This window comes from Lithobates pipiens, unplaced genomic scaffold, assembly GCF_037356315.1.
Source record: "Lithobates pipiens isolate NorthernLeopardFrog02 unplaced genomic scaffold, aLitPip1_a1.2 Scaffold_13, whole genome shotgun sequence".
Taxonomy (NCBI): Eukaryota; Metazoa; Chordata; class Amphibia; order Anura; family Ranidae; genus Lithobates; species Lithobates pipiens.
This window is the reverse complement of record NW_027507718.1, coordinates 431,278,337-431,422,515: the sequence shown is the minus strand read 5'-3', so window position 1 is coordinate 431,422,515 and position 144,179 is coordinate 431,278,337.

Sequence of the window (144,179 nt, the reverse complement as noted above, 5' to 3'; positions counted from 1 at the left end):
GCATTATGGTGAGTTGAATGATTTCATTTTATATTACAATGTTATAATAGAAATAATGCGCTTCAATCATCTTGACACCATAACAACCATAGTGCCGGGATGATTGAAGTGCTAACACCAGGTGTTTGAAATATCTTTATATGCTGATTGTTAAACTTTCTAGAATACACATATTTCTATTGTTGTGTAGGATCTGTCCCTGCTGTCCCTCCATCCCTCTCTCCCTCTCCCTCCATCCCTCGTTCATCTCAGACACTGACCACACCAACTTAGAGCCACGCCCACTATTTCACTGAAACCACGCCCATTTCACCAAGTGGGAGGGGTCAAAAAGGAAGGGCGGGGTCTGGCGCCCCCCCATCCTAAAACTTCGCCAGCCACCACTGACATAACCCCTTGATCGCCCCTAGTGTTTAACTCCTTCCCTGCCAGTGTCATTTACATAGCTATCAGTGCATTTTTATAGTGCTGATCTCTGTATAAATGACAATGGTCCCAAAATAGTGTCAAAAGTGTCTGATGTGTCCGCCATAATGTCGCAGTCATGATAAAAATCTCAGTTCGCTGCCATTACTAATAAAAAAAAAAGTAGTAAAAATGCCATAAAACTATCCCCTATTTTGTAGACGCTATAACTTTTGTGCAAACCAATCAATATACGCTTATTGCGATTTTTTTTTTTTTTTTACCAAAGATATGTAGAAGAATACATATCGGTCTAAACTGAGGGAAAAAATAGTTTTGTTTATATATTTTTGGAGGATATTTATTGTAGCAAAAAGTAAAAATATTGTTTTTTTTCAAAATTGACATTCTTTTTTTGTTTATAGCGCAAAAAATCTAAATCAAATAGGTGATCAAATACCACCAAAAGAAAGCTTTATTTGTGGGGAAAAAAAGGACGTAAATTTTGTCAGTTAAAGCGACGCAGTACCGAATGGCAAAAAGTGCTCTGGTCAGGAAGGGGGTAAAATCTTCCGGGGCTGAAGCGGCTAAAAAACACACACTAAAAAGTGTATAAAACAAAAGAACTACAAGTCCCACAATGCAATGAGAGACTGTGCATGTGTGGTGACACCATGACTTCCAGTTCCATGGGCCCGCATTGCATTTTGATTTGTGTAAATCTAAAGTGGTAACCTGTAAAGGCTTTTAAGGTATCACACATGTATACTGTAATATAATGTACACCGTTTTTCACTGTTCCATGGGCGTGCGCTAGAGCATGACTTGTTTGGTATCTGTTTACTTGTAGTTCTCCCATTCATAGAACTGGGTGGGTGGAGCCTCGGACGATCAAGTTGTTTTTTTTTTTAAATTGTGACAGCCAGTGCAGGGAGAAGATTCCTGTCTTGCTGTCACAACGGGACATCAGAAGGGGGGGGGGGGGGGTCTGCTGCATCTGGGGAAATTAATTAAACCTAATAACATAACGAATGGAAACAAAACTTCTGAAAACATGAATCAATTTGGATCAACAAAAATATACTCTCCCAAAATAACAAATCGTTTAGAAAACAAATCATTCTAGCATAACGATTATGGGGAAACAAAATGATTTACTTAAAGTTTTACTAAAGCCAGAACCCTGCATTCACTATATCTGGTCTCCCACAGTACATAGAAAATGGAAATGCAATAGATTTAGTAAATATAAAATGCTAAATATATATATGTATATATATATATTTTATCAGCAGTTAGAGCAGTCTTGAAAAATTCTCTCAGTATTTGGTTAAAGTTTGTAGGAGAAGTTTTCATTCTACTCCCCTGACCCTCTCAGTGCTGATTGGTCGTGTGCTAATCACATGCACTCTTCCCAAGAAAAGAAAAAACTTTCTAGCAATACACACCAAAATGAGCATGTGCAGCTTGTGTTCTTGCTTCTGTTGTATCAGGAGATGGTTTGGGGAAGAAGGGGAGGACCAGAGAAGACAGGATCAGCCTTTTTACACAATGCAGAGGATTAACTCCTAATGCCACGTACACACCACCAAACATTCCATCAGACTAGGTCCGATGGAATCAGTCCGTCGGACAATCCGATCATATGTGGGCTAATCCAATTGTTTTTCATTTTAAAAATCAGACGGACCTAGAAATAGAACATGTTTCAAATCTGTCAGATGGACTCAATTCCAATCGGGAAATCCTTTCGTCTGTATGCTGATCTGACGGACCAAATACGATGCAAGGTAAGCTACTGGCCACTGGCTATTGAACTTCTTTTTGCCCCGTCTTACATCATCACGTTCAAAACAAATGGACTTTCGAACGGACTTAGTCCGTTCGTGTGTGCCCAAGTCCGTTCATTCGGAAGTCCATTGGAACTCCACTGAAAAGTCCATCGGGTAGACTGTCGGACCTAGTCTGCTGGAAAGTCCGGTCATGTGTACGTGGAATTAGGTTCCACAATGAGTATAACAAGCATGCTTCACTGCATATACAGACTGATTTTATTGTTGTGGGTTTGGTAACACAACCAAAACTAATTTTTTTTTTTCCATCACACACATCTCTAGCACCTACTAAATATTATAGTACACAGAAGTGCAGCACTAATAAGGTAATATATACAGGAAATTAACATACTGAGGGTCAATAATACCTACACAAAAATATTGAAATAATTTAGCGCTCTTTTTTTTCTGCGCAGGTACCACATTTGGCATTTTAGTCCCCTCCATCCAGTATACTGTATGTTAGGCCCCTTTTGCACGGGGTGGAGCTCTTCCAGGAGTCCACTTACTCAAGGAAGAATCTGTCTGCTGATCCATGCAGAGTGAACACAGACACAGTCCATTTACACCTGACTGCCATCCAATCCGATTCGCTAGATAGATGGGGAATGGATCCTCATCAGTCTGTTTTTAGCGGATTGGATCGGGTTAGATGTTGACGGGTGTAAACAAACAAGTTTGTTTACATCTGCTGCTCTATAGAGGACAATTGAGGGTCCGATCGGGTCCACCTGAAAAATTTACAGGTGAACCCAAACGGTCCACTCATGTGAAAGGGGTGTAAGACAGGATATTTTGGGTTTTCTGTATTTTAGTGGAAGTAGTATTGACTAACACACCACAAAAAAAGTTGATTAACATTTCTAGAGAAACTACCGTTATATTAGGTCCTGACTCAAGTTTTTTAGATCTCTGGTTAATGCTTCTTCCTAAACCGACAAGCAAAAAAAGAAGTGGGTTTATTCTGACAAAACCAGTCCAAGTGTGGCGTATGACTATGGCAGGAACATTAAACTGTAATCTCCTCCAGAGTCCAGGATTCATGTTATTCGTTCTGTATAAAGCACTGTGTTATTTGCTACATAGAGGAATACAATAAATAGATTTCATATGAACTATATTGGTTACATCTTAGGAGAGCTATACAATGTAAAGACTTCATATCAATTCAACAGATAATCTAAAGATACCTTGCTTCATTGAAGCAGCTCTGGATCTTCTAACAATGACATCAGTGTATTCTCTGGCTAGGATATATCAGTGTAGTATGAGTGCACTTATATATAAATATATGCTTGCAATATAATATAACAAATACTCAGATTATGCATAAAAAGAAACAACTTAAACAATGACCAATTAAACAGTATTGAATAAAACAATGGCGCGCATGGCAAAAGATAAATTAGGATCTAACGGCTCTTTATAAAAGTCTATTTAACAAATTGGTATAATAATTCTTATGCACATAAGAAAAAGTCACATCCTAATGAATGGGCATAATAAATTGCACAGGAGAATCATGCAAGCAAAGCAGTTTGTTTATTCGTTTATAGATTCAGAATCCCATGAAGAAAATATATGTATATTTATTTTTTCTATTCCCTTTGGATCTCCTCCAGGTGAAAACATTTTATTCTAAAGAACAACACAATCTGGAAACAAGTGAACCATGATATGTGTGACTCTACTAAAGGGATCATTTAATTAATTTAGTGGACACAGTTCTATCAATACATTCTAATTGTGTGGTGGTCATCACTTATGCATAGGTGTAATAAAAAAAAGAAAAAATAATTTCTCCCCATAAATGTAATTGTTTTTCAAAACTTGGCTACCCCCGTGGAGTTTGCCTGCAGTCATTTTCATTTATATTATGATATACATTTACAAGGGATATTTTCCTTTCCCAGGATTCAAACTGATCTTTGAAATGTAAATATTTTTGTCATACATTTTAAAGGCAATACATGACTTTAGATGTTTGCATATAACTTCAGCTATGTTTTTTAAACATACTGATCATTTTAATATGCAGTGTTTACTTAAAGTAAAATCAACGTTGCTATACATGATAGGTTCCGCATGCATAAAGGCATTAAGGGTCCCTTTTATGACGATGCGAAGGTTTGCAGAATATTTAGCTAGTGCTTGACATTTCCCTTGACATCATTAATGACAATTATTTAATTTCAGTAAAGTAGTTGTAAACAATTTTATAGGAAATCAAAAAGATAATGGGACTTTAAATGGCGTGCATGATTACATGCACCTCCGTCCCTGGATCAGAGATTAAAAGAAGGGTTTTTTTGGGACTTTGAGTGAGGCACAAGGTACGTGGTAGAAGAAATTAGATTATATCAATTATTTTATTGACATAAAAACAAAGCACACCTCATGATAAGTAATAGATGATTGAACATGAATATTACAATCTATATACAAAACGATGGCATGAAAAAGTTTGTACACACACACACACACCTGAAATCGCATAGTATCCCATACGAGCAACTGGTAAAAAAAACAAATGCTAATTTGGATAAGTGAAAATGGGTTATAGGATACAAATGGGTAAAAGTTGAGGTCAGGCTATGTGTTGGGAACATAATGACATTGATTAGGCTTGACGCGTTTCGGGGCCAGTTGCCACTCATCAGGAGAAAACACATAGCATATCTGAAAAAAAGGGGAAAAAGTACAAAATAGAATCTAATATTTTGCACTAATGGTAAAAAGGAGGCGGTGGCAGAGGAAACGGGATGTGTATCTCCCTGGAATACTTCTAGCTTAACCAATACACATAGATTGTTCTAAATTAGCAGTGTTGCAAGTCAAAGTCTCCAAAGCAAGTCTATCCCCGGGAGCTGATGGAAATTAATCAAAGGTAGAAGCAAGCGCACAAACACACCCCAAGAACAACCTCCAAACATTTTGGGCAAGGGTGAAAAAATGATATCAAATTGTACCTGTAGAGTAAATAATATAGGACCAATATGTGTAACACACCTGCTCCCCATTCACACCTGAGATCTTGTAACACTAATGAGTCACATGACACCGTGGACGGAAAATGGCTAATTGGGCCCAATTTGGACATTTTCAATTAGGGGTGTACTCACTTTTGTTGCCAGCGGTTTAGACATTAATGGCTGTGTGTTGAGTTATTTTTAGGGGACAGAAAATTTACACTGTTATACAAGCTGTACACTCACTCCTTTACATTGTACCAAGGTGTAATTTCTTCAGTGTTGTCACATGAAAAGGTATAATAAAATATTTAAAAAAATGTGAGGGGTATACTCACTTTTGTGAGATACGGTATATCTATGAACTTTTTCATGTCATTGTCTCGTATATAGATCATAATATTCATGTTCAATTGTGTATTACATGTCATGAGGTGTGCTTTGTTTTTATGTCAATAAAATAATTTATATCATTTCTCCTACCATCTGTCTAGTGCCTCACTTAAAGTCCCCAAAAAAACCCTTTTTTTCAACAATTCTGTAGACACATTCTAGTACAGGTATAAATACCTGTAATACTATGCAGGCACTCTGACTTACCTGTTTTAAAAGCTTAAAAGGTTCTGTCATGTGACAATGTATTGTTTCTTCCTGATAGTGAGAAATGGGGTTACAGGACACTGTGCAGATACACAGTGTGCCTGTATTCCATTGTCCATTCAGCCTGAGGCAAGATGCTAAAGGAGGGGGCTTGTTCAAGAGGCAGACTGATTGGGAAAGCGTGAGTGCCAGAAGCAAGCTGGCCCATTGGTCTGGGGTGTGGTAACTGAACAAAATACCCAATACAGACATGCCGTGTGTCTGCTCAGTGTCCTGTACCTCTGAGTAGCCAGCCAAAAGAAAAAAAAAACTAACCATGGAAAAACAGATCAACTTCTGTGCTTTCTACAGTCCATTTAGAATGAAAAAACAGAGACAGCATCAAACATTTACTACAAATGGAAAAAGTACATGAAAATGATAGAGACTATGATTTATAAAATACACATTCCGTAAATAATTTTATTTATTACAGGTATTTATATACTGTAGTGCAGCACTTCACATACTGTACATCCATATCAGTCTCTGCCCTTAAGAAGTTTACAGTCTGTTTGCTATCTTACATCCATACGTACTCACATACTAGGGTCAATTTAGAGCCAATTAACCTATAAGCATGTCTTTGGATTGTGGAATAAAACCAGAGGAAACCGCATATACATATGTAGTATATGTATTCCAATGAGAATCACATATAGAGTAAGGTTAAACCTGGGTGGCAAAACTTTAATGTAAAAGGTTTATAAAAGAGAAATACTAAAAGGACTGCAACAAGAAATGTAAGAGCACAATCAGGGCAACTACAATAGACTACGAAAGGCACAAATATATTAATAGTGAGAAGCTGAGGTCAGCGCATATATGTTCCATAAAGAATGGTCAGGGGAAGTTGGTTACAAATAACAAGGAGAAGGCAACTGTTCTAAATGCATTCTACTCCTCAGTTTTTACAAAGGAAATGGAGGGGCATAGTAATTAAGATTGGATTGTACCCTTGTGGCTAACAGAAGCCAGTGTCCAAAAAAGACTTGAAAAACGTAATGCAAATAAATCACAAATGGCTTACACCCAAGCACCCTCAAAGAATTTCTTAAGAACTGGAATAGCACTAGCTGATTGGAGTAAGGTCAATGTGGTACCAATATTCAAAAAACGGCAAATATATATACCTGGAAACTATAAGCATGTCAGTATAACATCAATAGTGTGTAAACCATTGCAGGGGACAATATCCAAGAATTTGAACGGTATGATTAGTGGTAATCATCATGGATTTATGAAAGATTGTTGCATATAAGCCTTTAAAATTAACACTTTTGACTTTTCACAAATTTTCTAATACTCTGAGGAAGTGAGCTACTATCTAGATATAGGAAGGCCTATATTTGGTTATGTGGTATATCTGGATTTTGCAAAAGCATTCAATACAGTTCCCAATAAATGCTTAAAGCGGAGGTCCTACTGAATTTTTTTTTTTAATTCAGCAGCTACAAATACTGCAGCTGCTGATGTTTAAAATATGGACGCTTACCTGTCCAGGGCACCTGCGATGTCTGCACCCGAAGCCGATCTGTCCCTCGGCTCTCGGGTGGAGGCACTGCCATCTTCGGTAAGGGAATCAGGAAGTAAAGCCTTTGCAGCTTCACAGCCTGGTTCCCTACTGCGTATGTGCAAGTCGTGCTGCGTGATCCCACAGGTACCTGCTGTCTTCTGGGGCCTGTGTGTCTCCCAGAAGACGGGGGGGGGGGCAGAGGAGGCACCGGATATGGTATAGATATCCACGGGTACCTGTGGATATCTATGCACAGAAGTGGGAGCAAATACCTGGATTATACAGGTATCTGCCCTCCCCTCCCCCCTGAAAGGTGGCAAATTTGACACCGATATGGGGGGGGGGGGTTCCGAAAAGCGGAAGTTCCATTTTTGGGTGTAACTCCGCTTTAATTAATAAATTGAGGTCTGTTGACTTAGACCGTACAGTATGTACCTGGATAGACAACTGGGTACAGGGGCGTGACCAAAGGGTGGTGATAAATAGTGTGTAATTTATTCATAAATTATATAAAGGTTGATATAAATAGTTCAGTCTCAGTGTTTGCTGACAATACAAAGCTAAGCAGAGCAATTATGTCACAACAAGATATAGAAACCTTACAACTGTCAGAAACCATGAAATCAGGCCGAGATAGAAGTACAGTTAAATCACTTTTGTTTAATAATAAAATTAGAAAGAACAAACATAGTAAAAACATTGCCAAAGTTCAGTAACCTGAATGGATAGTCAGCCAAGCCAGAAGTCAGGGATCATAGTAGTGGAACAGCAAGCAGGATCTGAAGCCAGAAGGGATGTCAGCAAAGCAAGTCTTGAACAAGATCGCAGGAGATAGTTTCTGTGATGTGACCAAGGCGAGGGCAGATCTCCTCTGGACTGGACGGCTTAAGTAGGCAGGACTGACAAGCAGGATATCATCAACAGCTGAGTAACTGAAGAGATAAGATCTGGCAATTAGCCGACAGCTGAGTGGCAAGCTTAGAGAAGGAAGGGCTGAGCCCAACCCTGACAACAAGAAAACCTCAATAAAATAATGTAATGGGCAACTACTGTATACCACAAATGAGGTTTAATGCTGAGAAATATAAAGTATTGCATTTGGGGCCCAAAAACATGAATGCAAGTTACTCGCTAGAGGGTGAACCTTTGGGAGAATCCAGAATTAAAAATATCTGGGATCCTAGTAGATCACAAGCTCAGCAATAGCAGGCAATGCCAAGCTGCAGCAATCAAAGTAAGCAGAAAATTAGCATGCATTAAAAAGGATAGGTACTCAATAAAACATAAAATTATAATTCTACCACTTTACAAAACTCAGTTCCAGCCACATCTTGAATATGCTGTCCAGTTCTGGTGACCAATCTTCAGGAAGGATTTGCTGGAACTGGAGAGAATCCAGACAAGGGCGACATAGCTAGTAAAGGGACTGGAGGACCTCGCTATGAGAAACAACTACAAGCATTAAACTTATTCTCCCTGGGGAAGAGGCCCTTGAGAGGATATATAATAGCAAAATACAAATACCTTAACGAAGTAGCATAGGGAGGAAGCTATTCTATTTCTGGAAGCTTAAGTAGACACACAGCCACTTAATGAAATGAGGAGAAGCAGTTCAACCTTAAACTGTATCGGGGATTCTTTACTGTTAGCGTGATAAGGATGTGGAACGCCCTTCCCCAATCAGTGGTGTCAGCGGAAAGTGCTGATAATTTAAATGTAATAAACAGGGATATGGGAAATGGTATTGACATATACACACTCACGCACATACACCTACACAGATTAAACCAGATGGACTGGTGTTTTTATTCAACCTTACCAACTATGAAACTATGAAACAAGTACACAATATGTTTACAGATTTAAAACAGTGGTACACAATAATTAAAATCGACCTTATAATTTCCCTTTAAAAGTCACACAAATGGATTGGTCAGTTGTATACAGTAAAAATCAGAACATATGGCATTGGCAGGTATCTACCCTAACGTTTAGCCCATTGCAGTAACTGAAATCCTAATCTTATACAAACCTTTATCTCAGCCTAATTCTGTTCTGAAGTATAATGTTCTACTACTGATAAAATGCGATTAACCAACAATGTGTCAGATTACTCTCCCTAATCAATTAAAAACATTATAGCCAAAACTAATTGCAAATGTATGGTGCCTGCAAGGCAACAAAAGGAAGCCTGTAAAGAACACCAAGAACAGACCTTCAAAAGTTCATAGATAAATTAATTTTGAGTCTGTTCCTGGTTCATGTGAATTTGTCTGCTCATCTGCTCATCTATGCGCATTATCATTCTCCTAAAACAAAACATTTTTGCACTCACTGCGGATAAGTCTTTACCTACCAACAACTTACCAAATGTCTTTTTAAGTTATATAGTTAGTCAGGTTGAAAAAAAAACACTAGTCTATCTAGCTTAACCAATAAAAAAAGAAAAAGCATAACACACACACGCAAGTGGAAAACCTCCGTATACACTATCATTTACCCATAGTTGATTCAGAGGAAGGCAAAGAAAAAAGTAAATTCCGTGTGGTCCATTTGGCTCCAGTGGGGGTAAAAATCCCTTGCTGAACCCCAGGAGGCAATCAGATATTCTGTGGGTCAACTGCCCCTGGAGTTATTACCTTTAAGTGTTTGGTGTCATCTACAAACACTGAAATGGGACTTTTAATCTCAGACCCTACTGTAAATCATTTATGTTAAAAGGTAAAGGTCCTAACACTGAATCTTGGGGTATGCCACTAAAAACCGTAGACCATTCAGAGTATGAATCATTAATCACTACTCTCTGAATGCAATCTTTTAGGCAGTTTTCTATTCATTTGAATTTTCTAAGCCTGTAGGCTTTAATTTACACATTAGCTGTGTGTGGGGAGCAGTGTCAAATGTGTTGGCAAAATCGCAGTATACTATATTTACAGCCAATTCTTTGTCTAATGTTTTTCCTAATAAAAAATGCAATTCGTTTGACATCTTCCGTATTTCATGCCTACTATTTCCTAAAACAGAAAAAAACTCTTATATGTGTTATTTTATTAAGCTCACTAGTATATTCCTGACTATGGAGGTTAAACCAACTGGTCTGTAGTTACTTGGTAAACAGTTTGATGCCTTTTTAAATAAAGGCACTACATTGGTCCTAAAGTTACATAGTTAGATTGAAAAAAAAAGACACAAGTCTATCTAGTTTATTAAATAAAAAAATAAAAAAATGGATACATAGAAAACCTTCATATACAGAACCCTATACCCACAGTTAATCTGGAGGTAGGCAAACAAAACCCCTATAAAGCATGGTGTAATTTGCTAAAAAAAAAAAAAAAAATCTTTCCTAATTCCCTATAATTGGGTATATGCCCGGATAAACCAGCTCTGGTTTTTTTACCTATAAATATTATAATTCATACATTTAGGAATGCACCGAGCTCTTTTTTAAAACAATCTACATATCTGGCCAGAACATTTTCTTAGGGGAGTCTATTCTATCTTCATTATTCCTTGTCTCTTCAGATAATTTCAGGTAATTTCTTTGCTTTTGTATTCTCCTCCATTGCCGGTTCATATTATTTCTGGTTTGCGTTGGACTTTGTTGCTAGACATGGCAACAAACTCTTGAAGTTTCTATGATGTTTCATTCTTGTGTTTCATCAGATAAGTAGTAGTATACCTGGAGTAATCATCAATGAAGGTCTGTAGATATCTGTTCCCACCTGACGTGGGAGTTTTCATTGAACCTGATATGTCACTGTGCATGACCTGTAGGGGGTGGGTAGTTTTTCTTTGAAATGCCTTTTGAATGGACTTTTGCTTCAATGCAGCACTTGCATTTCATGAGCACTTTGCAAGGAGCTATTGTCAAATCTTCTGATAGACCTCTTTTTATAATGTTCTGTATAGCTTCTGGACTTATGTGTCCCAGTCTCCTGTGCCATAAGTGAATACATTTGCTGTGTAGGTCATTAGATACTATATTGGCTTGCTGGTCTGTGGTGATGAGCTTGTATAGGTGATCATCCAGTTTTCCTTTTGCGAGGCATCGCTTATTATTGTAAATTGTGCATTCATCTCCCTGGAACTTAACTGTGAGATTGTTGTTTGCAAGACTTTTCATTGATAGAAGGTTGTCTTCTAGTTCTGGGACATACAGCACTTTTTTTTACAAGGATACTGTGCTTGCCTTGTGGCGTAATGCAGTTCAGGAAGCCCTGGCCTTTGCCTTCAGAGGTGATGCTTTTCTCGTTTGCTAGGAAAACCTTTTTCTTTGCACTGTAATCAATGTTTGTGAAGAAAGTCTCATCGCTAGTCATGTGGCTTGTCGCACCTGAGTCTATATACCATCTGCGTGGCTTGCCACTCTGTGTTACTTTAAAGGTGCCACTCCATGATGTGTCTGTAGTTTCCTTAGTGTCTGCTTTGAGGCTTTCTTTTGTGTATGGCTTTAGCTTTCGCTGCTCGGCTTTCCAGATAGAACGATCTTTCTTTAAGTGACCAGTCTTCTTACAGTGAAAACAAGCTCTGCTTTCTTTTTTGTGCTTTGGCTTTGTACATCTTAAGAGCTTTGTCATCGTGGTGCATATTTTCTTTCCTTCTGTCATATTCATTGATTCATTTCCCTTTGACATATTCTAGTGTTCCTGGTCTGGTCTGGTATATAAAGCATTAATGAGAGCAGTATATGTGTCTGGAAGGCTGCAGAGGAGCAGGACAACAATATGATTATCTTTGATGTCCTCTCCGATGGCACGCAGCTGCTCTATGTTCTCTAGCATAGCATTCATGTTGTCACACATTTTTTGGCCTCCTTCAAGCCTCATCTTATAAAGCTCTCTTAACAGAAATAACTTGCTGTTTAGACTTGAACGCTCAAGCAGGTTTTGTAATGTAGTCAACATACCTTTGGCTGTTTTCTCTGTTCTTATGTGGATAAGCTGGTCATCTTCCACTAGTAAGCTTATAATTGCTTTTGCCTGACTATTTATCCTTTCCCATTCCTCCCTCTCTCCATCTGTGGGTCTGTCAGTATTCAGCACTTGCCACAAGTCATCCTTTTTAAGAAACATTTACAGTTTAAATTGCCATAGCTGGTAAATGGCATTGTTCAGCTTTGCTATTGCAAACTTCACATCTGAACCACTTGCCATGTTTCAGTAGCTTGCATACAGTATTCACTGACTTGCTGTACTCACTGAGTATTTTTTCCAGTTTCTCTGGGTGCTAATGGGGTATCCTCTCCGATGCCTCGGTTCCTGGGACCCATAATCTATTAGCAGGTTATTGAATCGTGCTTGGAAGCTTGTTGTATGCAGAGAATACTTTACTTTCATGGAGGATTAGCAATGCATGTCTAACAGAAAACAGGACAATGCAAGTACATACACTTAGATACAGACAATATATCTTGTTATTACAATACCACAGAGAATACACACTATCATATTGCAGTGACACCTGCTGGATAGAAAGGTATAATGCATACAGTACATATTATCAGTTTATATAGGCAAATTATCAGAGAGGTGAGTGTGTGGGTGTGCTAATGTGTGCGCCTGTGCGTACGTGTGCACGTGTGCAGCGTTTGGAGCCAATCAGCCTATTTAGGTTTGCCATGTACTCTGCTCAAGTGCTGTCTGATCATCAGCTTCCCTGCTCCCGTTGCCTGTATCTGCGTTCCTGTGTTCCTGATCTCCTGTCAACCCGGCTTGCCTCTCGGATCTCCCAGACTTCTGCCTGCACTTGACCATGGCCTGTTTTGACCTTGCTTCTGCCTGCTCCTATTGTACCGTTGTTGCCCGCCTGTTGCCGAACCCTGCCTGTACTTTGACCTGCCTGCTCAGCTCCTGCTCCACACCTGACTGCCTGTGTTCCATCAACCTCACCTGCTGCTAGGAGATCATTCTACTTCCAGCTCTTGGATCCTCTCCACCAGGCTCTCATACCACTCCGCACTCCCGAGCCTCCTGTCTACTCTACCAGGGGCCATGAGTCGGACACGTACGGGAGACCACCCTCTGCCCAAGCGGACTCACCGGTCTGGTAAGTGGAAGTCTGACACAAATATACATTATATGTTGTTCTTTTCCAACACCACATTGGTTTTACGTTTTGCCTTTAAACTTACTGCCCATGGGAATATATCTGCAGCATGTTTTCATGCAGTCAGACACAAAATGTAAAGCTGCAACAGGGCTTTGAACTTAGCCATGAACTGTACAGGTGCCTGGTACATGACTGCATTTCTCTTATTCCCCGTACACGCGATCGGACTACTGAAGTCCGCCGGACAATCTGCCCGTGTGTGGGCTCCGGCTGACTTTTTTTCCCCAAAAGTCCGGCGGACTTAGAAAGAAGTTTTGATTCAAAATTGTCCGCCGGACAATCCGCCGTCTGTGCACTAGTCTGCCGGACTTTTGAAATGAACGGACTTGCCCACACGGAGAAAATTCCATTCATTTTGAACGTGGCTCCAGGTAGATGGGACTAGCGAAGGAAGTCAATGTCGCCGCCTTCATCGGTGAGATTGACACCTCGCTGGCCCCGTCACCTGGTATGGACTTAAAGGGGAAGCCCTATGCCGAAAAAACGGCATGGAGGTCAATGGCCTCTTCCCGACAACCCTGGCTGTTGGTTGTTGGGGTCTGCGGGTGGGGGGCTTATCGGAATCCAGGAGCCCCCTTTAATAAGGGGGCCCCCAGATACCGGCCCCCCACCCTATGTGAATGAGTATGGGGTACCATGTACCCCTACCCAATCACCTGGGAAAAAAGTAAATAAAAAAACATAACACACATTTTTAAAATAATTTATTAGACAGCTCAGGTGGTCTTCCGTCTTCTGCTCTTTTACTAGCTCTTTTACTAGCGGTGGAGCCCGGCTTTCTTCTTCACCGCCGCTGTCCGGGGTTCTTCTTCCGACCTCGGGGGTCTTGTCCCCCTCTTTGTTTCTTCTTGCCGGGCCTCCGCTATCTTCTTACAGTTCTTTTACTAGCATTGGCCCGGTCTTCTGTCGCCGCCGACGCCTTCTCTTCTTCTTCCTTGAGATGTTGACTCAACGCTCTCTCTGGCCACAATGACAGGGACACGTTGTCCGGCGACTTATATAGGGACAATGGGTGGGGTCACCGGATGATGTCACATGGTGACCCCACCCCTTATGATATCACAGCCCCAGAATCCTCCAGGACTGTGATATTATAAGGGCACGGGGTCACCATTTGACATCACCCAGTGACCCCACCCCTTGTCCCTATATAAGTCGCCGCACAGCGCGTCCCTGTCATTGCGGCCAGAGAGAGCGTTGGGTCAACATCTCAAGGAAGAAGAAGAGAAGGCGGCGGCGACAGAAGACCGGGCCAACGCTAGTAAAAGAGCTGGAAGAAGAAAGCGGAGGCCCGACAAGAAGAACCGAAGAGGGGGAAAATACCCCTGAAGAGGGGAACAAGACCCCCGAAGACGGAAGAAGAGAAAAAGGGGTCGGCGGCGACAGAAGAACGGGCCACCGCTAGTAAAAGAGCTATAAGAAGATAGTGGAGGTCCGGCAAGAAGAACCGAAGAGGGGGACAAGACCCCCGAAGTTGGAAGAAGACCCCTGGACGGCGGCGGCGACGAAAAAGAAAGCCAGGCTCCTCCACTAGTAAAAGAGCTAGTAAAAGAGCGGAAGATAGTGCAGGAGTCCGTCGAGAAGACCCCAAGACAGAAGAAGGGAAGACCATTGGAGCTGTCCAATAAATGATTTGAAAAACTTGTGTTTTTAAAGGCCCCCCCTTCCCCATAGCACCCCCCCATGTTGAGGGCACGCGGCCTGGTACGGCTCAGGAGGGGGGGGCGCTCGCTCGTCCCCACCCCCTTTCCTGACCAGCCAGGCCACGTGCTCAGATAAGGGTCTGATATGGACTTGGGGGGGACCCTAACGCCGTTTTTTCGGCGTAGGGCTTCCCCTTTAAGTCCGTACTAGGTGACGGGGCTAGCGATGTGTCAATCTCACGATGGACTCGGCGACTTTGACTTCCTGCACTAGTCCCGTCTACCTGGAGCCACATTCAAAATGAACTGACTTTTCTTAGTGTGTGGTCAAGTCTGTTCATTTCAGACTGTGTGGGCAGGTCCACTCGTTCGAAAAGTCCGGCGGACCTCTGCTGCAAAGTCTGGTGGTTTGTCCGCCGGATAGTCCGATCGTATGTACGCGGCATTAGCCTGAATTCTAGTTCAGGGACTACGGTATATGCTGACCCTAGAAATTGCATAAACAAATGCAGTTCTGTCTTGCAAAAGAGTAAAGCAGATGTAAGCATTAGCAGGGAGTTTTCTGAGATTTCTGCAAGAACTAATAAATAGCTGTAAATGTTAAACTTACACATTACTTAGCAGACTTGCAATTAACATGTAAAATGTATTTTAGGTGCAATGATAGCAACTGAAGCATTAGCATTAGAAACAAAATGTTCCCCTGGGTTTAAATAGGTTGTTCTAAGTAAAACTTACATTTAAAGTGGAATTCTACTTAAAAAAAAATAAAAGTCGGAGTGCGCATGCGCAGCGCACTGTGATGGACGCCTGAACACAGGGCTCCGCATCGCCCCAGCCATCCCACGCACATAGCGGCTGAATTTTCGTGACACGGAGCATAGCGGAGGTGCCTGCTGACACGGGGGCACACTCTGATGAGCAGAGGAACAGCAAGGAGAGGGCTAGGCACCCGTTTTGCAGGCCTCCCGGGAGCGGACGAAACACCTAAGATGGCGGCGGAGCGGCCGCCTCATGAGGCTCACACAGGATCAACAAGCTCCTCTCCCTTTGTGAATATAAATATTGACAGGGAAAAGGGGAAATGAGGGAGAAAAATAAAAAAAGGGAATAAAAGAACCTTCACATAAAAAGACCTCAAAAAAAAATGTGGGTTCAATTGGACTTTTTAGGCATAAAGAAAGTTGTAAACACAACCGGTATATTCAAAAAGAATTATTTCTATTTATTTTTTAAAAAAAAAAGACAATTTAAAAAGAACAGGGAAAAGTTCAATTTCCTTTTTACACAAAAAAAGGGAAAATGTTTCCTCCTTAAAACTACACATTTAAGACCTAATTGACATCTTATCAAACATAATAACAACCATTTCAAATTTCCAAAAGGGAAAGAAAGAAAAACAAAATATATATCTATACAAATGAGGGATCAAGGATATCAATCATACAGTCAACGGTTACATATATTTTTGGTGCTCTACATGTTTCGTGTCTACGATGACACTTCTTCAGGAGCTGATAATAATGTTCTGAATTCTAAGGAGAGAATATAAATGAGTAAAAAAAGAAAAACATATATGTGTATAAAATACTAGAAAGAAAAAACATACATCTATAAACATTCGTATAAATAAAATACATATATCCAAGTATATATAACATATTTCGTTATATCACCCATCAAGGTACTAAGGTGTAAAAAAAAAGGGGGGGGGGGGGGGGGGAAAGAGAAGGGGATTTTTCCTGAGGTAATTGGTCTACACAATTTTATATATGCTTTTATTTGATATATTTTTTTCATCTCTTCTAAATCTATTATGGTGTAGGCACTATCAATAGCTTAGCTTTAGCATACACTGCACAATTCCTCTTTGCTGGCCCTCTTTCTTTCTTTGCTGTTTAAATAATTGATGTTTCACCTATATAGTGAGTCCATATATATATATTTTTTCTTATCCTTATGGATATATTTCTTTATGTTCTTGGATATTATCTATATATTCTCAAAATCCCCACTTTTCTATGTTTTTTTTTTCTTTATCTCCTAATTATACAGCTCAGGAGATACTAAAGAGTATCCATCACGGATTTATCTGTGTTCACTTACGCCTCAAGAATTTTTACTAAAAACACTGAAGATTTAAACTTTATGAGGTGAATACACCTTTATAGTGATTTCACTAAGTTCAAAAAATATATTTCTTTATTCAACTTTTGTTTATATACTTGCTCAACAATTGTTTTTCTTTTTTCTTCCTCTCCCCCTCTTTCTCTTCCTTTTTTGTTTCCCTCTGTGGAGAAAAGTTTTGTGTAATCAATCGTACCAATTTCCTCCTTTGGAAACGGTGATCTCCCTATTTGGGACACACTTTTATGAAGGAATGTAAGTATCGAGTGGTTGATACTATATGGCATTAAATAGGAATGTTATATCCGCCCCCACATTGTGGTCTCAGGAAAAATCCCCTTCTCTTTCCCCCCCCCCCCTTTTTTTTTTTTTTTTTTTTTACACCTTAGTACCTTGATGGGTGATATAACGAAATATGTTATATATACTTGGATATATGTATTTTATTTATACGAATGTTTATAGATGTATGTTTTTTCTTTCTAGTATTTTATACACATATATGTTTTTCTTTTTTTACTCATTTATATTCTCTCCTTAGAATTCAGAACATTATTATCAGCTCCTGAAGAAGTGTCATCGTAGACATGAAACATGTAGAGCACCAAAAATATATGTAACCGTTGACTGTATGATTGATATCCTTGATCCCTCATTTGTCTAGATATATATTTTGTTTTTCTTTCTTTCCCTTTTGGAAATTTGAAATGGTTGTTATTATGTTTGATAGGATGTCAATTAGGTCTTAAATGTGTAGTTTTAAGGAGGAAACATTTTCCCTTTTTTTGTGTAAAAAGGAAATTGAACTTTTCCCTGTTCTTTTTAAATTGTCTTTTTTTTTTTTTAAATAAATAGAAATAATTCTTTTTGAATATACCGGTTGTGTTTACAACTTTCTTTATGCCTAAAAAGTCCAATTGAACCCACATTTTTTTTTGAGGTCTTTTTATGTGAAGGTTCTTTTATTCCCTTTTTTTATTTTTCTCCCTCATTTCCCCTTTTCCCTGTCAATATTTATATTCACAAAGTGATAATTAGGACGCGGCATTTTTTCTATCAGTGTATCCACAGACACCACCCTGTGATAGATACACACTTGTTCAATTTTTTTAAAAGCTCCTCTCCCTGGCGTGACAGGCTTCATGAGGAGGTATGCGAAGGGACACTGGAGGACATTCAGGGGCTATCCCCTGCAGGGGATCACTCATGCAGGCATTCCACTGCTTTTAAGGAGGCAGCCCTGCTCATCCCTCAGTCATCCCAGTCTCCTCAGACACAGGACATGTCAGTTCTTTTTACTAAATTTGCTGAAATGCTTGACAGGGGGCTAGCTCAGACTGCATCTTTAATTACCTCTGACATAAAAGCTGATCTCCACATGCTGGGGAACCAAATTGAAAGTATTCAAAATGGATGCCACAATCGATCGAGTGAACCAGAATTCAGATCGATTTCAGGAATTACATGAGCAACTTGAAGGGGCGTATACCAAAATCGATGATTTGGAAAATAGGTCCCGCAGACTTAACTTCCGCATCAGAGGACTGCCTGAGTCAGTTACTGATGTCCAGGAAGCTGTGCATTCACTCATCAAGACTCTAATCCCTGACATCAGATCCCACAGATTGGAACTAGACCGCGCTCACAGAGCCCTAGGCCCTCCTCGTAAAGATGGTCTCCCGCGCGATATAGTAGTTAAGCCTCACTACTTTAGCGTCAAGGAAGAGGTAATGAAGAGGGCTCGGTCCACGCCCCAACTTCAACTGAGGGGTCATCAGATACAACTTTACGCTGACATCTCTCCCTTCACCATTCAAAAGAGGCGATCCCTCAAGCCCTTGCTGACGGTCCTGACACAGAAGAATATTAAATACTGGTGGATGTTCCGTTTGGTCTGAAATATGACTTCAACGGTAAACCTTTCCGCTTCACCTCACTACAAGAAGGGGAACATCTGCTACGAAAGCTTGGCCTCCTTCCCACGGATTCACCTTCCCCCATGCAGACTTCCTCATCTGGGATGTCCAAACGGCCACCACCATCTAGCCCGCTCACCTCCCTCTGGATCTCTCCCAAGCACAAGGAAGCGAAAGATGGACTCCCTCCATGAATTTGAGACTCTCCTATCTCTGGTTCCTATTTTTGTGACAGTTTTTTTTTTGGTCAGGACCCTCTCTGACCAGTGGCCTCAGTGACAGTTGAAATATATATATATATATATATATATATATATATATATATATATATTTTTTTTTTTTTTTCTCTCATCCCCCCTCCCCCCTTCCCGTTTATTTATTTTTTTTTTTTTTATTATTTATTTTTTTGCTCCTTATTATACCTCATTACAGGCCTTATCTCTGGTCTTACGTCATAGCTACTTTGTTTTTAGTTTCCAATATGTTTGACATTGGTGTTCAGTTTTTATTTAAATACTGAATGCTTATTTTTTGATGTCGCGGGGGTTGGGGCGAACCTCCTGCACTCTCACTCCATTCCGGGTGAGGCAGTCCCCAGAGGATTGCATTTGCCTAGGGTGGGCACTTCCTCCTTTGGGGGGATTATGATGTTGGTTTCCTCTGGCGGGGGGATTCTGTCCCTTCCTCCGCCTCGGGTACGTTTTTCTTTTCTGACTTTCTTCTCTCTGTATCCTTTCTCTTTACGCTTTCTTGTCTTCCCTTTTTACAGCTCAAGAAGTGGACCCTCTCGCCTGTGATGCACAGAGTGACACTTGGTTGATCTCATGGGTTTCCTGGAATTTGCAACTGGCTCTTAGCGCGAAGGTAGGTCTGCAGGGTTTTCCTGCCTTCGGTCCCTCTCTGCTCCATGGCTAACCCACCCCATAACTACTCAACCTTACGCATTGCCTCTCATAACGTTCAAGGCCTTAATTCCCCGGTCAAACGGAAAAAGATATTTCAACAATATCACGGCCAAAAATTGATATCTTATTCCTTCAGGAAACACATTTCCCTAAATCGTATCAGCCCTCTTTCATTCATGCCAAATTCCCCAATTTCTATTTAGCCAACTCTGACAACAAAACGAACGGGGTGGGACTTTTCTTTTCGAGCAGGGTTCAGTTCTCCTTGGTATCCAACTTTAGGGACCCTGGAGGCAGATTCCTTCTTGTAAAAGTTCTCATAGATGAATAAATCTATTCTCTTATCTCTTACAACGCTCCGAATAAGGGGCAAACGCAGTTTTTTCAATCCATGCTCCATACCCTAGCTCCAAATACGGAAGGTATTGTCATTTACGGTGGAGACTCTAACCTAGCCTTTGACTGTGGTATTGACAAAACACGTCCCCCCAGGAAGGAACAGGATTCGTCCGACCAAGCAGAGTCTAAAAGTTGCTAGACAACTATATCATTATGGCCTAGTAGACATCTGGAGGGAATTTAATCCCAGAGTTCGGGATTACACTCATTACTCTAGCCCTCACCAAACCTTCGCTAGAATCGATCACTTCTTTATTCTCCAACAACATATTCCGCTGGTTCAACGGACGGTTATTAAGGACTCTGCTTTGTCGGATCACTCCATGGTCCTTCTCTCCCTTCAGGGTGGGGCGATCCCACGGTCCGGGTTTCATTGGCGCCTGAATGCCTCCATACTTAGTTACCCAGTCCATGTAATGGAAATAGAAAAACACATACAAGATTATTTCCGCCTCAATGATGTAGATGACATTTCCCCTTCTTCGCTCTGGGCGGCCCACAAGGCCACCATCAGAGGTACTCTCATTCAAATTTCTACTAGACTGCGCAAGGCTCGCAAGGCAGACATAAACAGGCTAGATAGGGAATTCTCCTCCGCAAATTGCATAAAGCCCATCCCTCTCAACTTACTGCTGACAAACTTAATGCAACCCGCATTGCTTTAAACCTAGCACTTACAGCTGTGGTGGAAAAGGATCTCAGATGGGAAGGGGGACGCTTCTACCACCACAATAACAGATTAGGTACTCTGCTTGCTAGACAACTAACCCCTAAAACCGGACTTTTTATGCTTCCCAAAATAAAAATGAAAGACGGTTCCCTCACTCAGAATCCCCGGAAAATAATGGACGCATTCCATGACTTTTATCTTTCCCTTTAGGGTAACAAGGAAGCCCACTCATCCCCCGGTGCTATTCACTCCTTCTTACAGTCGACACAAATCCCCACTCTAAAAGACCACCATAAGGATGAAATGGACGCACCGATTTCCGCTGAGGAAGTAGAAGGGGTCATCAAAAATCTTAAGACTAACTCAGCTCCTGGGCCGGACGGATTCGCCGTCCCTTACTACAAACATTTTTCTCATACGCTTGCCCCTTACCTAGCATGCTTCTTTAACCATCTCAGGTCTGGCTCTTCCCTGGATAAAGCCATGAACTCGGCTTTTGTTACAGTCATCCCTAAACCGGGGAAAGATCCCGGCTGTGTTTCTAACTATAGACCTATATCCTTGATCAATAACGATCTCAAAATGCTGACAAAACTCTTAGCTAATAGACTCTCTAACTTCATCAGTCTTTATGTTCATGCAGACCAGGTTGGCTTTATCCCGGGAAGACAAGGCCCAGATCAGATTAGGAGGGCCGTAGACATAATCTCGCTCCTGGGATCAAGGTGGGATGCCCCCCCCCCCCCCAACAGGGTTGCCTTCTTTCTCTTGATCTCATGAAAGCATTTGATTCGGTCTCCTGGTCTTTCCTGTTTCCTACACTGGAAAAATGGGGATTCGGACAGTCATTTATGAACATTATTAATGCTCTCTACTCGAATCCAGAAGCCCAAATAAAAATGCAGGGTTACTATTCCAGTCCCTTCCCGATCCTCAGGGGTACGAGACAGGGATGCCCCTTATCGCCCTTGCTCTTTGCCATGATCATTGAGACTCTAGCTGTAGCGATTAGAGCGAACCCAGACATTAAAGGTATAAGGTGTGGTCCAAAAACTCATAAATGTGCTTTGTTTGCTGATGATGTTTTGCTTTTTATTGCCTCTCCGACCACCTCGCTCCCAGTCTTATGCAAACTTCTCAATGATTTTAGCTAAATTTCTGGCCTTAAGGTCAATTATGCTAAATCCTCAGCGCTTAACATTAACTTACCATCTTCGCTTGTTTCACAACTTAAATCTAGCTTCATGTTCGATTGGTCAGACTCGGCCCTCTCTTATTTGGGGATAAACCTGACGGCATCCATTGACAAATTGTACGCTGCTAACTTTCCCTTGACATTCCGAACGTTGGAGCCAGACCTTGTTTTTTGGGATTCACTTAAATTATCTTGGCTAGGCAGGGTGAATTCTGTTAAAATTACGCTTCTCCCACGTATATTGTATCTTTTTCGGTCTGTGCCTATCCCTGTCCCCAAGGACCGTATCCGTATCTTTCAGTCCAGAATTATGAACTTTATTTGGGGATCCAAGGGACATAGAATATCAAAGGAAACTCTTTTCCGCAATAAAAATCAAGGGGGTCTAGGGGTCCCTAATATCCTTTGGTATTACCAGGCGGCGCAACTTTCCCAACTATCTACTGTCTACTTAAAAACTGCACACCCGGACTGGGTTAATATGGAAAGACAAGCAGTTCCCAACTTTACTCTTGATTATCTTTTATGGTGTGCACCTAGGACTAGACCGGCCATATTAGCACCAACTCTTTCCCACTCAATTGCTCTCTGGGACTCTTTGAAAGCGAACCCGCACATTACCTCCAATTGGAAGTCTCTCTCCCACATCTTCAGGAACCCCCTGTTCCCTCTGGGCCAGGACATTAAGGCCTTTCATTGGTGGCTGGACAAAGGGCTATATAGGATCGGCCACTTAGTCTCCCCCTCAGGTCCTTTCTCTCTAGGTCATTATCTAAGGAAGCTTCACATGCCAGTTTCGGAAAATTTCAGATTCCAACAAATTTCTAATTTCCTCAAATCTTTAGGATTATCAACCGGCTCTCCTATTTCTATCACTGAATATGAAATTTGGGGTGGCCAAGCCATGGAGCAGAGAGGGGGGATTTCGGTGATCTATCGTGCGCTTGCCCAAACAGATTCTAAAATGCTTTTTATGCGAGAATGGGAAACTGACCTCCAACAGCAATGGACCTTAGGGGATTGGCATTCGGCCTCAAGAGGCTTACTTAATTCAACTCTAATTGAAGCTAACTTAAAAGTTCTCATGAGGTGGTACATGGTTCCTCTGAGACTAGCAAAAATCTACCCAAATGCCTCTCCCCTTTGTTTTCGCAACTGTGGTCATATTGGCTCTATGGTACACATTTGGTGGGATTGCCCAAAAATCTGAAATCTATGGAATAAGGTGTTCCAAATCATCCGGAAGATCACGGACTTACCCATCCACAAAACACCTCAATTGGCGCTACAAAATTTTTCCCAACAGGGTGTCCCAAAATTAACACAAAACCGCATTAGATTTATTCTTATCGGTACCAAACTTACCATTGCTAGAGCCTGGAAGCAGCCCACTGTATCTTTGAGATTGGTTAAAAGAAAGATATCATGGATTATGGTTCAGGAAAAAACAGTGAGCATCTTCCTGGACAAGGTAGATAGACACCCAGCGACGTGGGATCCTTGGATCAGATACACCTCCAAGTGTCTACATACACCTGGGATACAAATGTGAGGCCAGGTGAGAGTGGTCCACATCGACAGCAGCTACTAATTCATTCGTCCTTTCTTCTCTCTTCTTCTGTATTCCTCCCCATCTTTCTTCTATTCTTTCTCTTTACTTTTTATCTCCATTAGTGCTCTCTATCCTGCCTTATGTAGGATCAACATGGTGTTTCTCCACTCTATAGGAGTACAAAACTACAATCCTAAATTAAGTGGCTCGTTCTTGGTAATTGCTCTCCATGTGCTTGATTGTTCCTTTCAATTACCTATAACTGGAAGGTATTTAGTAATACACCGGCTCAGGAAAATGTTCCTTTTCGCCTGGACCAGTCGATAGTTCAATAGAAGTTTTAAGTTTTTGGGAGGGGTAGAGCCTTCGGGTATTCGGCACAGTTTTGATCTCATTTGGGGTGCCGGGTCCGGGGGGCTCGCCACTCTAGTTTCATTGAATGTATATCGTGTCCAAAATCCCAAGTGATATTTTGCTACCCAGGATTGGTACTCGATATGTTGTATAGCCTAGTCTCTTATTGGCTCACACCAGTTAACGACATTATGTTAGCTACTTCTAGTCGAACTCATGGTTTGTTAACTGTCAATATGGAACTCTATCTTGTGTGCTGTACATATGAGCACTGTTCATGTGTTAATATGTATTTCAGAGTATTTTCAATAAAAATCTATTGAAAGTAAAAAAAAAAAAAAAAAGTCAGTAGCTACAAATACTGCAGCTGCTGACTTTTAATAATCGGACACTTAGCTGTCCCAGGGTCCAGCGATGCAGGGGAACGAAGCCCCGCTCATCTTATCCTCCTCTCTGCGGCGCCGGCATTGTAACTGTGGGCATCGGGCTGTGGCTTCACAGCCGGGCACCCACTGTGCATGCACGAGCCTCGCCGCGTGCCGCAACTGGCCGGGCAATCATCTGGGACCTGTGACGTGTTCCAGATGATTGCCAAGAGGGAGGGGGAGAGATGATCTCCCTTTCTGGTGCCACGGTGTACCAGGAGGAAGTGGGAGCTGGAACACTCTAAAAAGAGAGAATACGCTCTCCCCCCAAAAAAATGACATGCCAAATGTGGCATGTCAGGAGATCATCTCCCTTAAAGTGGAAGTTCTATATTTGGGTGGAACTCCGCTTTAATGAGATATGGCAAATGCCCAGAGTATTCACTGCATCTGAGTATTAAGCAAAGCACAGCCTGTAACGCCTGTGTATTCATCAAGCAGCTAGACTCCAGATGGGATTTCTATGTACTGACTAGCTGGCTTATCAACATAAAGCTTGGATTCATACAAAGTTAACTGAGGCACATGTTAATCCAAGCCCAAATCTTATTTTAAATTCGTTTACCAAATTACCACTTTTAATAGCCCTGTTGCACATGTAATCTTTGTTAGAATGTTCCGAATAGGAAAGACAAATCCTTTTAATGGCAGGAGCAGCTTTAAGCAGGCACAACACACTGCTGGAAGTCAACATTTTCTATGCATATTATTTATCTACCCACTATTGCACATTGATGTCATCAAAGTATGGTAGTATATCAAGTTGCATGCAGCCTAGGTTATTGTTATGTAAAATGTCACTTGCAAGTATCTGTTTAACTCTGTTCAGAGTCTTATAGAACTTATGTTCTATCACTTTTGAAATTACTGATTAGAAATTCCTGATGCCTAAGGCAGTGTAATGCCAGGGAATGTTTTAACTTGAGGTTTTCACAGTGATCTTCAAGGAATAAACATTGATTCAAATAAATAATGTACAAATAGATCTCTCTCTCTCTCTCCCTCCCTCTCCCTCTCCCTCTCCCTCTCCCTCTCTCTCTCTCTCTCTCTCTCTCTCTCTCTCTCTCTCTGTCTCTCTCTTCCTTCTGGGACAACAGCCATGCAGACCAACTTGATGCAGTGTGCAGCGTATGGTCTGAGCACTGACAGACGGACTTCCCCATCCCGTCAACCTCTGCAGCAATGCTAGCAGCATTCTTAAGTCTATTTCCCAAAGACAACCTCTGGATATGATGCTGAGCATGTGCACGCAACTTCTTTGGTCAACCATGGCGAGGCCTGTTCTGAGTTGAACCTGTCCTGTTAAACCTCTGTATGATCTTGGCCACCGTGCTGCAGCTCAGTTTCAGGGTCTTGGCAATCTTATTATAGCCTAGGCAATCTTTTTGTAGAGCAACAATTTTTTTTTTTAGATCCTCAGAGAGTTCTTTGCCATAAGGTGCCATGTTGAACTTCCAGTGACCAGTATGAGAGAGTGAGAGCGATAAAACCAAACTTAACACACCTGCTCCCCAATTATACCTGAGACCTTGTAACACTAAAGAGTAATAGGACAGTGGAGAGGGAAAATGGCTAATTGGGCCCAATTTGGAAATTTTTCACTTAGGGGTGTACTCACTTTTGTTGCCAGCAGTTTAGACATTAATTGCTGTGTGCTGTGTTATTTTGAGGGGACAGCAAATTTACACAAGATGTACACTCACCGCTTTACATTGTAGCAAAGTGTAATTTCTTCCGTGTTGCCACATGAAAAGATATAATAAAATGTTTATAAAAATGTGACGGGTATACTCACTTTAGTGAAATACTGTGTGTATTTAACAGGTGTACCTAATAAAGTGGCTGGTGAATATATATATTCTTAGTACCAATTGAGCATCAGTTATATGTTATGCCCCAGCCTACCCGAGCATTGTTGTTAATCATGTACATCCCTTTATGACTACAGTGTACCCATCTTCTGATGACTTCTTACAGCATGATAATGTACCATGTCACAAAACTCAAATCTCAAACAGTTTTCTGAACATGACAATGAGTTCACTGTAGTCCAATGGCCTCCACAGTCACCAGATCCCAATCCAATAGAGCACATTTGGGATGTGGTGGAATGGGAGATTTGCATCATGGATTTGCAACCGACAAATCTGCAGAAACCGTGTGATGCCATATGGACCAAAATCGCTGATGAATGTTTCCAACATCTTGTTAAATCTATGCCAGGAATAGGGATGAGCTTTGAGTTTGAGTCTAACTCATGTTCAACTCGAACATTGCCTGTTTACCGAACAGCGAACAATTAGGGGTGTTTGCGGCAAATTCGAAAAGCTGCGGAACACCCTGTACAAGTCTATGGGAGAAACCTAAAGTGCTAATTTTAAAGGCTGATATGCAAGTTATTGTCATAAAAAGTGTTTGGGGACACGGGTCCTGCCCCATGGGACATGGATCAATGCAAATTTTTTTAAAAAAAGGACGTTTTTATAGGAGCACTGATTTTAATAATGCTTAACGTGAAACAATAAAAGTGTAATATTCCTTTAAATTTCGTACCTGGGGGGCGTGTATAGTATGCCTGTGAAGGGGCGCATGTTTCCCGTGCTTAGAACAGTGTTTTTTTTGTTTTTTTTGGAGGAACCTTCTGGAGAATCCCAACCTGCCACCTTTTTTCAGATGAGTTATACAGTGAATTGTCAACCGTATTTGATTTTGTACTTAATGTTATGTTCCTTTTTTACCTTCTCCTCTTTGCCTCCTCTCTCTCTTCTACTTTCTAATCTATTGGACGCCCTCCGCCTCCAGGGCTCGAGTTCCATCTGCTGGGTAGGGATGAGCTTCGTGTTCGAGTCGAACTTTGGCTGTTCGTCCGTTCGGCGAAATCCGAACATTTTGGTCCGTTCGTGTCAAATTCACGTGGTGCTCACGGCCCACAATGCACTGCGATGGCGCAGTGCATTGCTGGCTCATGATTGGCCAAGCATGCACTGTGACCCCGTATGCTTGGCCAATCGCAGCGCCAGCAGCGAGAAGAGCCATGATTGGCCACAGGCAGGATACCTGTGGCCAATCATAGCTCAGGCTGTGTAGTGCACGCCCCACACTATATAAGGCCGCCATTGCGGCGGCCTCGTGTAGTGTGTTGGCGTCTGAAGCAGTGGGTGTTCTGTGTACCTTTAACACAGTACACACCGATCGTTTTCGGCTGATTTCCTATCTTGCTGTTGTGTAGTGGCTATTGTCTGCCTGCCCTGACCGCAGTATACACCACTATATTCACCTCACCTATATAGCTAGTGATCTATCTTTAATAATAGAGCTTTAATAATAGAGCTTGCAGTCAGTAGTGTTAGGAGATAGTGCGTGCTGTCTGCGTGCTCTGTACATACCATACAGTACATACCGCTATATACACCTACATAGCTGTTCTCTATTTGAGCCCAATTGCCATCTGCAGGAGTTATTGGAAGTTGTGTGTGCCTCCAGCACAGCACAGTATACATCTGTATATACCCTTTTATCTCTGCTGTTTTCTGGTTGTTGTCTGCGTGCCCTGACCGCAGTATACACCGCGATATTCACCTCACCTATATAGCTAGTGATCTATCTTTAATAATAGAGCTTGCAGTCAGTAGTGTTAGGAGATAGTGCGTGCTGTCTGCGTGCTCTGTACCCAGTACATACCGCTATATCCACCTACATAGCTGTTCTCTATTTGAGCCCACTTGCCATCTGCAGGAGTTATTGGAAGTTGTGTGTGCCTCCAGCACAGCACAGTATACATCTGTATATACCCTTTTATCTCTGGTGTTCTATAAAAAAGGCATCTGCAGGAGTTAGTGGGTGTTGTGTGCCTCCAGCCCAATATAAACTACCCAACTGCTGTTTTACCCAACTCCCTTCAGGCCATTACCATGTCTGGAAGGCCAGCAAGGAGAGGCAGACAGGCGCGAGCCGATAAAAGAGGGCAAGCAGGCTCTGTGTCTAGAGACAACAGTGCTGGTCGTGGACGCGGTGCATTGTCATCAGCACGTGGCCATGGGACATGCTTGTCTTTCTTTTCGGCAGCTGGACATGTTGAACCGCAACATGCCAACGACTTGGTAGAGTGGATGACCAAGCCCTCTTCATCCTCCTCATCCTCTCTCACCCAGTCTCAGGGTAGTAGCAAAGCAGCTGCCAACGCATCGTCTTCCCTCCTCTCAATGTCATCATCAGTGACTCCTTCCCTAGACCCACCACGTCCTCCTGAGGAGTCTCCTGAACTCTTTGAGCACAGTGTTGGGTACATGCTCCAGGAGGATGCCCAGTGTTTTGTGGGCTCTGATGATGACACTCAGCTAGAGGAAGGCAGTAGCGTGAGCGCAGAGAGAGGGGATGCTCAAGAAGGACAGCAATCTGGCAGTCATGTTCCACAAGCTGCAGCATACTGCCAGGTTTGCTACAGCGATGAAGAGGGAGGGGATGATGAGGGCACTGACTCCACGTGGGTGCCTGGAAGGAGGGAGGAGGAGGAGGAGGAGGAGGCACATGTCCAACGAGGCAGGATGCCCTCCGGGGGCCAGCTTAGGGGCAGCACACCGACTGAATCACACCGCAGAGCTCCGCCTGTGCAGAGCGCTGCCTCTGCGCGTTATTCTAAAAGTTCTTTTGTGTGGGCCTTTTTTGAGACGAGTGCATCAGATCGCACCGCTGCTATTTGCAACATATGTCTCAAGCGTATCTCACATGGCCAAAACATCAGCCGCTTGGGCACCACATGCTTGACCAGACATATGTTGACCTGCCATGCAGCTCGTTGGCAAGCGTACCTCAAAGACCCACACCAAAGAACAAAGCGGACCTCTCCTTGCTCCTCATCAGCTGGCATCTCCAACCCCACTAGACCTTCAGTCCTCTCTGAAACCTGCTCTGAGAGGAATGAAGGTGTAGAATTAGGTGTGTCACAGCCAAGTGCTTCCGGGAACTCTGCTCGCGGTACACCCACGTCCGATTATAGCAGGCAAATGTCCCTGCCCCAGCTGCTGGACCGGCGGAAGAAGTTTACTCCCAGCCATCCACATGCCCAGCGGTTGAATGCTAGCTTGGCTAAATTGCTAGCACTTCAACTGCTGCCTTTTCAGTTGGTAGACTCGGCCCCCTTCCGTGAGTTTGTACAATGTGCGGTTCCTCAGTGGCAGGTCCCCAAACGCCACTTTTTCTCACGGAAGGCGATTCCGACTCTCTACCGGCATGTGGAAGGCAATGTCCTTGCCTCGCTGGACAGGGCGGTCAGCGGTAAGGTGCATATTACCGCTGACTCATGGTCCAGCAGGCATGGACAGGGACATTACCTGTCTTTCACGGCCCATTGGGTCACTCTTCTGGCTGCTGGGAAGGATGCCGGACAAGGTGCAGTAGTGTTGGAGGTTGTTCCGCCACCACGCCTCCAAAATGCTACTATTGGTTGTGACACACCTCTCTCCTCCACCCCCTCCTCTTCTTCTTCCTCCATGGCCTCTTCCAGAGCTCTGTCCTCAGAACCAGCAGTGCTCTGTAGGCGTTCCAGGGGCTACGCAAGTACGCAGGCAAAACGATGCCATGCCGTGCTTGCGCTGGTTTGTTTGGGGGACAGGAGCCACACTGGGGCGGATGTTTTGTCAGCTCTGCAGGGGCAGGCCGAGAGGTGGTTGACGCCACGCCAGCTTAAGCCAGGAATGGTGGTTTGCGACAATGGCACCAACCTCCTCTCCGCCCTCCGACAGGGACAACTGACCCATGTGCCCTGTGTAGCTCAAGTCCTTAACCTGGTGGTGCAGCGGTTCTTGGGCAGGTACCCCGGCTTACAGGATGTCCTGAAGCAGGCCAGGAAAGTCTGTGTGCATTTCCGCCAATCATTTAATGCCTGTGCTCGGCTGGCTGAGCTCCAAAAGGAGTTGAACCTGCCCAAGAACCGCCTTATATGTGACATGCCCACCAGATGGAACTCAACATTGGTCATGCTGCAGCGGCTGCACACGCAGCAGAGGGCCATCAATGAGTACCTGTGCGACTACGGCACCAGGACAGGGTCAGGGGAGCTTGGTTTTTTCTCACCACGCCAGTGGGGCATGATCAGGGATGCATGCACTGTCCTGTCACCGTTTGAGGAGGCCACAAGGATGGTGAGCAGTGACAGTGCATGCATCAGTGACACTGTACCTCTTGTCCACCTCTTGGAGCATACGCTGCGTGGAATAATGGACAGGGCACTTGAGGCAGAACTTCCTTGCCTCTCAAGGCCCCCTTTATCCAGACAGTGTTCCTGCTGTGCCACCCATCACACAGGAAGAGGATGAGGAGGAGGAAGAGGAGGAGGAGGATGATTGTGTCAGCATGGAGGTGGAGGCTGGCACTCAGCATCAGCAGCAGCAGTCTTATAGGGATGATTTACAGTCCCAAGAAACACGTGGACTTGTACGTGGCTGGGAGGAGGTAGCTGCGGATCATGTTGTCCTTAGTGACCCAGAGGACTCCGGACCGAATGCCTCAGCTAACCTACGCTGCATGGCCTCCCTGATCCTGCAAAGCCTGCGGAAGGATCCTCGTATTCTTCGGATCAAGGAGAGGGACCATTACTGGCTGGCCACTCTCCTTGATCCACGGTACAAGGGTAAGGTTGCTGACCTTATCTTGCCATCGCAGAGGGAGCAGAGGATGAGACATCTCCGGGAGGCCTTGCAGAAAGGTCTGTGCAACGCGTTCCCAGAGACTGGGAGGTTACAAACTCCTGGTCCTGGACAACATGTTGCTGAGGCATCGGTCAGAAGGAGCGGTGGAGAAGGTGGCCGTCTGACTGATGCTTTCAGACAATTTTTTAGTCCGCAGCCCCAAGGTATGATCGGTTCCAGCACCCATCTCCAGCGTCTGATTTACATGGTGCAGGAATACCTAGGGGCAAGGTCAGACTTGGACACCTTTCCCACCGAAAATCCTCTGGCTTACTGGGTCTTGAGGATGGATCACTGGCCAGAGCTTGCACAGTATGCAATTGAGCTACTGGCCTGTCCTGCATCCAGCGTTCTTTCGGAACGCACCTTCAGTGCTGCTGGTGGCTTTGTTACCGATCACAGGGTGCGCCTGTCCACCGAATCAGTTGATCGACTGACCTTCATCAAGATGAATCAGTCTTGGATCACCCACAGCTACCAAGCACCTGAAGCTGATGTAACCGAATAATTTTTTTGGAAATACCACATCCCTTCAAGACTGCCTATGCTGATGCTGAGTGACTGTCCTGTTATGTTGATTGTCTATCCTCTTCCTCCTCCGCTGATATGTTGGAAGAACATTTTTGGTTCTGGGTGATGCCAGCAGCCCAATTTTTCTGCCCCTGTTTAACAGGGGCATTTAATTACAATTTTTGATGCAGTGCTTTGCAGCAGGGCTAATTCCTGCAATAAAACTAGAGTATATGGCAGAGGTTGCAGTGTGGTGGCACCAGCACCAGTGCCTAAGGCCCAATTTTTCTGCCCCTGTTTAACAGGGGCGTTTAAGTACAATTTTTAATGCAATGCTTTGCAGCAGGGCTAATTCCTGCAATAAAACTAGAGTATATGGCAGAGGTTGCAGTGTGGTGGCACCAGCACCAGTGCCTAAGGCCCAATTTTTCTGCCCCTGTTTAACAGGGGCGTTTAAGTACAATTTTTGATGCAATGCTTTGCAGCAGGGCTAATTCCTGCAATAAAACTAGAGTATATGGCAGAGGTTGCAGTGTGGTGGCACCAGCACCAGTGCCTAAGGCCCAATTTTTCTGCCCCTGTTTAGCAGGGGAGTTTAAGTACAATTTTTGATGCAATGCTTTGCAGCAGGGCTAATTCCTGCAATAAAACTAGAGTATATGGCAGAGGTTGCAGTGTGGTGGCACCAGCACCAGTGCCTAAGGCCCAATTTTTCTGCCCCTGTTTAACAGGGGCGTTTAAGTACAATTTTTGATGCAATGCTTTGCAGCAGGGCTAATTCCTGCAATAAAACTAGAGTATATGGCAGAGGTTGCAGTGTGGTGGCACCAGCAGCAGTGCCTAAGGCCAAATTTTTCTGCCCCTGTTTAACAGGGACATGTAATTACAATTCTTGATATAATATTTCACAGGAGGGCCCCTTCCTGTGCCCACCCAGAGTAACGGTGAGGACTTATAGTGTTGTGGCACCAGCACCACAACCACCAAAGGTCAATTTTTCTACCACTGTTCAACAATGACATGTAATTACAATTCTTGATATAATCGTTCACAGCAGGGCGCTCCAGCGCCCACCAAGAGTCACTTTGAGGGCTTACAATGTTGTGGCAAAACCAACACCTTGTTCCGCCATTTCTGCAGAGCATATAGGGCAGGCCCCTACTTTCAAACATCCAATTTACAAACATCTCCTACTTGCAAACGGAAGGAGACAACAGCAAGTGAGATGAAAAAAGATTGACGACAAAACAAATTATACAGGACTGGAGCTACACTTTAAAAATGTACCAGTTGAAAATTACAAACAGATTCAACTTAACACAACAAACCTACACAGTCCCTGTCTTGTTTGCACCGCCTGTATACTGCTGTTCTGAGTATATAGGGCCTGGGGGCCACACGCATTTCCTTTTTTTAATATGGGTACGGGGTTCCCCTTAATATGCGTACAAGACCCAAATAGGCTGGTAATGGGCAGGGAGGGCTACCCATGCCATTTTTCTCAATGATTTTCAACTATATTGCAGGAACCAGATATAACATTAAAACCGCAAGCAGTTTTAAATGGTGTTATTTCCGTTAAATGTCATTTTGTGCAGGGACTGTTCTAAACACGGGAAACACGTGGCACTTCACAGGCATACTACAGACACCCCACAGGCACCATATTTAACCACTTGCCGACCGCCGCACGACGATGTACGTCGACAGAATGGCACGGGCAGGCATAAGGGCTTACATGTACGTCCTTGCCTGCCCGCGGGTCGGGGGCCCGATCGGGCCCCCGCCCGGTGCCTGCGGCGGTCGGTATTCGTTCGGGAGCGATCCCGGACGAGGGGACGGCCATTCATTCATGGCCACCCCCTCGCGATCGCTCCCGACGAATGAAAATGTCCCGTGACATCACTTCCTCTCCTGTAATGTAAACACAGGAGAGGAAGTGATGTATTCTCTCCTCCGTGTCGGTATTTTTCGTTTCGGCACCGAGGAGAGAGCATCGGTGAGTTGCACAAGCACTACACTACACAGTAGAACATGCCAGGCACACTCACACCCCCCCTTTACCCCCCGATCACCCCCCAATTACCCCTGCCCCCACAGTCACAGTAACACCAATTGCTTTTTTTTTTTTTTTTTTTTTGCATTGGTGTCATTTGTGACTGTAATAACTGTTAGGGCAGTTAGGGTTAGCCCCCTTTAGTTCTAATGTGCCCCCCTAACCCCCCCAATAAAGGTTTAACCCCGTGATCACCCCCCTTCGCCAGTGTCACTAAGGCTGGGTTCACATTGCAGCGGTTTATGAGAACGGATGTGATTCGCACCGCACTGCAGTGCAAATCACATCCGATCTCTGTGCGATTCGAGTTCAGCCATACAGATAGTATGGCTGAATTCGTGTCGCACCCGCCGCACCCGCCGCAAATTCGCACGGGACCCTTTTTTTGGTCCGCAGCAGAATCGGATCGCATGGGTGTTCACACCATGCGATCCGAGTTTGCAGATCGCACTGCGATATGCGAACTGATCTGGGGGTGTCATTAACATTTCACTGACACTCCCAGCAGTTCGCATAGGGCAGTGTGAACTGCCGCCGGGAGGCATGTGATGCGGGAACCCGCCGCGCATTCGTGGCGTTCCCACATCGCTCCAGTGTGAACCCAGCCTAATAAGCGATCGTTTTTCTGATCACTGTATTAGTGTCACAGGTGACGCTAGTTAGGCAGGTAGGTATTTAGGTTCGCCGCAGCTTTTTATAGCGCCAGGGACCCCCATATACTACCGCATAAAGCCCCCTGATTGCCCCCTAGTTAACCCTTTCACCAGTGATCACCATATAACTGTTACAGGTGACGCTGGTTGGTTAGTTATTTTTTTTATAGTTTCAGGGCACCCGCCATTTATTACCTAGTCTCACTAGTGTACCCCTAAATTTAGGGGTGTCTACTTTCCAAAATGGGGTCATTTGGGGGGGGGGTTTGTGCCATCTTGGCATTTTATGGCCTTCAAAACTGTAACGCCCTTAGAAAGCCTGAAGGCGGTGCTTGGTTTTCGGGGCCCCGTACACGGCTAGGCTCCCAAAAAGTCCCACATATGTGGTATCCCCGTACTCAGGAGAAGCAGCAGAATTTATTTTGGGGTGTCATTTCACATATGCCCATAGCATGTGTGAGCAATATATCATTTAGTGACAACTTTGTGAAAAAAAAAAAAATTAAAGTTTGTAATTTTCCCGCAACTTGTGGCAAAATATAAAATATTCCATGGACTCAAAATGCCTCTCAGCAAATAGCTTGGGGTGTCTACTTTCTAAAATGGGGTCATTTGTGGGGGTTTTGTGCCATCTTGGCATTTTATGGCCTTCAAAACTGTAATAGGTAGTGAGGAGTGAAGTCAAATATTTACGCCCTTAGAAAACCTGAAGGCGGTTCTTGGTTTTCAGGGCCCCGTACGTGGCTAGGCTCCCAAAAAGTCCCACATATGTGGTATCCCCGTACTCAGGAGAAGCAGTAGAATTTATTTTGGGGTGTCATTTCACATATGCCCATAGCATGTGTGAGCAATATATCATTTAGTGACAACTTTGTGAAAAAAAAAAAAATTAAAGTTTGTAATTTTCCCGCAACTTGTGGCAAAATATAAAATATTCCATGGACTCAAAATGCCTCTCAGCAAATAGCTTGGGGTGTCTACTTTCTAAAATGGGGTCATTTGTGGGGGTTTTGTGCCATCTTGGCATTTTATGGCCTTCAAAACTGTAATAGGTAGTGAGGAGTAAAGTCAAATATTTACGCCCTTAGAAAACCTGAAGGCGGTTCTTGGTTTTCAGGGCCCCCGTACGTGGCTAGGCTCCCAAAAAGTCCCACATATGTGGTATCCCCGTACTCAGGAGAAGCAGTAGAATTTATTTTGGGGTGTCATTTCACATATGCCCATAGCATGTGTGAGCAATATATCATTTAGTGACAACTTTGTGAAAAAAAAAAAAAAATTAAAGTTTGTAATTTTCCCGCAACTTGTGGCAAAATATAAAATATTCCATGGACTCAAAATGCCTCTCAGCAAATAGCTTGGGGTGTCTACTTTCTAAAATGGGGTCATTTGTGGGGGTTTTGTGCCATCTTGGCATTTTATGGCCTTCAAAACTGTAATAGGTAGTGAGAAGTGAAATCAAAAATTTACGCCCTTAGAAAGCCTGAAGGCGGTGCTTGGTTTTCGGGGCCCCGTACGCGGCTAGGCTCCTAAAAAGTCCCACATATGTGGTATCCCCGTACTCAGGAGAAGCAGCAGAATTTATTTTGGGGTGTCATTTCACATATGCCCATAGCATGTGTGAGCAATATATCATTTAGTGACAACTTTGTGTAAAAAAAAAAAAATATATATTTTTTGTCGTTATTCAATCGCTTGAGGCAAAAAAATAAAATATTCAATGGGCTCAACATGCCACTTATCAATTTCCTTAGGGTGTCTACTTTCCAAAATGGGGTCATTTAGGGGGGTTTTGTACTGCCCTGCCATTTTAGCACCTCAAGAAATGAGATAGGCAGTCGTAAACTAAAAGCTGCGTAAATTCCAGAAAACGTACCTTAGTTTGTAGATGTGACAACTTTTGCGCAAACCAATAAATATACAATTATTGACTTTTTTTTTACCAAAGACATGTGGCTGAATACATTTTGGCCTAAATGTATGACTAAAATTGAGTTTATTGGATTTTTCTAATAACAAAAAGTAGAAAATATAATTTTTTTTCAAAATTTGCGGTCTTTTTACGTTTATATCGCAAAAAATAAAAATCGCAGAGGCAATCAAATACCATCAAAAGAAAGCTCTATTTGTGGGAAGAAAAGGACGCAAATTTTGTTTGGGTACAACATTGCATGACCGCGCAATTACCAGTTAAAGCAGCGCAGTGCCAAATTGTAAAAAGACCTCTGGTCATTTACCAGCAAAATGGTCCGGTCTGAAGGTGGTTAAAGGAATATTTCACTTTTTTTTTTTCACTTTAATCGTCATTAAAATCAGTGCTCCCGCCAAAACGGCCGTTTTTAAAACTTTTTTTTGCATTGACCCATGTCCCCTGGGGCAGGAGCCAGGTCCCCAAACCCTTTTTAGGACAGTATCTTGCATATTAGCCGTTAAAATTAGCACTTTTCATTTCGAACGTTCGAGTCCCATAGACTTCAATGGGGTTCTAACGTTCATTCGAATTTGGGGTCCGTTCGAAAGTTCTGGTGCGAACCGAACCGGGGGGTGTTCGGCTCATCCCTACTGCTGGGTCTTGAACCTCCGATCCAGGACTGCCCCAGTCAAACCAACCTACGGACACCCTGAACATTTGGACACCGCTTAGCCTGATGGGTAAGCTACTGCTCTTCCTCTTATTGTATCCACCATGATTGACATACTGTCAGTAAATTGAAGGGCCTCAATTCCAATGCCAAACATAGCCTAGACCTGTGAGAGTTCAGACAGTCCACAGCAGACATTAATTTTTATTCAGGAGACACATCTTGCTAAATCCGGAAACATGGCATTTGCTCTAAAACATTTCCCTCAGATATACCTTGCCTCTAATCCACACAAACGAGCGGGGCTCTCCCTTCCATCTACAATCCCAGTATTCAGATCCACTCTGGCATTCTCTCATCCTACGAGGCACCTGGAAGGGAACTAACCTTACTTTATGCAACATTTATGCCCTGAACACCAATCAAAACTTCTTTCTGTCCAAAGTGTATAAACGTTTGTTTGCAGCTCCCCACCAATATCTGGTCATTAGAGGAGACTTCAACTTGACCTACTCCCCAGTCCTAGATAAACACTCTATAGGACGTGGGAATCTCCACTCGGCAACAGATAGGAAATCCACCCTCTTTTACCAATTAACCAGAAGGTATGCTTTATTTGACACCTGGCGCACCACCTATCCAACCGCTAAACAATTCACTTTCTACTCCCATCCCCACAAGTCCCACTAACATCTAGACTGCTTTTTCATCAATGCCCCCTGAGAGCCTGTACAGGCTCAGATATCCTCGCACATTCGTGGTCCAACCATGCCCCTATTAAACACTACCTAGCACCCTCACTGGAATCCTTTAGAACCTGCCACTGGCGCCTGAATGAGTATTTTGCTTAAGCATGATCCCTCCAAAATGGAGCTGGAGCAAACCCTGTAGTTTGCAGAAAACAGCTCTCCTGATAACTCTTCCACTCCCATATGGGAAGCTCATAAAACAGTCTTCAGAGGCCAGTGCATATCACTCTCCACTGCCCTAAAACACAACGCCAATGCAGTCCGCCAACTATTATTAGACAAACTCAGACAATTAGAGTCCTCCCTGACCATTCTTAAAGTGGAAGTAAACCCATGGATTTAAACAGTTAAAAAAAAATGCTAACTGCACATTGGCTTTGCTCTCAGCCAAACTATCAAACCATCCAATGGCTGGTGTCATAACGAATCACATGTGCAGCACCATAGCAGTTGAAGAATAAACAGAGGCAAAGATGGCAGCTTCCTTGGCTGAAAACCATAGGGGAGTTTACTTCCACTTTAAGGAACTTATAAGCACTAGGGCCGGGCTGAGGGACATTGACCTAGGTAAGACTGAGAAAGCACTACTTAGGATGTGACAGACCTACTACAACAAGGCTAATAAACCACATACGCTTCTAGCAAGACAACTTTATGAGCAGGCAGCAGCTACCTCACCCACTTCCCTTAAAGATGCAAATGGCACCCTCCAATTTCATCTCTCTAAAATTACTCAACTCTTTCACAACTACTATTAAACTTTATATAATGACCGGAGTGTCCCACATAACCCTCCATCTCCCAACATATCTCAGGCCATCCATTCCTACCTAGCAGAGTGCAATCTTCCTTTTCTATCCTCTTCTGCCCTAACTAGCCTTAACTCCCCTATTTCTGAGGAAGTAACTGACACAATCTCTACCAAATAACAAGGCCCCCGGGCCCGACGGCCTATCATACCTCTATTACAAAGCTTTTCTACCTATCATTCCTCCCCCACATCACACCTCTGTTCAATTCTTTCCTGACCGATACACCTATCCCGAGAGACATGCAGACCCCCCTTCCTTACATTGATCCCCAAACCGGGAAAGGACCATACATTATGTTCCAACTACAGGCCGATTTCACTCCTTAATACCGATCTAAACATTTTTACACAACTTCTGGCAAATAGATTAAACAACTATATGCCGTCACTAATCCACAAGGATCAAGTAGGATTTATACCCCTCTGCCAGGCAGGGGATAACACCCGGAGAGGCAAACAGGAATAGGTCAGAGACACTTCTTCTCAGTCTAGATGCAGAAAAATCCTTTGATAGGCTGAGCTGGCCTTTTCTGTTTGCAACACTCCACCGTGAAGGTATTAAAGGCCCATTTCTTCATGCCATTGCTCACCTATACTCGTCCCCCTCGGGCCTAGTCCAAACCCAGTTCACCTCCTCTCCCACATTCCTGATTACTAATGGGACCCGACAAGGCTGCCCACTTTCCCCTCTCCTATACTCCCTATGTATTGAGCCCTTAGCAGCCCATATTAGAAAGAACCCAAATACCCATGGCATTCCTGTCCTCATCAGGAACTTTAAGATATCCCTGTTTTCCGACGATGTTTTGCTTACCCTCACTCAACCCCACATCTCCCTCCCAAACCTACACGTAGAGCTAGATCGATACAGCACCCTCTCAGGATACAAAATTAACAATTTGAAGACAGAAGCCCTCCCTCATATACTCCAGCAGACTCTGTCTGCCCTTAATGGAAGACTTCTTCCTTAAAATACCTCGGGGTCCACCTCACACCCACATATGACACTCTCTATAAGGCAAACTTCCCCCAAATATACACCTCCATTAGGAACTCCCTGGTCAAGTGGAAATCCTTAAGGTTATCTCCTTTTGGCCACCTTGCAATCATAAAGATGATGATTTTACCTAGACTTCTTTATCTCTTTGAGACTCTACCCATCCCCATCCTAGCCACACACTTTAATAATATTCAGGCCGACCTAATACATTTTTTCTGGAATTAGAAGAGGCACCAGTTTGCTAGATCAGTCTTGTATGCTCCATATGATCAGGGCAGCCTTGAATTCCCCAACATAGCCAAGTATTATCTAGCAGCTCAGTTTCACCCTGTAGCTTCTTGGTGCACCCTTCATGCTTACAATCGATGGACACAAATCGAGAAGCTGTGGTTGGCCCCCATTCACCCGAATTCCATGTTATGGAGCTCGGATACCCCACCTAGTGGGTTACAGCTATTGGGACCAATGACGCTTCTATGAACGCTATGGCGGTGCACTAAATCAACATACCCGCTCACTACCAATGCCTCCCTGGTCACCTCATTTCTATTTACACCCAATATCCCAGACAGCTTGACCTCACAGATGTCTTACTTTTGGATGGATAGGGCCTTATTTTGCTATGGTCAATTGGTGGATATCAGAACCTTGCGATCCTTTCAGGATCCGCAAGAAGCCTTTGATTTGCCCAGACAGGCTTTTTTTAGTTACCTACAAATACGCCATTATGCACATTCTTTCGTAATGAACCTTCAGTTCTCCCACTTAACCGAATTTGAAAAAGATTTGTCTAGAGGGCTCGTCCCCTAAAGGTATGATTTTGCGCACCCACCAGCTCCTGACCATGGATATGTCGCCAATCGGACCTCAACATGCCTATATGCGTAAGTGGGAGCAGGCCTTGGGTGAGGATATACCCCTGAAGACGTGGCAGCTCATATGGTCACAGGCTTCCAAGAGCTCCATCTGTATGCCATATAAAGAAAATCAATATAAGATTTTACTCCATTGGTACCAAACCCCTGACCTGCTCCACTCCATAAAAAAACACATAAAAGGACAATGGCGCTCAGTAGATCAATGTAGTTCACATAATTAATCAAACTAATAAATCAAATTAAATATAATGAATATCAGTAAGAAATCTTCATAAGAATACTGTCCAACTACGAATTTTTATATTAGATAAAAAGTACTTGTAAGTGTGCAATCAGTCCAAAACGCTGGATCTTATTGGACGGACAAGGAATAATGTGCACTTCCACAGAAGGCTGTTTTTCTTTAGAGTGATGTCAGCTCAATCATATGCAGAGAAAAAAAAACAGATAGAAGAGCGCCACTTAGTAAAAAGTGCTTTAAAGTGGGAGTCCGCCGGGAGTCCGCTGGGAGTCCGCATTTTTTTTTTTTAAAAAGCCAGCAGCTACAAGTACTGCAGCTGCTGATTTATAAAATAGTGACACTTACCTGTCCAGCGCGCCCGCGATGTCGGCACCCGAAGCCGATCTCTCGATCGTCTCTCGGGTGCTGCCGCTGCCGCCGCCATCTTGGGTATGGGAATCAGGAAGTGGAGCCTTTCGGCTTCATTTCCCGGCTCCCTACTGCACATGCGCGAGTCGTGCTGCGCAATAAGGATGGACCCGCTGCCTCTGGGATCTGTGTGTTTCCCAGCCGGCAGCGGGGGACTTTCGGAAAGGGGCGTAATCTACGCCCCTTTCCGCAGAGAGCTATCCCGGAAGTGGGTGCAGATACCTGTGCTGTACAGGTACCTCCACCCCCCTCCCCCCTGAAAGGTGCCAATTGTGGCGCCGGAGGGGGGGAGGATTCCAATGAGCGGAAGGTCCACTTTAGGGTGGACCTCCACTTTAATCCATAATATAAGAAATATCTGTCAATTACACAACGCGTTTCTGAGCTTTCGCGGGATCCGTATGGAGCCAGCGCGTTCCTTTCTCAAGTGTAATAGATCATCCGTATGGATCCCGCGCATGCTCAGAAACTCATTGTGTTCCCCTGCAGTTCTGACGTCACACACCATCTCCTCGAGCCGCTCTGAAGTTTGCCAGACGAGAGACACAGCTGGGTTCCCCCCAGCGTCTCAGTCATAACCACAGGCTCTTTTTGGCACTCCTGGACACACTGATGACCACAGCATTTATTTCTGTGTACGCCCAGCTTTATGATTGTCATGTAAGTGACAGATTTTTCTTATATTATGGATTAAAGCACTTTTTACTAAGTGGCGCTCTTCTATCTGTTTTTTTGCTCCACTCCATATACCCCTCTGCTGATTCCCACTGTTAGCACTGTAGTAAAGCTATGGGGATGCTATATCATACCTACTATTGGCAAATGGTACATTCTTTACTTCACTCCATCTTTGGCTCCTGGGTGCCCTTCAACTTGAAACATTTTCTCCTGGGCCTCTCACCCCCCCTCCTTTTCCAAACTGTCTAAAAAGCTCTTAGCCTAGGTGCTAACAGCAGTGAGATGCTTGGGGGCCCTGAATTGGAAAAGGAGGGAACCCCCCCCCCCCCACACTGTTTGAACTACACTTCAGGATCAGAAATGTTAAAAGGATGGAGTACTTGACAGCCTCCCTAAATAATACTCTTGATATGCACAATCGACTGTGAGGGCCGTGGGTTACGCTGGAGATCCCCACAAACTGATATTCAGAGGAACCTTGACCTTGAGGGGGTTGCTTGGGCTTGTGGTTGTTGTCCCCAGGCAGAGCAGAGCTCCTGGAGAGGTTGGTTGTCCTCCCGACCCTTTATTCCCCCTATCTGGTTATCTCCGCTTCCTTTTGACTTTCTGACCTTTTCTAACCTTCTCACTATGCTCTTTATCACACGCCCACAAGCACTTCTGCAAGATGAACTCTGTTGTGCTACAGCAAGTCTGAATCCTATCCAACCAACCCTATGGAGGGGTGGAGGGGTATGCCTGTGTATCAAAAATGATATACAAGTTAATGTGAGAGATGACATCACTAAGGGAGCAAAGGAGGAGGTGGAATCCTTAGGTAGAGCTGCAAAGGGATGCAACTAAGGGGAAAGTAATACTGGGAGTATGCTATAGGCCCCCTAACCAGAGGGAGGAGGCAGAGGCAGACCTCCTATCACAATTTGGATTAGTGGCAAGAATGGGAAGTGACATCATAATGGGGATTTTAATTATGCAGAAATAGACTGGAGTGAAGGAACCGCGCATTCATCTAAGACTCGCCAGTTCCAGAATGTCTTGCAGGACAATTTCATATGTCAGACGGTAAATGCACCAATTAGAAACAAAGCGTTACTAGACCTACAATACAGACCTGATCACGGATGTGAAAATACGGGCAATTTAGGAAACAGCGATCACAGGTCAATTTGTTTCAGTATAAATCACACTAATAGGAAACATAAGGGGAATACAAAGACACAGAATTTCAAAAGCGCCAACTTCCCTAAACTACAAACCTTGCTAGAAGGCAAAAATTGGGATAAGATCAGGAACAAAGAGCACAGAGGAGAAATGGATAGGCTTAAAGGGATTGTAAAGTACTTTTTTTTTTTTAAATAACAAACATGTTATACTTACCTCCACTGTGCAGCTCGTTTTGCACAGAGTGGCCCCGAACCTGCTCTTCTGGGGTCCCTCGGCGACTGTCTCGGCTTCCTCCCGCAGGTGCTTCTCACGTTCATGCAAGCTCCCTCGCATGGTGAGAAGCATCTGCGGGCACGCTCCCGTGATACAGCCGGCGGCTATAGCTATAGCATAGAATGCATTAAGGTGAAAAAACATTTACCTTTACAACCCCTTTAAAGAGCATATTAAATAAGGGCATTAGCCAGTGCATCCCAATGGGAAATACATTTAAAAGAGCTAATAAAAGTCATGGGTGGCTTAACTCCAATGTAAAAATGCATATAAAAGCAAAGGAGAAGGCCTTAAAAAAAGGCTGCGGGATCATCATCACCATTCCAACTTTACAAAGAATGCAGAAAGAAATGTAGGGTGCAATCAGGGCGGCTAAGATAGAACATAGAAATATATTAAGTACATAAATAGTAAGAAAGGGAAGTCAGATCATATTGGTCCCATAAAGAATTTTGAAGGGAATCTGGTTACTAAGGATGGAGAGATGGCGAAGGTATTACATGTATTCTTCTCCTCGGTCTTCAGTCCCGGGGGGGGGAATCGGGGGGCTTCAGTAACCAAAACTGCAATGTTTATCCTTATGACACCTCACAGGAAGCACCCTTATGGCTAACAGAGGACAGAATTAAAAATAGACTTGAAAAACGCAACATTAATAAGTCCTCGGGAGCCGATGACTTGCACCCGAGGGTCCTTAAGGAACTCAAGTAATTGCCAGACCATTGTTCCTAATTTTTTACGAACAGTCTACTGACTGGAATGGTGGGGCTTCAGTAACCAAAACTGCAATACCCTATGGATATATAATTTGCGTGTCCTGACCAAGCTTTATCACCAGCTTTAATGTATATTGATAACTTGTCAGATATATGCTGTATACAACAGTGTGCTTTTTCTTATATTTTCTGTTGGAAATTTCTGAAAATCAATAAAAATACTTTTTTTGTAATAAAAAAGACTTAAGATCTTTCATGGCAAGATGGATAACTAACTCATAGATAAATACTGTATGCACTATAAGCTGGTGTTACATGTGAAGGAAAGGAGAGAGGAACCACATAGTGTAGTAGCTTTGCTAATTTCTAAGTTTTATTAAAAAGAGCTTACATTCTCACAACGAAAGAAACAGACAGGCATCAACACAAACACTGCCCATCTGAGGTATGATGTGATGATGTCATTGCTTGACCCCACCCTTAGCCCTTGTGCACATGGTCGGACATTCCGACAACCAAATCCATCGGATTTTGTCCGAAACTGTTGCATACACACAGTCGGACAAAGTTGTCAGAAAATCCGATCGTACTTAACGTGATGACGTTATTTCGTTAGGACGGGACTACGTTCAAGCTAGTAGCCAATAGCTTTGGTCTAGGAATTTGATCTGAGCATGCGTGGCACTTTGTCCGATCGGAATTCTCTACACATGATCGGACAAAGTCTGATCGGATCATGTTGTCGAAATTTTTTTATAGCACAGCTGGAAAACTTGGTCCGTCGGATACTCCGACGGAAACAGTCCGATGGAGCCCATACACTTTATCCGACAACACGGTCCTATCGGACATTGTCCATCGGAATGTCTGACCGTGTGTACAAGGGCTTACACATTTCGTTCCACAAAACATTGTCCATTGGCAACCCTCAAATGATGTTCTATGGAATGAAATGACGTGACAAAAAAAGTTTTACCTTTAGATATACAATAAGTTAAAGTGAAATTATGTGCAAAATGAAGAAAAAATAAAAATAAACATATGGTATATGATGCTGTCAGTATAGAAAAATATTTTTTTCTGAAAGAAAAAAAATCATTATATGGAATTCGGCTTTTATATCTTTATATCTAAAATCACATGTGCCTCTAAGAATACCCTGTCTGCTGTGTAGGGAAAAGATTTTTATTCAGTGCGACTATAGAATCACAGTCAATCCTGTTGGTTCAAAGTTTACGGGGCCACATTTTTTTTTCTCAACCTGACTGCACTGCATGGCCTTTGAAAAAGAGCCAACAGACTCAGAAGGCAAAATAACGGGATTTTTGTATAGCCAATTTTATCACTATTAACGACTTCCGGACAGCCCAGCTACATTATACAGCTCCTTAAGGCACAGCGGAGTACCGGTATGTTGCTCCATGCTTCCAGGTACAGGGCGCATGTGCCCCCTTCCCCTGTCGACTCCCACTGTGATTGGACACAGCAGGATTTTGTGAAAGCAGGGAGAAGGAACAAATAGACGTTTAGTAAAAAGTAGCACATATTACAAACATTGCATATATAGTAAGCTCAAATAATAAATATAAAACTCAACATAGGATGAATAATAATCAATGAAAAACATCCATATATAAACACAGATGAATAGTGCTCAATGAAAAACATCCATATATGAATACAAGTGTATAGTGCTCAATGAAAAACGTCTAAATACAGTATGTGTGACAATCCTTCTGCTAAAAAGGAAGTAAAATGTTAAATGAGTTGAATAGTAGCTGGGGTGGTGAGGTTCTGTTTTTAATCCCCTTGGTACTGTGCTATCTGAAGCATTTCTGTTTTTATATGTCGCTGTGGAACTACCAGCAAACACTGAGGAGCCTGGGTTGGGCCAGCTCACTGGGAGGTCTTTCAATTTGCTGTGGAGCTTTATCTATCTAGAGGGACCATAAGGAGCTACCAGGTACCAATGTGGAGTACTCCCCATAGGAGAGGTGCACTGTGTGCAAAAGTGTGTTTGACCCCCTGCCGGGTCTTACAGCGAGGTGAGCGAGCATTGCATGTGGTGGTGGGAGCACTGTTGTTGGTAGAGCAGTGAAGCATGTGGAAACAGCCTTTTTTCTTGTATTTCGTTTTACTTGCTTTTTAGCAGAAGAATTGTCATACATATTTGGACGTCTTTCATTGAGTACTATTCACTTATATTCATATATGGATGGTTTTCATTGACCAGCATTCATCTGTATTCATATATGGACGTTTTTCATTGAGCACTATTCACTTGTATTCATATATGGACGTTTTTCTTTGAGCAGTGCACTATTCATCTGTATTCATATATGGACGTTTTTCATTATTATTTTTCCTATGTTGATTTTTATATTTATTTTTTGAGCTTACTATATATGCAGCGCTGTCACATTCACTTTATTATCTTCTTTTTCTTGTGGGAACACTTAGGTGACAGCAGCAGCATTCATTCGCTTTCATAGTAGTTTATTTTTAGTGTTAGTGTATTGATTAGCAGCATGCAACTACCTTTCTATTTAATATTACACACATTAACACTTGTTAGGCACACACTTAACCCCTTGATTACCCCGGGATGTTAACCCCTTCCTAGTCAGTGTCATTAGTACTGTGACAGTGTATAGTATTGTGACAGTGTATAGTATTATCACTGATCACTGCATTAGTGTCACTAGTGATGTCAGTTCCCACCTAGTATCAGTTAGTGTCAGATTTCTTGCCACACTATCACATTCCCACTAGAAGTGCCTGATCAATGCCCTTACAAATATTTAAAAAAAAAAGAAATTCCAGTATGTATACCATAGTTTGAAGACGCTATAACTTTTACACAAACCAATGAATATACATTTATTGGGATTTTTTATTTTTTACATAAGATATGTAGCAGAATACTATTTGGCCTAAATTCATGAAGAAATTTGTTTTTTTTTTGCTTTTTTATTGGATATGTTTTATAGCAGAAGTAAAAAAAATATTCTTTTTTTTTTTTTAATATTTTGTTTTTTTAGTTTATATGATAAGATGGCCGACAAGTTAGAGGGATTTTTAAACTAAGTGACGGGGGAGGGTCCAGAGATAGAGATAGTCAGTGCTGAACATATTAAAGAGGGTAGTATTGGGGGCATTAGTCATAGGTTGACTAAAGCACCTAAACCCAAGGTAAGTAAAGTAACAAGTCTTATTTGCAACATCAGAACACCCAATAAGCAGACAATATGCGACAGGTCTAAACTATGTGGCATGTTCACAAATGCCAGGAGTCTGGCGGACAAGACGGGAGAGCTACTGTTGTAAGAGGAGGATTTTTATTTTTGTAGGAATTTCAGAGACTTGGTTCAACAGCTCTCATGATTTTCTGGCAACCATTCAAAGGTATTACCTATAACGCAGGGATAGAGAGGGTAAAAAAGGTGGAGGGGTATGCCTGTGTATCAAAAATGATATACAAGTTAATGTGAGAGATGACATCACTAAGGGAGCAAAGGAGGAGGTGGAATCCTTAGGTAGAGCTGCAAAGGGATGCAACTAAGGGGAAAGTAATACTGGGAGTATGCTATAGGCCCCCTAACCAGAGGGAGGAGGCAGAGCCAGACCTCCTATCACAATTTGGATTAGTGGCAAGAATGGGAAGTGACATCATAATGGGGATTTTAATTATGCAGAAATAGACTGGAGTGAAGGAACCGCGCATTCATCTAAGACTCGCCAGTTCCAGAATGTCTTGCAGAACAATTTCATATGTCAGACGGTAAATGCACCAATTAGAAACAAAGCGTTACTAGACCTACAATACAGACCTGATCACGGATGTGAAAATACGGGCAATTTAGGAAACAGCGATCACAGGTCAATTTGTTTCAGTATAAATCACACTAATAGGAAACATAAGGGGAATACAAAGACACAGAATTTCAAAAGCGCCAACTTCCCTAAACTACAAACCTTGCTAGAAGGCAAAAATTGGGATAAAATCAGGAACAAAGAGCACAGAGGAGAAATGGGTAGGCTTAAAGGGATTGTAAAGTACATTTTTTTTTTAAAATAACAAACATGTTATACTTACCTCCACTGTGCAGCTCATTTTGCACAGAGTGGCCCCGAACCTGCTCTTCTGGGGTCCCTCGGCGACTGTCTCGGCTTCCTCCCACAGGTGCTTCTCACGTTCATGCAAGCTCCCTCGCATGGTGAGAAGCATCTGCGGGCACGCTCCCGTGATACAGCCGGCGGCTATAGCTATAGCATAGAATGCATTAAGGTGAAAAAACATTTACCTTTACAACCCCTTTAAAGAGCATATTAAATAAGGGCATTAGCCAGTGCATCCCAATGGGAAATACATTTAAAAGAGCTAATAAAAGTCATGGGTGGCTTAACTCCAATGTAAAAATGCATATAAAAGCAAAGGAGAAGGCCTTAAAAAAAGGCTGCGGGATCATCATCACCATTCCAACTTTACAAAGAATGCAGAAAGAAATGTAGGGTGCAATCAGGGCGGCTAAGATAGAACATAGAAATATATTAAGTACATAAATAGTAAGAAAGGGAAGTCAGATCATATTGGTCCCATAAAGAATTTTGAAGGGAATCTGGTTACTAAGGATGGAGAGATGGCGAAGGTATTACATGTATTCTTCTCCTCGGTCTTCAGTCCCGGGGGGGGGAATCGGGGGGCTTCAGTAACCAAAACTGCAATGTTTATCCTTATGACACCTCACAGGAAGCACCCTTATGGCTAACAGAGGACAGAATTAAAAATAGACTTGAAAAACGTAACATTAATAAGTCCTCGGGAGCCGATGACTTGCACCCGAGGGTCCTTAAGGAACTCAAGTAATTGCCAGACCATTGTTCCTAATTTTTTACGAACAGTCTACTGACTGGAATGGTACCAACTGATTGGAGAAAAAGCTAATGTAGCACCAATATTTAAAAAAGGGCCAAGATACATCCCTGGGAATTACAGACTAGTCAGCCTAACATCATGTCAGGGCTGGCTTAGCCCTTCCTTCTCTGGGCTGGCTGCTCAGCTGTTGGCTAATTGCCAGCTCTCATCTCTCTTCACAGTTACCCAGCTGTTCCTGATCCTGCTCGTCTGCCTGCCTACTTCACCTCTGCCTTCGCCTTGGTCACATCACAAGAAACCATCTCCTGCGGTTCTGTTTAAAGACTGGCTTGCTGACATCCCTTCTGGCACCTTATGCTGCTGCTGTCTACTGGCCTGGCTGACTACTCGATCCGGTTACTGGACTCTGGCTATGCTTTGACTACAGAAGACGTCACTCTGACGATACGCTTATGGCGTGGCCATACTACGTGCACCTTCCATATACAGAGCAGCGGCCGGCGGCAATTTTAATCCACAGCGTTTTTTACTCAGCTCAATGTGAGTAGGTTTTTGTTTTTAATAAAGCAATAAACCATGATGTACTACACCATGGATATGTCCTTTTTCTCCATATATACATAAACGTGGACAACACATCATTGGAATAGCGAACATCTCCCGGTATAACGCCAACCAGCACCAGAAAGCAGCACAGTGGCTCATACTGTGGAGGCGTACTCACCCCCACTGGGGTAAGATTTCTGGTGAGGGCAATTACATTATTAAGCACTGAGAAGCGCACCGGGAGAAGTTTGGTTTATTGAGAAAAATCAAGCATTCCTGCACCAATCACGTTTCTCTATCTCTATGTGGAACTTTCTATAAATTGTCATTTTTTCATATTGTAATTTTTTCACAGATTTTTTCACTGATTGTCACATTTGGTTTATTATTTGGCACTTGATAATGTCTCATGTGGTTAGGCAAATGCACTGGTATAGATTCTATAAGGAGTTATTTATGTGTTTATCCAGGTATTAGCATTAACTTAGGCCGCGTACACACGGGCGGACTGTTCGCCCAACTTTGTCCGCTGAACAGTGTTTGGGCGGACAGTCCGCTCGTGTGTGGGCTTTCAGCGGACAGTTTCAGCGGACAGTTTGACGGACAAGGTTTTTCGGAATTTCCGAAAAACTGTCCGCTGAAACCTTGTTTCAGCGAACAGTCCGCTCGTGTGTAGGCTTGTTCGTCAAACAAAGTTGCGCGCATGCTCAGAAAGGATTTTCACGCCGAAAGCTATAATGCAGTGTATAGGACGTCGTATTTTTCGTCCCGTCGTACGTGCCGTTCACGTCATCGCGCACGGTTTCAGCAAACTGTTCGTTCGTCGTGTGTGGGCATGTCCGTCCATGCTAATTTTGAGCGGACTGTTTGCCGAAACTGTTGGACGGACAAAGTTGGGCGAACAGTCCACGCGTGTGTACGCGGCCTTACACTTTTATCAGGAATTTTTATTTTTTTTCCCTCGCAACTACCATTACTTAACGCCACATCAAGCATCTTTTATTACATTTTCTCCTATGTTATTCATTTGGCACTAGGCACTTTATGTATATATTTCATATCAATTTTAATTCTATTTCACATCAACCTCAACGCCATCACGTTTAGGGCAACTACCCCCCCCCCCCCGCGTAGGGTTGCATATATAAAGGTACTTACTTATTTTTGGTGTTTCACCACATGATTTGTGACATTTAGGTATAGCACCATAATCTACCCCTCTTTTCATTTCTGCTACCCCCCCCCCTCCATTTTGGGAGGAGGTAACAAGTAGAGGCAGCTCATACCCATTTCTCTCTCTTTTTTTCTGGGTTAAGCCATAGCGCAATCTCATCTTTTTCTTTGCTTGTCTGACCTGCCTACTTAAAGCTGCCCAGCTCACTTCATCTCTGCCTTCGCCTTGGTCACATCACAAGAAACCATCTCCTGCGTTCCTGTTTAAAGACTGGCTTTCTGACATCCCTTCTGGTAGACATGTGCAATTAGTTTCGTATGAAACAAAAATTCATACGAATTTCCAAAAATTCATACATTCGTACGAACTGAAATACAAATTTTTATGCATACAAATTCCGAACGAATTACAAAATTTCCTTTACGAATTTTGGATTCAAAGTGATAACGAAAATTCGTAATTAACGAAAAGTAAACGAACCTAAAAGTTAAAAACCCAGGAAGTCAGCACAGCACAGGGTTGGTGGGAACCCCTCATAATGTTAAATTCATCATATTGAAAATTCGTAATTGTTTAATAAAAGTTAATGAACCTAAAAGTTAAAACCCCAGGAAGTCAGCACAGGGATGGTGGTGGGAACCCTATGGGAATTTCTATGCTTACGAATTTCATACGAAATACGAGCTTTCGTTAACGAATTTCGGAATTTCGGATCCAAATTAACAGACATGACTGGTGTTTTGTTCACCAATCAGAGGAAGTCAGCACAACACAGGGATGGTGGGAACCCCTCATAATGATAAATTCATCATAACGAACTTTCATTATTTTTATGAAAAGTTAACAAAACTAAAGGTTAAAAAACCCAGGAAGTCAGTGCAGCACAGGGATGGTGGGAACCCTTCATAATGATAAATTCATCATAACGAACTTTCGTTATTTAACGAAAAGTTTACGAATCTAACGAAAATTTGTATTTTGTACGAATCCAAACTGAATTTCGTACACGCATTACGAAATACGTTTTTTTTTCTGTACAGAACGGAACAAAACAAATTTTTTGACGGTGACCATGTTTACCTTCTGGCTTCTTATCCTGCTTGCTGTTCCTCCACTTGGATCCCTGACTTCTGGCCTGGCTGATTACCCGATCTGATTATTGAACTCTGGCCTGGCTGACTACTCGATCTGGTTACTGGACTCTGGCTATGCTTTGACTACGCTTACTCTATTTATATTTTTATTTTTTATTAGTAAACAAGTGTGATTTAATTGTACTTCTGTCTCGGTCTGGTTCATGGTTTCTGACACATCAATTGTATACAAGCTCTTGGAGGGGATTATACGGCACTATATAAAAGATTTTAGTAATGAAACCGGTATCATTAGCAGTAATCAGCATGGATTCATGAAGAATTGTTCTTGCCAAACCAATCTATTAATCTTGAGGTGGTGAGCTGCCATCTAGATAAAAGAAGGCCCGTAGATGTGGTGTATCTGGATTTTGCAAAAGCATTTGATACAGTTCCCCATAAATGTTTACCTTACAAAGTAAGGACGTTTGGGAATCATAGGGTGAGTACATGTATTGAAACCTGGCTACAGGAGCGAGTTCAGAGGGTAGTGATAAATGGGGAGTACTCGGATTGGGCATGGGTGGAAAGTGGTTCTGTCCTGGGACCAATCCTATTTAATTTATTCATAAACGACCTGGAGGATGGGATAAAGAGTTCAATCTCTGTATTTTCTGACGATACTAAGGAACATGGGGTGGGCAACTACATGGCAAATGAGGTTTAACTGCTTGCAGCGCTGTGGGCTGGATGTTCAGTGTTCACAGCGCATGGATGGATGGATGGCTGGAGCCATCCAGCTGTACTCAGCCGTACCCAGCCATACTCAGCCACACTAAATCGCACTCAACCATACTCAGCTGTACCCAGTCATACCCAGCTGTACTCAGCCATACTTAGCTGCATCCAGCCATATTCAGCTGCATTCAGCCGAACTCAGCTGTACCCAGTCGTACTCAGGCATACCCAGCCGTAGTCAGCCGTACTCAGCCATACTCAGCCGCACTCAGCCAAACTCAGCCACACTCAGCCATACTTAGCCGCACTCCGCCGCACCCAGCCCTTTTCAGCCGTACTCAGCCGTACTCAGGCATACTCATTCATGCTCAGCGATTCCCATCCACGGCTCATCCATCCCCATTCATGCTCATCCACGCCGCATAAGTTCTCATCCATGCCACATCCATGCCACACAAAATTGTAATAGGTAGTCAAATTAGATTTTACATTTATGCCCCTAGATAGCCTGATGGTGCTCCCTGCATGTTTGGCCTCTCTATGTGGCCAGGCTGTGTAAAAGTCTCCCACATGTGGTATTGCCGTACTCAGGAGGAGTAGAAGAATCTATTTTGATGTGTAAATTTTGCCATGTACATGCTATTTGTTAGAAATATTGTATAAATGGACCTCTTTGTGTAAAAAAAAAAAAAAAACTTGTAGAAAAAAATGACATGTTCAAAAGACTCATTATGCCTCATAGATTATATGTTGGGTTGTTTTTTTCCAAAATGGGGTCATTTTTGGGGCGTTTCCATTTCCCTGGTGCTCCAGGGCTCTCAAAATTGTAAGAGGTAGTCAAGAAATTCTATATGTAATTTATGCTCCAAGAACTCCTGACAGTGCTCATTGCATGTTGGGCCTCTGTATGTGGCCATGGTGTGTAAAAGTCTCACACATTTGGTATTGCCGTACTAAGGAGGAGTAGCAGAATCTGTTTTGGGGGTTTAATTAATGTAACATTTTTGTGAAAAAAAAAGAAAAAAAAATTGATTTTGCAGAGAATTGTGAGAAAAGATTACAACTTTTAAAACTCACCATGCCTCTTACTAAATACCTTGGAATGTCTACTTTCCAAAACGGGGTAATTTGTGGGATATTTGTATTTGTATTTTCCTAGCTTGCTAGGGTTTCAAGAAATGAGATAGGCCATGAGTACATCAGGTGTGATCAATTTTCAGAGATTTGCACCATAGCTTGTAGAATCTATAACTTTCACAAAGACCACATAATATACACTGCTTTGGGTTATTTTTTACCAAACATATGTAGCAGTATACATTTTGGCCAAAATTTATGAAGAAAAATTACTAATTACTAACAAAATTTTGTAACAGAAACCAAGAAAAATTCATTTTTTTACAGAATATTCGGTCTTTATTCTTGTATAGCACAAAAAAACAGCATTGATTAAATGCCACCAAAAGAAAACTCTATTTGTGTGAAAATTCCATATAGGTACAGTGTTGTATGACTGAGTAACTGTCATTTAAAATGTAAGAGCACTGAAAACTGAAAATTGGTATGGTTAGGAAGTATTAGACTTCTACATACCTGACCGATGAGTCCGCTTGGGCAGAGGGTGGTCTCCCTTACATGCAGGGGTCAAGTCCTGGGGAAAAAAGTGTGGGAACTCCCACCCAAGATCCACTCCCCCAGCACAAAAAAAAGGTACGCTCATATGCATATATATTTCACAGAAAATACAGTACAACATTTATTGTAAAGTGCCAGTTTACAAAAACAAAATAAGTTAACTTGTCAAACAGAATAATCAACACAATGGGTGATGATCTTTCCCTCGCAGGGAATTTGTAACACAAATACACCCTGTTCCAAATTCAAATACAGCAAATTAGAAAATATCCCACAAACTGGAATAATGTTGCCCTTGCCGTGCAAGATTATTGACAACGGATCAAAAAACTCAGGGATCGGATCATTGCTTGGATCAGAGTCATGGATCGGATCATTTTTCGGATCAGAAAATAATAATTGAATTTGCAAAAACCTGTAAAAATGTCACCACCATATAGTCCCCACTGCAATATACATCTCCCCCACTGTAATATTCATCTCCCCCACTGTAATATCCACGTCATCTCCCCCAATAATATTTTGGCAGAGCATGGATGGGTATGGCTGGGTTTTAGCAGAATATGTATTGGCAGGGTAAGTATTGGCAGGGTATTGCAGAATATTGGCAGGATAAGTATTGGCAGGGTATTGCAGAGTATTGGCAGGGTATGGCAGATTATTGCTGGGTTTTGCAGATTATTGGCAGGGCATTTCTGGGTATTACAGGGTAAGTATTGCAGAGTATTGTCAGGGTGAGTATTGGCAGGGTAAGTATTGCAGAGTAAGTATCGGCAGGGTATGTATTGCAGAGTATTGGCAGGGTATTGAAGAGTATTGGCGGGGTAATTATTGCAGGGTATTGGCAGGGTATGTATTGCAGAGTATTGGCAGGGTATTGCAGAGTATTGGCAGGGTATTGCAGAGTATTTATAGGGTATGTATTGCAGAGTATTGGTGGGGTATTGCAGAGTATTGGCAGGGTATTGCAGAGTATTGGCAGGGTATTGCAGAGTATTGGCAGGGTATGTATTGCAGAGTATTGGCAGGGTATTGCAGAGTATTGCAGATTATTGGCAGGGTATTGCAGAGTATTGGCAGGGTATTGCAGAGTATTGCAGAGTATTGGCAGGGTATTGCAGAGTATTGGCAGGGTATTGACAGGGTATTGCAGAGTATTGGCAGGGTATGTATTGCAGCGTATTGGCAGGGTATGTATTGCATAGTATCGGTGGGGTATTGCAGAGTATTGGCAGGGTATTGCAGAGTATTGGCCGGGTATGTATTGCAGAGTAGCGGTGGGGTATTGCAGAGTATTGGTGGGGTATTGCAGAGTATTGGCAGGGTATTGCAGAGTATTGGCAGGGCATGTATTGTAGAGTATTGGTGAGGTATTGCAGAGTATTGGCAGGGTATTGCAGAGTATTGGCAGAGTATGTATTGCAGAGTATTGGCAGGGTATTGCAGAGTATTGGCAGGGTATGTATTGCAGAGTATTGGCAGGGTATTGCAGAGTATTGCAGAGTATTGGCAGGGTATTGCAGAGTATTGACAGGGTATGTATTGCAGAGTAATGGTGGGGTATTGCAGAGTATTGTCAGGGTATTGCAGAGTATTGGCAGGGTATGTATTGCAGAGTATTGGCAGGGTATGTATTGCAGAGTATTGGTGGGGTATTGCAGAGTATTGGCAGGGTATGTATTGCAGAGTATTGACAGGGTATTGCAGAGTATTGCATAGTATTGGCAGGGTATTGCAGAGTATTGCAGAGTATTGGCAGGGCATGTATTGAAGAGTATTGGCAGGATATGTATTGCAAAGTATTGGCAGGGTATTGCAGAGTATTGGCCGGGTATGTATTGCAGAGTAGTGGTGGGGTTTTGCAGAGTATTGTCAGGGTATTGCAGAGTATTGGCAGAGTATGTATTGCAGAGTATTGGCAGGGTATTGCAGAGTATTGGCAGGGTATGTATTGCAGAGTATTGGTGGGGTATTGCAGAGTATTGACAGGGTATTGCAGTGTGCAACTTAATAACACACTAGTGACTAACCTGGTATCATCTTCCCTTCTCGGGAGAGAAGTAAACTGGAAGCAGTGCAGCGGCTGTGGCCCCAGGAGGCCAGGACTGTCTGGCACTGGGTAGAGGGGAGGGAGGGGACAGTCCGGATCCAAGTGGCGTGTGTCTGTCGCTGGCTGCGCAGGAGGCCGTATGCGCACTGCCCACTGACTCCTGCTAGTGCGTGCCCACGTGTACGGCCGATGTCATGTGACTGGTTGCTAGACGCGGAGCGGCCCTAGCCTAGCAACCAGTCACTCGGGCGGCCGAGGAACAGCGGACTACGCACTGAATAGCCTCAGGCGGCTAATGGGAACGGCGTTCCCATTGTGGAAATAGTACGGGAACGCCATTCCCTTGCGTTCCCACTGGACTCGAGCCCTGCTTACATGTCCGACTTGTGGCCTCTGGTAGAATAAACAGAAAGCACGGGAGTGCGGAATGGTATGAGAGCCTGGCAGTAGGATCCAGATGCTGGAAGCTGGATAATCTTTCAACAGCAGATAAGAAGGCTGGAACACAGGCAAACGGGTGCTGAGCAGGAGCAGAGCAGGCAGGTCTGGGTACAGGCAGGGTTCGACAACAGACGGGCAGCGAGGTAAAGAGGAGCAGGCAGTAGTGGAGTCAAACAAGGTCAGGTGTAGGCAGAAGTCAGGGGTATCCGAATAGCAAGCCGAGTTTTCAGGAGATCAGGAACACAGGTACAGGTAACAAGAGCAAGGCACAAGGGAGCTGATGATCAGCCAGCAATGAGCAGAGTGCACAGCTAACCTAAAAAATTGTCTGATTGACGCCAAGCGCCACGCACATGCGCACGCCACCATGCACAGGCATGCCCACACCTGCACGAGCATGAACCTGAACACCAGCGTGCACAGTGGGTAAGAGGTTAATGTGGAAAAATGTAAAATAATGCACTTGGGTGGAAATTATAGGAATGCAATCTACTCACTGGGGGAGAACATCTGGGGGAATCTAGGATGGAAAAGGACCCGGGGGTCTTAATAGATGACAGGCTCAGCAATGGTATGCAATGTCAAGCTGCTGCAAGCAACGCAGACAGAATATTGGCATGCAATAAAAAAGGGATTAACTCCAGAAATAAAACAATAATTCTCATACTCTACAAGACTCTGGTCAGGCCGCCTCTGGAGTATGCTGTCCAGTTCTAGGCACCACCCCTTAGGAAGTATGTAATGGAACTGGAGAGTCCAGAGAAAGGCAACAAAATTAATAAAGGGCCTGAAGGACATTAGTTATGAGGAAAGGTTACGAGCACTGAACTTGTTCTCTCTGGAGAAGAGACGCTTGAGAGGGTATATGATTTAATCTTAGTTTTATTGAAAAATTATTGTACAAATAGACAAATATACATACGTGAATGGCATAATCATACCATCAAACATCTTACAAATACATTATACATACTAACATAACCAAAACAAACAATAACAATCAAAAAAAGCAAAAAGGGTGGGAATGATGGCAACACATAGACATCATATATTGAAAACTTATTAGGTCACATTTAGGTTCTACTCTAATTCCCATAAAACATTCTAGTTTTCTGTTGATTCCCTAAAAGTCATCCAGGGAGGCCATATCTGATTGCATTTTTCATATGTATCCAATTCATGTGCTAAGAGGGTCTCCATCCTCTCAATATAATCCATTTCCATTACACATTCCTTCGCTGATGGGGATTGTATTGATTGCCAGTGTCCCAGAATAACTGATCTTGCCGCTGTCAACCAGTGTCTGAGCAGACCATTTTTAATATTTTTATAGGGGCCTGGTAAAATGTATAACAGGGTAATTTGAGGTGTATTGGGGACTAGCTCCCCTGTGACTGTAGTATACAACTGCATGATCCTGTCCCAAAAATTATGAATTTGGGGGCATTCCCACCATATGTGTATGAATTGAGATGATGATTTTTTAGTAGTAAGCCCCCCGCCGAATCTCACAAAAAGAAAACATGGAGGAGATGACGGAGGGGGGCAGAGGAAGGAAGAACAGGAAAAATGCGGAAACTATAAAGATCTACAACCTCTTCCATAACTCACTGACCCCGTATTATATTTCCCTTCTTATCAGAGGACTAATGCCGCATACAAGCAGTCGGACTTTCCATCACAAAAAGTCAGATGGAATAATATCATCTGATATTCCGATCGTGTGATGCCGGCCTCATCTGATTTTTTTTTTTTATTCTGACGGACCTAGAAATAGAACATGTTTTAAATCTTTCCGATGGAATCAATTCCTACCGGAAAAAACGCTCATCAAAATGACACATGCTCTGAAGCAAGTACGAGGCGGCAGCTATTGGCTACTGGCTATTAAACTTCCTTCTCTAGTCCCTTCGTACGTGTTGTACGTCACCGCGTTCTAGACGGTCGGACTTTGGTGTGATCATGTGTAGGCAAGACAGTTTCAGCAGAACTCTGTTGGAACTCCATCAGAATAAACTTTGAAAATAACGGTCGTGTGTACGTGGCATTACTTTTGCTCCCACTATGCTACCTAATCCTTTACATTGTTCAAAGATCTTAACAAATGTATCAGAGACCTCACAGTCCAGAGTTACTTTAACATCCAATCTTCCAAAAATACACCTACTTTAGCAGCTAGTGATGGAGCACATTCTCCCATAGAAACAGTCCCATTAGTTGACATAGATTTACCCATACTCGCTCAATTGGAGGAGCTCTATGCTGATTGGCTTACAAAATATTGCCCCACCTCACCCCCTGTCAGACACACCACATTATGGCCAAAATCTATTTTCAAGCCCATACACAACAAAGGTCCTTATCTTCAGGCCTTTTACCAGGTTGTATATTCTGATCCTATCCAAATGTGTGAAAAGGACCCCTTACACACCTACCCCAAATCGAACCTCCAACCAATGGAACTTTAAGCTCTTGAGCAGCTGACCCACAATGAGTCTATTGTTATCAAGCCGGCAGACAAAGGTGGCAGCATAGTGATTAAGGATAGGGCCGACTATATTCAGGAAACACATAGGCTATTAGCAGACACAAGTTTATATCAAACCCTTCCTAGTGACCCCACTTCCCAGTTCTCCCTAGAGGCAACCACACTTATCAATAAAGCTCCTGAAGACCAAATAATCTCTAAAATAGAATCTTCTTTTCTCAAGAAAAACGTCTATAAAGTCTGGAATGGAATTTAAGGGGAACCCTGCGCCAAATTAAAAATAAAATGGCGTAAGGGCCCCCAAAATCTATACCAGACCCTTATCCGAGCACACAACCTGGCAAGCCGCAGGAAAAGAGGGAGGGGTGAGAGAACGCCTCCCCCTCCTGAACCGTACCAGGCCACATGCCCTCAACATGGGGAAGGGGCTTTTGGGTAGCCTCATCCCCACAACCCTTTGCCCGGTGATTGTGGGGGTATGCGTGTGGGGAGCTTATCAGAATCTGGAACCCCCTTTAACAAGAGGACACCTAGATCCCACCCCCCATGTGAATTGGTAAGGGGTAAATTGTACCCCTACTATTTCACCCAAAAAAAAGTGTCAGCTATATGATCAGTTTTAAATGACAATTTTTCCTTTAGAAATTAAGTTTTGCTGCAGTACTGTTCTAAAAACTGTAAAAGTGCACCACTTTACAGGCATACTATAGACACCCCCCCCCCCCCCGGCACAATATTTAAAGGAATATTTAATTTTCATGGTTTCACTTTAAGCATTAAACAAATCACTGCTCAAGAAAAAACGCCCATTTTTAAAAAGAAAATTTGCATTGATACATGTCCCCTGGGACAGGACCCACGTCCCCAAACACTTTTTATGACAATAACTTACATATGAGCCTTTAAAATTAGCACTTTTGTGATTTTTCATGTTAGTGCCCCATAGACGCATGGTTCCAGGCATCAGAGGGGGGCGGGGTTACCGGGTGGCCCCACCCTCTATTATAAAAGACCTGTCAGAAGAACAGAAGCGTCACACAGCGGGAGCCTCCCATTGCACGGAGCTGCCTGAGAACCAAGAAGAGACGCCATGGAGGAAGATGCCGATCGGAGGAAGAAGAAGATGGAGGAAGAAGTTGAAAAATCGAAGGATGAAGAAAAGAAGAAGGAAGAAGATCAGAAGAAAGAAGATGAAAGAAGACTTTAATAAAGGACTTGTCAAAGACAGTCTCCTGTAATTTTTAACCCTTTTGTCACTATTTTGGTGAAATGGTAGGGGTACTTTTGTACCCCCTTACCATTTCACATGGGGGGTGGGATCTGGGGGTCCCCTTGTTAAAGGGGGAATCCAGATTATGATAAGCCCCCGACAACCACCGGCCAGGATTGTGGGGATGGGGCCCAGTCCTCATCAACATGGGGACAAGGTGCTTTGGGGGGGCCGCTACCCCAAAGCACCCTCTCAATGTTGAAGGCATGTGGCCTGGTATGGTTCAGGAGGGGGGGCGCTCTCTCATCCCCCCTCTTTTCCTGTGGCCTGCCAGGTTGTGTGCATGGATAAGGGTCTGGTATGGATTTTGAGGGGGGCCCCCACGCCATTTCTTTGTAGCGCGGGGTTCCCCTTAAAATCCATGCCAGACCTGAAGGGCCTGGTATGGATTTTGAGGAGGACCCCCACGTCATTTATTTTTTTTGGCGCGGGGTTCCCTTAATATCCATACCAGACCTGAAGGGCCTGGTATGCTCTTGGGGGGAGCCGTTTTTTTTTAAATGAAAGTCGCCTGGCCTGGGGTGACTTAAAGTCGTGTTGTAAGTCGCCGCAAGTCGCTCTGTGATTCATACTCAAGTTGTGGTCAAGTTGTCTCCCAAAGTCACACTGGAAGTCGTGTTGCCCCTGTGTGAATGCACTGTTAATGATACAGCACTCGCTACTATGAATTGTGCCAACATATTATGTGTTGCGTTTATGTGTGCGCCGGTTCATACGCTCACTTGAAAATTTACCTGGCGCACAAATGGAGGTATGAACCGGCGCAGCGCATTCATGTTAGTAAATCAGTCCTAATGCATCCTAGTGATTGTCTACTGCCCAAATCACAACCAACCCACATTTATTTGCTGAATCCTCACTAAACTATCACAATTTACTAAAGGGGTTGTTAATTATTCTTGCAGGAGACATAAACATGTCATTAGATCCCACTGTAGACACTTCACAAGGGCACTCTATTATCCCATTCAAACACCTAGCTTATGTTAAATAAAAAGGCTTTTTAACCTCCAATTAATAGATGTTTGGTGTTTACTCCACCCCAAAGAAAAAGATTGTTCCCACTTCTCCAAAACACACCAATCCTACTCCAGAATAGACAATATTTTCATAGATCACTTTCACCTCCCTCTTCTGCTTTCAGCCTCTATAGGCATTGCATCTATATCGGATCATACACCTGTCTTTATCCATCTGAGTATGCCCACTTTGCCACAACCTACAAATAATTGGAAACTCAATGACTCTCTCCTCTCCAATCCCACTGAAGTCTCCATATTAGCTTCCTCCTTGACCCAATATTTCACATAGAATGCATCCTCAGACACTGTCCCCTCGATACTGTGGGAGGCTCATAAAGCTAAGATGAGGGGTAGACTCATTGAACTCAGTTCGAGGAAAAAAAGAGAGCATGGCCACCAGCTTAAAATGATTCTACAACAAGTTGCAGAATTAGACAAACAGCACAAGTTATCATTACATGCCTCACACTTTCAAAGCTCTTACACTCAAAAGGTAAGAGCTCAAAACTCTCCTAGACTTAGAAACAAAAAGGAAATTCCATTTCATTTTGCAGAAAATCTATGAATGGGGGAACAAACCTGGTAAACAAAAGGCTAGATCCATTTGAGCAAAGAAGACAATGTCTTTTATCCCTAAAATCAAACTCCAAACAGGTGAAATGGCACACACCACCCCTCAAATTACCAAGGCCTTCAGAGACCTGATAAAACATTAAAGGTGGCTTAGCTTCCATGTCTCAGGTAGAGAAGCGCAAACACATACTCTCCTATTTGAAATCAGTTAAACTCCCCAAACTCTCATGGAATGACCCTTAGAAATATGGAAACTGACTTCTCCATCGTAGAATTTCAAAATGCATAAAAATCTTCACCCACAGGTAAAGGTCCTGGGCCAGATGGATTTACAGTCCTATATTACAAAACATTTAGCGATACCCTACTCCCCTGTCTCCCAGCTTATACCAACTCAATTTCTCACACCTCAGGTTTATGCCCGGAATCCCTCTCTGTCCATATAACTGTTATCCCTAAACAACCCAGCAAAGATCCTACCCTTTGTAGTAGCTACAGACTCATTTCATTAATAAATATAGACACTAAACTTTATGCCAAAGTCATGGCCAATAGAGTACTCCCCTTACTACCCCGATGGATTACAGCAAACCAAACGGGTTTTATACCCAACAGAGAGGCCAGAGATAAATCCCTATGATCCATGTATCTGATTCATTATGTTCATAGATACGCCCAGCCCACCCTTCTCCTCTCTACTGACGCTGAAAAAGCATTTGATAGGGTGGACTGGGATTATCTTTTGTTACTTTGGACTAGGACCCAAGATGTACCATTTCCTTCCTTTACTCACACCCATCTGCACAAATCCGTATTAATGGATCTCTGAGTGACCCCTCCATACTACACAATGGCACCAGACAGGGTTTCCCCCTATCCCCTCTTCTCTTTGCCATCACCTTGAAACCTTTTCTGGCCACAATTAGACACAACAAAAACATCCAAGGCATTCATGTAGGAAATAGAACCCATAAGAATGCAGCATATTCCGATGACATTTTATTTTTTATTCAACAACCGCACATCTCTCTCCCAAATTTAATGTCAGCTTTTTATATCTTCCAAACAATATCCAACTTCAAAATAAATGTATTTAAATCCGAGATAGTAAACATTGATATCCCTCACTCAGAAGCTGACCAACTAAAACCTCTCTTCCCCTTCTGCTGGGAACTGAAGAGCATGAAATACCTGGGCATTTATCTCACCCCTAGTCTCCATTCTCTTTTCATTAGAGAAGACCTCGGGAAATGGTCTAGCCTATCCTATTCTTTGTTAGGTAAAGTAAATATAATCAAAATGAACACTTTTCCCAGTATACTCTTTATTTTTCAATTGCTATCATTGGGTGTTCCTATAGGGTTCTTTTCCTTACTCCTTACTCCTGATCTCTTGCTTCATTTGGAGAGACAGCCACCCCAGAGTGTCCAGAGCGGTACAAGTGCTTTGGAGGGTTAGTTCTACCAAATCTTAAAGCGTATTATCATGCTGTGATACTGTCACATGTAGCAGATTAGAAATATGCTGCCACCTCCAAATTATGGGTACAGTTGGAATATGCTTTATGTGGTTTAGATCTGTCCTTTATCACCTGAATACCCCCCTCCTCCAGAGCCCTCACTCCATATGCCTCATGCCACCATTCACCACCTCTTCCCTTAACGTATGGGATGCGCTACACAAAAAATGTTCATGGTCATATGACTCCCCCCTGATGCCGCTCCCGCATCACAACCCCTTTTTAACTGGTTCCATGGATCCGGGATTTAAATCTTGGTCACCAGGGGAACCTTTTCTGCTTCATCATATCCTCCGTTCAAACACCCTCAAGACTCTGTCTGAGATTTTTGGCCCAAACCCCATAACAGTTATGGACATGGAGATACAATCAGATACAACTCTTCCTCCTGACCTTCCCTCAGCCTCTACGAGGTATACAGGATTTAACTGTAAATGAATCCATGTTCAACCACAAGGACACTGCATTTCACAGTTTTACAAGGCCCTCTGTCACGTACCTGGTAGGAGAGCCCAGAATGCAGGGAGCGGCTCCTCATAAGCCTCCGGCTCGAGAGCCCCTGGAAGTGGAGACAGGGATTCAAGAGTTCGGAGGGCACAAGTGCCAAGCCGGGGTATGCAGCAGCAGAGATCTACGAACAGCAGGCACAGGTGGTCAGGCTGGAACAGCGGGTAGCAGTCAGCGGGTACAGCAGGCACTGGCAATCAGGCAGGAACAGCAAGAAGGAACAGAAGCTGATTCCTTAAATAGCCCTTTGGGCGCCAAGAACGGTTGCACGGCGAGTCTGCGTGCCCCGCGGGTAACCGTGCTCCCGTTCGTGACCCCGCGCACCCGCGTACGCCCGTTCACTTCTTTGCGCACCCGCGTGCGCTTGTTCGTGCTGACGCGCACCCGCGTGCGCCTGTTAAAATCTACATGCACTCGCGTCCGTTCGTTCGCGCTAACGCGCGGCTGAGGATACCGACGAGCTCTCCGTAAAGGAAACCTGCGGGCAGGTTTCCGATGTACGACTGGGACAACAGATCGACCGTGACATTGCCCCCCTCCAAGGGGCAGCCTCCGGATGCCCAACTGCGCCATCTTATCCGGATGAGACCTTTTGAAGGCAAGGATTAGCCTCTTTGCATGTAAGTTAGATTCCGGTTCCCAGGAGTTTTCCTCAGGGCCATACCCCTTCCATTTAACTAGAAACTGAGTCTGATTCTGTCTTCTCCTGCAATCCAGAATGGATTCGACCTCGTATTCAATTTCTCCGTCGATCACCACAGGTTCCGGAGGGCTGGCATTCCGATTGGCAAAAGAGTCCGGGACTGTAGGTTTAAGTAAAGAAGCGTGAAAGACCGGGTGGATCCGGAATGACTCCGGAAGCTTCAATTCAAATGCCACGTCGTTCAGCTTCCTCACAATAGGGAATGGACCCACAAACTTTGGACCCAGCTTCTTGGATGGACAGGCCAACTTCAGGTTTAGGGTGGACAGCCAGACCTGATCCCCGACCTTGAGATTGAGTTCCCCTCTTCTCTTCTTATCAAAGACCTCCTTGTTGTATTCCTGTGTCTTAGTCAAAGTCTCTTGTAGGAGTTTATTATTGGTTTCGAAGAAGTTGAGATCTTCCTGTACCGCCGGTACTGAACATTCAGGGAGGTTACTGGATAGAAAAAGCGGGTGAAAGCCAAAATTTGCGAAAAACGGAGATTGCTTGGTGGCGGAATGGATAGAGTTGTTATATGCAAATTCCGCTAGTGGTAAGAGCGATGCCCAGTCATCTTGGGAAAAGGAAGAAAAGCAACGTAGATATTGCTCCAGCGTTTGATTGGTTCTCTCAGTCTGTCCGTTGGTCTGAGGGTGGTAGGCCGAGGAAAAACGAAGCTCAATTTTCAGGGCCCCACAGAGTGCTCTCCAGAACCTAGACGTAAACTGCACCCCCCTATCTGAAGTAATATTAGCGGGGATGCCGTGCAGCCTCACAACTTCCCTAATAAAAGTCTTAGCTGTCTCTGCGGCCGAAGGGGTGCCCTTCATAGGCAAAAAGTGGGCCATTTTGGTGAGCCTATCTACCACCACAAAGATTGTGGAGTAATCCTCAGAAGGTGGCAACTCCACGATAAAGTCCAAGGAGATCATCCTCCATGGTCTATCCGGGACGGGCAGCGGTTTCAGCAGACCCCAAGCCTTTGATTTACTGCCTTTATTCCGAATACACGTGGTGCATGCCTCCACATATTCCCTGCAATGCTTCTTCATCTGTGGCCACCAGAATGTACATTGAAGCAAATCCATGGTTTTAAGTACCCCAAAGTGGCTGGCCAGCAGGTGGTCGTGGCAGGAGCTGAGGACCGAGACACGCACTTCTTGGGGGACGTAGATCCTGTCCCGGTGCCAAAGAAGACCATCTCTGGAAGTTAGTGGAGTGTCAGGTGGGAGGACCGGACCGCTGGAGGCTTGCTTAATTTGGGAGAGTAAATCTCCCTGAAGCAGGAGGAAGTTCCCTGAGGAGAGGATAGTGTCAGGAGATGAGGGACCCTCTGGTTCACTGTACATGCGGGATAGGGCATCGGGTTTAACATTCTTTGATCCCGGACGGTACGTGATATGAAACACGAATCTAGAGAAAAAGAGTGCCCACCTGGCCTGTCTTGGTTTCAGTCTTTTGGCAGTCTTAAGATACTCTAGATTTTTATGGTCGGTGTAGACCAGGATCAGGTGAGTGGCGCCCTCGAGGAGGTAGTGCCACTCCTCGAGTGCCGCCTTGATTGCCAGCAGTTTACGGTCACCGACATCGTAATTCCTCTCTGCCTCAGATAGTTTGCGGGAGAAGAAGGCGACCGGATGCAGGAGAGACTTAGGCCCCTGTCTCTGGGAAAGCACCGCCCCGACCGCAATTTCCGAGGCATCCACCTCCAGGATATAAGGCAGGGTCGAGTCGGGATGCCTTAAGATCGAGGCTGATATGAACAAGTCTTTCAGGGTCTTGAAAGCCTCTTGTGCCTTGGAAGTCCATTGAAACTTCTGACCCTGTTTGATCAGTCCGGTGATGGGGGAAATGATGGAGGAGAATCCCTTGATGAATTTCCTGTAGAAATTGGCAAATCCTACGAATCGTTGGACCCCTTTCTTATCAGAAGGAGCGGGCCAATCCAGGATAGCTGAAATTTTCTGGGGGTCCATCTCTATCCCCTTCACCGAAATAATCAGACCGAGGAATTGGATACTTTGCTGTTCAAAAACGCACTTCTCGGGCTTGGCGTACAGACCATGAAGACGGAGTCGGGTTAAGACATTCTTCACATGTTCCCGGTGCTCGGCTAAAGAAGAAGAAAAAATCAAGATATCGTCTAGATAAATTATCACAAACAAATCAAGGTAATCTCTGAAGATATCGTTTACGAAATGTTGGAATGTGGCAGGGGCATTGCACAAACCAAAGGGCATAACTAAATATTCGAAGTGCCCAAAACGAGTACGGAAGGCAGTCTTCCATTCATCGCCCCTACGTATGCGGACAAGGTTGTAGGCACCCCGAAGGTCCAGTTTAGAGAATACTTCGGCTGACCCCAGTCTCTGAAATAGTTCGGGCACTAATGGTAGGGGATAGCGATTCTTTATTGTGACCTTGTTAAGTGCCCGGTAGTCCACACATGGGCGTAAGGAGTGGTCCTTTTTCTCGACTAAGAAGATCCCCGCGCCTGCCGGGGAGGTGGAAGGTCGGATGAAACCCTTCTCCAAGTTATCGTCCAAATAGGTTTTCAGGGTCCCCAATTCAGTCTCAGATAAGGGGAAATTCTTCCGAAGGGAATCTCTGCCCCTGGGAGCAACTCGATAGGGCAGTCATAAGGCCTATGTGGGGGTAGGGTCTCAGCGCCCTTCTTGCTAAATACGTCCAAGAAGTTATGGTAGTCCTTGGGCACAGCCTGTCGGACCTCAGCGTCCGTTTCTAAACAAAGCAGCGAAGAAAAGTCCTTGTTGTCAACTGGGAAACAGTGCTGAAGACAGTAGGCAGAAGGGAACTCTATTCCTCCGGTGGACCAATTGATGTGTGGATTGTGGGCCTTCAACCAGGGCATGCCGAGTATAACGGGGAAGAGAGGAGACTTAATGATATCCAGACACAGAAGCTCCTGGTGAGTTCCAGCAACGATGGCAAGCAGTGGGGACGTCTCCTGGGTCACTGGACCTGACTTAAGGATGGAACCATCGGCCAGATATATCGAAAGTCCTTTTACCCTAGGCCGAAGAGGGATGTCATTACTTAAGGCAAAGGACAAATCCATGAAGCCACTGCAAGCCCCGGAATCAATAATTGCGCTGGTTTTGACAGTCCTTCCTGAGAGCTGCAAAAGAAGAGGCACAGCCAGATGAGAGGTGTTACTAAGCAAGGCAGGGGAGGAAACAGGAGGAAGGAGAAGGCACTTACGCAATTTGGCAGGGCAAGTGCGAACATAATGTCCCGGTTCTCCGCAGTAAAGACAAAGATTGCCGGTCCGGCGGCGTTGGCGTTCCTCAGGCATCAAAGATGGACGAAGTAGCCCCAGCTGCATGGGCTCTGAAGAATCTGGAGTGGGCGTAACAGGAGCAGAAGGAACCGGAGGGTTGGAACTTGGGACACGTGGCAACATCCAGACAGGACGAGAAGTTGTGGAAGAACGCTCCAGGCGGCGTTCTCTTAGGCGTCTATCTATCTGGACAGAGAGGTCTATGAGTGCTTCTAGAGTTTCAGGGATGCCCACTCGAGCCAGTTCGTCTTTTAACGATTCAGAGAGGCCCATGCGAAACTGGTAGCGGAGGGCTGAGTTATTCCAGTCCGTGTCGGAGCTCCAGCATCTGAACTCAGACACATAATCTTCCACGGGCCTGCAACCTTGTTGGAGCGCATGCAGGGCTGCTTCTGCGGTGGCAGCAAGCTGGGGGTCCTCGTACAGCCGAGACATCGCTTGGAAGAAGACTTCAAAGTATCCAGAGAGGGGTCCTTCCGTTCCAGGAGACGATGCGCCCAGGCCTGGGGTTCGTCTGTCAGTAGAGAAATGACGAACCCCACTTTGGTTGCCTCGAGAGAGAAAGTCCGGGGTTGTAGAGCAAAAAAGAGTTCGCAGGAGTTACGAAAGGCCCTGAATTTATTCCGGTTGCCGGAGAATCGTTCTGGAGTGGGGACCCTAGGTTCAGGCGGCATCATTACCACTGAAGGTGGAGCAGAGGGTCCGGAGACAGCTGGTGTTGAAGCAGATAGGGCCTGAACCTGTTTCTCCAGTCGGCCGTAACCTTCCTGCAAGTTCTTCACGGCTTGGGTAAGGCCGGCTAAGTGGCGGCAAAGCTCGTCCATAGGGGAGGCTCCCTGCGTGGGCTCGGACATGGCTGTCCTGTACTGTCACGTACCTGGTAGGAGAGCCCAGAATGCAGGGAGCGGCTCCTCGTAAGCCTCCGGCTCGAGAGCCCCTGGAAGGGGAGACAGGGATTCAAGAGTTCGGAGGGCACAAGTGCCAAGCCGGGGTATGCAGCAGCAGAGATCCACGAACAGCAGGCACAGGTGGTCAGGCTGGAACAGCGGGTAGCAGTCAGCGGGTACAGCAGGCACTGGCAATCAGGCAGGAACAGCGGGTACAGCAGGCACTGGCAGTCAGGCAGGAACAGCGGGTACAGCAGGAACTGGCAATCAGACAGGAACAGCGGGTACAGCAGGCTCTGGCAGTCAGGCAGGAACAGCGGGTACAGCAGGCACTGGCAATCAGGCAGGAACAGCGGGTGGCAGCAGACGAGGTCGGGAACAAGCCGGGTCGGTATCAGGCGGGCAGCAGAAGTACACAGGAGAAGGCAGAGACGTAGTCAGGCAGGCAGGAGGTCGGTGGCAGGCAGCAATCAAACGAAGTCAGGAACAGGCCGGGTACGGTAATCAGGAACAAGCAGGAACAGATAGCAGAAGTCACAGGAAACGCTGTAGACAGGACAGCAAGAAGGAACAGAAGCTGATTCCTTAAGTAGCCCTTTGGGAGCCAAGAATGGTCGCACGGCAAGTCTGCGTGCCCCCGCGGGAAACCGTGCTCCCGTTCGTGACCCCGCGCACCCGCGTACGCCCGTTCACTTCGTCGCGCACCCGCGTGCGCACGTTCGTGCCGACGCGCACCCGCGTGCGCCTGTTAGAATCTACATGCACTTGCGTGCGTTCGTTCGCGCTAACGCGCGTCTGAGGATACCGACGAGCTCTCCGTAAAGGAAACCTGCGGTCAGGTTTCCTATGTACGACCGGGACAACAGATCGAACGTGACACCCTCATTTAACTATAACACCCTTCATACCCTGATTTTCTTGCTAAATTGCAAACCGATCTTGAATCCTCTCTTACAAAATAAAAAAAATAAAATCCTACCACTGGCACATGTCTCCTCACTAGCATCAAGAATGGCAGAAACCAACTACAAATTACTTACCAGGTGGCACTACACCCCATCCAAACAGCACCAAATGTTCCCCTCCAATTCCCTGTCATGCTGGGGGAACTGTGGGAACAAAACTACTCACGCTCACATCTGGTGGACCTGCCCTCTAATCCACTCTTTTTGGACTGACATTCTCAATCTGATCCACGTTCTTAGTGACCCATGGACTATAGTCTTCCACACCACTCCTGAGCCAATTGGCACATATAAACGCTCCCTCATCTCTCACTTGCTAAATACAGCTAAGGTTCTCATACCTACTCTCTGGGGCCAACCTATAACCCCATCCATGAAGAACTGGCTACAAAAGGTCAAAGAGGTCTGTCTCATGGAAGAGCTTACCCACATTACCAGAGGAAATACTAAACCCCATACTCTAATTTTGAACCCATGGATTGAATTCACATCCACCCCTTGCTACAAAGTTATCATATCTACAACCCCACAGTACACTCAACTGAGCATGACTAATTAATCATCTTAACCAATGCAAAATCTGTGTATATAGCAATGTATACACCGTTATTAACCTTATTTGTGTGCCTGATTCCTGAAAGTTAACATGACTACCAGCAATCCACCCACCCGCACCCCTTATCAGTATCCCCACCCATTACCCTCTCGCCTCTCCACTCTCATCTTTTTCTTTCCCCTATGCTCTTTGTCACTCTTTCCTATTAAAACCACTATCATGTCACTGTGCACTTTTCTTATAGGAGTGATCACTCACTTGGGACATTTATGTTACATTGTGATTGTTTTTTTATTATATGTGGTTTAAGGCACTATAAAGCACTTTATTTTTGATATTTATTTGATATTTTCGCAAGGGTGTTCCTAGATGACCACTCACTTGGGACATTCATAGTATTTTTGTACTATTTGTTGTTTAGGGCACTATAAGGCACTTTATTTATTGGATTGTAAGGGTGTCTCTGGATGATCACTCACTTGGGACACTCACTTTATATTTAGTTCCATATTCTAGAGGCACTGTAAGGCACTTTAATCACTTGATATCAATGCAGGGGTGACCAGCCTGGGTGATGGGCTGGCTCTGCATTGGTATCAGTACTTTTTGAATATTTTTGGTTTCTGTTCAGCACTTTTGCAATATTGTGATAGAGGAGTTATTCTTTATATGCAAGAAGGTTTTTCATTTGAGCACGGCACTTTTGGCTAAATAAAAAGTAAAGTTAGCGCAACCCATGCTTTATATATCATGTAATTTGATTACTTCCAATTGTCTTTGTTCAAATGCCCGCCTAGATTCAGGCCCCTACTTAGGCCACTTGCTGTAAATCTTTTCTTTAAAATTCCCATGTGCCTAGAGAACTTCAAATGTGAATTTTTTATCTGTTGGATCCCATGCACATATGAGCTCATGTACACTATATCAATGACTGTCTTGAATATCATTGTATGTTCTACCTACTTTTAACTTCTTAAAATAAACAGATATTAAAAAAACAAAAAGTTGCTCAGGAGAGGTTGTAAAAACATCCCATACTAGCGGAATGGTGATCTGCCTTGTTTACATATGCCACTTACTGCAATGGGCAGCTATATTTGAGGGTGGTGGCAAGTTTTTTGGTATCACATTGGTGTTTGTATTGGTCCAGCATTGCACCAACACCTTTGCAGCCATTGTGCTATTTTTTGGGTCTTTGATGTGCTGCTGTACCTTTAAGAAGGGGTGGGGTACCCTCCAGTCCACCTGCCCTCATTTATCCATCAGAATGCATATGCCTCCACTGTGGGAACACTCATATTTTAGTGTTAGGACCACAGATACCAAGGTACCGTGACATGGCTCTGTGGCTCGCGCATGCGTTTGCAAATACATGCGGACTAAACCCCTGTTTTTAATGCATACTGTTAGACAGGGTTATTCGGTTGTCTGTGAGCTGGTTTTAAGTAGGCTTTGGTATTTTCCTGGGCATTCCCCAGGCTTTTGTTGTCTGGTCATTCCCCAGGCTTTTGTTGTTACTTGTTTACCTAGGCAGACCACTGTTTTGTCTCTCTGGGAACGATCACCGGGTTTCTGGCAGACATCAGCGGAGGGGGAAAACCCAGATGGTCGAATCATGAGGTCATTATACATTTTCCTCTTCAGTTAAATAAAAATATAGTGTAGAAATACAGACCAGTAATTCTGTAATGGAGCAGGATACCGCAACCTTCCTCCCAAAGAACTTTCTGAGGTGATTTGATCAAATTCACCTGTGTGAGTGAAACAATTAAATTGTATAGACGAATCCAAAAGCATTTCACCTCGGCACAAGACCACCATATGTGTAATACTGTGCCTTCTAGACCACACCCCCAAAAACAAGAGGAAGAGGCCCCCGGGACACATGCAGCTATTCTCACAATTAACGAGGTGTTTATGTATGATTTTGATGCACACTGTGACATTTTGAACCAACAATCTAGTTTGAATGTATTCTCTATCTCTTGTTCCCACTTTGTCATGTAAAACTGTTTTTCTGGCTTGGAAGTCAGTATATTATAAATTTTGAAAATGTGGCCAGTGTGCTTATCAAAGGATCTACATAAAACCTCCATTGCAGTAAATGTGGTAATATCAGCTGCACGTTGTAAGGTTTTTCTCCCGAATCGTTTCTTTTGATAGGATCACAGAGGTCATCAATGCGCATCAAACACTTGTTTGTCCACCATGCGAAGGAGTGGGGACTGGGACCTGGGGTGAAGTCTGGATTGCAAACCAGGGGAGCCATAGGAGTATGACGGGACTTGAAGTCATAAGGCTTCATCAGTCTATCCCATAAATGTAAAGAGAATGAAAGTGTAGGGCACATCATAATAGGTCTATCCTTTGATCTCAGCCACATTAAGGGACTAATTGGTTTTGTGGGCTGCAAGCAGGATTCCATCTTAATCCAAGTGGGTTGGGGTGTTGAAGAGTAGAAGTGGATTAACTGCGCCAGTTGCGCTGCATAAAAATATTTAGCGAAGTCCGGGACTCCCAGGCCTTCCCTCAGTTTGGGTGTATATAGAGAGTGTTTGTTCACCCGAGGTCTCTTATTCCCCCATATAAATTTAAAAACTTTATTTTGAAACTTCTGTAGATCTGACCTACAGATTGCCATAGGCAGTGTTCTGAATAGATATAATAACCTTGGCAAAAGATGCATGTTAATCGTGTACAGTCTACCAAACCATGACGGGCGATTGTTATACCATCTTTGGAGATCAGCCATCAACTTACTATATAATGGAGGGTAGTTTGCCTGATATAGCTTATCTAGGGTGGGAGTTAGAAATATTCCTAATTATGGGAGGGCTTTTGACTGCCATTGAAAGGGGAATGAGGTTGGTAGTTGTGCTACTATGTTCGCATCCAGTGTGAGGTTTAGGGCAACTGATTTTGAGTGGTTGATAGACATGCCCGAAATAATAGAAAAGTGGCGCAATGTGTGAAATAGAATTGCAAGGAATGTAACCAGCGAGGAAGAAGCAAAAGAATATTGTATGCAAAAAGAGCAACTTTTTGGTCAAAATCCTCACAATGTATACCATTTATGTCAGGATTGCCCCTTATTTTGATTGCCAAGGGTTTCAGGACCATTATGAATAAAATAAGGGATAGAGGACACCCTTTGCCGTGTCCTTCTGTGGATATCTATTTGACAGGAACCGTATCCCTTTATCTGAATCCTTGCAGTAGGTGCACAATAAAGAGTCTGCAACACCGTTAGAAACTATTTTTTTTTAATCAACTTTGACATTATAACTTTCTGAATGAGCCATGTTTCTTTATTGCATGTCATGTACATACTTGCATACCTTTGCTATTATTGTCCACATTTCAGAAAGTGTTTATACAAGATTTTAGATTCTCTGTCAGCTATCTCTATATTAGTCAGTTCAGTTGACATCCTAACCAAACAATTGTTAATATAAAATAAATGACAGGATAAGCAACCTAGAAAATGATGTTTAGTCTGTGTGAACATCCCTATAGAATTACCACAGTTCACACTTTTGGTTAGTTGTACTTAATCCATAAAAATATGAACAATAACAATGTACAAATATTTGTTGCCTTTATTACTATTTTTTTTTCATTACAATTTTCTTCAAGGTTTGCAGAGTATCATTTTATTTATAGACATGCTAATGATGTAACTTTCAATTTACAAATTACTTGTCAGAAAAACATTTAATTTCTCTTTAATCTTAATAATTTCATGCTTAGAAAAATATAAAGTTATTACCCTAATTATTATTACATTTTTCTCTGAAATACACATTGTCTAGCCAATTATACAAAGTTCAAATAGCTCCTTTGCAATGGAATGTGTTAATTAGGAATAAAAACACAAATTGTTAGACACTGGTAACCTGTGAAATGCATGCATGTTAATTATTCTACAGACTGTCCTGGCAAATGATGATATTTGCACAAAGATACATTTTATGCAGTATATTACTGTGGAAATTGGAAGAGAACCAATATATGGATGGATCAACAGTACGCTAGAAAAATATGTTTATGGTTTGCTGAAAATAGATTTAAAAGAAATGTTATGCAACCTATTACATGTTGAATGTGACTCAAACAAAGCCATGTGCATCCATTTTAAATATAAGCAAATATCAATAGTATAACTAGATTAAAGAACAGAGATACATATTATTATATAGTGCTACATGATAAATACCACTGCCTAATCACTTGCCCTCTAGAAGATCTACCCCTTTCATGACCATGCCATTGTTTGCGATACAGCACTGTGTTATTTTAACTGACAATTGCGCAGTCGTGCGATGCTGAAAAATAATAATAATAGAAAAATTGAAAAAATCAAATTTCCTCATCAATTTAGACCAATATTTATTCTGCTACATATTTTTTGTAAAAAAAATCCCAATAAGTGTATATTGATTGGTATGTGCAAAAGTTATAGCATCTAGAAACAATGGGATATTTTTATTTTTATTTTATTTTTTTACTAGTAATTGCGCCGATCAACAGCTTATAGTGGGACTGTGATATTGCAGCGGGCAAATCGGACACTAACTGACAGTTTTTGGGGAGCCAGTGACACTAATACAGTGATCACTTTTCCATGCTAAAAAATATACACTGTCACTGTACTAATGACACTGACTGAGAACGGGTTAACATCAGGGGCTATCAAAGGGTTAAATGTGTTCCCAGCCAGTGCTTGCGTACTGTGGGGGAGGTGCTTTAACTAAAGCAAGCCATAGATCCGGGTCTCTGCTTTGCAGGAACAAAAGATCAATGCCTTCCCTACTGACAGAACCAGGATCTGGCTTGTTTACATAGGCAGATCGCTGTTCTGGCTGTGGAATGAACAATTGCCGAGTGTCGGCGGACATCAAGTCTGCGGTACCTGCCACTGGGCCCCCGCTGTGTGTGCACCCTAAACACGAATCCCATACTAGGTACGTTTTCTGGTACAGAGAGGCCACCCTGCCACAGTATATCTACAGTGGGTGGTCCACAAGTGGTTAAAATGGACCTGAAAATAATGAGATATAAGGAACATCTAGAAATGTTAATTGTGTCTAAGTGGTACCTGGTACCCTGAAGATAAACCTACTGTGACTTGCGCCTCACAGAGGTACAACTTTCTGCCCAGGCCAATGTTCTGATTTCAGGACTGTAACACTTTGAATGACAATTACTTCAGTCATCTAACACTGTACCAAAATTAAGTGTTTATCATTTTTGTTGAAACAAATACAGTTTTCACTTGTTTTTTTGTGCTATATAAATGAAAAAATACCCAAAAAATTTAAAAAAGTAAATTTTTCTTAGTTTCTGTTAATAAATTTTGTAAATAAATACATTTTCTTCATACATTTGGCCAAGGTGTTTTCTGCTACATTTATTTGGTAAAAATAACCCAAATCAGCGTATATAATTTAGTCTGTGTAAAAGTTATTGAGTTTTAAAACTATGGTACTGTATATAAATTTGAAAATGTGTCAATCCTGATATACTGATGTCCTATCTCATTACTTGAGGTCCAAAACACCAGGGCAGTACAAATATCCCTAAAATAGCCAATTTTTGGAAAGTAGACACCCAAAGGTATTTAGGAGGGGGGATGGTGAGTTTTTTGTTAAGTCTTGTCACAATTTTTTGGAAAATTAAGGAATGACATATTTTTTTTTTCAAAAAGGTGCCATTTTAACCACTTTCGCCCCGGAAGATTCTACCCCCTTCCTGACCAGAGCACTTTTTGCGATTCAGCACTGAGTCACTTTAACTGACAATTGTGCATTTGTGCGACATGGCTCCCAAACAAAATTGATGTCCGTTTTTTCCCACAAATAGAGCTTTCTTTTGATGGTATAAGATCACTCCTGTGTTTTTTTTTTATTTTTTGCGCTATAAACAAAAAAAGAGCAACAATTTTGAAAATAAAACGCAATATTTTTTACATTTTGCTATTATAAATATCCCCCAAAATTATATAAAAAAAAAATTTTTCCTCAGTTTAGGCCGATACGTGTTTATTGATTGGTTTGTGCAAAAGTTATAGCGTTTACAAAATAGGGGATAGTTTTATGGCATTTTTATTAATATTTTTTTTTTTTTACTAGTAATGGAGGCGTCAATTTTTATTGTGACTGCGACATTATGGCAGACACATCGGACATTTTTGACACATTTTTGGGACCATTGTCATTTATACAGAAATCAGTGCTATACAAATGCACTGATTCGTGTGTAAATGGCAGTGAAGGGGCTAACCACTAGGGAACAGGGTAAGGGTTAAGTGTGTCCTGGGGAGTGTTTCTAACTGTGGGGGGTGTGGCTACGTGTGACATGTCACTAATCTCTGCTCCCGATCACAGTGACAGTGTCACTAGGCAGAACGGGAGATGCTTGTTTACATTAGCATCTCCCTGTTCTTCCTCTTCGTGAGTCGATCGCGGGTATCCCCATGGCGATCGAGTCCACGGGACCCGAGACTCAACTCATGGAGGTCCTGACCGGCGCAATGGCATGGCAGCAAATTTAAAGGGACATACAGGTACACCCATTTGCCCAGCCATGCCATTCTGCCAACGTACATCGGCGTGCGCCGGTCGGGAACCGGTTAGGAAGTTATTTCTCACACAGGAAAACTTACAATTTCACCCCAATACACATTCTGCTATGGGGATACATGTGAGATTTTTTCAAAGTCCAGATGCATAGAGAAGCACAAAATCCAAGTACCACCTTTGGGCTTTCAAGGAGCATAACATATGCATACAGGGACACTGATTAGGGACAATCTGATTGGTGTGGTAGTGATTAGGGACTCTGACTGGCATATGTAAAAGATTGTTGGTGGCTAGGTAATTCAGCATGTGGCAGCTATGAAAGAGCGAGCATTCATATACAGACTAAAGTTAGCAGATTTTTTAAATGAAACCCAGGGACATCCTACTGGCCATCCTCACTTTTAACCACATTCATAGTGCAAATCATGTCCATTTTTGTAGCTTCACCCACAAATCTACACCACAATCTTAACATACCATCAAACAATTGGTTCCAGACTTTTGGAACACGTGTGCCACATGTAAAACCCTGGAGTGTTGCTTCCCAGTGTATGGCTTGTAGTGAGGGAATAAAGTTAGTCCCAGAACTGGTGTCATAATGGTAATAACAACCCCCAGCTCTGGTGTTAGTGGCTTCAACAATCCCTCTCCATTGGTGGTCAGGGATAGTATTCTTAACCCTCCCACATTGATGATCAGTGTCAGGCTGTAAAAATTACCCCTGCCCCAGCATACACATACAGTGGTGTGAAAAAGTGTTTGCCCCCTTCCTCATTTCCTGTTCCTTTGCATGTTTGTCACACTTAAGTGTTTCGGAACATCAAACCAATTTAAACAATAGTCAAGGACAACACAAGTAAACACAAAATGCAATTTGTAAATGAAGGTGTTTATTATTAAAGGTGAAAAAAAATCCAAACCATCATGGCCCTGTGTGAAAAAGTGATTGCCCCCTAAACCTAATAACTGGTTGGGCCACCCTTAGCAGCAACAACTGCAACCAAGCGTTTGCGATAACGTGCAATGAGGCTTTTACAGCGTCCTGGAGGAATTTTGGCCCACTCATCTTTGCAGAATTGTCCTAATTCAGTTACATTAGAGGGTTTTCGAGCATGAACGGCCTTTTTAAGGTCATACCACAACATCTCAATAGGATTCAGGTCAGGACTTTGGCTAGGCCACTCCAAAGTCTTCATTTTGTTTTTCTTCATCCATTCGGTGGTGGACTTGCTGGTGTGTTTAGGATCATTGTCCTGCTGCAGAATCCAAGTTCGTTTCAGCTTGAGTACACGAACAGATGGTCGGACATTCTCCTTCAGGATCTCTTGGTAGACAGCAGAATTCATAGTTCCTTTTATCACGGCAAGTCTTCCAGGTCCTGAAGCAGCAAAACAGCCCCAGACCATCACACTACCACCACCATATTTTACTGTTGGTATAATGTTCTTTTTATGAAATGCAGTGTTCATTCTACGCCAGATATACTTGGACACACACCTTCCAAAGAGTTCCACTTTTGTCTCATCGGTCCACAGAATGTTGTCCCAAAAAAAAGTTTGCCGGAGTCCACGCACGAGCGAATTGTCCGGCGGATAGTCTGATCGTGTATATGCGACATAAGAGATTTAAGATGCCAGATTTATTCAACCTACTATTCATCCACAAAAATTGAAATATGACTAGCAGTAGGAGTGTGTGCTTTGTCAGTTGATGGGAAATAGCGGGACCTACATGAGCTTACATGAGAGAGAAGTGATGGTGGGTAGGGCCAAGGGAATGTGTAAATTGTTGCATGTCCTTTCTTGTGCCCCTACCCAAAGAAACCCCCACAGAAGATGTATCTGTAGAAAGCATGGATTTAGGCATGACACCTGCTTTTATTGTCCCTCCTGTCCTGACCAACCTGGTCTTTGCATTGGTGACTGTTTCAAAGGCTATCACAAACTAGTTGAGTATTAGCGTAGGGTACAGCACCACACAGTCATAGGCACACATACACAGGGTCTCTGGGTCCCAAAAGATGTGATGGCCATCACATTTTGAGAGACCCTCCCTAATCTGTAACTTTCAGTTTATATTTTTTTTTTACAGTTTTTATTAAATTGAAATTGAAAAAAAAAAAAAAAAACACCTAAAAACACAAAAAAAAAAGCCAAAAATAGTCGTGGTTGTATTTTTCTTCTCTCTCTCTCTCTCTATTCTTCTCTCTCTTATGTTCGCTCTCTACTGTCCACTCTACTGTTTGTTCACTATTGTTCTATATCTATCATTCTCTCTGTTTTATTTTTACTATGTTTTATTGTATTTGCTTTTCAGGTATGGTATGTTATACTTTAATGTTTGTCTTATTATTAACCATCATTTGCTTAGCAGGTACGCCATTCAGCTGCAGCACTGATTTATTTATCTTGACAGCAACAGAGTTTGCTCTGACAATACTTAAATAAGCGACTCCAGTGCTGTAGGAGGTGATTTCACCACCACAGTTAAAAAAAAAATGGTGCATGTATGCCCATCATTAGAGGTGGGTGGATGAAGGGTGGTTTTCTAATGGTGGGCATACCCACGGATCAGTCTCTTTTTTTTGCTCAGCCCACAGGCTGCATGAAAAAAGAATATTACAATGTATGCCCAAGGAGCAGCAACGTACTGGTATGTTGCTGGACTTTGAGTGGTTATACCAGAATGATGTCTGCGGGTTTAGGTATAATATTGGTATAATTCTTTTCAGCCAGTGGTCGGCTATCATGTAAAAGCAATCCTAGTGGCTAATTAGCCCTTAGACTGCTTTTATAAGCAGTGGGATGGAACATCCCCTCCTCCGTCTTCCATGGTTTTCTCTTGCTCTCCTGTCCCAACAGGAAACCCGAGAATGCAGCCGGTGGTTCCGCTAGCTGACTATAGAGCTGATCAGAGACCAGAATGGCTCCAATCATCTCTATGGCCTAAGAAACTGGAAGCTACGAGTATTTCTTGACTCCGGTTTCGTTGGATATAAACAGCGCCATTGGGAAATTGGCAAAGAATTTTATCACACAGATCTTGGTGTGGTAAGATGCTTTGAGAGCAGAGGAGAGATCTAGGGTCTAATAGACCCTGATATTTACGTTCCCTGAGATAACAATAAAAATTATAAAAAAAATAAAAAAATTAAAGGAACAGTTTACAAATATAATGAAAAAGCATAATAAATAACAAACAAAAAAGTACCTCTGTCCCCCCCGTGCTCACGCGCAAAGGTGAACGCAAGCATTGGTCTGGTGTCATATGTAACCAGCAATTGCACCATGCATGTGAGGTATCACTGTGAAGGTCAGTTTGAGGGCAGTAATTTTAGCAGTAGACCTCCTCTGTAAATCTAAAATGGTAACCTGTAAAGGCTTTTAAAACATATGTAGTTTGTCGCCGCTGCATGTTTGTGTGCAATTTTAAAGAATGTTGTGTTTAGTATCCATGTACTCGGTATAAGATCACATTCCACCGAAAGTCCGTTGAGAAGACCATCAGACCTAGTCTGCTGGAAAGTCCGGTCGTGTGTACGCAACATAAGGGTGTCAATTTTTGATTTTCAATCCTAACTACCTGTCACAGTTTTGAAGGCCATAAAATTCCAAGATAGCACAACCCCCATCCCAAATGACCCCGTTTTGGAATGTATTGGAATGTATTTGGAAAGCTATTTGATGAGAGGCATGTTGAGTCCATGGAATATTTTATATTTTGCCACAAGTTTTCGGGAAAATAGTACTGGAAAATGGTAATGTTACTTTCCAAAACGGGATCATGGGGGGGCCCTGCCATTTTAGCACCTCAAGAAATGAGATAGGTAGTCATAAACTAAAAGCTGTGTAAATTCCAGAAAATGTACCTTAGTTTGTAGACGCTATAACTTTTGCGCAAACCAATAAATATATGCTTATTAACATTTTTTTACCAAAGACATGCGGCTGAATACATTTTGGCCTAAATGTATGACTAAAATTGAGTTTATTAATTTTTTTTATAACAAAAAATTGAAAATATAATTTTTTTCCAAATTTTCAGTCTTTTTCCATTTATATCGCATATAATAAAATTGCAGAGGCATTCAAATACCATCAAAAGAAGTGTCTATTTCTTGGAAAAAAAGGACGCAAATTTTGTTTGGGTACAACATTGCATGGCTGCGCAATTACCAGTTAAAGCAGCGCAGTGCCAAATTGTAAGAAATCCTCCAGTCATTGAGCTGCCAAATCCTCTGGGGCTGAAGTGGTCAAAGAAGACTTTTATGCTAAAGGACATGTTGTGCTGCCCTGCTTCCTCCCCCTCCCTCTCCTATAAATGCACTTTTTTTTACAGTGATTTGCAAAACAGCATTTCCGCAATTCTCTCCTAGATGAGAATTTTTTTTTTCCTGCCACCTGCGTGTGCACAGATGTGTCATAGGGCTTGAGTCCTGGGAGAGCCCGGCGGCCCATCTGTGCATGAGCCGGTTTCCCCTGCCATCTGCTCACATACAGAATTTCATGAACACATGCAAAGATTGCTACCAGGAAAGTCTAAAACCTTCCATGTCTTTACACGTGTGCAGAAAATCACCTCCCCAAAGGCCAGGCAGAACCCATGGGAATATCGGCACATACACGATAATGGTAGGACACAAGACGGACAGAAGTTCTGCTTTAAAATGGAACTCTACCTTAAAAGAGAAGTTCTACTTTACCACTGCCTTCCCCTCTCCTCTCCCACTTTTGGAGGTTTGAGGGCAGGTACCTAGTTTTGGCAAGTACCCGCTCCAACTTCTGCTTCAACTGCCTGGCGATTGGAGCGGAAGTTCTCCTCCCCCTCTCTGTCCACAATATTCAGGGTCCCAAGGGGCTGTGAGACCATTTATACAGCGCAGTGCGACTCACACATGTGCAATGTTAAGCTGTCTGTGAAGCCACAATGAGTCACAGATGGCTTCCTTTAGTAAACAAGCCAGCACCGGGGGCCCAAAGACCAGTGGAGAACTGGCCCATGTGAGGACAGCGCTGGATTCTTGAACAGGTAAGTGCTTAGAAGTCAGCAGTTACAGTATTTGTAGCTGCCGACTTTAAAGTGGCTATTAACCACTTCAGCCCTGGAAATATTTACCCCTTTCCTGACCAGAGCAATTTTTGCGATTCGGCACTGTCTCGCTTTAACTGACAATTGTGCAGTCATGCGACGTTGCACCCAAACAAAATTGACGTCCCTTTTTCCCCACAAATAGAGCTCTCTTTGGGTGGTATTTGATCATCTCTGCAGTTTTTATTTTTTGCGCTAAAACAAAAAAAAATTTGAAAAATAAAAAAATTTTTTTTTACTTTTTGCTATAATAACTATCCCCCAACAATATATTAAAAAAATAGGGGATCGTTTTATGGCATTTTTATTATTATTATTTTTTTTTAATTAGTAATGGTGGTGAACTGCAATTTTTATCATGACTGCAACATTATGGCAGACACATCGGACACTTTTGACACTATTTTGGGACCATTGTCATTTATACAGCGATCAGTGCTTTAAAAATGCACTGATTACTGTGTAAATGACAATGGCAGGGAAGGGGTTAAACACTAGGGGGCGATCAAGGGGTTAAGTGTGTCCTTTTCCTAGCAAGTGATTCTAACTGTGGGGGGGGTTGGGCTACTATTCACTTGACAGCGATCGCTGCTTCCAATGACAGGGAGCAGTTATCTCTGTCATGTCACTAGGCAGACCGGGCAAATTCCTTGTTTACATAGGTATTTCCCCATTCTTCTACTATGTGACACGGTCGCGGGCACTCAGCAGACACCGAGTCCGTGGGACACGCGGTTACGGCGCATGCGGCGGGCGCCCACAATACTGCATCTAAAGGGGGCTTACCTGTGCCGACGTATATCATTGTGCGCTGGTTGGCATGTGGTTACAGTGGACCTTCAGGCATTTTTTCAACTTTCCATGTAATAACCACTTCAGCCCCAGAAGGATTTACCCCCCTCCTGACCAGAGCACTTTTTATAACTTGGCACTGCGTCGCTTTAACTGCTAATTGAGTGATCATGCAATGCTGTACCCAAACTAAATTGCCGTCCTTTTTTTCCCACAAATAGAGCTTTCTTTTGATGGTATTTGATCACCTCTGCAGTTTTTATTTTTTGCGATATAAACGGAAAAAGACCGAAAATTTGGGAAAATAATTATATTTTCTACTTTTTGTTATAAAAAAATCCAATAAACTCAAATCTATTCATACATTAAGGCCAAAATGTATTCAGCAACATGTGTTTGGTAAAAAAAAAAAATATGTCACTAAGCATATATTTATTGGTTTGCGCAAAAGTTATAGCGTCTACAAACTAGGGTACATTTTCTGGAATTTACACAGCTTTTAGTTTATGACTGCCTATCTCATTTCTTGAGGTGCTAAAATGGCAGGGCAGTACAACCCCCCCTCCCATAACCCCATTTTGGAAAGCAGACACCCCAAGGAAATTGCTGAGAGGCATGTTGAGCCCATTGAATATTTTTTTTTGTCCCAAGTGATTGAATAATAACAAAAAAAAAATTACAAAAAGTTGTCACTTAATTATATATTGCTCACACAAGCCATGGTTATATGTGGAATTGTACTCCAAAATACATTTAGCTGCTTCTCCTGAGTATGGGGATACCACATGTGTGGGACTTTTTGGGAGCCTAGCCGCGTACGGGGCCCCCGAAAACCAAGCAGCGCCTTCAGGATTTCTAAGGGCGTAAATTTTTGATTTCACTCCTCACTACCTATCACAGTTTTTAAGGCCATAAAATGCTAAGATGTCACAACCCCCCCCCCAAATGACCCCATTTTGTAAATTAGACACCCCAAGCTATTTGCTGAGAGGCATTTTGAGTCCATGAAATATTTTTGATATTTTGCTACAAGTTGCGGGAAAATGACAAACTTTTTTTCTTTGCAAAACGTTGTCACTAAATGATATATTGCTCACACATGCCATGGGCATATGTGGAATTACGCCCAAAAAATCATTCTGCTGCTTCTCCTGAGTATGGGAATACCACATATGTGGGACTTTTTGGGAGCCTAGCTACGTACGGGGCCCCAAAAACAAAGCACCGCCTTCAGGATTTCTAAGGGCGTACATTTTTTATTTCACTCCTCACTACCTATCACAGTTTCAAAGACCATAAAATGCCAAGAAAGCACAACCTCCCCCCCATAACCCCATTTTGGAAAGTAGACACCCCAAGTTATTTGCTGAGAGGCATGATGAGTATTTTGCAGCTCTCATTTGTTTTTGAAAATGAAGAAAGACAAGATTTTTTTTTTTTTTTTTTTTCTTTCAATTTTCAAAGCTTTGTGACAAAAAGTGAGGCCTGGGGGGCGTGGCTTGGCGCCGTTCCGGAATGGCCGCTTAACCTCAGAGCTCCAGCAGCCAGAGACCCAGCTTTCAGCCTTGCCGAGAGTTACCACGCCGAAATTATGGGGAAACAGAAGGGGATGAACTCCCAATCCCGCTCCCGATCCCCGAGGGGACCCGAACACGGATCCGGGCGCAATATCCCGGAGATGTTCCGAGCGCAATCACGCGAGGCCGGGGCTCCAGATGCGGCCTACTCGGGAGAACGTTCGCCCAGCAGAAGCCCCTCAGAGAGGAGGAATAATCAGAGGCAGGTCAGCCCGCCCTCAACACGCTCGATTACAATGGCAGACCTACGATCAGTGGCCACTGATATTAAAGAATCCCTCACATCTGCAATAGCTGACCTGAGGAGAGATGTTCAGGCCATGAATATCCGCACGACAGACCTGGAGGAGGCCGCAGCACGCCATGACACAGCCATTCACCACCTGCAGCAGGCCTCCCATGTGCATAGCACACACATCAGAGAACTCCACAGACACATGGAGGATTTGGATAATCGCGGACGCCGCCATAATATCAGGGTAAGAGGTATACCTGAGTCAATTGAGCAGCAACAAGTCACCCAGGCCACTTCACATATTTTTAATGACTTGCTGGGGAGACCTCCAGAGGCCCCCATTGAATATGAGAGACTGCATAGAGCTCTTAGACCGAGGGGCAGAGACTCAGACCCCCCGAGGGATGTCATATGCTGTGTGGTAAACTACAAATTGAAAGAGGACATCCTGAGAAGGGCCAGAGACCGACGCAACCTGACTTTCCAAGGGTCTGACATAAAACTTTTCCAGGATCTTTCCCCAATTACCCTACAACATAGGAGAGACCTACGCCCTCTCCTGGAGGTCTTACGCCGCAAGGAAATCCAATATCGCTGGAGGCATCCATTTTGCCTTTCGGCCACAGTGGAAGGACGCACAGCACATCTCAGGGTACCGGAAGACCTTAGGGAGTTCTGCTCTACGCTCCAAATACCCCTGATAGATTTACCAGACTGGTACAAAGCGTTCCGCACTCCGAGACTACAGAGATCAGACTCCATGGATACTATCCCAGAGCGAGACGGCTTCCAAATCCGAAGACGAAGATCCTCCTCTCCGAGACCGCCGCCCCAGAGAGAACGGAGGGAAAGGCCTCATCCCAGCCCGACTTCGTCCCCTGCACACAGGCGGGCAAGACCTGATAGTTCCTGAAGGAACCCACATCTCAAGAACCCACTTGGCCACTGGAATGCCGTGATCCAACCACTTTTATCGCCTCACCTTACCATTACCTCTGCGTTTCACCCCCCTGGCTCTTGTAACAGCTAGACTGTGTACGGCAGACTCTTATGTGATTGTCCACTAACCCCTCTTTCTCCTTCAGACCTGAAACACAGGACGGTCGATGTGGTCTCCCTATCCCTCCAGTGGTAAAGTACCCATAACCTGCTCCCACTAGATGGTAAGGAACAGACACTTTCGTTGTTGTTTATGACGGTTACCCCTCCTTCACCCCATCAAACCTGAGGGATTCCGACAGCAGTCTTTGCATGTTGATACATGAAGGCACGAGATAGTGGCGATATCGCTTTAAAATTCAATATGTGCCATCTCTAAGGGTTTGTTACTTCCCCTCAGCCTTCTCCAGAACATTGATGGAAGATTACTACGGCACTGTCTGTTTTACATAGATGTGAGGGGTGATTTACATGTTGAAAAAAGAACTTTACGTCTTTTGGTTTATGAATTGTTCGCCATGATTGTTACTTTTTGTTTTTAGGGTACAGGGAAGCGGGAGGGGGGCTTCAACAATTTTAGGGCAGGGAAAATCTAGGCCCAGCGGCTATGCCCTCATAGTTGAGCCTACTTGACGCATCACATTGTCTTCGAGGCTCGAACGAAAGTTATTTTCTTGTTAACGGCCTCTTGGCCCATTGGTTTGGTGCTCACCTCCCTCCCCCTAGACAGGTTCCCCGCTACCATGGAGGGTAAGGCACAACATTCAATTATCCACCCCTTTATTGCTTTTAGGACCCTAGATGCTTTTTGGGAAACCGGGGTGGAGGACCATCTGTTGCCTCGATTCCCTCCTCCCAATCCTCTAGCATTCTCATCCCCCTTGCCCTTCTCTTACTCTCCAGTTCATTTGGGTTATATTGGAAACTGTCCTCAATTTTGTCACCTTGAGAAAGGTCAGAAGCGGGTACTTGCAATTTGCTAGCCTCTATTTTCAGCTATGTTATCTTAGTTAGACCAAAGTTCCTACTACAGTATTTGTGGCCTGACATGTGTTGAAGTATTCTATTGTTTGGCAGAAAACCTCTCCTCTCCATACTTACTCGTTTATTTTTCCCCCTACTACAGTATGCACGTAACTCTTGAAAATGTACAGCTTCATTTGGTCTCGACACTGACTGGACTTCGCATACACACACTTCGGACGACCTTCCACTCCTCCACAAAACGACAAAGAATTTCTTTTCGTTGACATACACCGGACGCTAAGGTACATTTGGGTAAGGTAGCGGGTCTACACACCCCCGGTACTGTATATTGTCTCCTTACTTTCCTGTCCCCTTTTCCCCCTACCCGCCTTCCTTTATCCCTAAACCCTCTTTCTGATTTCCTCCCCTCCCCCCCCCACACACCCCCCCCCCGAACCGGCAAACAGTTTGCTGTACACTCCCCGCATTGCCTCTCCGGCTCCCCCGGACGTGCATTTCGTTGTTCCCTGTCAGACATCTCCAATTCCTGGCAATCGGGAAAGGGCCAAACAAATTCATAGTTTAAGGGTGCCTCGAGCATCCAGGCCACAAAGGTTAAGGTTTGATTCTTTTGTGCATTAACCATCCCAACTGTAATACGCGATCATGCCGACTAATACTTCTTCCACTCAGGCCGTCACGCTGAAGGTAGTTTCTCATAACGTTAAGGGACTAAACATTCCAGAAAAGAGATCCCAAATTCTGAATATGCTATCGAAACTAAGAGCGGATGTGGCATTCCTGCAGGAAACACATTTCCACTCAAACAAAATTCCAAAAATGTTCAACCACCGATTTCCCACCGCCTTCCATGCCACAAACCCTCTAGCCAAAACGAAGGGGGTATCCATTCTCTTAGCGAGAAATCTTCATTGGCAGCTGGAAGATACCCTGATAGATCCGGAAGGCAGATATGTCTTTGTAAAAGGAAGTATTAATGGCCATAAGTGCACACTAGCAAACATCTATAGTCCTAACACAGCCCAGGTAGGCTTCTTTCGCACAATAACAGAACTTCTAACAGAATTCCAGGCGGGTATTACTATACTGGGAGGAGATTTTAATGTTGCACTCCAGCCCCTGTTAGACTCTTCTTCAGGCACCTCATCATTACCCTACAGATCTCTGAGCAAGATCAACTCCCAATTACAAGCTCTATGTCTTCACGACTCATGGCGCATAGCACACCCAAACGAAAAAGACTACACTTTCTTCTCGGCCCCTCATACGAAATACTCACGCCTAGACTACCTCTTTCTCTCCCAAAAGGATCTACCTCTCTTAAAATCAGCAACTATCGAACCTCTTGTACATTCGGACCATCACCCGATCACGTTGACCCTGACGCTCCCACAGACGAAAACAACCACCAAAATATGGCGCTTAGACTCCACCCTATTGTCCTCTGAGACTGACATAAACTACATAAAATCGAGTCTTATCAATTACTTTAGGGAAAACACTGACCCGGATCTCTCCCCCTTTACAGTCTGGGAGGCACATAAATGTGTGATCAGGGGTGAGTTTATGACTCTCAAGGCTATCCGAAAAAAAGCTCATACAGGCACTATTAATGACCTGATTAGTAAGATCAAACAACTTGAACGGGCACATAAACATTCACGAGCCCAGGAAACGCTACTGACACTTACAGACACGAGGAAACAACTTCTTGACCTTCTTAACTGCAAAACTAGGCGCAAATTTATCTTATCCCAGAAACTCTTCTATGAGCAGGGAAATAAATGTGGGAGGCTTCTAGCCAGGGCCATTCAGTCACAGAAAACCAACACAACTGTACACTCCATAAAAGATCAAGCGGGGGCCTCGCACACGTCATCTATAGATATAGCGGCCCAATTCGAAAAATACTATAGGAAACTTTATCATATATCAGGACAACAAGACAGCGCCCCAGGAAACCATTCCAGAGCAACCCTGATTCAGAACTTCCTACAAGAGTTCGGCCCTTCCCCTATGTCAATCGAAACAGCTAATGATCTCAACAACTACATAACAGGGGAGGAACTGAAAAGGGCAATCAAACAGCTGAAACCGGGCAAAAGCCCCGGCCCAGATGGTTTGTCAGCCCCGTACTATACTGCTTTTTCAGAAATTCTCACATCCCCGCTTCTAGCAGCCCTCAACTCACTAGCCAATTCTCCCACCCCGCCCACCAACACACTGGCAGCACATATAACGGTCATACACAAGGAAGGTAAAGACGCTACTTCAGTTCAGAACTATAGGCCAATTTCTCTATTGAATGTAGATTTAAAGCTCTTCTCTAAAATCATAGCTAACCGTCTCCTCCCCCTCCTACCCTTCTGGATTGAGAAAGACCAGGTTGGTTTTGTCCCTGGCCGAGAGGCCAGGGACAACACCATCAAGGCAATTAACATTCACCACTGGCTGTCCTCCAAAAAGATGAAGGGTTTCTTCCTTTCCTTGGACGCGGAGAAGGCGTTTGACAGGCTGGCCTGGGACTATCTGGAAGCGACATTACGTCATCTGGGTATACCCCATCGTATGTTAAACTACATCTTATCTTTATATTCCTCGCCAACAGCAAGAATCAGAGTCAACGGCCACCTGTCAGACGCCTTCCCAGTCCGGAACGGAACGAGGCAGGGATGTCCCCTATCCCCTATATTGTTTATACTTACGCTAGAACCCCTCCTGAATAGCTTGCGGGCAAATGTTAACATCAAAGGCATAACCATCGCTGACCACTCATACAAATTAGCAGCTTTTGCGGACGACATACTGTTGTTCCTAAGAGACCCCCTGATCTCAATTCCAAATCTACTGAAAGAATTCGACAAGTTCCATTATATTTCTAACTTAAAGATTAATTTTTCCAAATCTCACGCCCTTAATATATCTCTCCCACAAGAGGTTGTCACACTCTGCCAAAACAATTTCCCATTTATTTGGAAACACGACTCAATCAAATATCTAGGGATAATGCTCCCTGCGTGCCTGTCAGATCTTTACTCGAAGAATTTCGGTCCGCTCACTCAGTCAATTGCGTCAGACTTGCGCAATTGGGACAAATCACATTTCTCATGGTTTGGCCGCGCGGCTATATTAAAAATGAATATTCTTCCTCGCGTCTTATACTTGTTCCAAACAATACCCATCAGACTCCCTCCTTCCTTTTTTCAAATAATGAAGAGAGTAACTCAAAACTTCCTCTGGAACCATAAACGCCCCAGAATAGGTTATTTTCAACTCACTAAACCAAAATCAAAAGGGGGCATTGGCCTACCAGACCTCACAAAATACTCACAGGCCTGTCATTTATGCAGAGTAGTGGATTGGGCGGTTCACAGTAGCTCTAAAGACTGGGTGAATCTAGAAGACTCCCTAACAGAACTCCAAATCAAAAACACCCCTTGGATAGCCCCACACCGTATCCCTAGTTCACTGAAGGAACATCCACTTATAAGTGCAACCTTACACAGCTTCCGCGAAGCAGCAACACGACATAACATCTCCTCTAACCCTGGACCACTCACCCCTATCAGACTCAACCCGGACTTCCAACCGGGAATGTCCACACATTTTCTCAGGAATAGATGGCCGTTTAATGAAGTACAAGCCCATCAATTTTTCCATAGAGGTCTACTACTAGATCGCGATGCTTTGCCCAGATCGCCTGACTCAGACACCCTTCCTCACTGGGTCTACCTTCAAATTCGGCACTTCCTCCAGACGATAAACAAGGACACCTCACTCGACCGCTCACTCACCCCATTCGAGAGTCTCTGCTCCCAAACCTCGCCACAACAACATGTCATCTCAGTCACATATGCTCTTCTCTTCTCCTCAATTTCACCGAAAGAGGGGAATGCATGCAGAGCCTGGGAGAGGGACCTACAGACAGATTTAACAGAGGAAAGTTGGGAAAAGATATTCACACTTGCACATAAAGCGTCATTAAATGTCACGACACAAGAAAACAACTATAAAACGATCTCAAGATGGTACAGAACACCTTCATTGGTCCATAAGTACAACAAGGAGACCTCAGACAGGTGCTGGAGATGCAATATTGACATAGGCACATTCCTCCATGTTTGGTGGTCTTGCCCCAGATTACAGAGTTTTTGGACACAAGTACACAACATCATTTCCCAGGTCACGAATGACCAGCTAGACTACTCGCCTGCGAGATTTCTCCTTCACCACTCTGATATTCCTACTCCAGTTTATAAAAAATCGTTGTCTATGCACATGCTTAACGCAGCCAAATTATGTGTACCAGTTCACTGGGGATCCCCAGACATCCCCTCTATATCAGAGTGGTTCAAACGTATTGAGAAGATAGCAGAAATGGAGGAATTAATACATATTGCGAAAGACACCCCACATAAGTTTGCCAAAACTTGGGGACACTGGAATGAATTTAAAGATTCAGAGAATTATAAACTGTTCCTAAGGCCCCATCAGGTAGGAACACCAGAGAATCAAACTGGTTGAGCTCGACCACTGCGGGCGGTGGAAGCCGGAGAGGCAAACATACCTGTTACTCCCCCACTTCCTTCTTACTCTTTCTCATTCTGTACCCCCCACCCCCCCTCCCTTTGCCCCCCCCCTCCATACCTTCCTATGCTTACCCACACAAATATCCCCCCTTTAAGACACAGCCATGCATTTGGCACCCTCAGCGACCATTGACACTTTAGACAGTATAGTAATTTACTCCCAACCCACCTCATACTTGATGACCGACTTACCGTAGGACAAAACCAGGTATCATTTCATGAACATGACAAAGGACCTCTTACTAAGACCTACTCCGACGCAACATGTCAATGCTACTTCAGACATCTAAACGGTTGGGAAGGAATTCGCTACATGATATGTTGTAGAAGAATGTGTAACTTTCCTACCTGGAGTACGAGTTTTGTCCCAGAATCTAGATCACAATCCCGAGACGAAGTTGGAGATATTCTGAATGTGCTTCATTGCAATTTATGTTATGTTCTGTACTGTAATGTTTATGCACGCATGTTACGTGCACTTTCGCTGTAATCATTGCACTTTTCTTTTTCAATAAAATTTTTGAATGGAAAAAAAAAAAAAAAAAAAAAAAAAAAAGTGAGGCCTGCAAAATACTCACCATACCCCTGCCATCTGGGCATTCCATGGCCTCCAAAACTGTGATAGGCAGTGAAGAGTGAAATCAAAAATGTACACCCATAGAAAGCCTGAAGGTGGTGCTTGGTTTTTGGGGTCCCGTACACAGCTAGACTCCCAAAAAGTCTCACACATGTGGTATACCCATACTCAGGAGAAGCAACAGAATGTATTTTGGGGTGTAATTTCACATATGCCCATGGCATGTTTGTCTTTTTCCCGCAACTTGTGTCATAATATAAAATATTCCATGGACTCGGCATGCCTCTCAGCAAATAGCTTGGGGTGTCTACTTTCTAAAATGGGGTCATTTGGGGGGGGGGGGGTTGAACTGTCCTGGAATTTTATGCACAACATTTAGAAGCTTATGTCACACATCACCCACTCTTCTAATCACTGGAAGACAAAGCCCTTTCTGAGGCCGCGTACACACGGGCGGACTGTTCGCCCAACTTTGTCCGCTGAACAGTGTTTGGGCGGACAGTCCGCTCGTGTGTGGGCTTTCAGCGGACAGTTTCAGCGGACAGTTTGACGAACAAGGTTTTACGGAATTTCCGAAAAACTGTCCGCTGAAACCTTGTTTCAGCGAACAGTCCGCTCGTGTGTAGGCTTGTTCGTCAAACTAAGTTCCGCGCATGCTCAGAAAGGATTTACACGCCGAAAGTTATAATGCAGTGTATAGGACGTCGTATTTTTCGTCCCGTCGTACGTGCCGTTCACGTCATCGCGCACGGTTTCAGCAAACTGTTCGTCCGTCGTGTGTGGCCATGTCCGTCCATGCTAATTTTGAGCGGACTGTTTGCCGAAACTGTTTGACGGACAAAGTTGGGCGAACAGTCCGCGCGTGTGTACGCGGCCTGACACTTTTTGTTTACATGAAAAAATATATCTTTTTGCAGGAAAATTACTTTAGACCCCCAAACATTATATATATATTTTTTAAAGCAAAGGCCCTACAGATTAAAATGGTGGGTGTTTCATTTTATTTTTTCACACCGTATTTCCACAGCGTTTTTTCAAAAGCATTTTTTTGGGGAAAAAACACACTTTTTAAAATTTTAATGCACTAAAACACACTATTTTGCCCAAATGTTTGATGAAATAAAAAAGATGGTCGAGTACATGGATACCAAACATGACATGCTTTTAAATTGCGCAAAAACGTGCTGTGGCGACAAACTACATACATTTTTAAAAGCCTTTAAAAGCCTTTAGAGGTTACCACTTTAGATTTACACAGGAGGTCTACTGGTAAAATTACTGCCGTCGATCTGATCTTCACGGTGATATCTTACATGCATGGTTCAATTGCTGTTTACACTTGACGCCAGACGGACGCTTGCGTTTGCTTATGCATGAGAGGGGGGGGGGGGGGGCGCGGATGTGCTTTTATTTTTATTTATTTTTTGCTTTTTTGTCTTATTTTTATTTATTTATTATTTTTATTGTTATCTCCGGGAATGTAAATATCCCCTATGATAGCAACAGGTAGTAACAGGTACTCTTTTTTGAAAAAATCAGGGTCTATTAGACCCTAGATCTCTCCTCTGCCATCAAAGCATCTGACCACACCAACATCGGTGTGATAAAATTCTTTCCCAATTTCCCAATGGTGCTGTTTACATATGGTGAAATCAAAGTCATAAAATGCTCGTAGCTTCTGGTTTCTTAGGCCATAGAGATGATTGGAGCCATTCCGGTTTCTTATCAGCTCTATGGTCAGCTGGCCGAATCACCAGCTGCATTCTCAGGTTCCCTGTTGGGACAAGAGAGCCAGGGAAAACCATGGAAGTAGGGGACATTCCATCCAACTGCTTATAAAAACAGTCTAGAGGCTAATTAGCCATTAGGGTTTCTTTTACATGAAAGCTGACCACTGGCTAAAAAGAATGATACCAAGATGATACCTAAACCTGCAGGCATCATTTTGGTATAACCACTCAAAGTCCAGCAACATACCAGCACATTGCTGGTCCTTGTTGGCCACTGGGGAAAGCCCCGGCGATTAGGTCGCACGGTGCCACATGCTCCAATCTGCTAATCAAACAAGTGACTAAACAGTGGCACGTTCGTGTAATAATAGAAAAATGGAGAAACCCCCTAGAAGTGTGACTTTATAGGTACTACCATATTACACATACATAGGAAAATATATATATATATATATATATATATATATATATATAGAAAATGTTTTATTATACAAAAAATACATAATTACAATATCACAGAAACATATAAATAATCAAGGATGCATTAGACATGTGCAGAGTAAAATATTTCGTTTCGGAATTTCGTTTTCGTCTGAAAACTTAATTTATTTAGTTACTCCCGAAATTCGTTTTTATTTATTTCGTTTTTCGTTCAAAAATTGCATTCGTCCGAAAATCCACATGAATCACGGTCGAATCTGTCTTTGAAGGCTTATGGTGTCTGTCGAATGTATAAAGAAGATTCGACGGAGCTAGTATATAGCATACTTTAGAACCCTATTAAAGTCTATGGGACTCCAACGTTCAAAATCTAAAGTGCTCATTTTAAAGGCTAATTTGCAAGTTACTGTCCTAAAAAGTGTTTGGGGACCTGGGTCCTGCCCCAGGGGACATGGATCAATGCAAAAAAAAGTTTTAAAAACGGCCGTTTTTTCGGGAGCAGTGATTTTAATAATGATTAAAGTGAAACAATAAAAGTGTAATATTCCTTTAAATTTCGTAGGGGGGGGGGTTGTCTATAGTATGCCTGTGAAGGGGCGCATGTTTCCCGTGCTTAGAACTGTCCCAGCACAAAGTGTCATTTATGCAGGAAAAAAAGTCCTTTAAAATCACTCGCAGCTATTATGAATTGTCGGCTCCCGTAATACAGAGAACACTCATTGAAAGTCATTGATAAAAAAATAAATAAATAAATAAAAAAAAAAGCGTGGGGGTCCCCCAAATTCAATTACCAGGCCCTTCAGGTCTGGTATGGATATTAAGGGGAACCCTGCCTCAAATTTAAGAAAAAATTTGACGTGGGGTTCCCCCTAAATATCCATAACCAGACCCTTCAGGTCTGGTATGGATATTAAGGGGAACCCCGCGTCAAATTTAAAAAAAAATTGACGTGGGGTTCCCCCTAAAAATCCATACCAGACCCTTTATCCGAGCACGCAACCTGGCAGGCCGCAGGAAAAGAGGGGGGGACGAGAGAGCGGCCCCCCCTCCCTCCTGAACCGTACCAGGCCACATGCCCTCAACATTGGGAGGATGCTTTGGGGGTCTGTGACCCCTCAAAGCACCTTGTCCCCATGTTGATGAAGACAAGGGCCTCATCCCCACAACCCTGGCCGGTGGTTGTGGAGGTCTGCGGGCGGGGGGCTTATCAGAATCTGGAAGCCCCCTTTAACAAGGGGACCCCCAGATCCCGGCCCCCCCCCCTGTTTGAAATGGTAAGGGGGTACAAAAGTACCCCTACCATTTCACAAAGAAAGTGTAAAAAATGGTTAAATAAAACAAACACACTTTTGAAAAATTCCTTTATTAAAAATAAAAAAAAGATTCCAGCAGCGGTAATCCACTCTTGCTATCCAGCGACGGACGATCATCTCTCCAGCGATGTCTCATCTCATCCAGCGCAGCGATCCACCCTTCTTCTGTCTCCGTGGAGGAGACACTGCAAGGATTCCGGCGGCTGACGTTTCTTATATACGGAGGGCGGGGCCACCCGTCACCTGACCCCGCCCCCCTCTGACGCAGGGGGAAACCCGGGGTTCCCCGTGACGTATAGGTGACCCCGCCCCCCTCTGATGTAACGGAAACCTGCCTGTGTTACATCAGAGGGGTGCGGGGTCACCCATACGTCACAGGGAACCCCGGGTTTCCCCTTGCGTCAGAGGGGGGCGGGGTCAGGTGACGGGTGGCCCCGCCCTCCGTATATAAGAAACGTCAGCCGCCGGAATGCCTGCAGTGTCTCCTACACGGAGACAGAAGGATGGATTCGCTGCGCTGGATGAGATGAGACATCGCTGGAGAGATGACCGTCCGTCGCTGGATAGCAAGAGTGGATTACCGCCGCTGGAATCTTTTTTTTATTTTTTTATTTTTAATAAAGGAATTTTTCAAAAGTGTGTTTGTTTTATTTAACCATTTTTTATACTTTCCTTGTGAAATGGTAGGGGTACTTTTGTACCCCCTTACCATTTCAAACAGGGGGGGGGGGGCGGGATCTGGGGGTCCCCTTGTTAAAGGGGGCTTCCAGATTCTGATAAGCCCCCTGCCCGCAGACCTCCACAACCACCGGCCAGGGTTGTGGGGATGAGGCCCTTGTCTTCATCAACATGGGGACAAGGTGCTTTGAGGGGTCACAGACCCCCAAAGCATCCTCCCAATGTTGAGGGCATGTGGCCTGGTACGGTTCAGGAGGGAGGGGGGGCCGCTCTCTCGTCCCCCCCTCTTTTCCTGCGGCCTGCCAGGTTGCGTGCTCGGATAAAGGGTCTGGTATGGATTTTTAGGGGGAACCCCACGTCAATTTTTTTTAAAATTTGACGCGGGGTTCCCCTTAATATCCATACCAGACCTGAAGGGTCTGGTTATGGATATTTAGGGGGAACCCCACGTCAAATTTTTTCTTAAATTTGAGGCAGGGTTCCCCTTAATATCCATACCAGACCTGAAGGGCCTGGTAATTGAATTTGGGGGACCCCCAAGTTTTTTTTTTTTTTTATTTTTTTTTTTTTTTATCAATGACTTTCAATGAGTGTTCTCTGTATTACGGGAGCCGACAATTCATAATAGCTGCGAGTGATTTTAAAGGACTTTTTTTCCTGCATAAATGACACTTTGTGCAGGGACAATTCTAAGCACGGGAAACATGCGCCCCTTCACAGGCATACTATAGACAACCCCCCCTACGAAATTTAAAGGAATATTACACTTTTATTGTTTCACTTTAATCATTATTAAAATCACTGCTCCCGAAAAAACGGCCGTTTTTAAAACTTTTTTTTGCATTGATCCATGTCCCCTGGGGCAGGACCCGGGTCCCCAAACACTTTTTAGGACAGTATCTTGCAGAATCTTTTCTCTCTGTCAAATCTTTTTTCTCTGTCGAATATTTTCTCTATATAATCTTGGACTAATAGAGGTAAGGTTAGGCACATTCGAACACAGGTTCTATAGACACAGATTGTTGTCAGAGTCATGTCGAATCTCCTATTCTATATCGAACTGTTGTAACAATGAAAACGAAAATAAAGCATTTATTTATGTCGGATCTTTCGTTTTTCGGATTTTGTGCTTTCGTTATCGTTTGTCAAAACGAAAATAGCTGAAATTCGGACGAAAATGCATTCGGACGAAAACGAATGCACATGTCTAGGATGCATAACAATACACAAACAATCATGGATAGGTGTAATGGAGTAACCCAAACCCAACGACGTTTCAGAGATGAGTCGTATTCTCCTTCATCAGGGATTTTTTTCTGGGTAACACCATAGCTAAAAGATTTAGACAAGGAAATTAGCCAAAAAAATCACAACTAAGATTTTTGTAATGCCATTTGATAGTACAATACATGTACTTACATCCTAATCACTAGAGGTGCATTCTAGCATCCAAAACAATTTTCAAATAAATGCAGAAGAGACATCCTGACGCAGGGGCCAATCCGAATCCCGTCTAACCAGATATTATTTAAAGAGTATATAGATGGTAAACAAGTAAACAAGAAAAAGGAAAATTGGAAAGGACAAGGGAATAGTATTGCATTCCCCCACGTAATCACCTATCCTATTAGCCACACTGCAGTCCAAAATATCGGACCAACAGGGGGCCTACATGTGCACTGGGGCCCAGAAAAGGCTGGAGAATCTGCAAGGGAAAACAAACAGAGGGACATCACTAATAAAATTAATTTCATGCTATATACAGAGGGATGCATATCATATTGTAAAACCTTAGGCCGCGTACACACGGGCGGACTGTCCGCCCAACTAGGTTCGTCAAACAGTTTGACAAACAGTCCATTCAAAATTAGCATGAACGGACTTGACCACACACGACGAACGAACAGTCCGCTGAAAACTTGCGCGATGACGTGAACGGCACGTACGACGGGACGAGAGATTCGAAGTCCTATACACTGCAATGCAACCTTCGGCGTGTAAATCCTTTCTGAGCATGCGCGGAACTTAGTTTGACGAACAAGCCTACACATGAGCGGACTGTCCGCTCAAACCAAGTTTCAGCGGACAGTCTTACGTAAATTCCGAAAAACTTTGTTCGTCAGACTGTCCGCTGAAACTGTCCGCTGAAGCCCACACACGAGCGGACTGTCCGCTGAAACACTGTTCAGCGGACAAAGTTGGACGAACAGTCCGCCCGTGTGTACGCGGCCTTAGTCAAACAGTGATGTCGCTTACAGGTCACTAATAAACAGGACAGGGATGCATCAAAGGCCCCGGGGTCCCTTGAAGTTGCACCCACTGGCAGGTAAAAAACAAAAGAAAATAAATAAATACATGTACACATACACACACATGTTAAATCCCCAAATGGGAAAAATACAGCAAATAATATAGCCGAATGTATATGCATACAACAAACAAAAAGGAATACCTGCACAGACTGGGTTCAAGTCATGGCCCCACCAAGTATGCGAAAATCAGCGTCCATCTCTAAGCCCTGTCTCACCTGTACTCAAGCAGAGCTTAAAGTGGTTGTAAACCCTTACAACACACTTTGACTTACAGGTAAGCCTAGATTAAGGCTTACCTGTAGGTCCAAGAAATATTTCCTAAACCTATACGGTTTAGGAGATATTTGCCTGAAGACAGGCACCGCTGTCTATGGCGCATGCGCCGTAGACAGCGGCGTGCAGGCGCACTAAGCGTGGCACCGTCAACGACGGAGATGCAGCACGTGTTGGCTCCCGTGCGCATGCGTGGGAGTGACGTCATCGCGGCTTCGCCGAATGACAGCGGCAGAGCTGCGAGACCCCACGAGAAGATGGATGCGCCAGACTACAGGGGACAGCGGTGACTTTGCTGGCTCCTGTGTCAGGTAAGTGGCACATAATGGACTACTATGCGATGCATAGTAGTCCATTATGCTTTACCTTTGCAGGGAATGAAAGAGGAAGTAAACTCATCAGGGTTTACTTCCTCTTTAAGTAGTGAGCTAAGGGCCCAGAAAAAGCTGGAAAATTTTCGTAAAACAGTGATGTTGCTTACAGGCCTGTAAGCAACACCACTGTTTTACTAAAATTTACAGGTGAGACAGGGCTTAGAGATGGACGCTGATTTTGGCATACTTGGTGGTGCCATGACCCAGTCTGTGCAGGTATTCCTTTTTGTTTGTTGTGTGAACATCAATGTCCCTTGGGATGGATGGATCTTTCACTCATTACGGATGTGTTATGCTGTATGCATACACATTCGGCTAAATTATTTGTTATATTTTTCCCATTTCGGGATTTAACATGTGTGTGTATGTGTACATGTATTTATTTATTTTCTTTTGTTTTTTACCTGCCAGTGGGTACAACTTCATGGAACCCTCGGGGCCTTTGATGCGTCCCTGTCCTGTTTAATAGTGGCCTGTAAGCGACATCCCTGTTTGACTAAGGTGAGGCTGCATTTTACAATATGATATGCATCTCTCTGTATATAGCATGAAATTAATTTTATTAGTGATGTCCCTCTGTTTGCTTTCCCTTGCAGATTCTCCAGCCTTTTCTGGGCCCCAGTGCACATGTAGGCCCCCTGTTGGTCCGATAATTTGGACTGCAGTGTGGCTGATAGGATAGGTGATTACGTGGGAGAATGCAATACTAATCCCTTGTCCTTTCCAATTTTCCTTTTTCTTGTTTACCATCTATATACTCTTTAAAGAATATCTGGTTAGACGGGATTCGGATTGGCCCCTGCGTCAGGATGTCTCTTCTGCATTTATTTTAAAATTGTTTTGAATGCTAGAATGTACCTATCTAGCGATTAGGATGTAAGTATATGTATTGTACTATCAAATGGCATTACAAAAATCTTTGTTGTGTTTTTTTTGGCTGATTTCCTTGTATAAATCTTTTAGCTATGGTGTTATCCAGTAAAGAAATCCCTGATGAAGGAGAATACGACTCATCTCTGAAACGTCGTTGGGTTTGGGTTACTCCATTACACCTATCCATGATTGTTTGTGTATTGTTATGCATCCTTGATTATTTATATGTTTCTGTGATATTGTAATTATGTATTTTTTGTATAATAAAACATTTTCTATATATATATATATATATATATATATATATATATATATATATTTTCCTATGTATGTGTAATGTGGTAGTACCTATAAAGTCCCACTTCTAGGGGGTTTCTCCATTTTTCTATTCTTCTGGGGATGTGGTACACCTTTTATAGCAGATTTATTTCAGATAGCTCTGTTTCGTTCGTGTAATAATTGTCCACGTACAAGTGGTGCCCTTTTCTGAATAAGGGTGACACCAGGTTCCACACAGTCTTGCCAGCGCTTCCTATGTAGTCAGGGCAGTTTGTCGGCTCTACATGCCTATCTTTGCCCTCATAAACCATAAAACTACATGTATAGCCTGTGGCCATGTCACAGAGCTTATACATCTTGACCCCATAACTGGCACGCTTGCTGGGAAGGTACTGTTTAAATGACAAGCAGCCAGAAAACATAATCAGGGACTCATCAACGCAGACAACTTGATGGGGAGTAAACAAGTCTGCAAAATGTTGGTTGAAGTGGTTTATGAGGGGCCGAATTTTGTAGAGCCAATCGTATTCAGGGTCTCCACGAGGTGGACAGAGTTCATTGTCATTGAAATGCATGAACCGCAAGATCTGCTTGTATCGTGCCCTGGTCATGGAAACAGAGAACAAGGGCATATGGTGAATTGGGTCAGTGGACCAATATGACTGCAACTCACTCTTTTTGGTTATGCCCATTTTGAGGGAAAGGCCCACAAAGGTCTTAAATTCAGAAACCATAATTGGTTTACAAACTCTGGCAAGGGATGACTGAGGAATAATGGCAATGTGTTGACCAGCATACAAATTGCTTTAGTCAACAATAGAGCTATAGAGATCTTTGGTGAAAAACAGTGAATAAAAATCAAGTGATGTAAAATCAACTGTTTCCACCTGAATGTCAGATTGGCCAGTGAATGGAGGAAGTATGGGTGGTGAAGAAGTGGTGGGTTCCCAATCGGGATTAGCTAATGCAGCAGGAAGGGCACTATGGGCACGACGGGCCTGTGTTCATCTTCTTGGTGACAGCGGGACACTACATGTGCTTGTCACCTCACCAGCTTGAACTGCACTTATGGGACTTGCCACATCACCAAGTGTTACTGCAGTGCTGGATGTATGACCAGGGTGTACTAGGCCGCTGGTGCTTGCCAGTTCACCAGAAGGATGAGCAGCACTAGTACTGCTCTGCTCCATATGAGAGATCTGCGGATCTTGCACCTCAACGACAGAAGAAGAAGATTGGGGTCTGGTACGCCGGACCTTGGCAGGGACCACAACTCCGTCATAAGAGCTATCTGTCATGGAGCCACTGTTGTCTACAGGATTGTATTCTGAGCCTGAATCTGACAGTTGAGTGACTTCCTCTTCAGGCATGCGTTTTTGGGAACCCTAAACTGCTGGGGAAACTAGTATAGATCTGATCAGATCAGATATTGATCCATTCAGATACTATACCACTAAGGGAGGTGTATGCTGCGTGTGTGGGTGTTAGTGGCACTGGCACTAACCTGACGCTTCCTGGGGCGACGCAGACCCTAAAACCTAACTTATATCACCCGCCGGGTGATTAGGGGGTTAAACCTTTATTAGGTAATAAACGGCAGGTGCCCTCACACTATAAAAAACAAACTAACTAACCAGCGTCACCCGTAACATTTATACTGTGATCACTGATGAAAAGGTTAACTAGGGGGCAATCAGGGGGTTAAAACCTTTATTAGGTAGTATATAGTGGTACCCAACGCCATAAAAAGCTGACTGCGGACCTAAATACTTACCTCAAGAGAGGAAAGGGTCTGCACCCAGGGCAGATGGGACTTTACATGAAGCACATGACAGCAAAAAAATGTAATGGGGTGATCATAAAGGAATTTTATTGATGTATAAGCTACAATCTCTACATGTGTAAAATACATACATAATTAGGTAATACGGTAATATGAGCATTATTATGCAAGTATATACCGTATTACCTAATTATGTATTTTACACATGTAGAGATTGTAGCTTATACATCAATAAAATTCCTTTATGATCACCCCATTACATTTCTTTGCTGTTATGTGCTTCATGTAAAGTCCCATCTACCCTGGGTGCAGACCCCTTCCTCTTTTGATTCAGACTGGGATGGAAATGTATGACCTTACCAGGCCATTATTTCATTTAAAGTCCCTAGGGATCGAAATGTGTGACCATGCACCAGGTCATGCTTTCCGTAAAGTCCCTAATAACCCTTCCTTTTTGTTTTGATTATACTAAATACTTACCTGCCTAACTAGCGTCACCTGTGACACTAACACAGCGATCAGAAAAACGATTGCTTAATGACACTGGTGACGGGGGTGATCACGGGGTTAGACCTTCATTAGGGAGGTTGGGGGGGTACCCTAGACCTTAGGGGGGTACCCTAGACCTAAAATAACTGCCCTAACAGTTATTGCAGTCACAATGCACCAATGCAGTAATCAGTAAAAATAAAAAATAAAACTGCTATTGGTGTCACTGTGACAGGGGGTGCAGGTGGGTGATCGGGGGGGGGCGATCGCCATGTGATCGGGGGGTGAAATGTGTGCCTGCATGTTTTACTGTAAGTGTTGTGTTGGTGCAACTCACGTTGGATGTCTTCTCTCCACGAGAGCTGGAACGAAAAGGCGCCACAAGGAGAGATGACATCACTTCATCTGCCGCTGTTTACATTACAGACGCAGAGGAAGCTTTTCATTCGCCGGGAGCAATCACGAGCCATGAATCAGTGGCCTCCCCCTCAGCACGGATTGCTACTGCAAAGATGCCGGCTGCCTGCCCGCAGGAGGCAAGTAACGTACCGGTACGTTACTTTGCCTGCTCATGCCATTCTGCCGACGTATATAGTCGTGAGGCAGTCGGCAAGTGGTTAAATCTTCTGCCCTTATTGTTTTAACTTTTGGATAGTAAAACATTTTTTCTGCCAGTAAATACCTTATACAGCTCACTTCCTGTTTCTTGTCTGGCAAAAAGCCTAGGTGTATGCCATCAAGCACAGCTCTCCAGGGCTCAAGTCCTACGGGAATGCATGGGAACGGAGTTCCTGTACTTTTTCCACAACAGGAACTCAGTTCCCATTAGCAGCAGTGTCCTGCAAGACTTTGCAGTATGCAAGCTGTGTGGTAGGTGCTACACCAGCAGCTGCCGACACAGCTCGCAATAGTAAGTGCCGCACACCTGACCATTCAGGCATTGCCTGTAGGGGGCCCCATGACAGCTTCCTCTTCAATCTACCTGTCAATCACAGCTAGCTGACGGTTAGATCAGCTATTCTGCTCACAGGACATGCAGGGGGAGAGGTGAGCTGAGGGAGGAACATCAGTTTGGGATGGTAAGCCGAGCACAATACCTGGCAAAGTTTAATGTCAGGAGGGAAGTTTATGTGGAAATATGTGAAGGGTTGGAATAGCAGCGAGTGTGTGTTGGAGCCCTGCAGAGTTTGCAGCCCCCCCCAAGCTAACATACATCTCCTAAGCAGGAACACATCACTATCTCCCTAAGCATTCTGTCCAGATAATGTGCAGTTAATTTATGACCTTTCCGTTTAACCCTGTGTTATCCAAACTCTGTTCAATGAAAAGTGTAAACTCACCACATAAAAACTCTATATACAAAATAACATTCCCCAATAAAGATCAGAACATGATGTTCATATTTGCATGGAAGCACAATTGAATGAATGCTGATTATTCAGAGAATTACCATATTTATGTATATTGAGGATTGTTTTTTTTATGTACTAACAGTTAAGCTTCATATACACAATACGAAAATTGGATGAAAAATACAACTTTTGAAGTGTTTAGTGCATATGAGCGTATCATTTTTTTTTTGGTAGTTGAGTGGATCTTGGGTGGGAGTTCCCACACCTTTTTCCCCAGGAATTGACCCCTGCAGCTGTCTCTCTCTCACTCTTGTGAGCGTTTGCTAGGAAGGGAGAAGAGGTGAGTCATAAGAGGGCCAATGAGAGTTGCAGATCTAAGTGTGCCTCTGTGTGTCTGTGTAATTTCAGGAAGTGAACAGGCAACAGCTTCAGCTGCCCACAGTTAAAATGGTTGCAGTCAGACTCAGTGGAGGGAGATTTCTGCAGCATATTTGGCAAGTACAGAATCACAGTATATAAAAAATATTATGCAAAGTGTTTGGAGGGAAGCTTCAGAATGACAAAGATGTTTTTATTACAAATTATGCGAAAAGACTGCAGTTCATCTTTAAGCTAATTTCTTGCCTCCTTCCATTCTGTATGTTTAATCATGTAAGGAGCCCCAGTGTGTGTGCTTTGCAAAACAAATGCTGTTCTATACCTAATTTCAAAGCAGCGCTCAAGTGACTGGCTTCCTGTCCCCTCCTCCTATCTGACAGCTTCAGCGGGATGGGCCGAGCATCCCATGCTGATGTCAGCAAGGAGGAGATAGGTGGCAAGTCATGTGAGCGCCAAGCGGCACTCTGAAATTAGGTATAGAACAGTGTTTTCTTTATAAAGCACTAGGGATGGGTGAACTTTGGTTGTTTTCGGATGTTCTGTGAACACCGAACAATATGCGATGTTAGGAGCAAAATCGAAAGCCGCCAAAACACTGTTAAAGTACAGTATATGGGACACTAACATGAAAAATCAAAAGTGCTCATTTTAAAGGCTTATATGCAAGTTATTGTCATAAAAAATAGTTTGGGGACCTAACATTAGTACTTTTGATTATTCATGTTAGTGTCTCATAGACTTTAATGGTGTTCATGTGTTCTGCCACATTTTTTGCCTGTTCGTATGTTCTGCTGTGAACCGAACAAGAGGGTGTTCGGCTCATCCCTATAAAGCACGCATACTGGGCTCCTTACATAATGAACCATCTGACATCCGCGCTATGGTCGAATGACGGCCACAGCACGGATGTGAATTCCCGGGAGGCCATCATATGACGGCCTCACCTGTGCACGCTCCCTGCGCGCCCTGTAGCTCGCTGTGATCACCGAGTCACTGAGACTCAGGTCCTGGCCCCTTACCATGTGATAAGCTGTCAGCCAATGACAGCTGATCACATGATCAAAACAAAAGTTCAGTGATCGTTTTTTTTCTCCTCACGCTGACAGCGGAGGAGAAAAAAAAAAGCTGATCACAGGCTTAGTTTAAAGGGACATCGGTCCCGAAACAAGAGGCAATTATGCCTCATAAATTGAACCTGAAAGTGCCCACAAGTGCCACCTATGAATGCCCACAAGTGCCACCTATCAATGCTCACCAGTGGTGCCAATCAGTGCCACACTGAAGTTCTGCCGATCAGTGTAACCGATCACTGCCACCCATCAGTGCCCATCACTGCCACCCATCAGTGCTCATCACTGCCACCCATCAGTGCCCATCACTGCTGCCTCATCAGCGTACATCAATGATGGCAAAAATTACCCATTTTAAAATTTTATAACAAAATTAAAAAAAAAAAATATTTTTTTTTAAAAATTCGGTCTTTTTATATTTTTTTAACAAACAATAAAAATCGCAGAAGTGATCAAATACCACCAAAAGAAAGCTCTATTTGGGGGAAACAAATTATAAAAATTTCATTTAGGTACAGTTTTGTATGACCGTGCAACTGTAATTCAAATTGCGACAGTGCTGAAATCTGAAAATTGGTCTAGATAGGAGGGGGGTTTAAGTGCCCAGTAAGCAAGTGGTTAAACACAGAGGATTGTATGAAAATTTGAATGCAATTTCAGCAGCAAGAAAGGAGGGGAGAGGCAGGCACTGTCACTAGCTAAAAGGCAGGCAGGGAGGAAGGGGGAGGGGGGGGGGCGGGACAGAGGAGAGACAGGAGAGCTGCGGATGACGGAATCACGTAAACTAACAACGGTGTCAGGGCTCAGCAGCCATGATAAATTGTGGTCAGATTACAGGGGGGAGGGCAGCACCAGGCAACATCAGCCCTGTATTTTATGTGATAGAATGGGCCAGGCACTGTGCTGTATAACATGCTTTAAAGGAATAGGATCTTTTTTTTTTTTTTTAGGGTAGCAAACATTTTAAGTAGTGCAATGTTTCTCAACTGCAGTCCTCAAGTACCCCCAACAGGTCATGTTTTCAGGACTACCATTATTTTGCACAGCTGATTTGATCAGTTTCACTGCCTTCGTAATTACCACAGCTCATGTGAGGGAAATCCTAAAATCATGACCCGTTGGGGATACTCGAGGACTGGAGTTGAGAGACATTGAAGTAGTGGATGTGTATGCGATTTTTTTTCAGAATAAGGTATCATATCGTGTCACTTTACTTTCTAAAGTTTTACTTTTCTCAGCTATGCCTAATATTCAGAATAATAAATATAATAATTGAATACAGCAATTGCTGAGATCTGTTGTTCTAAATAATCTCAGAACAAAGTGAACATAAAATATGTTTTAGAATTCAACAAGGCAGGGTTTCCATGGCAAAAGACAGCAGCTCCTATAAACAATTTTGCTTTTATATAATGAAGAATCATTGTAAGCCCCTTGTATATTAAACTCTGTGCTCTAAAAATACATCAAGGCAATTTGCCAGAAAAACACACCGAATGTGATATATCACCTCTCCATTCACTGTGTGGCTGCAGGGTGTTGTTATATACAAACAGAGTAAGCAAGTATCTAATTTTCCTAACATAGTGCTAAATTGAAAACAAACTACCTTATGCTTCCCGTTAAAGAGATGAGATTACACCTCAGGAGCACCAATACATTGCACAAATGAGACAAATATGTCCCTCACATCCAAATCAATAAGATTAGATTTGAAACTAGAGAAATCATTCTTGTGGGTGAGAGGATACAACTTGGCTCCAAATATTATCTGAAATACCTGGGCAACACAAAGGTTAATGGAGACATGGATATGACTTTGCAAACACGTTTACCGCATCAGTATTTGTCTGCTATTCCAAAGAAGAATCCTGCTCAGTAAAGTAAATAAACTAGGTTATTAAAAGTTGGTCTTGCATGAACACGTCGATCTATATAATATATAAAATTGTAAAAATTGCCTTGCATTTATCAAGACTTAGTAGCTTAATTGTAGAGGTCTGAGCCTATAGGTAAGATAATATTCATGGCACTGTGGAGAAAGGCTTCCTCAAAGAATCACTGAGGTCCATAAAGGATAAGTTCACCTTTTCACTCAAAATTTCACCTTTCTTAACCACTTCAGCCCCGGAAGGATTTACCCACTTCCTGACCAGGCCATTTTTTGCGATATTGCACTGCACCACTTTAACTAATCATTGTGCCGTCATGCACACAAAAAAAATGTATGCTCTTTATTCCCCACAAATAGAGCTTTCTTTTGGTGTTATTTGACAACCTCTGCGTTTTTTTATTTTTTGCACTATAAAAAAACAAGACCAACAATTTTGAAAAAAAAACTGAAAATGTATTATCAATACTTACCGTAACTTTATTTCCTGATGGACTCCATGGCAGACTACATGTGGGTTAACCCCACCTCCTCTTTAATGCTATAGAACCCAACTCTCAATTGAGCTCACCACTAGAGACTGCGTTTCCTAACTAGCCAACTCTTTGACCAATGGGTGGGAACTCCGTCCACCATGGAGTCCATCAGGAAAAAAAATTATGGTAAGTATTGATAATACAGACACCATGGCAGACTATGTGTGTGTAATAACTAGCTAGTCCACACGGGTGGGTATGCTGATCAAAAGAAATTTAATTTAGCCCATCAACTGACAGGACTGTTAAACCAAAGCTCAATAATATAGAGACGCAGGCTCTATGCAATAATGTGACATAAGTCACATTATTGCATAGAGCCTGCATTTCTATATTCTTTGAGCTTCAGTTTAATAGACACCATGGCAGTCTATGTGTGTGTAATAACTAGCAAGTCCACACGGGTGGGTATGCTGATCAAAAGAAATTTAATTTAGCCCATCAACTGACAGAACTGTTAAACCAAAGCTCAAAGAATATAGAGACGCGGAGTGCGCATGCGCGGGACTTCCGGATCGCCACGCTAACCGGGAGCTCCGCTCCGCTCCGGCCGTCTAAGGCATCCAGACCGCGCAATCGACAGCGAATATTTTCAGCGAGACCATCCATGCACTCCGGACACGGCAGAGACACCTCCCGTATGTCGCAGGGGCTTCCCAAGAGGGACGTTAACCGGCATCTTAACTTTGGCCTGGTTCCCCCTGAGCCTTCCAAGATGGCGGCCGCGTTGAACCCAGGCAGCAGCACCGCTACAGGCCCCATCGAAGCAGAACCTCCGCTGACTCCTCTTCCTCTTGTGAGTAGTGGCCAACATCCCTTCTCATCCCCAGCATCCACCGAATCTCTCCTAAGCAGACTGCAGAACGGGATGCCTTTTTCCCCCCTCAGTAATACACCGGGCAGTATGCTAGCTTCCCCACAGGCCCCTGTCATGCAGGCTATTCACTCCCCTGACATGGCCCAGCTTCTCAATAGCTTTTCTGACATGCTGGCAGCAGGCCTTGCTCAAAATGCTGCACAGATTACTACATCCATTAAAGCAGATATACAGAGCCTTGGGGCCAGGATAGACGCGATTGAACAGGCGGTTGATGACTCTAATGCACGCACAAACCAGAACACTTTGTGTATACAATCGCTTCAGGATCAACTTGAAACTGCCCATTCCAAATTAGAAGATTTGGAAAACAGAAGCAGACGATACAATTTCCGTATCAGAGGCATCCCCGAATCCACTTTAGATGTGCAGGACTCAGTCAAAGCCTTGATTAAAGATCTTATCCCTGATATTCCTGACCACAGGCTGGAATTGGATAGGGCACACAGAGCCCTTCAAGCCCCTCGTCAAGATGGCCTCCCCAGAGATATTGTTGTCAAACCCCACTTTTATGGGGTCAAAGAGGAAATCATGAAGCGATCGCGTAATAGAGAGGACATACTTCTGAACGGCAATAAAATCCAGATTTTTGCTGACATCTCTCCGGCTACTATCCAGAAGAGGAGATCCCTCAAACCGCTCCTGGAAGTCCTCTCCCAGAAATTGATTAAATACAGATGGGCCTTCCCCTTTCGCCTGCAATTCCAGTATAAGGAGAAATCCTACAACTTCACAAACTTCCAAAATGGCGAACGACTACTTCTCCAGCTTGGCCTCATCTCCCAGGAGGTCGACCATGACCAGATGGAAACCCGTTCCAGCTCCTCTAAGAGGCCCCCTCCGACCAGCCCGCTTCCCCCGATGTGGATGAAACAAAAGTCGAAGAGTCACCGTGACTCCATCCCCCCAAGATGAATCCCTCGGCCTGCGTTCCCTGCTGGGAATGGCCCTAATCCTCTGCCTAGGCCGGCTCTTTCTCTTTTCGTTAAGAATGATCCATCTATACACCCAGACAGGTCTTTTTTTTTTTTTTTTTTTGGAACTATTTTGCTTTTTTTTTTTAACATTTTTTACCTTTTTTTTTTTTTATGTTTTTTTTTTTTTTTTTTTTTTATGTCATTATCTCTCTTATCGTTATATATTGTCTGTTTGAGCCTGTCTGTATAACCCCATTGTTTTGATGGTTCACCTAAATGGTTCGGACCCCTGGAGGTCCCACCTGTTGTAGTGTAACGGCCGGAGCGGTACTCTTTGCCGCTCCCCCTGTTGTAGTGTCGAGGGCTCCTTATTTTCCCTCGGGACACCACCAGGCTTTCATCCCACTGTAGGGATGCCTTCATTCCGTTCCCTATTTTGTTTAGGGAACCGGAGCAGGTGCTGGCCGCTCAGCCCTGCTAACATGCAGCCCAGGATAGTTTCTTTCCTGGACCTGCTCTCTTCTCACCCTTCTCTCTCTCTCCCCCCTTTCTGGCTTTCCCTCCTTTTTTTTGCCCCCTTCTCCCTCTTCCCTCAGGTACCTCCAAGGGGAGCTCCCCACCCGTCTTCCAAGCGGTACCGGGATCGACCCCGCCTGATGACTCCAATGAACTCCTCTCTACTGGATCAGGTGAGACCCTTCTGCTTTTTTTTGCTCCTCCACCCTCGTGTCCATGGCTGATGATCCCCCCACGCTCCAATCCCTCCGGATAGGGACACACAATACGCAGGGCCTGAATTCCCCAATGAAGAGACGCAAAGCCTTTCATAGCTACCACTCGAGAAAACTTGACATTATGCTACTACAAGAGACCCACTTCCCAAAAAGCTTTAACCCTACTTTCTTACATCGTAATTACCCCACCTTTTATCTTGCTAGCGCTGAGGATAAGAAGCGAGGTGTGGCCATTCTCATTTCTAAACATATCCCGTTCACCCTTTCCAATATAATAAGAGACAGTGAGGGGAGGTACCTTCTTGTCAAAGGCCATGTGAATGGGACCTTGTTCACCTTCATCTCATACTATGCTCCTAACAAGGGCCAGACCCGCTTCTTTTCCTCAATGTTAACTTCCCTCTCTCCTCACATAGAAGGTAAGGTGGTCCTAGGAGGCGACTCAAACGTCGCCTTCGACCTCCTTTCTGATAAATCATCCCTCCACAAAACCATCCTCAAAAGGCCGCCCAAGCAGAGCCTCACTATCGCACGACTCCTCCACTCGATGGGCATGATTGATGCCTGGAGAGAGCTTCACCCCACAACTAGGGATTACACCCACTTTTCTGCCCCACACAACACGTATGCCCGCATCGACCATATCTTCCTACATTCGTCAGACATATCACTGGCCTCTCAGGCTACCATATGCGAGGTCCCCTGGTCTGATCATTCCCTAGTTTCCATTACGCTTTCAGGTCTGTTGAACAAAGCAAGCACCCCTCAATGGCGCCTTGGGGACTCTCTCCTATCCAATACAGCTCACCGCACTATGCTTGAACATGAACTGAAGGATTATTTCCGTCACAATGACACCGATGATACCTCTCCTGGTACTCTTTGGGAAGCCCACAAGGCGGTCATGAGGGGTAAAATCATACAACTTTCTTCACGCCTAAAGCGAGAGAAACGAATAGACATCGTAAAACTTGAGAAAGAATTCCGCTCCATTAGCCAGGCCCACAAAGCTAACCCTTCCCTCCCATCTCTCGCACGTCTCGACGCGGCTAGGCTTGCACTTAATACAGCTCTCACCTCCAACGCGGAACAGCATCTGCGGTGGGTAATCGGTAGATTCTACCTTAATTCTGACAAATTCGGCCCCCACCTCGCGGCTAAACTTTCCCCGAAATATAGAGTAAGAGCCTTACCAAAAATCAGATCCCTGTCTGGCTCTCTGACCCAAAATCCCAAACAAATACTGGAGGCCTTCCACAAATTTTACTCCGACCTCTACTCTGGCCCTAACCCAGGTAACGATCAAACGATCGACTCATTTTTTAACAGCATTCCCCTCCCCAAAATCTCTGCTGCTCACCGATCCATCATGGATGCCCCTTTTACTGAGGAGGAGGTCAGTGAGGTGATCAAGTCCCTGAAAAAAAATTCTGCCCCCGGCCCAGACGGATTCTCCAATTGCTATTATAAATCCTTTTCGGAAATCCTCTCCCCCTTCCTGACCCGATTCTTTAACTCCCTAGGCCAAAACTCACCCGTTGACCCAGCTTCCAATCTCGCATACATATCTGTCATACCTAAACCTGGCAAGGATCAGAGCCTAGTGAGCAACTACAGACCCATTTCCTTGATCAACAACGACCTCAAAATAATGACAAAAATTCTCTCTAACAGGTTGGGCTCTTTTATAAGTTCCTATGTCCACAAAGATCAGGTAGGCTTTATCCCGGGGAGACAGGGCCCCGACCAGATACGGAGAGCTGTAGACATTATCTCTGTCCTCCAGGCTCGATGGGACGGGAGCCCCCCACAGGAGGGCTTCCTCCTTTCGCTTGACTTACAGAAAGCATTTGACACTATCACTTGGCCCTTTTTATTCCGCACCCTTGAGCACTGGGGCTTCGGTTCTCATTTCAGGACTCTCCTGAGATCCTTATACTCACAGCCCAGGGCTCAAGTCAGGCTCCAGGGACACCTCTCTGACCCGTTCCCGATCTCCAAAGGCACCAGACAGGGTTGTCCCCTATCCCCCCTTCTCTTTGCCATAGGCGTGGAATCGCTTGCGATCGCCATTAGGAACCACCCAGACATCCATGGAGTTCGATGCGGCCAATCCGTACATAAGTGTGCGTTATTCGCCGATGATGTCCTCCTTTTCGTTACCAACCCTCTTATATCTACTCCCAATATCCTCCAACTTCTTCTCCACTTCGGGCAAGCCTCAGGGTTACAGGTTAACATGTCCAAATCCTTAGCCCTTAATATCTCCTCCCCCCAAGCCACAGTGGACCGACTAACGGAACGTTTCCCCTTCGCCTGGAGCACCTCCTCCATTCCCTACCTTGGAGTTCACCTCACCCCAAAATTCGACCAACTCTACAAACATAATTACCCCCCTATGTTTAAGAAGCTCAAGACGGATTTAGATCACTGGTCCCTCCACAAATTATCATGGATCGGTAGGGTGAACGCGGTCAAGATGACCCTTCTCCCTAGGATTCTTTACCTATTCCGCTCGCTCCCTATTCTTGTTCCCCAATCTCACATCCGATCACTCCAATTGTCCATTAACCGATTTATTTGGGGGTCCTCCACCCATAGACTCCCCAAGAACACTCTATTCCGTCCCAGACGGAAAGGAGGCTTGGGCTTGCCCAACCTCCGATGGTACTATCACGCTGCTCACCTGAACCAAATTTCGACTGTATACTCGAGAGGACCCAAACCAGATTGGATTGAGATGGAGAGACAGGCAATCCCCAACTTCACCATTGACTTTCTTCTTTGGCGCCCCTCAAAAAGCAGACCCCCGATCATGTCCCCTACTCTCTCCCACTCCTTCGCGATTTGCGACACCCTACATAAGATGAATAATGTTACTTCCAGCTGGCACCCCCTGGCCCACATCTTTAATAACCCCGCCTTCCCCCCCGGTCTTAATGTTAAAGCTTTTCAATGGTGGCTGGACAAAGGCCTATATAGGATTGATCACTTCTTTAATATGAATGGTCCCGTCACCTTGAAGCAATGCATCTCCCAACTTGCCATGCCCCCCGCAGAGCAGTTCCGCTTTTACCAGATAGCTCATTTCTTACGTACTCTCCTACCCACCAATTCAGATCGCCTCGAGGTCACTCCTTATGAACAGTGGTGTGTCTCGTCCATGGACATGAAGGGGGGAATCTCCCTGATCTACACAGCTCTGTCTACCCCCTCGGAGAAATCCAGTTATATGCTAAGCTGGGAACGAGACCTTGACTTGGAGTGGGACATGGACACTTGGCACTCCTATTTTACGAGAGCCTTCGCAGGGATCCTTAATGTTTCCCTCATTGAGGCAGACATTAAGGTCCTCACTAGGTGGTATTTGGTCCCAACCCGCCTGGCTAAATTCTACCCTCAGACCTCGCCTCTATGTTTTTGAGGCTGTGGTCACATGGGTTCCCTTCTCCATATCCTGTGGGAGTGTCCCCGGGTCAGAAGCTACTGGAACAAGATCTTCTCCCTGATCCGCAAGGTCACTGGCGTTGCGGCCCCCCAAACCCCAGCTATAGCGCTCCTGAACCAGACAATCCCCAAAATTTCTAAATACCAGCAATGTTTGATCCATTACATTCTGATTAGTGCCAAGATGACCATAGCCCGGGCTTGGAAGTCCCCAAGGGTCTCGTACCCAGCAGCTAAACAAAAAATCTCCTGGATTATGTTCCAAGAAAGGACCTCCAGTCTCATCATTGATAAATCTAAAAAATTCAAGAAAATCTGGGATCCCTGGGCTCGCTACGTGGGGGTTCTCCTCTAGCCCTAGAACAGGACATAATTATGACACCCAGTATCACAGCGAGATCCCCGTCTTCCCCTTGGAGCTCCCCCTGGCATGGGTACCTCCCCAACCCACTCCTTTCCCTTCCCCTTTTCCCTCTTCTGTCCCCTCTGTTTCTGTCCTGTCTTTCTTCTTCTCTTTACTCCGTCCCTCCCCTCGAAATCTTTCGTCGGGAGGTGATGGATATTTGGCACAAGTTCAGAGCCTGGACTGAGCAAGATTAATCGCTCCTACCTTTCGGCCTGCATAGGCACTGTTGTCTTGTGGCCCATAGGGCCTACCCCACTCTGGCCCCTCCCTTTGTTTCTTGTTTGGAGGGTCCAGAGTCGGATCGCACTATTTATTACGTTATTAGTCACTGAGTTTGTTTGGTTGACATTATTTTGTTTAAGTTGTCCTATGTCAGGCTTGATGCACTCGGTAGTCCTAGGGGGTTAGGGGTTTGGGGGGCTCAGAGCTCCTGACACAGTCTGAGCCCATGTGGGGTGTCTGGAAGCCGGGCTCCCCAAAGGAAATTGAATTCTCCCTTTACCACTGTAAACGTTCCCCTCTCCCCCTCCCCTGGACTTCCTTTTTTAGCAGTGGACTCCCATGTGCATCACTCGCTCCCCCCCAGTTCACATGTGCCCCGCATTCATGGCCATTATCCTTTCGGTTTCTGTTCGCGGGTGCCATTATCTCCCTTTTTATTGTCCTTTGGCATACTGTCTTTTGTTGCTTACCATGTGCCTTACTGCTGACTCTCCTGCGTGAGAGCAATTTGATACATGTATCGTCTTTGTTTCAATAAATATCTTTAAACCAAAAAAAAAAAAAAAAAGAATATAGAGACGCAGGCTCTATGCAATAATGTGACATAAGGGTGTTAATGGAGGCCCAAGAGGAAGCTTTACAGATGATGTCTGGAGCTGCATGCCGGGCTGCTGCCCACAAAGTCACCATATCCTTGGTGGAATGTGCCATCACTGCCTCTGGAGGAGCCAAGCCCCTAGCTTTATAAGTATTGATAATACGTTTTCAGTTTTCCTGACAGACTCCATCGCAGACTATGTGTGGGAAATAACTAGCCAGTCCGCATGGGTGCATATGCCAATCAAAAGGAATTTAATTTAGCCCATCAACTGACAGCACTGTTAAACCAAAGCTCACAGAATATACAGACGCAGGCTCTATGCACTAATGTGACATAAGGGTATTAATAGAGGCCCAAGAGGCTGTTTTACATATGATGTCTGGAGCTGCATGCCAGGCTGCTGCCCATGAAGCCACCATACCCCTGGTGGAATGTGCTGTCACAGTCTCTGGAGGAACCATGCTGCAATTGTTCTGGACGAAGCTCGCTTCCCTCTGTTACTGCCAGAGTGAAAGATAAACAGGCATTCAGAGTGTCTAAAGGAGGAAGTAACTTGCAAGTATTCTTTCGGCATTTCACCCACATTCAGAGGACGAACTTCAGAGGACCCCGGGGGCTTGAATGTAGGTAGGAAAATTCATTGGTTATCATGGAGCACTGAAGTAACTTTCCAGTTTGACCCGAGCATAGGGATGAGGACCAACCTGTCTGGAAAGAAAGTCAGAAAAAGGTTCATCATGACCCAAGGACCCAATCTCTGAAACCCTTTTGACTGGAGTGAAGGCAACTAGGAAGGCAACTTTGCAGAAAAAATCTTTGATAGAAAGAGGAGCAGATCCTGTTGTACTGAGACCAGTCGGCGAGTCAAGAACAAGAGGAAGATCCCATTTGGGGAATCTTAGTCTTCTTTGGGGCCTGAGTCTTGTTGCCCCACAGAAGAACTATCAGATTAAAGGGTGAACCGCCCATGAAGGCTGAGACTTAAACTCTGAGAGCGCTGATGGATACAGACAGATCTAGGCCAGATTGGAGGAAGTTGAGGATATCCTGGACTCTTGGATCCTTGAATGGTCTGCCCATAGAGAATGAGGATTCAATGAACTTGGCACATATCCTCTCAGACTTTATTCATGCTCGCTTTTCTCAAGCTCATGAGGGTGGAAATCACTCTTGATGCACACCCGAAAGCTTCCAGCCTTTCCCTCTTAAGAACCAGACCATCAGTCTTAGTGATGCTGGACACGGGTGCAGGACTGCCCCCTGAGAAAGAAGGTCCGGCCTGGGAGGAAGAGGCACTGGGTCCTGGAAGTTGAGCTGGGTCAGGAGGGGAAACCATGGCCTGTTCGGACAGTAAGGTACAATCACTACCACCTCGACTGCTTACGCTTGGAGTCTCCATAGGAACCTGAGGATGATCAAAAGCAGGGGAAAGGCGTATGCCCTGTTAAAGCTCCATTGATCTGTCAGTGCGTCTACTCCGAAGACCTGGCTACAACAACCTGAGTGTAATACTTCTTGATTTTAAAGTTGCAGGGGGATGCAAATAGGTTTACTTTGGGATTCACTCCCAAGGACGGGATACATTTGAATGTCTGCACATGAAGAGACCATTCATTCTTGTCTAACTGTGCAAGACAGGAAGTCCACTTGGATGTTCTGAACTCTGTTGACAAAGACCACTTAAATATTGGTCAGGTTTTTCTGAGCCCAGGGACACGATGGGCTTGACTTCTTGGAGCAGTGGCGAGCTCCGAGTGCCCCCTTGCCTCTTCACATAAGAGACCGCTGTGGTGTTGTCCATTTTCAGTAAAACTGACTCTCCTTTCAGGAGATGAGTGAAAAATTGAAGGGCACACCAGGCTGCCCATAGTTTTAGGAAGTTTGAGCCCGGGTTGTGAAGATGTGCATCTCACTTGCTTTGAGCATGCCTGACCCGCAAAGGGCTCCCCAAACAGAACCGCTGGAATCAGTTGTGACTATGACTCATGAAAGGGGGCAATGGAGTGGCAGGTGAGCAGAATTCTGCATTGAAGCCACCAAAAGAGGTTGTTCCTCATCATTGAGGTTATGTGAATGGACTGATTGCCGTACCTGAGTCCCACTCACTGAGAAACTCTGTCTGGAAAGGGCATAACCTCCACAGGGACCACTTGACCATGAGGGTCATAGAGACCATTGTGCCAATCATTTTTTTAGGCACTGTGAGGCCTTTAGGTGTGAGGAGCACAGAGCCTGTGAGATTTTCCCACAGATGACTGGGATCTTCACCACTGGAAGAGAGATGGTGCTTTCCACCAGGTCAAACTGAGCCTCTAGGTATACCAGGCACTGAACTGGTTCCAGATGGCTTCCTCTAAGTTTAGGAGCTAACCAAGCTCAAGCAGTGTGGTGATAACCTGCTCTCTGTGGATCAATAGCTGCTTCTTGTTTGGGACAGTAGCAGGAGGTCATCGAGTTGAGGGCCACGACAGCCAGAAGAACTTTTGAAAAGACTCGGGTGAGGTTGTAAACCCAAAAGCAAGGCAAGTGAACTATAGATGTTCTTTCCTGACCCTGAACCAGAGGTATTTGCGGAATTCTTCTGCCCAAGGCACATGAAAAAAAGGCATCTTTTAAGTCGATTAAGATTAGCCAATCGCCTAGCTGCACAGCTTGTTGGATGGTAGATAAAGTCTCCATTTTGAATCTTTCATATTATATAACCTTATTTAGGTAAGTTAGGTATATCACAGGGTGCAATGAACAGTTTTTCTTCTTCACCAGAAAGAGAGGGGAGTATACCCCCTGAAACTCTTCACCTTTTGGGACAGGTGTTGCGGCTCCTTGTACTCAGTGAATCCACATTGGACCGTAACACCTGCTTCTTTCCTTTTGACCATGGAAGCATGGTGGAGATAAATCTGAGGGGAGGAGTACTGGTGAAGGACCATGTGGGGCCTATGGAGACCATCCTGAAGGTCCAGTGGTCCGAGACTGAGGCCACCCAGATGTGCCAGAAGAGAAGCAGAAGCGTTCCCACCCGATCCGCCTGGGCGGGCCAAATTTTAAAATGAATTAGCTGGCTCTCATTCACTGAACGCCTGGCTTTTAGCAGACTTTTGGAAGGATGTCTGATCTCTGATCCAATTCCTTCTAAAATCTCAGCCGGGCCTGTAAGAGCATGCTTCCCTTGAACGCTCAGTACTACGTCTTCTGCGCTGAGGCTTCTTTTGACCAAACAAATGCCTATCCCGTGGCTCAAGCCATAGCACTATCCAGCCTCTTACCAAACAATGAGAGTCCTTCAAAGGGGATCCTAGACCAGGCCTGCTTAGATACTGGATCAGCGAGCCAAGGGCGCAACCATAGGGCTCACTTAGCCGTGCCCGAGGATAGCATAGTCCAGGACAACAGGTGGATCAGATCAATAGAAGCATCTCCCAGGAAGGCCACTGCCGGTTTCAATTCCTGGACTGCCGAGCCCCTGGCCAGATCTTCTGCAACACCCTTGATCATGGAGTCTAAATTTTCTTTTCCAGGCTTTCATAGCTTTGGATGTTGCCACGAGGGCCAAGGCGGGTTTGCAAGCCATACCAGCTAGCCCGTAAATTCTCTTGAGGTCTTGGTCTATTCTCCTGTCAAGCCTGTCCTTGAAGGATACAGTGTCCTCTAAAGGAAGAGTGACGTGTTTGGCCAGTCGCATCAATGCTGCATCTACAAGAGGCGAATTTTCCAGATATTTCTTTCATCTGCCTTGAAAGGGCATAATCTGGAGGTTTTGCTTGACATAGAAATCTTCTTGTCTATCTTACTCCTCGTCAATGATATCCTTTGATTCAGAAAGGAGCGAGAAGATGGAATGTTCCTTCCCCAGGTGCCTAAAGAACTTTCTTTGCTTAGCCAGGGGAGTAGAAGGGTCTTCCCACTTAAGGGCCTCTTTGACCACCTTAATTAGTGGGGAAGCAAGGGTGAAGCCGAAGCCACTGACAAAGTCATATCCCTCCAATTCTCTATCTGAAGAGCCAGGGGAGGCATTATAAGGCTGGAATGGGCCTGGATCCTCCTGGGCATCGTCAGCCAGGGAACCAGATAGAGTGGTGGACTGGCTCCGCGTGCGGGTTGTATCCCACTCCTTTTAGCGATTTCTGCACCACTCGTTCAACAAGAGACTCCATTTGTTGGTTTTCCATCTCTTTTTCCCCCGGCTGCCTGGGCATAACATGAATCACATAGTGACTTGCCCTCTGGGACTTGTGTTTCACATCCCCAGCAGACTCTGTGATCAGAGTGGCTGTCATGGCGGTTGGGGCGGTGTCTAAAGGAGGAATGGGGACATCTCCTCTGTCTGGAGGAGGAATGGGAACATCTCTGCTGGTGGGTCCTAGACGGAGAATCACATCTGGACTTGGATGAGGAAGGTTGACGTTGCAGCCTGGCAAGGTCCCTGTCATTTTGAACATTAAACTGAAGGTCTGACCTGGAAGGGCTAAAAGAGAAGCAAATAAAACTTGACTTTATAGGATATGTCCATACCAGTGTGGACTTGGCCCCCCCTTCTCACACCTCACATACCTAGAGCATGAGGTCTGGCCACACGGAGGCGGCGTCCTATCCATGGCAACCTGGCGGACGAATAGGTGACAATCCTGCAGCTTTGTAGGAACTCTCACTCATCCTAGGTGAAAGAAATGCAAATGCAGTGTAGCTTCCCCTTTAAGAGCCATCTAAGACCCTCACACCCTGCCCTATAGCCCCAGGCTGGAGCTTACCTTCACCTGGAAGCCTGGTGCATAGAGGACCTGTAGCGAGTTGCCCACAGGAATCCCTGATATGACAGGGGCTGACAGGGATTTATTTTCCCTGCCGTAATGATGTCACCGCCGTGCCCTGCCCACACCTGCACAATGGTGACCTGCCATAGAGCGCCTGCGCTACCACCAGCTCCCTGGCCATACTGCGCATGTGTGAAACCAAGCCTCGGTTTCACCCGAGGAGCGCGCATGTTTCCAGGTGCCATTAAAGCAAAATCAAAAGAAACAAAAATTTGCAGGAAAGAGGGGACATGAGGGGGAGACAGATGATCACATACAAAAACTTTCTGCCATGGAGAAAAGGTAAATCTTCAGACCTGCCAGCCAATCCACTGCTTCCTCGCCTGAGCATACGAAAAGCCATCCCCACCACTATACATAGGGGCCTGGAGCAGCACACTCACCCATGGCTGGGCCCTGGGCTATCTTCACACCACTAAGACTTATGCCCGGCAACAACCTTGATCAATTTGGACGTCCGAAAAACGTAAGTGCATTATTTGTAGGTCTGAAGAGGAGGACAAAAAAGGAATGCAGTCTCTAGTGGTGAGCTAAAATTTATGGGAGAGGGTTTCTATAGCATTGGAGAGGAGGCGGGGTTAACACAAACCTAGTCTGCCATGGAGTCTGTCAGGAAACAATATTTTTTACTTTTCGCTATAATAAATATTCCAAAAAAACACTCACTCACTGTCTGCCTGTGACTGTGAAAACAATTGCAGCCGTGACTTTTCTTTAACCTTTTAAATATCAGGATGTTTAAAAACGTAATTTGGCAGAAAAAGGGTAAAAAGCAAATTCCCCATTGTAATAAAATACTTTCAAAAACACGGTAGCTTTAAAATGTGGAGTTTAACTTAAGTACCATACCTGTAGACCTATTGCAGTTTACACAGAACCTTGGAGAGAAACTACTAATGGAAGAGATCCGTGCCATCATGCGTTTGATCTGGGATGCCCCATGTGTTGGGGGCACACCCAGCATGACTGGAATGAGCACTCTTCCTCTTTCAAGACCTACACATACACAATGCTCGCATGGTCACTGTAGCAGCTGAGCCGAACACTACCTCGACACGAGAGGCAGAGTACACTGTGTATGCAGAAAACTTTAGTAGTCTTTTAGCCAGGCTGGGGGTAAGCTGCAAAGGACCTACAGGAAGGAGAAGCAGGGTGAGATGAGCTACTACAAGAACAACTTGAATGACTTCAATGCATCCGGTTTGTAACTTGAGGATGAAGTGCTCCACAGTTCCTGCAGCTACAGAGGTCACTAAGACTAATTTTTAATCTTATTAACCATTTGCTAATCAGTTTTTAATGTACATAGCCTGGCCACAAGTTCACTTTAAGGTAAACCCAGTTGTTTATTAGAGAAATCACCTCCTAGTGGCAGACTATGGCAGATGGGTGGAATCATTAACTGGATTCCACCCACTGCCATCTACCTTAAACTGAAATATTAGCTCTTGACCTTTAAAAAAATAATTGATTAGAAATTTTTGCAAGAGATTTCAGTTGTTCTGCAGAAAATTTCATTTTTGTTTGAAACTGCAGAAAATATATGTGCTTTCAGCCAGTAAATAAATTATAGAAAGGGATAGAACCTGTCAGCACCATTAATCCCAGCCTTCATGCAGGTCGACCCTGCCAAAGATATCTTGGTGAGGGTATTTGAGCACAGTTTCAGCAAGTTGTGCAGGTTTGCTAGTGACATTGTATGATTGGTTACTCTACTTTGGCTCTGCAGGACCGCACTCAGGAGAGATGTTCTAGAAACGATCATGTTAGCAGAGTCCTGCGGTTCAGGGAATTCTGTAATTGGGTCCATACAGAGCTCTGTGGCAATGTTTGCAAATCATTGATGTTCCCGAATTTACAAGAAGATATTAAAGAGCATGAAATCTCTTCTTCCTAGTGAACACAAATGTATAGAAATAGAAAATGTATGCTGATGTATTGAGCATAAAATTCCTGGTGTGTGTCGGACCTTTTCTACAGAGCTGGACTATGTTTTCTGTATCACGGCTGTCTGAAATAATGAGTTCTACCTTACATTGCTGTTTAATACAGTAATACAGTAAATGCTACATGTACAGGATAGTCTCAAGTGTTCAGTAACTAAAGCAGCCACCACAGGAACTGAAGCCACACGGCTTGTAAGATTATATAAGGTTTTGACAATTGGTGAGCTTTGTGGGTGTCGGTCACTAACGATGCTAATATGCAGGTTATTTATGATTTCAGCATTTTGGGGGTTTTTTGTTTTGTTTTTTCTTTTACTTCAGCATTTTGTATTCAATGGAGTAATACCTTTTGATGGATAATGCATGTGCTGTATTTGCATGATAAATGGTATGTGAAAGCACTGTTTTTAAAATAGTTCAAATTAAATCATGCCTTAAAATATATGTAAGCACAATAACACATAAGCTTCAACATGTCAATGTCATTTCAAATGTCATGTTAAATATCTTTAAACCTATTTGTTTCATGAACTACTTCTGGACTGCCCCACGCAAATAAACTGCGGCAGGGAGGACCTCCTGCGTTAAATCATGTACCTGTACGTGATTTTGTGCATGGGGTCTGAGGCATTCGTGCGCCCTGCTCCCGCTGTGATTAGACACAGCAGGAGCCCATCAGCGGGTCCAGCGTACGCGATGTCTACCGGGACCCAGCAATCATTCTGAGGAGCTATGTAAGCAAGACAGACTGCCATTCTGTAAGACTTGATTCACACCTATGCATTTTTTGTGCTTTTTGCATTTTGCAAATTTGCACTACAGAATGTGTTCCATAGGAAACCATGTTAAATAGACTGTAGTGCAAATCTGCAAAATGCTGAAATGCTGAAAGCACACCCTAGGGACACGTTTAACCCTTTTGATTGCCCCTGATGTTAACCCCTTCCCTGCCAATGTTATTGTACAGCGGCAGTGCATTTTTTCTTAGCACTGACCACTGTATTAGTGTCACTGGTCCCCTTTTTGTCCCATTTGTCCGCTGCAATGTCACATAAAAATTCCATAAAAATATCCCATAGTTTGTAGACACTATAACTTTTGTGCAAACCAATCCAATATATGCTTATTGGGATTGTTTTACCAAAAATATGTAATAGAATACATTTTGCCCTAAATTGATGAATAAATGTGATTTTTTTTTTTGGATATGTTTTATAGCAGAATGTAAAAAAAATATATATATATATATATTTTTTTTTTTAAATTATGTTTTTTTTGTTTATAGCTCAAAAAATAAAAAAATTGAGGTGATCAAATACCACCAAAAGAAAGCTCTATTTGTGGGGAAAAAACTGACTTTTATTTGGGTACAGCGTTGCACGACCACACAATTGTCATTTAACCACTTGCCGCCCGCCCTATAACAAAAGCATGGCGGCAAAGTGGTTTCAAAATCCTGACCGGACATCATATGACGTGATCAGGATTTTGAGGCGCTGCGCACCCCCGGGGGCGCACATCACGGCGATCATTGTTGCGGGGTGTCAGTCTGACACCTCGCAACTACGATCTCAGTAAATAGTCTTCAACGGAGACTCTTTACCACGTGATCAACCATGTCCAATCATGGCTGGCTGATCACAGTGTAAATAGGAAGAGCCGATGATCGGCTTTCCCTCACTCGCGTCTGTCAGACGAGAGTAGAGGAGAGACGATTGGCTGCTCCTCTGACAGGGGGGGTCTGTGCTGATCGATTATCAGCACAGCCCCCCTGAGGATGCCCACACTGGACCACCAGGGATGCCACCAGTCCACCAGGGATACCCAGCACAAGGTATGCCACCCTAGACCACGAGGAATTCCAGTCAGTGCCCACAAGGGATGCCAATCAGTGCCCACAATGGATGCCAATCAGTGCCCACAATGGGCATCACTGATTGGCATGCATTATTGTTTGGCACTGATTGGCATCCATTAGTACAGTATAAAACAATACAATGCCGCCTATCAGTGCCCATCCGTGCCACCTATCAGTGCCCATCCGTGCCGCCTATCAGTGCCCATCTGTGCCACCTATCAGTGCTCATCCGTGCCCATCTGTGCCGCCTTTCCATGCCAATCCGTGCCAGCTATCAGTGCCAATTTGTGCTACCTATCAGTGCCCATCTGTGTCGTCCATCAGTGCCACCTATCAGTGCCCATCAGTGCCACCTATCAGTGCTGCCTATAAGTGCCACATATCAGTGTCCATCAATGCCACCTCATCAGTGCCACTTCATTGGTGCCACCTCATCTGTGCCCATCAGTGCCGCCCCATCAGTGCCCATCAGTGAAGGAGAAAACTTACTTATTTACAAAGTTTTGAAAATGAAACAAAAAAAAACATATTTTTTTTCAAAATTTTCAGTTTTTTCTTATTTGTTTAGCAAAAAATAAAAACCGTAGAGGTGATCAAATACCACCAAAAGAAAGCTCTATTTGTGGGGAAAAAATTATAAAAATTTCATTGGGGTACAGTGTAGCATAACTGCGCAATTGCCATTCAAAGTGTGACAGCGCTGAAAGCTGAAAATTGGTCTGGGCAGGAGGGTGTTTAGGTGCCCTGTATTGAAGTGGTTAAAGTAAAGCCCCATACACACTATCAGTTTTTCTGCTGAGTTTTTCCTTCAGGTTTACCAAAACCATGTAGTAGAAGGGCCTGCCTGATTGCATACACATTGAAACTCCTAAGGTTTGACCTCATATTATATGATTTTAGTAAATCTGAAGGAAAAACTCAGCAGAAAAACTGATAGTGTGTATGGGGCTTAACACAGTGCTGTATCACAAAAAATGGCCTGGTCATGAAGGGGTTCAAACCTACCAGGGCTGAAGTGTTTGAAATAATACCTGGTGATCCTGCCATGAAAGTCTTTGTTTAGGCACTTCTTGGTAAAGGATGACAATGCTCTGTCCCTGTCTCTCAAATGTGTTTCTGCTTCACAGGCTTCCAGTGATCTTTTCAAGACCTATTATGCAGGCATTGTTCACTGTTTCTTGCCATTTGGAAACCCACTGGAGAAATGCCTTGCAACCATCACTCCTAGACAGGAAATGTATCCAAAGAGGTTACAGGAGTTTGTTGCATACAGCAGGACTTGTATGCAACAAAGAAACAGCAGGACTTGTATGCAACAAGGAAACAGCAGGACTTGTATGCAACAAAGAAAGAAAAAAAGAGCAAAGATAACTACCGGTATTTTATTTACAAAATGGCAGTTGTTTTTGATGCATACTGCTACTTGAACAGTCACCGGGATATATAACCGCATGAGCTCTGGAAGGTCCCCCCCCTTCATGACTAGGGCATTTTATTACTATTACTATTCAGTACTGCATTACTTTAACTGGTAATTGTGTGGTTATGCAACACTGTATGCAAATTAAATTTATAGTATGTTTCTCACACAAATAGAGCTTTCTGTTGGTGGTGTTTGATCACCAATGTTTTTTTTATTTTTTAATATGTAAATCAAAAATACCAAAATGTTTGCAAAAGAAACCAATATTTTCTACTTTCTGGTATAAAACATATCCAATAAAATCAAATGTATTCATAAATATAGGGCAAAATGTATTCTGCTACATGTCTTTGGTAAAAACCAAACTGTGTTTTGGGGACAGTAGTATAGTTCTGATTGAGATCAAGATACTGATCCATAGAGAAACTACACTGGTGATGGTGGTAACAGTGATAGTGTGGTGGCCAATCTAGCGTTATGTGATACTGGCTGGTAATGACGCTAACTGACTGACGTCACTAGTGACACTAATACAGCAGTCAGTGATAATACTGTACACTGTACTAATGGCATTGGCTGGGAATAGGTTAACATCAAGGGGCAATCAAGGGTTTAACTGTGTGCCCAATAAGCGTAATGTGGGTAACGTCTGCTGCTCTTACTAATAGATCTGTCTGCTTTTTCTCCCTAAAATCAGAGTTGATTTCAGGGTGAGGAAACCACAGTCGACCAGCAGGTACAGTTATGATCATTGGCTGTACCCTGCTGACACACTCTTGCTGTGTCCAATCACAGAATAGGTGAGCAGGGAGCACACACACACGCACTGCCAAATCAGGAAGTACATCTAGTGTGAGCAGGTTGGCAAAGGGTTAAAGTGGTTGTTAAGGCACATATATAAAAACACTTGCATCCTCTTTGTATTAGAAAGATATAAAGCCTAGAATGTAATTTTTTTAATTATAATCCTAAATACCTTCTGGCACAGATCCATTGTGTAATCATGTAAGTCCCCTCCGCTCTCCTTCCTGCTCTAAGGTAAGTTGTGGGGGGGCTGAGATTCCCCTCTGCTGAGGTCACAAGACTGTACAGCGGCACTATGCAAGAGAGTATTTAGGATTATAATTTTTTTTTTTTTTTAAACTCACTTACTGTGAGATGCCAGTGATTTATATACATTACTTTACAGGAATAGTGGCAGGAGGGGAGGGGCGGGGAGGAGATCAGCCCTCTCTACACAGACTATTGAGCTGACAGGCAGGGAGGGAGGGAGAGGCAGAGACTGACCACACAGAGTAATGACAGAGGGAAGTAAACTCACCATGGTATCATTGGTTCGACCACCATGATTACTGTGATGACAGAGGGAAGTAAACTGACCATGGTATCACGGATTAGCCACCATGATTACTGTGGTCAGCAATCATGGTGGCTGATCCATGCCACTATGGTCAGTTTACTTCCCTCTGTTATCACACTGTGTGGTCAGTCTCTCCCTCTCCCCCTTCCTTCCTCCCTGCCTGTCAGTTCAATAGTCTGTGTAGGGAGGGCTGATCTCTTCCCCACTCCCCCACCCCTCCTGCCACTATTCCTGTAAAGTAATGTTTATAAATCACTGGCATATCCTCTGTTTTCTGAAGATATAAATCACAGTATGTGAGTTAAAAAAAAAAAAAAGATTATTATTACTGTGGTCAGTACACATAGGGGGACACAGGATCATGCAGGATCAACCAGGTATTATATAGCAACAAATGATATTCAACTGCTTAAGCACTATGCTATAGATCATGCTTTAAAGTGTTTGTTAACCACTTAAGGACCGCCGTATTGCCAATGTACGTCATTGCAATGGCATGTACAGGCACAAGCACGTACGTGTACGTGCTTGCCTTCCAGCGGGTGGGGGGTCCGATCGGACCCCCTCCCGCTGGATACGGCGGTCCGTTTCGCTTCAGGAGCGATCCGGGATGAGGGGATGGCCGTTGGTTTCTGGCCATCCCCTCTCGATCGCTCCTGGCGAATGAGAAGCTTCCTCCCACTGTGTATTGTATACACAGGCAGGGAGGAAGTGATGTCATTCTCCTCGACAGAGAAGACAGAAAGTAAGTGTGCACCAACACCACACTGACATGTAGGCACACACAGGCACACAAACCCCCCCGACCCCCCCCCGATCGCCCCCCCCCCCCAAGTCACAGTGTCACTGATTGCAGTGATCATTTATTTACTGATCACTGCATTCAGTGTCAGTTGTAAAAGTAAAAACTGTCAGGGCAGTTAGTGTTAGGTCCAGGGTAGCCCCCTACCACCCCCCCAATAAAGGTTTAACCCCCTGATTGCCCCTAGAGTTAACCCTTTCACCCCCTTTTGCCAGTGTCACTAAGCGATCATTTTTCTGATTGCTGCATTAGTGTCGCTAGTGTCGCTAGGTAGCTAGTTATTTTTTTAGGTTCACCGCCAGGTTTTTATAGCGCTAGGTACCCCGATATACTACCCAATAATGGTTTTAACCCCCTGATTCCCCCTAGTTAACCCTTTCACCCCATTTTGCCAGTGTCACTAAGCGATCATTTTTCTGATCGCTGCATTAGTGTCGCTAGTGTCGCTAGGTAGCTAGTTATTTTTTTAGGTTCACCGCCAGGTTTTTATAGCGCTAGGTACCCCAATATACTACCCAATAATGGTTTTAACCCCCTGATTGCCCCTAGTTAACCCTTTCACCCCCTTTTGCCAGTGTCACTAAGCGATCATTTTTCTGATCGCTGCATTAGTGTCGCTAGTGTCGCTAGGTAGCTAGTTATTTTTTTAGGTTCACCGCCAGGTTTTTATAGCGCTAGGTACCCCGATATACTACCCAATAATGGTTTTAACCCCCTGATTGCCCCTAGTTAACCCTTTCACCCCCTTTTGCCAGTGTCACTAAGCGATCATTTTTCTGATCGCTGCATTAGTGTCGCTAGTGTCGCTAGGTAGCTAGTTATTTTTTTAGGTTCACCGCCAGGTTTTTATAGCGCTAGGTACCCCAATATACTACCCAATAATGGTTTTAACCCCCTGATTGCCCCTAGTTAACCCTTTCACCCCCTTTTGCCAGTATCACTAAGCGATCGTTTTTCTGATCGCTGCATTAGTGTCACTGATGTCGCTAGGTAGCTAGTTATTTTTTTAGGTTCACCGCCAGGTTTTTATAGCGCTAGGTACCCCCATATACTACCCAATAATGGTTTTAACCCCCTGATTGCCCCTAGTTAACCCTTTCACCCCCTTTTGCCAGTGTCACTAAGCGATCATTTTTCTGATCGCTGCATTAGTGTCACTAGTGTCGCTAGATAGCTAGTTATTTTTTTTGGTTCACCGCCAGGTTTTTATAGCGCTAGGTACCCCCATATACTACCCAATAATGGTTTTAACCCCCTGATTGCCCCTAGTTAACCCTTTCACCAGCGATCACAGTATAAGTGTCACTGGTGACGCTGGTTAGCCAGTTAGTTATTTAGGTTCCCCGTCAGGTTTTTATATAGGGACCCCCATATACTACCTAATAAAAATTTGAACCCCTGATTGCCCCTAGTTAACCCTTTCACCAGTGATCACCGTATAAGTGTTACGGGTGACTCTGGTTAGTTTGCTTTTTTTTTTTACTTTCAAATGATTTTATTGTAATATAATGCAGTGACAAACATTGATATCAACCATTGTACATAAGTTACAGGGAGTTGACGAATAGATAAGCAAGAAATGTCCAGATACATTGAGCAACATGAGTTACTAGCAGAGAGAACATATGGGCCTGGAGCCCATCTGCTGTATACTACACATTCTGTATCGCTAGATCCGGTAGGTCCGGGGGCATCCCGTCCCCTCCCGACACCCCAGCGGGCTGTGTCGAGTGGGGACGCCACGCCAGAGAAAAACAGTGAAAAGTAAGATAGAGTGAGAGTGAAGTTTAGTCCCAAGGCGGTTGTAAAAAACAAGAAAAAAAAAAGGGAAGAGAAACGAGTAGAATAGAGGAGGAAATTGATGGAGGTACCTGAGTGATGTAACCAGAGCTGCAGGAGAATCAGAGCTAACTTACATATGATATATAAGAAATAGTACACTGAACCAGTGACTTTCGCTGCCGGCTCCACTTGGTCTGGGGATGATGGATTACTAGTTAAACAAGCTTAACACAGCTTGGGTGTGTTAACCAGGAGGACCATTGTTTGTTGAATCTGGATTCTGTCATGTTTACTCTGGAGAAAAGAAATTCCATGTGACAATGAACATTAAGTGTGTTAATAAGCTCAGTTAGTGTTGGAGGGAGGGAGTTTTTCCACGCACGAGCTATGAGCAGGCGCGCTGAGATTAAAACGTTGTGTACTACGGGTAGACTGGTGGGGGGCCAATATTGGGAATCCAGACCAAAGAGAGCCATTCGCGAGGTCAGCTGTTGGGGAGAGTTGGTCAGAGTTTGGACCAGATAGGAGACTTGTAGCCAAAAGGACCCAATAACCGGGCAGCTCCACCAGATGTGGAATAAGTCCCCGGTGGAGTTGCAATTTCTCCAGCACTTTGGAGAGTGGGTGGGGAAGATGGTCGCCAACTTTTGCGGTGTATAGTACCACCTATGAAACAATTTCATGACCGCTTCCCAATGCGTTATGTTTTTGGAGATGACTAGTGGGGTGCGAAGTACTCGATGCCAATCTTCCATAGGGAAAGAGCAGTGCAGCAGGGATTCCCAATAGAGTATGCTCGAAGATTTTGAGGACGAGGTAGGTCTGGAGAGGAGTTTGTAAATGAAGGATATGCCCTTTAAGACAGTAAGAGGGCGGTTATAGAAATGGAGAAGCTCCTTGGATGTGGGGTCTGGAGATGCCAAGCTTTGAGAGATGATATGTCGGAGCCTTAAGTAGATGTAAAAGTCCTTATGCGAGAGACTAAATTCCGAAGTCAGTTGTTGAAAACTTTTTAGATCTATTCCAAGAAACAGGGCTCCAATTGTTTTGATTCCGGCTTCATGCCAGTGCTTGATCGAGAGGTCCGGAGAGAGGAGTTGGAGCGCTAGTAAGGGGAGATTTTTCAATGCGTCTCTGTGTATGCCTTGATGATCTTGGCGTATAGCAGTCCATTGAGTTAGGCAGGCACGTACCGTGGGAAGGATGGATCGTGTTATCGGAAGAGACAACCAGATTGCAGCTAGGGTTATTCGTGGATCCGCTGGAAGAGTTGCTGCTTCGATTTGGTGCCACCTTGTGTTGGGGTCTTGCGACCACAGTTGTCTCCCTTGGTCTAGAATGATTGCCTTGTAGTACTTTCTAACGTCTGGTGAACCCATCCCTCCTAAGGTAGAGGGAGTGCGTAGAACAGAGGATTTCAAGCGGGGTTTACGTCCTGCCCATATGAACGAGTCTAAAGTACGCTGTAGTTTATCTAGGTCTGCTGAGAGAATCGGGAGTGGGAGGGTCCGAAAGAAATAAAGAACATGTGGAAGGAGAAACATTTTGGTTAGGGCTATCCTACCAGCCCATGAAGCTTTTAAGGAGGTCATATTCCAGGATAAATTGTTCAGTTTCGTGAATAAGGAGGCAAGGTTATTTCGTAATAATCCAGAGGAGGGAGAGACCAGTTGAATGCCTAGATATTGCAAAGAGGAACCGGGGGCCCAGGGGAAGGGCGATATTTTAGCAATTTCTGCTTTGAGCGCTGGCGAAATCTCTATGCCAAGCATGGCTGATTTCGAGTGGTTTAATTTGTATAGGGATGTTTCACTAAAATTTTGTAGAACTTCGGTCAGGGTAGGTAGGGATTTCACTGGGTCAGAGACAGCTATGATGACATCATCCGCATAGAGACCTATCTTGTGACAGGTGTCTTTCACAGTGATACCCGAGATATGGGGGTGCGCGCGGATGGACTGCGCCAGAGGCTCCATGACTAGAGCAAAAATCAATGGTGAGAGTGCGCAGCCCTGGCGAGTACCGTTAGTGATTCTAAAGGGATTTGAGAGAATGCCTGAAGTGCGGACTCTCGCAGTAGGCGAGGTATATAGACCTAGAATAGCTCGTAAGAATTCGCCCTCTATGCCAAATTTCTTGAGAACTGCCTCGAGATAACCCCAATGGACTCTGTCGAACGCCTTCTCTGCATCTAGTGATATCAACAAAGAAGGCGTTCGACTGTGCTCTGCCCAGTGGATAAGATCTACAAACCTGCGAGTGCCATCTGAGGCTTGTCGGCGGGGAATAAAGCCCACCTGGTCCGGGTGTATGAGGGAAGTCATGTGTTGTGAAAGTCGGGTGGCAAGGAGTTTGGCATACATTTTCAGATCGGTGTTAAGTAGCGAAATAGGGCGGTAGTTAGCTGGGTCATACGAGGCCTTTCCTGGTTTATGTATAGTGGAGATGGTTGCTTCTAGGGATTCCGAGGGGATCTCCCCTGTGGCCAGCATGTGATTAAAGGAGCTGCATAAATGTGGGGTCAGTACATCTATGAATGTCTTATAATATTCGTTTCCAAAACCGTCTGGACCTGGGGCTTTATGTAGGGGGAGACTTTTAATTGCGTTTTTAATTTCCAGCTGTGAGAAAGGTAAGGCTAGGTCAGCAGCTTGAGAAGGGGACAGGGAGGGGAGGGCAACGTTGGAGAGAAATGTCTGGATAGTCGCTTCAGTGGGCTGCGTCTCAGTCGTGGAGTCTTTTAAGTTATACAGTTGTTGATAAAACGTGCCGAAGCAGTTGGCTATGTCTTTGGGATTAGTCAATCTGTTGCCTTTAGAATCTATTAGGTGGGAGATTGTGGATTGGGCAGTCCTATGTTTGTATTGTTGGGCCAGAGCTTTCCCTGAGTGTTACCTTGAGAGTACCAGGTTAGCTTAAGTTTTCGGAGATAGAATTCATGTTTATTCTGAAGATAAGTACTCAATTCTGACCTCAGTTTACTGAGTTCTGCGTGCGTAGAGGCAGAGGGCGAGTTCATATTACTCTTCTCTAGAGACTTTATCCTATCTAGATAAGTGTTAAGGGTCGCTGAGCGCTTTTTCTTCTCCTGAGCCCCTAGCCGCAATAGAATTCCCCGTAGAACCCGTTTATGAGTGTTCCAGCACGTGGTGGGCTTGGGGACAGAGTGTTGATTTAGAGCGAAATAATCTTCTATGGCAGTCTTGACCTGTTCCCTAATGTCCTTGGTGCTGATCAAGTTGGGATTCAGACGCCAAATTGTAAATGGGGTAGTAGGAGGGGAGAGATTGAGAACCATAGAGATGGGGGCATGATCAGACCACGATATTACGCCAATTTTAGTGGACGCAACTGCTTGCAGTAGCACTTTGGATGTCAGGAACAGGTCAATCCTGGAATATGACCTCTGAGCATTAGGATAGAATGTATAGTCTCTCTCAGTACCATGTTGACACCTCCAAGGGTCATAAAAATCTTCCAGATGCAGAAAGGAGGAGAGGGTGGAGGACCTTCTCCTTTGGGGAGATGAGGAGTCAAGTGCGTGATCTGGTACCGCATTGAAGTCTCCGCATAAAATGATTTGATCTTTCGGGTAGTGTTGTATTTTGGCGAGAATGGACTTAAGAAACGGCTTTAGGTGAGTGTTGGGAGCATAGATGTTCACAATTACCAAGGGTTTGTTATTGAAAGAGGCGGATAGGATCAAGAACCTCCCTTCGGGGTCTTGCTCTACATTGGAAACTGTGAGCGCCACTGTAGAGCGCACTGCAATCAGAACACCTCTAACTTTTTTTATCAGTGCGGGAATGAAAGATATGGGGGGTAGCGTTTGTTGGTACATTGTGGGGGGTTCCGGGAGGATAGATGGGTCTCCTGTACGCATAAGATATCAGATCGGGAAGTCGCTGCTTCCCTCCATAAGAGGGATCGCTTGAAGGGACTATTTAGTCCCTTGACGTTAAGGGATGTGATTGTAAGGGACATTAGCTGTTAAGGTCAGTTGTCAATATGGTACTGAGGTTGACGGACCTTTATATAAAAAAAAAAAAAAAAAAACAAGTTACAAACAGTAGCTCAGTATACAGAAAGTGAGCCAAACAACTGTTGATTATGAGTATAGACAATCAAATAATGCAACAATAACACAAGAAAAGAAAAGAAGAACAGCGATAATATTGCAATATATAAAACAGTCAGTATAGGAACTTCTATATCGATGACCGGGCGATATAGAGGCGTCAGCCAAGGACTCAAATAATTCCTGAGGGGACAAGAAGTGGCTGAAAGTTAGCTGCTATGGTGAACTGAGAGTACGGGAGTGGGTAATGCCGTGTGCGTGGCACACAGTGGCAGTTCGGCGTGGGGGGTTTCAACAGAATGAAAGCAGTCATCCACTTTTACCTGTTAAGTGAAGCACCAATAAAGAAGGGGGGGGTGCCCAAGGGGGCGGCCCCCCATGTTTCGGAGGTTCAGGACTTGGGGTTTGTAGCCCATTTGGAAGGGATCTTTGCAGATCTGGTGTTCAGAGGAGGAGCCGGGAGAGCGTGGGGGGCAATGCCCCAATTGTGAAGCTGCTTAAATCCGTCTTTGGGGGTCAGAAATGCAACTTGTTGTTGTTGATAGTTTACAAGGAGCTTGGTGGGGAATCCCCATTTATATGCGATTTTGTGTTCAATGAGTATCGCAGTAATTTGGGAGAAGGCCTTGCGTGCCTGTGAGGTGGCGGCTGAGATGTCATTATATAGCTGAATCTTAGTATAGGGATCAGGGAGGTTGCGTATGGTTCTCGCAGCCCTCATGATCTGTTCCTTAGCGTTAAAGAAGTGTATCCTAGCCAGGATATCTCTGGGTACTGCGTCTGGGAGGTGCTGTGGTTTATGGATTCTATGTGCTCTGTCAATAAGGAGATTCTGCGGTGTAAGAGCCGGTATGAGCTTGTGAAACAGCTGGTGCAAGTAGGGGACAATATCGGGGGGTGACACAGTCTCTGGGACTCCCCGGATCTTGATATTATTCCGCCTTGAGCGGTCCTCGAGGTCTGCGACTTTAAGACGCAGTTGGTGAATCGCAGAAGTATGTTCATCTTGAATGTCAACTACAGTGTTATGGGAGCTAGTAGCAGCAGAGAGATGGTGTTCTATGTGATCTATGCGGTCTTCCATGTCATCCATTCTGTCCATCAAATGGTTAATGGAGGATCTGAGCTCTTTCTGCATGTCAGCTTGTAGTGAGAGAAGCATGGCTTTCAATGTATGTTCAGATGCAGGGCTGTCTGAGGTGTTGTAAGCGGCCAGCGAGGAATTAGTGTCAGTCAGCGCTGCTGTGGAACTACAGGTGCCAGCGCCATGTTGCTTCTTCATTAGGGGAGGCTTAGAGGGAGAGTGTGCTGGGGAGATTGCTGCTCTCTTACCTCTGTCAGCCGGTGACATGGCGGGCGAACGTTGCTGTTCTCCAGAGTCCTCCATGTCAGAGAGGTGATCCTCTATGGGTACAGGGGCCGCCGCGGCCGCGGGAATCTGCTGAGGAGTGAGGCCTTCATCCCGGACGGCGCCATCTTGGGCCTGCACGCCGGCCGGCTTCATGTAGAAGTCCGTGAGTTTCTTCGCCACGTGGACGGCGGTTATGCCTCGGGTCGTGTCCCTGGTGGTGCGGGGTGATCCCTGGAGCTCCGTGGGATGAGTCGCAGTGGCGGATGGCGCTAGATGCTGCTTGTTGCTGAGTGGATGTGTGGAGCTCAGCGCTTATGCGGCCATTCCGGTCAGCGGCCAAGCCACGCCCCTAGTTTGCTTTTTATAGCATCAGGGCACCCACCATTTATTACCCAATAAAGGTTTAACCCCCTCATCACCCGGCGGGTGATATCAATTAGGTTTTAGGGTCAGGGTCTGCGTCGCCCCAGGCAGCGCTAGGTTAGTGCCAGTACCGCTAACACCCACACGCAAAGCATAAACCTCCCGTAGTGGTATAGAATCTGAACAGATCAATATCTGATCTGATCAGATCTATACTAGCATCCCCAGCAGTTTAGGGTTCGAAAAAAACACATTGTTAGTGGGATCAGCCCAGATATCTGCTGGCACCTGCATTTTGCCCCTCTGCCCAGCCCACTCAAGTGCAGTATCGATCGATCACTGTCACTTACAAAACACTAAACACATAAGTGCAGCGATCGCAGAGTCAGGCCTGATCCCTGCGATCGCTAACAGTTTTTTTTGGTAGCATTTTATATTTAAATCCGGAAGGCAGTGCTTGGTTTTCGGGGTCCCGTGCTTGGCTAGGCTCCCAAAAAGTCCCCCACATGTGGTATCCCCGTACTCGGGAGAAGCAGCAGAATTTATTTTGGGGTGTAATTTGACTTGTGCCCATAGCATGTGTGAGCAATATATCATTTAGTGACAACTTTGTGCAAAAAAAAAAAAATTGTAAAATTCCTGCAACTTGTGGCAAAATATAAAATATTTTATGGACTCAACATGCCTCTCAGTAAATAGCTTGGGGTGTCTACTTTCCAAAATAGGGTCATTTGGGGGGGGTTTGTGCTATTTTGGCATTTTATGGCCTTCGAAACTGTGATAGGTAGTGAGGAGTGCAATCAAAAATTTGCACCCTTAGAAACCCTAAAGGCAGTGATTGGTTTTCGGGGTGCCGTACGCAGCTAGACTCCCAAAAAGTCCCACATATGTGGTATCCTCGTACTCAGGAGAAGCAGCAGAATATATTTTGGGGTGCAATTCCACATATAACTATGGCATGTGTGAGCAATATATCATTTAGTGACAACTTTTTGTAAACTTTTTTTTTTTTTGTGTCATTATTTAATCACTTGGGACAAAAAAAAAATATTCAATGGGCTCAACATGCCTCTCCACAACTTCCTTGGGGTGTCTACTTTCCAAAATGGGGTCATTTGGGGGGGTTTTGTGTTATTTTGACATTTTACGGCCTTCGAAACTGTGATAGGTAGTGAGGAGTGAAATCAAAAATTTGCACCCTTAGAAATCCTGAAGGCAGTGTTTGGTTTTCGGGGTGCCGTACGCGGCTAGACTCCCAAAAAGTTCCACATATGTGGTATCCCCATACTCAGGAGAAGCAGCAGAATATATTTTGGGGTGCAATTCCACATATAACTATGGCATGTGTGAACAATATATCATTTAGTGACAACTTTTTGTAAACTTTTTTTTTTTTTGTGTCATTATTTAATCACTTGGGACAAAAAAAAAATATTCAATGGGCTCAACATGCCTCTCCACAACTTCCTTGGGGTGTCTACTTTCCAAAATGGGGTCATTTGGGGGGGGGGGGGGTTTGTACTGCCCTGCCATTTTAGCACCTCAAGAAATTAGATAGGCAGTCGTAAATTAAAAGCTGTGTAAATTCCAGAAAATGTACTCTAGTTTGTAGACGCTATAACTTTTGCGCAAACCAATAAATATACGCTTATTGACATTTTTTTTTACTAAAGACATGTGGCTGAATAAATTTTGCCCTAAATGTATGACTAAAATTGAGTTTATTTGATTTTTCTTATAACAAAAAGTAGAAAATATCATTATTTCTCGAAATTTTCGGTATTTTCCATTTATATCGCAAAAAATAAAAATCGCAGAGGCAATCAAATACCATCAAAAGAAAGCTCTATTTGTGGGAAGAAAAGGACGCAAATTTCGTTTGGGTACAACATTGCATGACCGCGCAATTACCAGTTAAAGCAGTGCAGTGCGAAATTGTAAAAAGACCTCTGGTCCTTAGGCTGTTAATTGGTCCGGGGCTGAAGTGGTTAACCCCCCCCCCCCCAAAAAAATACACATGCTGATCCTTTAAAGCAGATTAAACAGCTTTGCTGTGTAATTTGCCCCCCTGTACAGGTTTGCTATTTTTTCTTCTTTCCAAAAAGGCACAAACGTGGACGTGGTTCATGATCCGCTGAGCAAGCCCTCTCTCTGCTGACAGCTTGGATGGCCTCAGAATCCAGTGGTTCCATTATGGAAGTTCAATATTCGCCATTAACTACTTGCCGACCGCGCCATAACCGAAAGACGGCTACAGCGTACAGTGTTGCATGACTGAGTAATTTTCATTCAAAGTGTGAGAGCACCAAAAGCTGAAAATTGGTCTGGTTAGGAAATGGGTTTAAGTGCCCAGTGGTCAAGTGGTTAAAGGAAATAAAAGAAAACAAGCCTCCCATAGTGTAATATGCAAAGATAATACAACTTATTGAAAATGGCAAGTTGCCTCTTACTTCAAAAAAGTTAAAAACAAGCTTATCTGTATGTAACCGTGTGTCAAACACACTACTTGCATCACTTCCGGTCTCTCAACATGTGACTTCATCAGGGGACATAACGTGTGTAGGGATTGACCGTAAGTTTGAGAGACCTGAAGTAATAGTCTGGTTGGCAAAGCCGGACCAGGGTAACTGGAAAAATATTTTTAACTGGAATTCAGCTGTAAGGCCTTATATTATTTACTTTTAACACTTGTAGCAAAATCTGTTTGTTTTCTTTCTTCAACCAGAATAACATAATATTACAAATGTAAAAATGAGCATGGTTGCTGTAGCTATAGCAGTAAAATACAACATTTTTTATAATGAGTCGGGGATGACAGAATTACAAGGAAGAACTTATCATACTCAAAATAATATGAGCACAATGGAGAATACAAACACTTTTATATTTTGAATACAATTCAAACATTTCTGTCTCGCTAACAAGCTATTTTACATAGAGTATATTGATTTGATCAGTATTTTGTAATTCTTGGTATGACTCCGGAATAAAAACTTATATTGGCTCTATAATCATCACATCTGTCATCTGAAACATAATCCCCATATTCACGTCGTTGGGAATGATTCCAGTTTCCTCCAATTAAATTTTTCATGTTTAGAAAATACATGATTAAACAATTAGACTTTGTACTGTAGATTAAATATCCACAAATAATAAAATAGCAGTATGATATAAAAATATGAAATAGGTGCTAAAATATTGACAAATAATGATGAATATATTTAAATATTTAATTCTGTTCAAAAAGATAACTGAACTTTTAGAGAATGTAGTCTTTAAATGACTGGCTTTTACCTGACCACTTTAGGGCTGCTTGCAAACTGGCTGATTAGCTGTGGTCAGTTTGTGTGCAGCCAAAACTCTGCAGAAACTATAACCCTTGATACACTATGGGGGTTATTTACTAAAGGAAAATCCACTTTGCACTGAAAGTGCACTTGGAAGTGCAGACGCTGTAGATCCGAGGGGTACATGCAAGGAAAATAAAAAACAGCATTTTAGCTTGCACATGATTGGATGATAAAATCAGCAGAGCTTCCATTCATTTCCGACCTACACCTCAGAATTACAGCGACTGCACTTCCATATGCACTTGCAGTGCAAAGTGGATTTGCCTTTAGTAAATAACCCCCATTGTCTGCATCCAGGGTCAGTCATGTAACTGCTCAGATAACCATCTGACCATTGAGTCCAGATCTGACAGTGGCTGCTGGTTACACATATAATATGTAAATAACATTTAGTACTGCTGGGAAAAATCCACAGATTTCTGCCAGCAGCCGCCCCTTATGCAGTTGTGTGAATGTAGCCTTAATCTAGTCATAGATTATGCTGTATTCTTTGCTGAAAACCATGGGCATGGGAGCCGTCCCTGACAGGAGAACACAGTAATAATTGTTTCATTTTTAGTGGCTATAGCCGCTGGCCATAGGCATGCACAGCCTATTGCAATAGGGTGTGCACCCCAAATGCACATGTATGTGTATGTATGGATATACTGTATATAAATATTTATACACACACACACAGAGAACCCATGTGAATGAGTCCTTCATTTTTTTTAATTATTATTATTCTTTAGATTTTCAATTATTTTAACTTTTTTTTTTTTTTTACATATTTTTTTACACCATGCTTTTTTGGGGGTGGTGGGCTTTGGTGAAATATCAGGGGTGAATTCAGCCTGCCCATAGATGGTTTGTCCGAACCATTTATGGTTGGCTTTAGATAGCTGAATCTAGAACAAGTGGAAGATTTTCTGTCACTTCCTGTTCCGGTGACAACTGTAGCATTTTGGATTTCCCATAGTTTTCTCTGTTGGTGACAAGGGTCACCAGAACTAATAGTGAATATAAGCATACTAAAGTTGTAACCTTTCCCTGGTGTATTTATTCCTGTCTCTGTCTCCATTGGGAATTTTTCCTTCACATCCTGTCTTGAAAGCCACACTGAAAGTGAGGGCAATGTTTCTAATGGGGCACAGCTATGAAACCAAATTGACTATGGTTCTAACCCTTCTTTATATAAAATGTATACAAAGATGGCTGAAGCTGGGCTTTAATCTTCTCTGTGTAAACTTCCTTCCAGTTAAGCCTCATACACACGAGCGGACTTTGTACAAAATTTCCCGTGGATTTTTGTACAAAGGGCGTCGGCCATGAACTTGTATTGCACACACACGGCAGGACTTTTTCAGCCAACTTTCACCAAATCACATGTTTTTTCCTGCTCTTTACTGCCACCTTTGGTCAACTTCTGTATTGTTTTCTGATCTTTTGCATTGGTTCTGAGCATGTGTGTTTGTACTTTGTACAAAAGTCCTATGGTTTTATGTACATACAATCAGACTTTGCTCCATCTGACTTTTGTTGCCGGAAAGTTTGTCTGTTCGCACAGCCAACAAAAGTCAGATGAAAACCTAAAAATGTTGTCCGATGGAGCATACACACGGTCGGATGTTGCTCCAAAACAGCTAATTTCCATGTTTATTGTCAAAAAGTCAGATTGTGTGTACGGGCCTTAACTGTATGTAGTTGAGGACCTTCAACCTACATCATCAATGGCATCATAAGAGACAAGTCAAAGAGGAAAGTTGCAGCACATTATGGGAAGTTGACATTAACACACACACAGGCAAATTTGTCATCGCATGTCACTCTCAACGAAAGACCTGAAAATGTCATAAAATAGCATATTACTTAGCGAGTTAATTACAGTTTAAATTTTCTGGGTGTTTAGCAAACCTACATTGTATGTTTCTTAAAACTGTTGTACATAGTTTTTGAGACTAAAGATGCGAATATCTACATTTAGCTTTATCTTTTTATCTTTATCTTAATTAATAAGCCAGATAAGAAGGAAAACAGTATGCATAGTTCATCCAGGGGTTTGCTATTATCCTTGCAGTCACATAATTATATTCCATTTATTTCCTTGAAATAGTAAGGTCTTCAACTTTTACCATCAAACTGACACTGGGAATGAGGTCTCCTGATAACCGCATGACTAGCATTCTGTCGTATCTTATGATCTTAAGTAAAGAATAACTCCATATAGTTTATGCAATCATTTATTGTGAGTTAAATAATATGTGAATTTTCATTTCCTCTTTTCAGAACTGTCATTGATGTCCAGGCTCCAGTCCCAAAAGGAGTTTGGTAGGTTGACCTAAACTTCTGCAGGGGCTGCCTTCTTTCTTTTCAAATGTTTTTATTGAGATTTTTAGCAGAGTTAGTTACAACAAGGGTTATAAAACAAAAAAAAATAATATATAGTAATAAAAGTAACATAACACAGTATAATGTAGTGACAGGGTTTTCTCAGCACAATATAGCATATAAACAAATAATCCACAATAAAGAATAAAGTAGTATTCCCAAGTATCTAATATTCATAGTCATAAAGGGACTCGAACAAGAGTAAGTCTCTTAGAATTTGTATAATAAAGTCCGTAATATAATTATTGTAAGATTTATAAATAGCGATATGGATAATGGCCACTTCTGGACCCCAAGACACCCCTCACAGGGATCTATCTGTGTCTTGGAGTACCTAGTCCAATATCCTAAAGGAAATTCAAACACAGTAGTTATCTTTTATGAAGGAAAATAAAGATATATTCTTACTCCGCAGCTCAATTCAGATAAACAAACATGTGATATATTTGTCACTTTGTTATGAAATTATTTTTAAAGCCATCCAAAAAAAAAATATTAAAACGCACAGGAGTTCTTTCTTCTATATGATTAAAGAATCAGCATTATCTAAATTGTGGAAGTATAATTTTTGTACCATGTACTCCAAGGTTCCCATAGTTGTTGTTCCTTAATATATAGGGATTTGTCATTAGGAAATAACAATTCGTAGGAGTGGTGGAGTTGGGTTAATTCTATAACTTCTGTCATAGTAGGAAGAGAGTCAGTTTTCCATTTTCTAGTTATGGATAGTCTCGCAGCTAAAAGTATATGTGTTACTACTTTACGATATTGTTTGGGAATCGTATGTAAATTCACATTCAGAATGGCTAGTTCTGGTGAAAGTTGAAGGACAATACCTGTTACGGAAGTGAGTAAATGGGAGATTGCCTGCCAGTAGTTATGTAAGCTTGGGCAGTCCCACATAATATGAAATAGGGTCCCCAATTGGGTACAATTTCTCCAGCAATTAGGTGACGAGTTCCCCTTGAATTTTGCTAGGATATGTGGAGTCAGGTATTGTCTTTGAACAATTTTTTGTGCCGGGGCTGCCTTCTTTCAGCAGTTTGCAAAATGCTACTCAATTGATTACATGAATGCAGTATGGAAATCATCACTTCTTTGACAGATGTGTGGAACAGATGCCTCCCATGTTCTTCTTAGTCCTGATATCCAAATATGCTGTTTACAACAATATACTAACCTTACCTTTGATGGCAGTTCCAAAGCACAGAGAAAAGAAGGGCACTGGTACAAAGTTTATACTTAATATTAACAATTATCTGCACACTCTGTACACCCTTACATAGTTCTTTCTTTTTTTTCACAATATATTTTTATTGAAAGGTTTGAAAATACAAGTAAACACATGACATATATAATGAAAAGGACATATGAAATTACTTATGTAATAATATAATAGGTAATAAACAGAGGATTATCTTAAGCAAGAGATGACATAACATGAATTTTAAGGAAGTTTTAACGGAAGTCTGGGCTTCCCGAAGAAAGAATGAAAGAGCAATATATGTACGAAAACATATAAAAGGGAGGGTTGTAAAGTTGGGAAAAAAATAAAATATCAAAGTCATTAACACAGATAATAATAAAAAGTTATATTAAAAGAAAAGTAAATTATACATAATAAAATAGAATAATAAAAAGAAACAAAACCACATAATAAATAAAATAAAATAAAATAAGACAAAATAAAATTCAATAAAAATACATACTTCTAACCACAAAGTCTATATTAAAACCTTGCCTCCCCTACACAAGCTACCTTGTGCCACTTGTGCCCCTGCACAAGCCCCAGCCCCCCCCCCCCCCCCAAACACACACAAACATTTGCTTTGAGTACCTTAGAAATTGAGAAATATACACAAGCAAATTAGATTAAACAAAACTATTTTCATTCATATTGCCTAAATATAATGGACAGGTAAAATAAGGACTTTCCTCCAACAAATGTTGGCTAGCAGGTTCTCAAATTTTCCGCCAACAAAACTTTGTTGTCGGACTTTCCGATCGTGTGTACACAAGTCTGTTGCACAAAAGTTCACGCATGCTTGGAATTAAGTACGAGCCGGAAGCGTTGGGTCTTGTAAAACTAGCGTTCGTAATTTAGCTATCACATTCGTTATGTGGCAAATTATGAAATCTCTCAATACAGCGCATTCTCTTCTTCTTTATAATGCTATAATAATGAAGTTGCTTTGCTGCTGATATTCACAGAGTTCTGACAAACGTATTTTTTATTATTTCTAGTGCTCTCATGAATATTTTTTTTGTGGTCTTTTTTTTTCTTGTGATCTCCAGAATGATATTTTTTTATTTTTATTTTTTTCTAGTGATCTCCATATTATTATTTTTTTATTATTATTTTTTTCTCATGATCTCCAGAATAATCTATTTTTTTTTCTAGTGATCTCCAGAATATTTTTTTTTTTTTCGTTTTGTGTGTCAAGTTACCACAACACCATTATTATCTTGTATTTTTTAACCTCAAAGTTTTACTATGTTGGTGTCCCTTGTTATTTCGACATTGCATTTTTGAAATGTACCTGCCTACTCCCAAACAAACTGTCCTTTTTGAAGTAAAACACATAGCCAAGTATTGTGAAAACAAAAAAAATTAAACTGTAATAGGGAGCACAAGGTCATAACAAAATAAAGAGGAAGGCAACGCTGGAGAGACAGTTGAAATTGGTGAAGCCTTTGTACCCCAGGGCAGAGATCAATTATTTGACTGTCAAAATTGGTAACTTTTGGAGTCTATTTAATATTGGTGCATTCAGTGAGACCTGGGAGCCTGTTATTTGACTGGCCTTAGTGGTTAGCCTCTGCCATAGTGGTTGGAGATCTGGACAGCTCCAAAAAGTATGGAGGAGTGTCCCGGCAGTCTGTCCATAAATCAGGTGGTTGGGACTGTAGGGTAAAATAGATGCACTCTACTAGGGGTCAGATACCATCTAGTGTGGAGTTTTACTACCGTCTCTTTGATGGCCATTGAATGTGTGCATTTATGCATGTTAAGCAGAATCTCAGACCAGACTAGGCCAGGAGCAACCTCCTGGCCCAGTTCTGCTTCCCACCCGACCATCACCTAAGACTTATCCAGTAGTCACTGTCCATTTAGAAAGCTATAAATCTGTGATATAATACCTTTATCTCTGGCAAACTCGGTATATATAGATTCATAGGGGGTGAAACTAGGACTAATGTTTGGCCACTTTAGGGATTCATAAAAATGTCTGATATGGAGGAATTTAAAGAACTCCGTTCTCTGGATCTTATATTGTTGCTGGAGTTAGGTGAAAAAACAAAAATTTTAATCTTGTATCAGAGAAGAATTTGTGACCAGAGAGTTTTGCACCCATCACTGATACTCCTCAGACGAGGCCCGAGCGGGGGGAAGTCTATTATCTCTCACAAATGATAACAGGGGTGGTTTAGGGTAAGAGAGTTTACATTTTTGATGGTATAGGGACCATAGGTGGTGGGATTGTGCTACTATACTATTGAGTGGGCTCAGTTCTCTTGTCCTGATAGTCTCATTCCAAAGTAGTCCCTGTAAATATAATGGACGAACTGATGCTTTTTTAAATTGGAGCCAGGGAATCAAAGTTGTCGGGGTGGGCCATTGTGCCGCCTGTGCTAGTATGGCTGCCAAGAAATACATCCAGAGGTCTGGGAGGCCTAAGCCTCCTTGGATAGAGTGCCCATGCACTATCCGTTTGCCAAATATAGGTCTCTTTCCTTGTCTCTTTCCTTTCCATATAAATTTGTAGACCTCTTTTTGCATCTGCTCGATGGTCTGATGGGAAATATATACCAGCAAAGCCCTGAAATAATACTGGAATTTGGGTAATATGGACATCTTAATGGCTGTGATTCTTCCCAACAGGGAGGTGGGAAAGTTAGTCCAGAGTCCCAGCAATTGCTTGAATTTTCTAAAAACTTGCGGGTAATCGCATTATACATATCTCTCAGAGG